Here is a 144,179-nt window from a genome sequence, read left to right as displayed (position 1 = left end):
GGGGAATGACCTTCAATCACTACCTAAGGGTCCTTAAAGAATAATATGGACCATGGGAAGATAGATAGAGGTCTCGATAGCCGAAGGATTGGATGTACCAAAATTTCTTAACGATGTACCAAATTTCCTCAAGGATATACTTAGGGTTCCAAAGTTCATTTATGAGTTGGGAACGACCTTTAATTACTTCCTAAAGATCCCTAAAGAAATAAACAAACCATGGGTTATAATATAGAGGTCCCGGTAGCTCATGAATTGGATGTACAAAATTGTTTTAAGGATGTGCCAAATTTTATGAAATATGTACCAAATTGTCTTTAGGATGTACCTTGGGTTCCAATATCCATTTTAAGGTGGGGAATAACCTCTAATTCCTTCTCAAGGGTCCCCAAATGAATATATGAACCATGAAAATGAAAATAGGGGTCTTGGTTCCTCTAAGAATGGATATACCTAGGATCCCAAAGTTCTTTTTGGGATGGGCAAAGACCTCCAATTACTTATCAAGGGTCTTAAAGGAATATATACACCATGATAAGTATGATAGTGTCTTCGGTTCTCTTAAGCATTAATTTACCTATTTTTTTAAAGAATGTACCTATTTTTTTTATTAAATTAATATAAAAGGTTAAATACAATTTTTTATGAAAAATATATTTTCTTTTATATTTTATTTGAATTAAAAATTAAAGATTTTAACCAAAAAAAAAAAGTTAGATCCACAATCAATTTAAAATCATAAGAAAAATGATAAAAGCATCGTCGCTTATTGTGATTTTGATATGATAAATTTAAAATAAAAATTAAAAGAAAAATAATGTAAATAATAAAATAGTATTACGATGATATTTTTACTTTTACATGTGATAGAATTTACAAAATAAATAAATCTTTTGTTTAGTTTTAATATAAAAAATCTTATATCATAAACTTCTAAATAATAAAATGGAGTTTTTAAATTTAAACCTTAATTTATAAAATGTATTATTATAATTAATATTTAAAATCATTATTATTTGTGGGATAATATTTTCATTTTTTTACATTATATATATTTTTTATTTAATTTTTTATATTAATTATTTATTATATATTATCATTTTAAGTTTAATATGTCAAAAAATAATTAAAATCAATAAATATAGACAAATTAGAGAGTAAAAAAATTAAAATTAAAGAATTTTTATTAAAAAATGCACGAGCATATTAAAAAGAATATAAAGACAAAAAAGAAAAATAATAATAAAAATTATAATAGGTGACAATGGATTATGGTGACAGGAGAGGAAAAAAAAAGAAAAAAGAAAAAAGTGGAAACGTGACAAGTGGTAAGGGAGAGAGATATATTGATGTGAGAAAAATAATAAAATTAAATGATTCATGTACTTGTTAACAGATAGCATTAAATTGGTGTGTACTTTGTCATTTACTTTTGAGGGTAATTGTGGAACGAATTTGAAAGCATTATTGGAGTGCATGAATAAATAATATTTTTTTTCCATTTTACACCAAAATTAAAAAGAAAAAAGTAAAGTTCCAAAATCTCATATTTTTTGTAGTTAGTGTATGGTTAGATGATTTTTCCCTTTTTTCTAGGAAGAATCATGTAAAGGTACTCTACCCTAAAAAATATAGATTTTTTAAAGAATTTTTACAAAATAATTCAACAAACATGCACTCTAATAGTAATATTATTAAAATTCCAAAATTACCCTCCAACTCTTCTTTTCCACAAGCCAACTAATCCAATTTTTTTTTCTTTTATTTGTTTTTTTTTAACCCACATGACAAGTCAAAAGAATTTCATCATTCTTGTCAATTCCTTTTAACCTTGACACATGGCGAAGCAACATATCACTTTTTTTTGCCCTCTTTCTTCATTTTACCTCTAATAACACTATGTTTGACCTTTTTTCCTTTTTTTTTTTTTTTTACATAAGCTAGTTACACATTTTCATGAAAATATTTTTAATTTCATCTTTTTCATTTTTTTACTTTTTCTTATTTATTGATTTTAATTATTTTTGGACACTTTAAACATGTGAAAGGCCTTATGCACGGAGAGACTATTTAAGGGCACAAAACCCTAGATAGACAGTAGGAGGACAACTCTTTTTTCTTCTAGGGATTTCTCTTTTTCTCTTTCTCTCTAATTATTTATTTTTGTATTTTTTGTGAGGGAGAGCTTTTATATATATATATATATATATATATATATATATATATATATATATATATATATATATATATATATATATGTATATATTGTATCTTGATTTGGGAGTTGGGAAGGCATTGGAGTTGTTTTTGCTCATATCTAGCTGCATACCCTTTTCCTCCATCTTTGTTTAATCTCATTTTCATTAGTTTTTGTATATATGTATATGTGGTTGAATGTTTTGCTTATTTTCATTATTTTACTTGTGAATATTCTATTCATGAATATACATATTTTTTTAATTGATTTCTATTCATTTTAAACATTATGTTGGTATATAACTGTTTTAAGTTTTTTTTTTATTTGTGTTTGTTTGTGCTTATTATAGTGTATTTCCTTTTTATTATTGTTGTTTTGTTTGTTCATTTATGTATAAATTATTTTTTAAATTAAAAAAAATAAAGCATAGAATTTTATTTTATTTATAAAAAAAGTCCAAAACGTTTTTATAAAATAAAAATAAAGTCCTGCATTTATTTTTAAAGCTATCCAGTTTTTTTTTAATAAAATAAAGTCCAGAAAATTATTTTTTGTTTTTCATAAAAATTCATAAATTTGTTTTTAATAAATTGTCCAAAATGATTTTTAAATAAAAAGGGTTAAATATAGCCTTTCAATAAAAATAACAAACATGTCTTTAAGGTGAAATCACAAAGTTCTTTTAAATAAAATGGTAATTTATTTTTTAAAAAATAAAATAAAATTATATAACCCTTTTGTTGAATTGAAAAACAAGAAACCTTTTTTTCTTTTTTTAAATAAAGTTGTCAAATCGTCTTTTTCTCTCAAAGCAAGAAAATATTTTCTCAAAAATAATAAAATTCAAAAAATTTATTTTCACAAAAATAAAGTTAAAGTCTCTTTTTACATTTCTTAAAATAATATTGAAATTCTTTTCAAAACCTTGTAAATAAAAATTGAATTGAAAGATTCTTATTTTAATAAATTGGTAAACAACTCATTTTCTAGATGAGATTAAAAAAAAATCTTTCTTAACAAATTTGGAATCCCTTTTAAAAATAATAAATTTGTAAATTTTTGTTTCTAAATAAATTTGTAAAAATCACTTTTCTTTTAATAAATTTGTCAAAACCTCTTTTTAGTATTGGGTAGGAAATTGAATTGAAGGTTTTCTTAATAAATAGGTAAAAATAAATAAATAAATAAATAAATAAAAACTTTCATTTTGTAAATAAACTAGTGAATACCCCAATCGGTAAAACCGTTTTTCCTAAATAGAAATTTAGTTGATAATTTTTTTTTTTTGAATAAAATTGTAGAATCTTGTCTTCAATAAAAATAATAAAAATCAATTCCTTTGCAAATAAAATCAAATTAGAATATTTTTTTTATAAACAAATTTGTAAAAAAAATTAAATAATTTGTAAACATCCCTTTTTAAATAAAATTTGATTTGAAATATTTCTTGAAAACAAATTTGTAAAATTTCATTCTTTTAGCAAAAATAAATAAAATTTTCTAAAAGTTATTTTGGAAGTAAATTTGAACTTGAATAAAAGATCAAATCTTTTATAAATAAATAAATTGAAATCAACAATTGCAAATTGTTTTTAATATAAATAAATTCTTTTGAAATTTCTTGAAAATATTGTAATATTTAGAAATAATTAAACTCATTTTTTTAATTAATCTAATAAATCACTTTATGTAATTCTCTCATTGTTTATATTGTATATTTTTGTAATTTGTCTTTATTTGGCCTTGTTGTATATATTTGCATCCTACTTTTTTTATATCTATGATTAATTGGTCAATTGTCATAATTCCTCGTTTGTTTAGCAGAAACTGTGGGTATATAGGTTTAAAGGGTTGTTACGGCTCATTACATTACCTTCCCCCACAGATAACTTGACCCCAGATTCCTTTTTGGTTTTCAAACTTGTCATTTTTCCAAATTTTGTTTTCTCTTTAAAACATAAATTAAAGTAAGTAGTGATTCAACTTTTTAAAAAAAATAAAAATAAAAACTAAATCTTGCCATTGAGTGGGAACACATAAAAAATGCAAGTTCATACTTGCTATTTTTATAAAAGTATCAAATCATTTTTTTTTAATAAATATGCATATATTAAAAAAAAAAAATTGGTTCCTAATAAAATGATCAGACTTACAAAAGTGTTAATCATAATTGAACTTATAAGACTGGCTAGCCATAAATGTTCCTTACGTGTTGATGAGTAAAATCATTACCCGCACCCAACATGATAAAGATCAACATCTTTTTTCTTATTGACTAAAAAACCAGATAATCAAAATATACCCAAAAATATAATCAAGTCAAAAATAATTTTCCAATTTCAATACTTCAAACTTATTTAAACATTTTTCTCAATTTATAAAAAAATATACTTGATCATTTATAGCAAAAATCATATTTTTACAAATTTTTCTTATAGTTGAATCTCAAAGAACAAAATGGTAGAAATTTTCTATGTATCACTTCAAAGATTTAATAAAATCTTTTAACCTAAAATTTTGATAAAGTTTATACTCTAAGTATATATTTATTTATTATTTAACCATGTACCAAAATTAGGTAAATTAATTCATCTCATATAACATATCCAATATTTTGATTACCTAGGCTAACTTAACTTTATTTTCTAATCTTTTCTAAGACATCTAACCATCCATATTAATTCTTTTATACCTTAAACTTGCAATCTATATAAACGAAAACCTATTATGCTCAAAACCACACCAAAAATTTTCTTCTACCTCCGTGACTTAAAAAAAGAATACCTACTATTCCCAAACAACATCATATTATTATTCATCCCTAAAATAATAAATTTTCGTAACCCCTTATACTATTTTTAATGTTTCCCTACACTAGTCCTATAGTCATGTAACGTGCCCTATGGATTCACCTACAACAATTCTATTACATGCCCTATGGATTCACCTACAACAATTCTACAACGTGGAATTTGATCATACACTACTAACACATTTTTTGCCCGTACCCCCTAAAAATAAAAATTATAAAAATACGATATATTTCCACCAAATTCAAACTTTCATCATAGGGTTTACTTCTTCTTCTCAAGCCTTCATCAAAATAACCTTATGTTTAAGAATTTTGAATTCTAAATTCACCTAAACATCTTTTATTTATTTATATATTTTTTATTATTTTTTTTCTTTTTCATTGTGAAACCAAAATAACAATTGTATTGGAATATATTTTGAAATAAAACTTTTACTTTTCACGTTATCTTTAAAGAAAAAAAAAATTACTTCTCTTCATCTTGGATCTGAAATACCCTAAGGCCTATAAACCAAAATTTAAGCCCATAGGGCTCTAAACTTATGGACAAAAAATTCTATTTTTGGGCTAACTTAACCCTTTTTAGAAACGGTCTATTTTCCATTTTTCCCACCCACCAAACATGTCATTCATTAAACTGAATAGAGTTGAGTAACTTATGGTAATTTATGGTTACGTGATCTACCCAACTGCCAATAACTAATAATTTGATCAGTTGCTTACAATAAACTACGAAAATCATCGCTCTGTCAAAAAATATAACAAAGATACCATACTCTGAAAGAAATGGCCAACCGAATCATATGCGTCCATCACATTCATATGTGGATAAGACTGTCCATGTTTGCTCAGCTTAATCTGGTGGCCTTCATAAATTCGAACTAAATATTTGTTCAATAGAAGTAGATTATCATTAATTGTGTCTATTAAATATCAGGCCTTTCTTTGATCTAGGAGATCATTTTGGTGTAATAAAATTAATAACGAATTAAATATATTTTGAAGAAGCAGATTTTCTGCAGTCTGATTCAATGACGTCCGGAGATATTTGGTACGCAGACGTGGAGTCAGAATACATCACGATGGTATTTTGGCTTGGCCTCTACAGGTGGTTTTGATAATTGTTGAGACTTGTCATGAGTTTTGACCCAAAATAGTACGTCCAAAAAAAATCCAAATAACAAACTTATTTCCAAAATAATGCTCAATTAATGCATCTGCCATGTAAGCTATCATGTGTTATAAAACTGTAGTCGGTGACTATAGTTTTATCTTTTTAATATGGTTAAAAATCATAGTCACCGATCACTATCTTAACTTTAAATTTAAAGCCACAATTGATGATTATGATTTTGAATTTTTTTTTAAAATGGTTAAAATTATAGTTACCAACTGCAGTTTTAACTTTATATATATATAACTTTAGTTTTTTTAAATAAAAATATTATATTATTTTGATTTTAAATAAACTTATTTCATTATTTAAAAAATAATAATATATGAAATTAAATCATTGATATTTTTAATTTGATATAAAAATATTATTTTTTTAATTTTATTAAAACAATAGGCACTATATTTAATATAAATATATTTAGTTAATCATATTTAAATATAAATAAAATATAATAAATTATGAAAACCTATTAAAAAAACAAATAATATAAATTATTATATTAATTAATAATTTTTTATATACTATGTGTAAGTGGTATATAATATCACATGTATATAAGTTCAATTTAAGTTTAAAAGTTATCATATTTTAATTTAATTTTATAATATCATATCGATATAATAATAATTTATTCATATATTTAAATAAAAATATGATAAATTTTAAATTTACATTAAACTTTTATATATATGTGATATTATATACCACTTACATATAATATATAAAAAAATTATTAATTAATATAATAATATATATATATATATATATATATATATATATATATAAGCTTGATATCTTCAGTAATAGACATGGTTGGAAGAGGGTTTAACTTCTTGCCACAGAAAATTTGATGACAAGAATCTGCAGCAATGAGATGTCCCATATTTCTTGGAAAAGCCTCAAAATCCCTGCAAATAATCCTGGCCCTCCAGTGTTTGATTTGCTTAATAATGGGTTCAACACAAATATCAGAAAATAGCAGAGGGTAAGACAGCCGAGTAGGTCTCCTATTCTGATAGTGAAGAGAAACAATGTGTTGAGCTGGAATAAGCTTGCCACTAGAAACCCACTCAGGAGCTTTGCTGATGATGATGGCGTTCGTAAATTTCTTCTAGGAATACCCTTCCTAAGCTCTATTTATCCCTTGTGGGTAGATAACCAAGGTATAAGAACAAAGCTATATACTTAATCGTTTTCTCAAATGTGAAAACAGCTTTTAAATTAACAGATGTTCATATCCGTAACCATGACATCTGTATTAAGCAAAGCTTTTGTATATATATATATATATATATATATATTTATAAATAGGCTTTTATAATTTATTTATTTTAAATATATATAAATTATTATATTTTATTTTAATTAACTAATTATATTTATGTTAAATATAGTGCCAATTGTTTTAATAAAAAAAAATATATTTTTATATCAAATTAAAAATATCAATTATTTAATTTCACATATTATTATTTTTTAAATAATGAGATAAGTTTATTTAAAATCAAAATAATATGATATTTTTATTTTAAAAAATTAAAGTTAAATATTTTAAATGAAACAACATAATTTTTATATATATATATATATAAATTAAAGTTTAAACTGTAGTTGGTAACTACGGTTTTGACCATTTTTAAAAGAATTCAAAACCGTAGTCACCAATTACAATTTTATGACATGACAACTTATGTGGCATAGACGCACTAGGTTGGACATTATTTTAAAAACAAGTTTATTTTTTAGATTTTTTTTCAATATATTATTTTGGATCAAAACTCTAGTCTCGAATCAATATTTATTGAATATGTAACATTTTTATATAATTTATTTTTATTATTTTATATTCAATTTACATGTCATTTTAAATTTATAAATAAATTTTTGTATTTTCATTCGATGACTTAAATTTTATCATAAGATCATAAATATGGTAGATAGAGCTATTTTTAGATTAAACAAATTGACTTTTATTACCTTTATTGCTTTACATAATTAGACATTGGGTTAGGATTTTCTCTCCCTAATTCTATGTATATAGCAATCTAAATGAGATAAAAATAAAAAATAAAGGGTTAATTTTATTCATCTTTTTTGGGTTACAACTTCATACATCTAATTTTCATAGATTTAAAATTTCATTAAATATCCTTTTCATTTCTTATTTTCCCTTAACTCTCCTCTCTTTAAAATAAGGAATGTATATGATGAAATTTTAAATTTATAGGGTTAAATGTATTTAATCAAAACCTCGGGAGAGGTAAGTGAAATTAACCCTAAAATAAAAAATATTAAAATCCAAGCGTCCAACTAGCTTGACAAGTAATACATTGATGAAAATTTTCTTTCCATTCTTTTAATGTTAGCACTAATAATACTTTCACCTAAATTAGTTCAAATGATTAAAATTCAATAATAAAATCTTGGAACTTTAAGTATGATTTTCACAAAAATGTAGGGAAAAAAAATCCTCAATATTAATCAAATCACACAATAAATTATGTCCATTGTTATAGTTGTGGAATTATTCCCTTATTACAAAGAAAAACATATTCCAAAATGAAAAAATAAAAATAAAAAATTAAATCTTACAAATATTTAAGTTGGATGGTTGAAGTGTTAATAGGTCAAAGTGTAGTAAAAAAGTAGTAGCAGAAACAAGGTTGAAGTGTTAATAGGTCAAACGGTGGTCAAACCGTAGTAGCAGAGACTTACGGAACGTTACTGAAATTTAATTAGATACATAACGGACTTGGAGTCACAGGAGGTTTATGATGATTTGGGTGAATTGCCAATAAAATGATTCAGAATTACAATAAATGAAATTTATTGGTTTGAGATGGAAGTGAACTCCACTCCCCTCCACTGCAAATGACTTGATCACATAGCAATTGATATTGATGATTTTTGTCAGCAATTGTCAGTTCATCGCATATATACCACATAAAGGAATTGAAATACTTTAAACCAAAATAGATCTCCTTCCATTAATTTTTAGTACACTAGGAATATTTTTTCAGCGATTTCTTACTTCTCGTGTCAGAAGTAAAACAAGCAGCACTAAAAATATGCCAATCCAGCCTGAATAGGTCTTGTTTTTTTTTTTTTTATAGTTCAGAATGAGTAAATTTTTAAATGGGCAAAGGAGCTGAATTGAGTTGAAGCGATGAAGATGAAGATGAAAATGATATTTGATGCAACATTTATTGACATCACAAAACTTGAGTCCAAGAGGTGAAGTTGATGTGGGCGATCTCATCTCATCTCATGGCAACATAGCCATGGCCAGGAAAGATGTTTCTTCTTTAAGATTTAATGAGGTGGTTGAACCGAGTTGCCTGAAAATACTCGCTCATAATAATTCATTAATAACATCCTCAACTAGTCATATGCCACCTGCATAACCACCAATCCTTTATGGGGAGACTGTAGCTACCCCATATTTATCTTTTTATTTATTACTGCTTCCCACTATTAGGTTCTCCATTACAACTCATTTAATCACCCCCTCTACTGTTTAATTTCTACATATTTTTTCAGTTGGATAAAGCAAATTTTAATTGATGCATTAGAAATCTAGCCCCAAGGATACGCAATGCAATGCATCTATGCCAAACCATATCATAAATTAATTTTCAGACACGCAGTTTTCAATGAAAACGTGTCCAAATATCTCTAGATGGTCAAATTACTCCTGGGTTTTGCAGCTCAACAACCACACTTTTATTTATATAGACACCCACGTCCACAATATAACTACTTTGACTGGGATTTGTAAGCAATTTAGGAGATAATTTCCACGAGTCAATAGTCCAATTTTGCTAAGCCTAAAGTCAATATTCTTCTCCATGAGATAAACGGAAAGACCAGGCAGCCTGAGTTGCTATTTTTGTTTAGTTCGGTTGAGGAAAGAAGGACATGCCAAATTGGATCTGCACCCAAGCTGACTGGTAATTAATTATGGATACTTTTAATTCTGTGATAGTGTTAGGTGTCTCTGGGGTTCCATTTTGGGGTTGTGATGTACGTATGAACAATTATATGCGAGCAAACCAACAATCTCAGCAATGAATGAGGACTACCAAATAGCCTTTGTGGTTGTAGAATTTACTGCAATTTTCTTTGAACAATCCTACCTGCAACTGCAGAACATCTTGTGATTTTATCACTTAATTAGTACACGTTCCTGCCATCAATTTACACTTGTCTTCTACCAGTTGTTTCTTCTATTCAATCCTCATCTCTCTATAACTTCTCCACACCCTCCTCCTCCCCATACATTTAATTAAGAATTAATTAGAGCTAACCTCATCCCTCTCCGATTCAGTATATATAGTAGGCTTAGAGGTCCAATCACAGCAGACACAAGGACCCCAGGTCGATTGTGGGGTAGCTAGCTACCATTGGGCCTGTTTCTCTTTTTTATTTCTATTTCTGATTCTTCTTCCATTGAATTACTCCAACAGTCATCTCTTCCATTTGGTTGGCCAGAGTTTCTTGATCTTAACTCTTAAGGTAATCTAGATAATTTGTTTCTATTGTCACAAAACCATCTCTTATTGAAGGTTAATGGTTCACTGTTCCATCGGTAACCTTAGGTTACTCCTGGAGTCAAATATATGCATTTTTGTTCTCACTCTTTCTTGTTAATTTATTGGGTTTTGTTTCAAGACAGGTAAAGCAGAGCATAGAGAAATATGAAGAGAAAGGCCAATCCTCCGCTGGATTTGAAGCTGAACCTGTCGCCACCAAGGCCGAATCCCCAAGTGGAATCGCCAAAGTTATCGGCTTCTTCAGAGGTGTCGCCCAGGAGCTCATGCGTTTCGATGGAGCTGAGCTCGGAAGAGACCCAGACCCACCCCCACCAATTGAACAGTCCTGAGGCAACTTCCATGGTTCTTGTGGGGTGTCCCAGATGCCTCATGTATGTGATGCTATCAGAGGTGGATCGGAAATGCCCCAAATGCAAGAGCACCGTTTTGCTTGATTTCCTCAATGAAGAAGACACCAAACAAACCAGAAACTGAGGATCTCACATGGACCCTGCTTCTCCTCCTGCTTCATGGTGCGCCTTAACGACTTCTCCACCTCCTCCTAGTTTTTAGGATTTTTTTTTTTTTTTTTTTGTTAATTTTTAATTTTCATTCCGAGAGCTTTCCTTCTGCTTTTCTCTATCATGGGTTTAGTTGCCCATTAGACTCAGGAAAGAAAAAGAAAAGTCGGAATTGAGTTGGGTAATGTAAGCTTTAGAATTTTCTTCTCTTTTCCCATGTCATCTTTGCAACCAAAAATAGTTTTATGCTTTCCTCCTTAAGAATTAACCAAACATCCCAAGTAGCATCTTTTCCTCCATCTTCCCATCAACTAAGCGCAGAGGCAGAAAAAATCACCAAAATAAACTCATTGATCGTCATGCATACATATTACTGATGAGAAATATTTGAAAAGAAATTTCAAATAATGCTAAGTTAGAAGCCATTTAAGTTGGCAGTTGTGGGATTTGAGGGGCATTGACCTAGTTTGTTTTGAAATGAATGCAGTCGTCGGTTACCATACTACCCTTATTTCAAGGGTGGTTGAATATCATATTAGACTCGAAGCTCACGTGAACAAGCCTCACTTTTGAAACTGGGTTGGCTTTATATAATTAACAACACAGCAATCCACATTTACTCTGCCCACCTTCTACTTTCCATGTTCATATTGAGGATGTTTTGGAAAATAAAATAATTTTTGGTATGCCAACATTGAATAGCGATAGGGAAGTCTGGCGGAGGTCTCATTTCCTTAATTAATAAGAGTAAGATACTTTTAGACGACACCAACATACGTATAGAAAAATGTTTCATCAAAATGGCATTTAATAAGGGATGGTTATGGACCTTTAATTGCATTGACGAGTCAAACACGCCCATGTTATAATCTCATTTTTTAGACCACAAATTTAGCTTGAAGACTCAAACAAATAAGCCATTAATGTTGTTTGAAAATTCACATAAGAAAAGATGTTGAATGAAGGTAGATGGGAGTAAAATAAAGATTAATAACATTTTGAGTGAGATTAAAGCTTAAATATTCGTTTAAACATTTTTTTTTTATTTTTTATTTTTTAAAAAAGAAGACGATATTATATAAAAATTATTTTTTATAAAAATTTTAATTATATTTCTTTTTATCATTTTTTTTCCACTTCAGTGAAGACTCAAAACCAAACAAGATTTTACAAGTTTCATTTCTAAAATTATATTTTATTTTTTTTAATTAAACACATTTTGAAGAAAAAGAAAATAAAGAATAAAAATTGTTTTTAAAAAATGAAACTAGAAAATGTTTTCCAAACCAAGTACAATTTAAGTGATTGGTAAATTTTGAAATCGACTTTCAAAATTTTGAAGAATTATTTCAACCAATTCTTAGGTAATCACTTGGTAGATTATTCTTTCTAAAACCATTTTTTCATATTATATAATATGTTTTTAAAATATTATCAAATCACCTTTATAGTTGATATCCAAACATTAAACAATAGTTTTTAAAAAAGTTTCTAATAAAAGCGCTACCAACAAAAGTGCTATAAATAAAAACGTTTTAATCGAAATCATTATAAATCAGCAAATTTGGTTTTTGCTTTTTTATTATTATTATTTTTGAGAAAAATGAAAAAGGTTTTCACCATTATACATACAAGTATAATTTTTTTATTTTAAAAAAGAAAACTTTGTTTTAAATTTTACAATGATAATCATTTGATATAATTAATGAAACCAACCTTCTATTTTATTTTATTTTATGTTTTTTTGACAAAAATATCAAAGGTAGAGTATATAAATTGAGCATATGCATTACCTATATCATCATCTCTAATCTCAATTATTTAATCTCTATTCTTAATGAATCAATGCAAACATGATCCATATCTCTGAATTTTTCTACTTGGCAATCAAAATTTGTCCACAAGTGTGAATTTGAAGGATGGCCTATACGTCGCTATTGAAATACCCCCAAGTTTTGCCATATAGATGGGTCTCCAATCGCTGGGCTCAATTTTATTTTATAATACTTTCCATATTTGGATGGACCGGTAAAAGCAGTCTTTATTACCAACAGTGCAGTGTCGTCAATAATCGAGTCATAATATAAAATAAGGTTTCATTAAATATGAGTAAATGAGGTAAAAATAAAATAAAATTAAGAATAAATTAACTATTTTGACTAATACTTAAATTTATTTTTTACTTTAGTTATTATATTAAGTTATTTTATCAAACATATTTAATTTTAACGATAACTTCAATTAAATCATTAAATCATATTAAGTCAGTAAATTGATTTACCAACTTCTAGCTAAGGCTTCAAGTTAGGAAAGTTGAACTTGTGCAAGTACATTGGAAAGTCTGTAAATTGATGATGTTGATTAAAATTGAAAAAAATTGGATTTAATTTATGGTATCCTATCTAGATAAAATAATTAGTAAAAATATTTATTAAACTAACCACGTGAAAATGTTTTTATAAACATTTTTCATGTGTCTTGGGTTATTTTTCTCCAGAATTATTTCCATGAAAAAAAAGGTTTTTATTGTGAATTTCTCGTGTCTCTCGTTGGAGTTCTGCTTTGTGATTTTGTTGACTTTAATGTGAATAAAGGATAAAAATAGGCATTTTAATTTACACTAAATGGAACTCCTAAGAAAAATATGTTAAGAGATGTACCAAACGGGGACTAAATTAGTGGAATTCAAAATCTAAACTTGTGGTCCCTTGGGTATGCCGGAGCTAGGGTTTCTTCTGGGGCATTGGCATGTGGCAAGGTCCTAAAAGGTTGATGGTGATGGGAAGGCATCCAAAATGATACCAACTGTGTAATTTGTTGGATGTGGATGACGCTGAAGTCATGGACTGAAATCTCATAAAACCTTGCAGACGATATTAAATCCAGATGAAAGCTCATCAACAACCGGAAGCTGCAAGAAAACAAGACCTGGCCTCAATGGCCTTACCAATAGACTGACACGAGACATTTGAATATATATATATATACATGTGACTGCAAAAATAACTCAAACTCTGGATGCAAATTAAAAACGGAAGGAAATGGGAGAAGGGGTAACTTTGGAATAAATTTAAAAACACGGCTGGTATGCATGAAGGGGTATTTTTTTTTCCTCCAATTTACACTAAAGTAAAAAGGTGAAGTTCCAAAAAGCTTATTTGTTTTGGGTTGGGGGTATGGGTGCATAATTCCCCCTTAAACAAAATAGAAAATACAACCTACATGACTTTTTTGTTTTAAGTGTTTTGTTTTTGCTTAGATGTCTTGTTTTACAAAGTTAATCATGGCCCACCATTAGAAGATCAATATTGTTGCAAAGATATCATCACTAAACATAGTGGGGATGAATAGATGTTTCTAAACAAATATAAGAGGTCTCCTAACGCGTTATCTTTTCTTAGAATTTTTCATAATTTAAGTTCTTATCTTAAAGAATAAAAGTCAAGTGCAAATATGGATGCAACACCATTTTCCTAATAATTTATAAATATAATTTGCATGCAAATGATTCAACACTTCCTAACCCAAATTCATAAGAGCAATTTTAACTCCCTAATACATTTTCAATTATTACTCGACATCATTATCAATTTTAACAAAAAAATTATTCAAGATTCTCAAAGGATAATCAAACTCACTTCAACTCATTTTTCATCCATCCAACATATATGCTCAAATAACAAAAGATATCAATAATTGGAAATAAATTAAAGAGTAGAATAAGAGAAAGAAAGACAATGACACCAGATTTTATATGAAAAATCTCTGAAGAAATAAAAAAACCACTAATCTACAAGTGATAAAAAATATCTATTACAAAGAACAAAAATTGAGTACAAGGTTTTACCTAATTAAAGTCTACCTATACTTCCCGAACCACTTAATTAGCACGCACCTTTTTCACTTTTAGCTTAGCATCTTTTTTTTTTTTTTTAGTAAACTTGAAGTCTATGCCAAGTTCAATCTTGACATTTTCTTAAATCCGAACAAGAAGAAAATGAATTTTCACCTAAAATTGAATAAATGAGAAAATGATACTAAATGAAAGAGAAGAATCAACCTATTTTTTTAGAAAATTCAATATAGAAGACATTTTGAAAATCAAGGAGAATGATGGATTTTCTTGGCAACCAAATGCCCTTCATTTGGCATAAAGAGTGAGAGCTCAAGAGGGAAGAAAAACAGTTGTATGTTTCTTTCCACAAAATAGGAAGCATTTTCTAGTTTAAAAGGAAAAAAACCCTTAATCCAATAGATAATAAAAAATCAAGCAAAAAAAATGGAACTATCTTTCTCAAATCTAGATCAATCTTTCTCAAATCTAAATCAATACTAAAATAGGACACTTGAACACTTAGTCAAACAAAATAAAAAATAAAAATAGAAATGTTTCCCAAGCCTCCCTAACTCTTTAAAAATTATTCGATTTAATTTCATCCATATGCAACCTCAACTATATACATTGACCTCTAAGTAATTTCAACGTCTTGATCTTATTATTTTTTTAAATATTTCAAGAAAAACTCGTTAATTTAATTTTATCCATCTACAACCTCAACTATATATCTTGACCTCTAAGTAATTTCAATTTCTAGATCTTATTTTTAAATTACTCACAACTAGTCTTACACTAAGGTACCCAACGAATAGGCAGTGTACGTTGTTATAGAAATTTAGTGTACGTAGTTGAAGAAATTTACTAATATGAACCGAACATTAACAGCTAGTAAATTTTATTAGTATGAGGGCATGTTCATCCTTTAGTAAACTAAATTCAGATGAGGCTTTTCTTGTGTGGTCCTTAGGCGAAAAAGACCCACTAGCTAGGTTTCATATGCCAGCCTTCAAACCCTAGTAGATTTTTGTTTACTGACGGAATATATTCTTGGGTAATCCGTCATTGAGACATGTACTGGGATGATTGTGCTAAGCTTGTTGATGGAAGTTAATTGGAAGCCACAAAGGAACCGGAAACAAGCATTAATGGAAGGTGAGTCAAAATATGCAAGTTGGGGCTCGAGTAGGGAAATGAGGAGAAAGAAACAGGCAGGGTCCTTTAAAAGAAACCTATTGAGAAGTCATTCTCGTGGGTCATCAAAGTCATAGACTAACAGAAGATAATATGACCCTCTCATTTAAATTTTTTTCTGACGCTATTTATGTGGCAAGACTATTCCAACAGATCTTGTCGTCTTTTAAACCCAGCTGCCTGCATTTTCTTAACAGATGCTTCTGTTTTACATGAAATGATGCAACATGATCTCTCTTCTGTTTATAACAGTTAAGTGAGTTCATATGAGCTGAAAGTTAAGAATTGCATTACTTGAAAATAACTACTACAAATCTTCATGGAACGGGTGTTACTTGTTGCTGCCATTAATTTTGGTGTGTCATGAAAATTATATAAAATTTATTTTGATTCCATACGGAGGAAAAAAAAAGTTTTCTGAAAAGAAAATTAAATATAATTAAAATTAATTAGTAACTTATACATTTTCAAATTATTTAATCTTTATATATAATATAAAAAATGAAATGAATTTATAATAGTATGTAAAAATAGTTTATTAATTTTAAATTTATTTTTTAGTTTTTCTTTTCTCTATTCTTTTCCCCCACATTTTTTTTTTCAAAATTTTAAAATGCAAATATAATAAGTAAATGTATTCGATTAATTTAGAAGTCCAACCCCGACTTTCAAAACTACCCTAAATTAGTTCATTTCAACATAACATGTAAACAAAAAGGTTAAGACATCTACTGTTTGTTTAGGACATCCACTTCTTTTAGTTTGTTTAGGACATCTCCTTCTGTCCGTTTGTTTAGGGCATTCTTATTTCCTTCAATATGTTTAGGGCGTCCCCATTCTTTCAATTGTCTTACCACCATGGATTAGACATCCATGGGCACTTCAGTTATCTCGTTACCATAGATTGGATATCCATAGGCACTTTGGTTATCTTACCACCATGGATTGGACATCCACATGCACTTCAGTTATCTCATCTCCATGGATTGGGCATCCATGGGCACTTTAGTTATCTTACCACCATGGATTGGATATCCATAGGCACTTTAGTTATCGCAACACCATGGATTAGAAATCCATGGGCACTTTAATTATCTTATCACCATGGATTGGATATCCATAAGCACTTCAATTATCTTAACACCATAGATTGTGTATCTATGGGCAATTGTTATAGCTATCTCACTACCATAGATTATGTATCTATGGCCAGTTCTTACAGTTATCTCACCACCATGGATTGGACATACATGGACATTTCAGTTATCTCACCACCATAGATTGTGTACCTATGGGCGTTTAAGTTATTTCACCATCATAGATTATCATCTATGGACATTTCAATTGATTCACCACCATAGATTGTATATTGAAATTATCACCACCATAGATTTGGCATCTATGGGCATTTGACTAGTTTCACCACCATAGATTGGATATTTATGGGCCTTTGAGATTCACCACCATAGATTGGACATCTATAAGCCTTTGAGATTATCACCACCATAGATTGGATATTTATAGGTCTTTGAGTTTATTACCACCATAGATCAAATATCTTTGGGCATTTGATATAGATTCTCACCACCATGGCTTAGACATCCATGGGTATTTTAGTTATCTCACCACCATGGATCAAGCATCCATGGGCATTTTAGTTATCCCACCACCATGGATCAGACATCCATGGGCGCTTCAGTTATCTCACTACAATGAATCAAACATCCATGGGCAACAGTTATATTACCACCATGGATTGGACATCCATAGGCATTTCAATTATCTCACCACCATGGATTGGACATCAATAGGCCCTCCAGTCATCTCACCACCATGGATTGAACATCCATGTGCATTTAAGTGATTCTTACCACCATAGATCGGAAATCTATGAGCATTTTTCAGTCGATTCACCACCATAAATTTTTATCTATGGGCATTTGAGAGTTTCATCACCATATATTGACATCTATAGGCATTTTAGTTGTATCACCACCATAGATTTTCATCTATGGGCCTTCTAGTTTAGTGTTTAGGCTCATCTTTTCAGTTTGGCTTCCAGAACCATTTTTTTCTTTGTTTAGCGTTTAGAGTCGATCTTATCATTCAAAGCCACAATTCCCGACATTCATGATCACCACCATTACATGCCTTGTCCTCACAACTTCACATTTCACCTTACTTCTCACTTCGTTGCATATGTGTTTCTCACTTCTTCATCATACTATTTTGGAGTTTTTCTTCCTTTATTGCCCATGATATAGTCTTTTGAGCTCACAACACATGTTTCGGTCATATTGTTGAGTACCCCTCGCCTTGCGCCCTCATATAGTACACATACAAACTTCATTCTTTGCATGGTTGATTCTTGTACTCCATAGTGGTCTAACATCTACTTGACTTTGACACTAATATTCAAGCCATTTTTAGAGGCTTTTTGGAGAGAGTTTTGGATATGTAATTTAACTTTAGAGGCACCTTAGGAGTTTTATTTTCTTGCTTGATTTGTTCTTACCCTTTTCATAGGGTTTTAGAGCCATTTTTTTTCTTGTTTTAGTTTGAGAGAGCTTGTGTTGCTAAAACAATTTTGGTGGTTTTTTTCTTTATTCTTCAGTAAAGGCACTTAATTCCACTCATTGTTCACACTTTCATTTCACTCCATCACTCACATTCCTTATACTCGTGAACTCTACTGAAAAGGGACATATTTGTAGACCACAAAATTTGGGCTTGAATATTTGTTTTGGACTTTGTACATTTTTGGATATTTACTTTTGGACTCATTTTTGTTTTTGCATGAGCCCATTCCACTACTCGCATTGGAATTCTATTGGTTGAGTGTATATTTGTCACACATGAAGAACCAAATTTTATGGAAGAAAATGAAGTTCAAGAAGGTTGTAAATGGGGCATTGAGTATGTTAAAGGCTTGTTTAGGTACATATTTTATTTCATCACTTCTATTTAGTTTTATTTTTATTGGTTCTTGTAAATATTGTTTGTATATATTTATTGGGTGTATGCAAAATTAAATAGTTGATAGATTAGAATTTTTTTTTTTAATGAAATAAACTATTCAATAATCATCTTTTAATAAAAATAATACTTCAAAAAATATTCTTTAATTAATCGTCACAGTTTCTTCCATTATAACTTTTTCAAAAAATCTTTTTTTTTTCACAAATAAAAAATGAGTCGCTAATCGAGTGGGAACGCACATGAAAAATTTAGGTCCAGAGAATGACTATTAATCATTTATATATTAAATATAGATGGATATTATTTTATCTTAATAACTGTTTCTTTCTCTGGATTGAGTTGTACACACCATAAAGGGTACAAAATTTTAATTTCATTATAAATTTTTTTTGTTCCAATTGATAGGTTGTAATCTCCATTATAATAGCATAGGAATTTTTATTATTGTAACAATTTCATTTATTTATTGTTTATCCATCTATGGTGATCCAATAGAAAAAAAAAAAATCTTAAAAGTTTCTTTTTTGAGATCCTATGGTGACCCAAAAAGAAAAGAAGGATTCTTAGAACTTTTTTTTTTAGATCCTATAATAACATAATAGAAATGAAGGATTCTTAGAAATCTTTTTTTTTTTTTTTTTTTTTAGATCCATTCCAGCACATTAACCTTGAATTTGACTTAAAATCGAGATTGCTTACTATGAGTTTCTTGGGATAAGCCACATATGGTTTTGAAGCTTAAGAAGTTAGGAATCTAAGGTCTCAAACAGTTTGCAAATTGAAGTTGAAATAAGGGAGATATAACCGATTGAAACAAGGTTGCACAAAGGACATTTTGTGTTATGATTGAGTTCGGGCCAAATTATTTTTAGTTATTTAAAGGCCATGGGGAATATTTTGTTAAATATTCTCTTGATTATATTTTATGCTATAATGAAATAAATCAAACAAAAGAAAGAATGTTTAGGAGAGTTTCACAATTTGGTATCAAACCCTAAGAGAGAGAGAGCGAGAGAGAGAAAAAGAGAATATAAACTCTAAGGTTTAAGATTAAAGTCCATCCATGACCAAATTGAATCTTAAGACCAATGTAACATCCAAAATTTAGATTTTTTCATTTCTAAAATAGATTCCTAAAACCATTAAATAAATGAGATTAATTAACAATTAAAAGTTTGACTGTCTAACCCTTCCTACTCTTATAGCTTTGTTATAAGATAGATAACAATAGATAAGACCAGGATAACTAATGATCAAGAGTTACCAAGAATTACTAGTATCGGGTAATAATATGTCATATCATTCACTAATGCAATTCATAAAGATAGGTGATGGTTAATTTTTATTTTCAATTTTATTCAATTAAAAACCTATATCCATTGTTTTAGATTTGAACCTTAGATTCATTAACAGTAGAATCAAATAATAGTAACTAGTAATCAAGGTCTTCCCAAGAATCACTAGTATCTAGATAAGAATCTTTTGTAATTTATCTAGGGTGATCTCACATAGAGGATTTATTCTTATCGATTAAATCTTTAAAATATAAAGAAAACCATAACTTTACCATGTTCTTGCTACTTTTATTTGGATTCTTCACCTTCATGTTAGCATCTTTGAATCAATCAAGTTAGCAAATATAATAGAGAATTTCTCCTCACAACCCATGTTTGGTTGCTAAGAAAATAAAATAGAAATATTTAAAAATAATAATAAAAAATAAAAAAAAACTTAAAACTTTATTAAGAATTTCAAGATGAGAGATCAATCTTCCTCTCTCCATTCTTTTCCAAATCAAGAACAATATAGAAAACCTAAAAATTGAGTTTTTATAGTTTCCACAAAACCTAACATGTGGTAGGTTCCTATTGGCCACTTATTTTTCAAATAACCTAAAAATGACTAAAAAATAATAAAATTATGATTTTCAATCATGTGGGCCCACTTAGGGCATATAGGTGCCCAAGACGTGATTCTCGAGGTGGAGGAGGTGAAACATTAAAGTGGTTATGTGTGATTTCAAAATTGGGATCATTTTGAAGTGGATTTCAAAATGGTACTTCAACTTAGCCCAATTGTCTTCAAATGACCATAACTTCTTCGTGTCAACTCCGATTTATGCACCATTTTAAATATTGGACTCCTAACTTCTCAAGTTTCAAAAGGTTATATAGGTTGACCAAAATTGATCTTGGAAAATGTTTCATTTTTACCTCAAATTCAGAGTATGTATTGTTGCCAGATTTTGAGTTCTAAATTTCTATGTGAACTTGATTGCATTTGCTTCAAACCTGCTCCATTATGGTTGCTTTCCCTCTATCTCACTCCATAATATCTCTTGCTAGTGTTTCATGTCTATGACTTCCTCATCATACCCTTGTTTAGGATCTTCATGGTTCATAAGTCTTGAGTCTCTCAATTATGCATGTTTAATCATTTCTACTTCATTGGTTGATAATAACTTTTGCACTTACCATTTTTTTCATCCCTTAAACCTAAAATTAGGCTCAAAATAGAATTTAGATCCATAACTAGGGTTTTAGTATGAATTTGAGTTAAGTTGGATTATTTGAACTTTTTATATTACATAAATCATATCATATACATGTTATTGGAGCATATATTTTGACTCTGATCAATGACCTAAATGCTAACTCAATATTCTTTCACAGTAAGAGCTCATACGACATAATAACTTAATGAGTCGTGACTACTCAATGACTAATGTCATGATTGATCATAGGTCTTGTCCAATGTGATACTAGTGTGCTCATCGTGAAAACAATCCTAAGGATCAAGACAAGTCATCTCTCTATTTAGGAGGTAGTGCCCTATAGTTCTAATAGATTGTTTAAATCCATAAACCAATTGTGAACTACTTATCATCTTATAAGAAATCCTTGACTTGAATCTTCTATACAACTCCTAATACACCTAAATTATATACAATGCAAGTGATATGAGCATGAACACTCACCCAGATAATAATTAATGTAAACAATGATAGAAAATAAAACCAAAAATCATAATAAATAAATTTATTAATTAAATCTTATTTTGTTATCCTACCAAGGGCATCACCCCACATTTCAATCTCCAAACTAAAGTACATTAAAATTCAGTTTCCAAAATTTGTCCCATAAAAAAGCTATCTCAATTCTAAATATAATACTAAAATCAAGTTATATTAATTAATACATTAATATTTGTTGATTCCATTACTTCTTACCCATTAAAAAAGAGTCATTGGATTGGTCACCTAAAACAATCCCACTCCATAAACAACCTTACTTTATTAGCACTATTGTCATTAATATAAAGACTCATTTTCTTACAAGCAAAGACAAAACAGTTACAATGAGTAAAAAAATGTGAACAAAAGATTAATTTATTATCATCATTTGCCAGCTAGGTTTTTGGTTCTTGTAATAGAATGGCTATTACATGTTTAAACAAAATAAATGAACTTAATTCCATTAATTATAAAACATCTTTTACACTTTAATTCCATTAATCCCACAACCACAACTCCTCGTCTATAAAATTGTTTACACAAAATACAAAATTAAAACCAAGTACAAAGCCTTCATCCTATTTACAAGTTTCCTACTAACTTTAGGTATAGAGGCATTGTTCCACCATTTGTTCATAGTATGATTGTCATGAAATGAATATGAGAAAAAACATACTGTTAGGCCAAGGGTTCTCCTAATCAGGTTTTGATGATAACAAACCATGGTTAAGTGACTAATTGGTTTAATGGTTAAGAATCTCAGGCATAAACTCGAAAATTCATCAAATGACCAAATGGATACAAGATCGAGACGCTTGAAAGACTTGTGATCATAGGAAACCAATGTAAGATGAATGCATGAGTACACTTGGGATTTTTACACGTTTCATGCATCTTAGAAAACTCGGTTTATTCTTTAAAACTTCGATTTCATTAAAACCCGAGTTTTTAACTAATGTACCTTAGGCAAAATGTTTTATAATTGGCTTAATAATTCACCTAAAGACCTTGCCTAAGTGTTAGAAAAGAAAGGAATTAAAAAAATAGTATTTCGGGACCAAAAAAGCTCAATCGGTCGAGGCTATGGCCAACTGGCTCAACCGGTTGAGGAACCGGTCGATCGGTTGACCTTGTCTAGTCGAGGACGGGTTAAGAATGCACAAAAACTTTCTCTCTCCCAGTGGCCTTTTCTTCCCAATCGAGGTCCAGTTGAGGCAACAGCAACCTATCATGCATTAAATGCTCTAACGGTTAGTGAACCGGTCGACCCCTAGCTCGACCGGACGAGGTTACCTGTTGTTGTTTTTGACTCCCGAGCTTAGAAACCTATAAATTGAGAGCTCCACTTCATTTATTGACAAGAGAACACTTGCATTCAATAGCCTACCTACCTGTTCTTGATAAAAAAAAAAAAAAAAAAAACTCTCATTTCTTTCATAGTGCATTAAATCACCACTTACATATCCTTTAGTGCACTCTTGTGTGTCATCCTAGCTTTGTCTTGTATTTGAGGTATCCTTAAGCTAAGTTGAGCGATCATTTCTTGTAAAAATCTGAGTGTCAAAGCCTTTAAGAGGTTTGAATCTTGAAGAGATTGTGTAAGAGCTCATTGGAGCCGGAATCCAAGTGTAAGAAGATTGGAAACTTGGTTGAAGCTTCAAGTTAGTGGAACCCTCACTCGGTTAGGAGGTTGAGGAGAGTGGACGTAGGCAAGGAAGTGCCCAACCACAATAAACCCGAGTTTGAATTCTCTAAACTCTATCTCTTTACTTTACTTATATTGTGTTTGAATTTGTTGTGATTGAAAAGATTTTAAAAACCCAATTCACTCCTCCTCCCCTTTGGGTGTTTTTCTTAACTAAGCATAGCCTTTATTTTCTCAATTGGTATCAAAGCTAGACCTCTTGTTTTTTTTAAAGACTTAATCGTCTAATAGGAAATGGTTATTCCATCAAGCTCATCCCAAGCTAAAAATTTTTCAAAACATAGAGCTCTATTCTTTACGGGAACCGACTATCCCTATTGGAAAACTAGAATGACTTGGTATTTGCAATCTATTGATTTAGATGTATGGGATGTCATTGAAGATGGCCCAACTTTTCCCACTAAACTAGTTGATGGAGTTTTGGTTCCAAAACCCAAGCAAGAATGGAGTGAGCTTGATAGAAGAAACTTTCAATTAAATGCTAAAGTCGTTTTTACTTTGCAATGTGCTATGGATAGAAATGAATATAATAGAATATGTCAATGCAAATCGGCTAAAGAAATTTGGAGGTTGCTTGAAATAACTCATGAAGGAACTAATCAAGTGAAAGAGTCAAAAATCAATTTACTTGTTCATAACTATGAATTGTTTTCAATGAAAGAAACTGAGACTATTGTTGAGATGATTACTAGGTTCACCGACATTGTCAATGGTCTTGAAGCTTTGGGAAAAACCTACAAGGAATCCGAGAAGGTGATCAAGATATTGAGGTCTCTCCCATCAAAGTGGCATACCAAAGTCACCGCAATTCAAGAAGCAAAAGACTTGACTAAGCTACCTATAGAAGAGCTCATAGGGTCATTAATGACATATGAGATCAATTTGACAAAGAATCTACAAGAGGGTGAAGACAAAAAGAAGAAGAGCATAGCCCTCAAAGCTACAACCAAGGAAGAATAAGATGTTGAAGAAGAAAAGTCAAGTGATGAAGATGATGATTTAGCCCTCATCACAAGAAAGCTCAACAAATACATGAGAGGCGAAAGGTTTAGAGGAAGGAAACTCACCTCTAAAAGGGATCCTTCTAAAAATGAATCTTCATCCCAGGGTGACAAGGAGAAATGGGAAGAGAAAAGATATTTGATATGCTTCAAGTGCAAAAAACCGAGACACATTACATATGATTGTCCTCTCTACAAGAGTGAAGCCAAGAGAAGAATGAAGAAGGCAATGATGGCCACTTGGAGTGAAAGTGAAGAATCCTCCGAAGAAGAAAATGATAAGGAAGTGTCAAACATGTGCTTCATGGCAATAGATGATCTTGATGAGGTAAACTCTAACTTTAGTGATGAAGATATGCATGATGTTTTTGAAGAATTATATGAGGATTTTGAAAAACTTAGTTTGAAAAATAATTCTCTTAAAAAGAAAATTCAAGAACTTGAAGAAGTGAAAGAAAAATTTTCAATTGTTGAAATATCTAAAACTCATCTTGAAAAAGAAAATGAGATTTTGAGGAGTGAAAATGAGATTTTGAAAAAGAAAAATGAATGGTTAACCTCATCTCTTTCAATTTTCTCTTGTGGACAAAAATCTTTTGAAATGATCTTAGCTAGCCAAAAATGTGTCTTTGACGAACAAGGGCTAGGATTCAAATCTTCAAAAAATCAAAAGTATTTTAAAAACTACTTTGTAAAAGAATCCGCAAGTGCAAGTCCTTCCACCACTTGCAACTTTTGTGGAAGAGGAGGGCACATTAGTAGTACATGTCCCTTAAGAAATAGTTCTCAAAAGATTTCAAATGCTAAAGCTAAAAAGGTTTGGGTTGAGAAATCCAAGGTCACTAACCCTCAAGGACCTAAAAAGATATGGGTACCTAAATCAACTTAAATTTTATTTTGTAAGGATCAAAGAAGGATAAGTGGTTCCTAGATAGTGGATGCTCAAGACACATGATCGGGGATGAATCCAAGTTTGTTTTCCTTACAAAGAGAAAGGGAGGATACGTTATCTTTGGAGACAATTCAAAAGGAAGGATCATTGGTCAAGGCAACATTGGTAATGACACATCCTCTCTTATTGAAAATGTTTTATTAGTGGATGGTTTAAAACATAATCTTTTGAGCATAAGTCAACTTTGTGACAAAGGTTTTAAAGTGATTTTTGAAGCATCTCATTGCATCATCAAAGATATTCAAAATGATAAAACCATCTTCATGGGTCATAGATGTGATAATGTTTATACAATAAATATTTCAAAATATGATGACCATGATAAATGCTTTTCAAGCATGCATGATCAAAGTTGGTTGTGGCATATGAGGTTGGGACATGCTAACATGGACCTCATTTCCCAACTCAACAAAGATGAACTTGTTAGAGGCCTTCCCAAAATAAATTTTCAAAAAGACAAAGTTTGTGAAGCTTGTCAAATGGGAAAGCAAATCAAAAACTCTTTTAAAAAAAAAAATCATTTCAACAACTAGACCTCTTTAATTGTTGCATATGGATTTATTTGGTCCCTTTAGGACTCTAAGCCTTTGAGGAAAATCTTATGCTTTTGTTATTGTGGATGACTTCTCTAGATACACTTGGGTCTTATTTTTAAGTCAAAAAAATGAAGCCTTTTATGAGTTTTCAAAGTTTTGCAACAAGGTTCAAAATAAAAAAAAAGGTTTTACAATTACTTGTATAAGAAGTGATCATGGGAGAGAATTTGAAAATATTGATTTTGAAGACTATTGGAATGAGCATGGTATTAACCACAACTTTTCGGCTCCTAGAACTCCTCAACAAAATGGGGTAGCTGAAAGGAAAAATAGAACTCTTCAAGAAATGGTTAGAACCATGCTAAATGAAAATAATTTACCAAAATACTTTTGGGCCAAAGCGGTTAACACTTCTTATTATGTTTTAAATAGAATTTTATTAAGGCCCATTCTTAAGAAAACTCCTTATGAGCTTTAGAAAAACAAGAAACCCAACATTACCTATTTCAAAGTCTTTGGGTGCAAATGCTTTATATTAAACACCAAAGACAATCTTGGAAAATTTGATGCAAAATTGGATGTTGGAATTTTTCTTGATTACTCAACTTCAAGTAAAGCCTTTAGAGTTTTTAACAAAAGAACCATAGTTGTTGAGGAGTCCATCCATGTTATTTTTTTATGAATCTAACAATTCTCTCCAAGAAAGAGAGAGCTTTGATAATGATTTAGGATTGAAGACCTCCATGGGAAAATTACAAATTGAAGATAGAAGGCAACAAGAAGAAGTTGTAGAGGATCCCAAGAAAAAATAATCACCTTTGGCACTACCTTCTCCTCAACAAGTGCAAGGTGAATCAAGCCAAGACCTTCCTAAAGATTGGAAGTTTGTTATCAACTACCCACAAGATCAAATTATAGATAATCCATCTAGTGGGGTAAGAACTAGCTCATCTCTTAGAAATATTTGCAATAATCTTGCTTTTATCTCTCAAATTGAACCTAAAAATATAAAAGATGCTCTAGTTGATGAAAATTAGATGATTGTCATGCAAGAAAAGTTAAATCAATTTAAAAGGAGTGAAGTATGGGAATTAGTGCCAATACCTCAAAATCGAAGTATTATTGGAACTAGATGGGTCTTTAGAAATAAAATGGATAAAAATGGCATAATTATAAGGAATAAAGAAAGATTGGTAGCTCAAGGTTTTAATAAAGAAGAAGTAATAGATTATGAAGAAACCTTTGCTCCCGTAGCTAGATTGGAAGCCATTAGGATGCTACTTGTCTTTGCATGTTTTAAAGACTTTGTTTTATATCAAATGGATGTGAAAAGTGCTTTCTTAAATGGCTTTATAAATGAAGAGGTATATGTTGAACAACCACCCGGTTTTCAAAGTTTTAATTTTCCTAATCATGTTTTTAAACTTAAAAAGGCACCTTATGGTTTGAAACAAGCACTAGAGCATGGTATGAAAGATTGAGTAAATTTTTTTTGAAAAAGGGTTTTAAAATGGGAAAAATAGACAACTCTTTTCATAAAAACCAAAGAAAATGACATGCTCTTAGTGCAAATATACATTGATGATATCATTTTTAGAGCTACTAATGTCTCTCTTTGTAAAGAATTCTCTAAATGCATGCTTAGTGAGTTCGAAATGAGCATGATGGGAGAACTTAACTTCTTCCTTGGACTTCAAATCAAGCAACTAAAGGAAGGAACCTTCATCAATCAAGCAAAGCATATAAGAGATCTCCTCAAAAGGTTCAATATGGAAGAAGCCAATACAATGAAGAATCCAATGAGTTCATCCATCAAGCTTGACATGGATGAGAAAGGTAAGCCCGTCAACTCAACTATGTATAGAGGCATGATAGGTTCTTTGCTATATTTGACCGCTAGTAGACCCGACATCATGTATAGTGTATGCTTGTGTGTTAAATTTCAATATTGTCCTAAAGAATCTCATTTAAGTGCTGTAAAACGAATTCTTAGATATTTAAAAGGGACTATGGACATAGGCCTATGGTATCCTAAGGGTGATAACTTTGAATTAATTGGATACTCGGATGCGGATTTTACCGGTTGTAAAGTTGAGAGGAAAAGCACTAGTGGCACTTGTCATTTCCTAAGACACTCACTTGTTTCATGACATAGTAAGAAGCAAAATTTGGTAGCTTTGTCTACGGCGAATGCCGAATACATAGCAGCCGGTTTATGTTGTGCACAAATCCTTTGGATGAAACAAACACTTAGTGATTTCAATTTGATTTTTGAGCATGCTCCTATTTAATGTGATAACACTAGTGCCATAAACATTTCAAAAAATCCGGTACAACACTCTAGGACTAAGCATATAGAGATAAGACACCATTTTCTTAGAGACCATGCATAAAAGGATGACATTACACTTGAATTTGTAATAACAAAAGATCAACTTGCCAATATTTTTACAAAACCCCTAAGTGAAGAGCAATTTGTTGATATTAGAATACAACTAGGGGTGATTTCTTTATGATTAAATGATTGCTTGATGAATTCTTAATTGAATATACCTTATGATTGCATAAAATTCATATCATATGCATCATATAGAAATAATCCTAGGAAAGAGGTCAAATTTTGACCAAAAATCAAAATTCACGTGGCATTGGACATAAAAAAAATTGGGGATTTCAACTGAAAATGGCAGTAGAAGGATCACGAGACAAGAAAATGCAAAATTTGGACCGTTGACCGTTGACCAAGCAATCGACCAGTTCATTGGGGCTGGGAATTTAAAAAGCCTCATCGTGCTTCATTTCTCACCTGTTCTCCTCCATACCTTGAACACCCTTCACATCCATGTTTCTAGAAGTCAATTTTGGCAAGATTTCGGACCAATTATAGGTTGTGGATTTGATTTTGGGACGCCTTAAGGTTAGGGTTTTGATTTGAAACCCAGGGTTTCAGTTTTTAGGAGCGTCTTCTCTCTGCACCGCGCGCCTCAAGGTTGGTTCAACTTCATCTCCATGCGTTTAAGGCTTCGAGTTGGTGTTTGCTCCTTCTTGTTTGAGTTCATTCTCCTTTTGGACTTTTTCTTCTCCCTTCAGTTCGTTGGATGGCTCCTAGGCTATAGATGAGCACATCTAGGGTTCAGGGCAAGCGCCCTACTAAGCCATCTCAGCTTGAGCAGACGGAGGCTCGCCGAAAGGCAATGTATGACACTACCTTCTTCAGTTCCGTCGAAGACTATCAGCGCTACAAGCAAACGTTCGCCCAGAGGAAAGTCGTCCTAGGGAGAAGTGTCAATTTCTCCCAACTTCAACACTTTGGGTTTGAGGGACTCTTCGGTTGGATGGGATGACTACTAGTCATGACGATTTCCAAGCCGATCTTCCCAACTTTGGTGCGGGCTTTTTATTCACGAGCAACCTATGGGCTTGGAGGACCAGCATTATCCACAATTAGAGGAGTTGAGATCCGATTAAGCCTAGAGAGTATCTGCCGCATTCTCGACATCCCTTTAGTTGGACTCCGAGTGTATGAGGCCAAGGCGTAGCCCACTGTGCCGGGATTCGATCCTAGAGAGGCTATTCAGAGGTTGTGTGGACTCGCAGATACCCAGGGGATGGGCAAACCATCGGCACACAACCTGACCATGCCTAGTCGAGTCCTTCATCACATAATTTTCTCCATCTTATTGCCACGAGGAGGACATCGAGACGAGGTCTTCTACCTTGAGGCATTTATTATGGACTCGATCCTCACCAGGAGACGGATTCACCTGGGATATCTGATAATGATGCATATGATCTCCTGCATTGAGAGCACGACACGAGTACTTCCCTACAACCTCTTCCTTACCCAAGTATTCAAGGATGCCGGGGTCGACTTGAGTAGAGAGACAAATTTCGAGGCCCCCACTAGCTATGACACGTATGATGAGCAGTCATTAGGGCGCATGAAGTTCAAGAAGGCACCCGATGGCTCCTAGATTAGGAGAGCTGAGCGACAGGCTCGAGGTCAGGGAGATATGCATCCTGGAGCAAAGGAGAAGGCTGGGATCAAAGAGATGGATGATGAGTTAGACCCTCAGAGGGATTTTGAGCAGAGAAGGCACGAGCTTGACATTCCGCCTCCACCTCAGTCAGAGGGCATTCATGTTGAGGCCACTTTCTCAGAGCCTATGATAAATGAGTTGTCTTACACAGCAGGACCATCATCTCAACCATCATTTATCAAGCTACCATCTCAAGCACCTCACGCTCCTGATCATGCGCCTTGGATGAATGTCTCAACTCAGATCAGTTCCCTTGGGACTTGTATGGAGGAGCTTGCTTTAGTTCATGACTCTCGTTTCTACTCTATGGAGGAGCACATGGATCAGTATCAGACTAGAGTCACTTCTCGATTTGATCACTTCCAGCAGAGATTTGAGCGCATAGAGGAGTGTATGGATCAGTAGTAAGCTACATTCAAGCATCTCCAGCAAAGCATTGATCGCATTGAGAGTCGTCAGGCGAGTCAGCATGAGGAGATGATGGCTTACCTCTACGCTGTGTTTCCTCCTCCACTCCCTCAGTCTTGAGATTATCTAGAGTTCCCCCTCCATTTTTTTTTTATGTTGCCAAAATGGGAGAAATATATAGGATCTAGGAAACTCTCATGCATGCCATTGTCATCATTGTCATATCTATTTTGTTTGTACATGTAAGGTTTCCATATATATATATATGATATGATATTTTCATGATTCATTGTTTCCTATTCAAATTTTCGTGTTTAACATTGTTTCCTATTAAAAATTGTTTGATTGATCCATGATTGGTTTGAGGGGGAGATTTTTTTCTCTTCTAGATAACCAAGGTTTGTCATCATAAAAAAGGGGGAGATTGTTAGCCCAAGGGTTCTCCTAATTGGGTTTTGATGATAACAAACTATGATTAAGTGACTAATTGGTTTAATGGTTAAGAATTTCAGGCAAAAACTCGAAAATTCATCAAATAACCAAATAGATACAAGATCGAGACGCTTGGAAGACTTATGATCATTGGAAACCAATGTAAGATGAATGCATGAGTACACTTAGGATTTTCACACGTTTCATGCATCTTAGAACACTCGGTTTATTCTTTAAAACTTCGATTTCATTAAAACCCGAGTTTTTAACTAATGTACCTTAGGCAAAATGTTTTATAATTGGCTTAATAATTCACCTAAAGACCTTGCCTAAGTGTTAGAAAAGAAAGGAATTAAAAAAATAGGTTTTCGGGACCAAAAATGCTCAACCGGTCGATGCTATGGCCAACCGACTCAACCGGTTGAGGAACCGGTCGACTGGTTGACCTTGTCCAGTCGAGGACCGGTCTAGGATGCACCAAAACTTTCTCTCTCTCCTAGTGGTCTTCTCTTCCCGATCGAGGTCCGGTTGAAGCAACGGTAACCTATCATACATTAAATGCTCTAACGGCTAGTGAACCGGTCGACCCTTAGCTCAATCGAACAAGGTTACCTATTGCTGTTTTTGACTCCCGAGCTTAGAAACCTATAAATTGAGAGCTCCACTTTATTTATTGACAAGAGAACACTTGCATTCAATAGCCTACCTACCTGTTTTTGATCAAAAAGCTCTCATTTCTTTCATAGTGCACTAATCACCACTTGCATATCCTTTAGTACACTCTTGTGTGTCATCCTAGCTTTGTCTTGTATTTGAGCTATCCTTAAGCTAGGTTGAGGGATTATTTCTTGTAAAAATCTGAGTGTCAAAGCCTTCAAAAGGTTTGAATCTTGAAGAGATTGTGTAAGAGCTCATTGGAGCCGAAATCCAAGTGTAAGAAGATTGAAAGCTTGGTTGAAGCTTCAAGGTAGTGGAATCCTCACTCGGTTAGGAGGTTGAGGAGAGTGGACGTAGGCAAGGAAGTGTCGAACCACTATAAACCCGAGTTTGAATTTTCTAAACTCTATCTCTTTAATTTGCTTATACTGTGTTTGAATTTGTTGTGATTGAAAAGATTTTAAAAACCCAATTCACCCTCCCTCCCTCCCCCCTCCCTTTTGGGTGTTTTTCTTAACTAAGCATAACCTTTGTTTTCTCACATACATTTAACTATTTTTGACACATAAATACTCTATTCTCCTTCTTTCTTAGTCCATTCAACAATCTAAGATAATTTGCTTTGACCTATCACACATGGGAGCATCACACCACATGAAGAATCCACATCCTACCTATTTCTATACCAAAAATTGAACACATATAATAAGATATTTACAAAAAGCAAAAACCAAAAACAATCAATTTGGAAAGTCTAAAAATCAAACACATTACCTTGTGTTCATCACATTCAATAAACTCTCTTTGGATTTAGATTAGGCTAAGATGTCATAATATGAGTCTCATTACCACAATAGCAATAAACAAAAGAATCCATTAAAAGGAGTTGCATATTTTCTTTTTCACAAAACTAAGTGTGAAACCAAAGTTTGGTTAATTTTGATTTTGATGATAACAAAACAAGGTTTAGAACTAATGATCATATTTCAAGTGTGATTAGGTAAGATGATTTCCAAAGTGGCAATCACAAAGACAAATCATGCCAAGGAGAAATCATGAAGAAGAAGACCACTTCAAAGAGAAGAGTTTTTCAAGACACAAGCTTCATAAGATCTTTTTGTAAGGTTGTTTGTGCACTAGGACTTTCATGCATTTCATTCTCTATTTATGCACCAAAATCATTTAAGAGTAATATTGTTTTAAATATCTTAAGAATTTGATGATCTCATGTTTTCAACTAAAACCTTGTGTTAAATGATTTTCAAATTTGTGTTAAAAGGTTTTAAGTTGAAAAAGGTTGGGTGTTGAGCCAAAAAATGGTTCAACCGGTTCAACTGGTCGACCGGTTGTGCTCGTCCAGTCGAGGACCGATTAAGGGAGGCCAAAAAGTTTCTCTCTCCTAGTGGCCTTCTCTTCCCGATCAAGGTTGAACCTCAACTGGTGGAGGTCCGGTTGAGGCCCAACGGTCGCCTACCAAACATTAAATGCTAACGGCTAATCAACCGATCAACCCCTAGCTCGACCGATCAAACCCCCAACGATTAGTTTGGCTTTTTTCTTCTATAAAAAGACTCCAATCTTCATTGTTTCATATGTTTAACCTTCTCAAATCTTTCTTGATTATATTTGAGCCTTGAAAGAATATTTTTTTAGTGCACCATTATTTCAAAACCTGCATATTTTTAGTGTACCATTCAATCCTAATTTTTCTTGTATTATTTGAACTTAAAGTTCTTGTGCTAGGATTTTTGAGAGATCATTCATTTGTAAATCTTTGAGAGGAAGTTTCTCAAGTGTGGGGTATCACTTGAGGGGTTGTTCAAGAGTGTGATATCTCTTAAGAAGTGTAAAGGGTGCTTGGAATCAAAAGTCCAAGAGGGTGAATTGGACCATAATCTAATTGTATTGCTTGAAGGCTTGGTTTGGAAGCCTTGGTTTAGTGGAACCTCAAACTCGAGATTGAAGCTAGAAGAGAGTGGATGTAGGTCAGGTTGTGCCGAACCACTATAAACTCTTGTGTTTGCATTCTCTCTTCCCTACTCTTTAATTTATATGCAATTGTCTATATATTGATTATTATATACTTGCATATAATTGTCTCTTGCATTCACTTGTTTAAATTTACGAAAAGAGACCATCACCCTATTCACCCCCCTCTAGGGTGATTACCATAGGTTGGATTAGCCTAAAATTCCTAACACTAAGTTTTAGGGATTTTAGGGTTTTTAGAGAAATAAGAATAACAAAGGAACATATTTTAGAGATTTAGATACATTTCAAACATGCGTTTTACCCTCCCATATTAAGTTATTTGTGAAACACATGACCTCTCTATTTAATGGAACTAAGCGTCGAGCAAAAAAAAAAAAAAAAAAATTAGAATGCTACACTTTAACAAGTGTGGAGGACAAGATATTGGATTTTGAATGTGAGGGGTCAAAATGTAAAAAAAGCCAAAGGTTGAGGCCGTAAAGAATATTTAACCCTAATAATTTAACAAATACAATTAAACAATTATATGCTCAAGAATAGTACTTGGAAGTGAAAATAATAATATTATTATTGACAACATAATAATAACATATTTTTAATAAAAAGATTTATTTAAATAGATTAAAGAAATCGATTCGTAGAATATGGTTTGAAAAAAACATGAGTTTTATGAAAATTTGGAAACTCATTAATTAAATTTTTGTTAGTTTGGAAGTTGAAAATAATATTAGTGATAATAATATCACATAGAAAATTATTAGATTGTCAAATTATAATTTTAGATAAATAGTTAATAGTAATAGTTGTTAATAAAAATTCTTCAACAAATTTGAGTGCTTCTTCAAAGTAAAGGAAATTAATACAAATTTTGAAAGAGAATATTTTCTATATGTTATTTTGAATTATATAAAATGCTATTTTTTTTTTCTACAAGGATCAAATACATTGTTACACAAGAAATATATTAGATTATATTTGATTGTTTATAACAAAAAAAAAAATGGCGATGTTATGTTGTTTATAAGGTTGAATAAAATAATTTGAGTACTATAGTTTATTTATGCCTAGTCAAGAGGGGAATTATTGTTGTTGAGGAATGTAATTGCAATCTTTAGGGGTTTGATTAGAGATTACTAATAATAATAAAGTTTACTTCCATCAACCTTAAAAAGAAATAGTATTTGAGACTAGTAACTCATTAGTAAAGTCTCACTTAATTGAATATCATTTAATATTTAATAGCCATAGTTAAAATATATCGAAATAGTTTGATTTGATTTGATATGATATGAATTGTTATTAACATAAAAAATGTTGGTTGATAAATTTTGGAATGTCTTAGCATGTTCAAACTTCAAGGTTTTTATGAAAAGGATTGTTAAATTGTATCTCCTTATTTATATTCATATTTGAACATTTTTTATTCATAAAATTATATCAATATTCCTTTTTAGACTTTGAGTTCATGACCTTTTGTTGCCTATTTTTCAAGCATTCTCTTGAGTGATGGCTATGATAGGAAATTGATCTCTCTTAGGATTTTTGGTTTAGAATTTTATTTTGGTATGTTATTTAAATGTAGAAAATATTGACTATTTGAATTGTTTGAATTTGAAATTTCTTGAATAATAGAAAGTGTTTGATATATTAGAAATTTAAAGTTGAATTTTTTTAGGAATATGGTATATTTTTACTCACACTAAACAATAATTTGATTAGTAGCAACTTTTTAGTTATGAAATACTTAAGTTATTCGCACTTTAAATTTTTGGGTTTGAGGTGTGAAATAATCGTCAGAGAACCTTGGGATGTGACATTACCACTTATCAAATTTAAACAAAAACAAAAATATAAAAAAATCAAGCTACATGATTATGAATTAGAAAAAGAATATACATAAGACAATCTCAATTAAAACAAAATCTATTCTTTCCGATGATCAAAATTGGTAGTTAACTATGGCTAACTTCCTCCTTTTCTAAATGGCCCTCTTTCATGACCATTACCTTCAAATATTCTTTTTACTTATCTATGATTTGCACAATAAAGAAATATGATGCCATATACTAGAGATAAATAAAAAAAATTACAAAAAAAAGAAACTTAGTTTTGTTCGATGTTCATGATACCACCTAAAAATTGATTTTTTTTTATTAATGGAGGAACAATATCACTATTTTTGTTCAATAAAATATCAAAGTGGATGATTGACTCATTCCATAGTAGAAATAATTGCAAGAAATCTTTTGGTAACATAGATTCATATTTCTCAATGATATCTCACGATCAAGACAATTGGTTGAATCTCGTGAAACCATTTTATAGAAGTTCATTGATATCTTCTTTTTCTAGAACAAATCGACTCTGATTCTTGAATAATTCGCATCACTTCTATTTTTATTGCAATGAAATATTCCTTTTTATGTGAAATGATTTTCCACAAAGTGTGATCTCAACCATGACAAAATCCACCTTTGATAATGATCAAAATTAATGATTATACTATCTGTAAGTTTTAACCCAATTTATCGATACTTTTTCACCATGTATATATATATCAGCTCTCCTTGTTTTGTTCACAAAGAAATCTAGGGAAAAAAAAATATGGGTCCAAATTTGCAGCCATGGCATGCACATTTCACAGCATAGGAGGAAAATTGAGCTTTCTATTATTCCTCATTTAAAAGGGAATGAACATGACACGTGGCTAAAAATACCTGCATCAACCCACCTTTGTTACTGGGACAAAGCCAAGCACGTCGCAGCCGTATATAATAGGGCATGCCCTATTGCCTCTTCATTCTAATCCCTCTTTCTTTCTTTGCCCCTCCCCAATTTCTCAGATATTCGGGATTTTAATACTCTCAAGCTCTTATCCATCAAATGACGATTGGTTCAGGAGGATCCAGCGTCGTCGGTGAGATTCCACCCATTTTGGCTTCCTTCGTTTTTTCCTTCCAGTTTATATGTTTTGTGGCACTGTATGTGTACATTTACTTTTTGGAATTGTTATTCTGAAAAAAAGAAAAAAGAAAAAAAGAAAGGAATTTTGTTTTAGTTTCATTTCAATATAGAACTGGCAATGGGTATGTGCAATTGTGTTGCGTATGTCTGATGATTGACTATTAATGAGGTGGGATGCATTAGAAATTTATATAAAAAAGGCTGATGTCTATGTGTAATTCAGTGGTGTATAATTTTTTGATTGATAATTATTCAGGTAGGTTGCACTACAAATTCGTGGTTTTTGGGTAATTTGTATTAAACCCGATGATGAAGTTTGATGGGTTTTTATTTGTAATTATTTTTTATTGATTAATACGGGTATTTTTTTTGTGGATGCTGAATGATGTGTCCGTTGCATGTTTTATAAGAATGTCTCCTGCTGTTGATGAGAGGACTCAGCTTTTTATTACAGTTGATATTACTGAAATCAGAGCTTTTTTAATTCTACTATCGGCGCATTATGTTTCTTAGGTAATAAAATGGTATGGGAATAAGCCAGAGGACCAATCTTGTTAGTGTAGGCAATTAAGTTAACCTACAATTGTATGGATTTCTAAGAATTGATTCCATTTTAGGTGCCAATTTAAGTTTTATAGTATTCAAGGTTTAATCCATGTAAGCTTGAATTGATGTTTTTGGTTTTTGTGGTTTGGTTTGTCATGGATGATTTATTGTAGAGGGCAAAGTATCCAGATTTCAGGCCAGTGATTTTAGTGAATAGTTGTTGTAAGATGCTGTTCAAACTGTTGGCCAATGGTTAAATATTGTTGAAAATCGTTGAGCTCACCAGCTCACCCTGATGAATTAATGTCCAGAGTGGTGATGTTTTGGATAATGATTTCATTGTAAACAAGCATTGGTTTTAAAAAGGAAATGATATTTGTTGGGAGTTTTCACTAATGTGGAGCATGCTTATGGTTATATGAATTTGGGCTTTGTCTTTGTCTACTTTGCAAGATGAACTTTGGGGTGATCTGGAAATGTTCAATGGCGTTGTATATATAGTTGCTCATATTCACATCATTGATGAATTTGTAGAGGGTAAGTTTTCTCATAATTCACAAGACCTAGATTTGTAGACACTATCTTTTCCTTTTCTGATTGTGTAGATGAGGTTCTAAGTTACTCGTTTCAAGGTTGCGACTGTGGTTTCTGTGAAAGCCTTCTATCGATCATTCAGGTTGTTTCATCTCCTTCCTCTAATCAGCAGCTGATGTTCTGTTAGCTAAAGTGGAGATTCTTGACTAGTTAAAATAATGTCCTGTGTGCCAAATTTAATATGAAGATTAGAAGTGTCATCTTCAGAGTTGGAAGGGTTCCCAGTTACTAAAGTTGGCTTAATTTAAGGTTTAAGGTTCAGTCATGGCAACTTACTTGCATTCTGTGAAATAACGTCCTCCATGCCAAATTTAGTGTGAAGATCACCTTTATGAGATGTGTCTCCTTCAGAGTTGCGGGGGTGCCTAGCTTGCTGAAGTTGGCCCTTAAGGTTTTGGGTTCAGTTGTTGCAACTTACTTGCATTCTATTGAGGAAGTTTCTCTCGAATCTCATGAGCATGGAATTCTGCAATTGGGCATTGTCTGAAGAGGATATCTGCTCAGAGAAGAGGTTTTTTGTATAATGGAAGCTGACTGTGGAAGATATGAAAGATTATTCTCACAACAAATTTCATTATCCAACTATTATAATCTAGCTTCCTTCTCTTTCTCTTTACAATTCCCTTTTCTTTTCTATTTTTGGGTAAAGAATCAGAAGACTGTTGAGTGATCTTTCCAGGAAAGAAAATGTGGTTCTCATTAGTATTTCTTGCTTGATTGAATGATGGTTGTCTCCTGAAGAAAAAGAAATTCCTTAATGGTAGGCTCTGAGTTGCATGAGAATGGTTCAGTGGGAGATGGCCTCGGAGGTTTGAGGAGGAAAAAATGGTTTTTGCTGAGTTTCTATAGTGACAATGTATTGACTTCTTGGGATAATTGTTGAAATGAATGGCCTTCATTGTTGTACAATACTACAATGTAGAAGGGTGCATCCAAATTAGGGGTTCCAGTACATCCATTCTTGGGATAATTCTTAAAATGAATGACCTTCATTGTTGTAGTATGTAGAAGGGTACCTCCAAATTAGGGGTTCATTTGTTCATATTTTAGGAACAATTAAGCTTTATTGAGACTGTTTGGATACCATTCTGAAATCCATGGGTCTTTATGCTGTTCCAGAAATATTTCGATCAAAAATCAATCTCTTTGCTTGTATGCATCTTGGCACATGAGTCTCTGTTTGAAGGGTTATCTTGGAGCTCATGGGGCCACTTTTTTCAGAAATCTCTAACATTGGGAGTTTGGTCTGATGCATCATCTATTATTTGTTCTGTTTAGTACATAAGTTAAACATAAGTCTCCAAAAGGGGGCTCTGGTAATCAATAAATCCCCCCACGCCCTGAACCCTTTATGAAGTCACTCCTTTGGTTCCTTTTTGATCGGGGGTAGGAATATTTGCAATGGGGTTGATCAGATTTTTCAGTGGTTTGGCTTGTGTTGGATTTGAATCAAAAGCAAAATTGCCTGACCCAAACCACTCCACTTACACACAAGGTTTCAAATGCTAACTGAAACCCAGCCAATTATATTTTATAACATTTTAAAATAGGAAAGAATAATGAATTTGCTAACCTTGGTTTGGAGTTGTTTGGTTACATTCTGAAGTGCCACTTTTTTCTAAGTTTTTTTTTTTTTTTCCTTACATAGAGTGTGGACCAATTCACATTTCTATATTTCATGCAAGCATAGCCAAGAATTAATTGGAGAAGTGTTAGTCTAAGGGCTTGAAGTATTGAGGTGTACTGTATTGGAGGAAAAACCTTTTGCACCTTTTTGGGTGACTTTGAAGGAAAGTAATGGAAAGCTTTAAATTTAGTGCAATTTAGAGAGGTTGGTGATTAGAGTTCTTTCTGATGTTTTTTATTGGTCTTATATAGTCTTTTAGGAGCTTCTGTCAATGAGATTCCTCATTATTTGCCTTATCTTGACTATGTTGATGTGATGATTGTTTTTTGCTACTATTCTGTAACCATATGACTTCATGGATGGCATGGTTAGGTAGACAACCAAGCATATGTGGATAACACCACAACATGTATGTTTGTATTGTGCTCACAATAGATACAGGGGTTACACAACACATTTTACTGTCATGTTGGATAGTATGTTATCCAACATATATGTTGCTTTTGTGCTGACAATATATACAGGGGTTACACAACACATTTTACTGTCGTGTTGGATAGTATCATGCTCTCTTTCTTCAAATCACATTATTGAGATGCCATTAGTGAATCAGGTTGTCTTAAGAGTCTTAAGTCTTCACAAGTCACGTGGACTCAATGTATAGGCTGTTTGAGCTTGGTTTAATTGTTGTAGTTGGTTCTAAAGTCTTGCAGGCATTCATCTTGCTTACTAAAAGGAGGTTTGCTATTTATATATCCTATTAGAGGTGCCTGGATCAGCTTATGACCTGGCTATGATATCAAAATTGAGTAGGATGGCAATGGTCGAAGTGATGGTCTAGTATCTATAGTTTTTATTTATTGTCTTGTCTTTGTTTTTGTTTACATTTTTTTCTTCTGTTTGATTTTGTTTTTGGTGGTGGGGGGAGGGGGTGATGTGTTTCTTTGGTTGTTAGGGAGGAGTCTATGATTACTAGGCCTTCAGTTTTCTGAATTTTGGATTTTGTGGTAATAGGGGCCCAACATATGAGTTCCTCTAACCTGGAAATAACAATGAATAAATAGTGCTTACAACTTTCAAGCACTCTCCACGGGCTGTTAGAAGTCTTTGAAAGTAGATAATCCTAAAGTTATGGAGGAGCAAGAGTGATAAAATTCATTGAATGGTGTTAGTTGATTGCAGAAAAGCCACCATGAAAGTAGATAACTACTGCTTTGGAATAAAATTCCAAAAGGCTGCTACAAGTTCTTTATTCAACTTCTCAATAATGAAAGTTCTGGAAGAAAGAAGAAGATGACATTCAGCCTATATACAGAAGTTAATATGGGTCCCTAGCACCAATTACATATACTGCAAATGGAATCACGAAACGGTTAATAACTGTGAAACACTGATAATAAAGCCAAAGCACCTAAATAGCCTATTTGGGGCCCACTTTTTGATGTTCTAAGATCCTCCTGAGTGCTATGTGCTGCAGGATTATGAGTCTCATCCAAATTGAGCCCATGGAGTTGATATGAGTCATGTGGATCTCAGGTTGTGAACCTCCAAACCAACAATTTGCCTCTGCATTTTCATCTCTTTGATTGAAATAAATTTGAAGACCTAGAGCTTCAAATTTATTTCAATCAAAGAGATGAAAATGCATTGGATATGCTTTATTTACCTATCGAAAAAAAATATATTTGAAGCTCTAGGTCAATGTTTCATTGGATATGCTTAAGAATCAAACCTATCAGTACAACATAAAACAAAAAAACAAGAAAAGAAGTGGAATCAACATATAGCAAGGAGGTGATTATAAACATGGAGCACTGTAAAAATAGCTCATTCTATCTTGGTTTCAATATGTTACATTTTCATATTTTCTGCAAAGATGTTTGAAAAATACTTGTTAAGATTTAGAAGCTTCCCCTACTGATTATGATCGAAGTGCTCAAGCTATTTCTTTTTTTTTCTTTTTTTTTTAATTTATGTAACACTTTGCATCCTCATACAGTCTTGTCACATGGACAATATTTAAGTTGAACTTGCCCATGTGTTCTTGGCAATTGAAATTTTTTTAGTGAAACAACTGGAGTTGGAAATGCTTGGTATCTTGTCTCAAGTGAAACTATCTTAGATGGAAGTTACAAGGTATGTGTGTTTTTGTCTTTATGTTATCTTGCAGTCCCTCGCAACTTCAGATTGCTGGAGGAACTTGAACGTGGGGAGAAGGGTATTGGAGATGGTACTGTGAGTTATGGAATGGATGATGGAGATGACATATACATGCGGTCTTGGACAGGAACCATAATTGGTCCACACAATGTAAGCAGCCTTAAAACATTTTTCTTGCTGTAACATTTCTTATTCATTCATTATGTTCCAAAAGGATCAATCCTCTTCCAGTGGGGTGGCTTAAACTTTTAGATATTGATTGCATGCTTTTCAGTGTATCGAACTTCTAGGCATTTGACATAAAAGTATATTTTTAAACATTGGAGTATATGTAATGCTATCGCATTGTCTTTATTGTCTTGGAGGAAGCTTATGATGAAGACATAGGGAGATCTGTGGTAGATTGTACAGGAGGAGTATGGAATAGATATGTTGGCAATCTTTGAATGTTGTCTGAGGTTGTGATATGAGTGTTAGAACAATTGTCAATCAGAATCAAGGCAAGTAAATTCCATCATTGTTGTCTTTCATGATTTGACATTGGGTCTATCACTTGAGTTTAGGTAGACTTGGTGCATTGAGTTAATTAATTCATTTCATGGTGCATCCAAGGGGACCTAAAGTTTGATTTTATTTATTTTCATATATTTGAGAAGTATTATAATTTAAAGAAAATGAAAATTAGCTTCATGCCATGAGGATTAACCCATGCAAGTGCTTTCTGGCCATTCACCATTCAATTACACAACCTAAATTATTGCTCCACAACATTATCTTTATTGTCTTAGAGAAAGCTAATGATTTGATTCATAGGGAAATAGTATGGTGGGTCCTATAAAAGGACTAAAGGATTATTAACCAGATCTGTTTCATGATCAAGGATATGGCTGATGTGTTTGTGATTTTGGCATGAAAATGGAGTAACTACATGTGACTTCCTACAGTGGACTGTTTACATGAGTCAGTATTACTGCATTAGGCTTCTATCGTTTTTTGAGTTATGGATGAACTGATTGGGCATGTGTCAGGGGAGATTTCATCAGTTATTTTGGCATGAAAATCTTAAGCTGGAGTATGGAGGATGCTTTAATAGTCAAGGAGCTGATAAGTTATAACCATAGAGCATGGTGATGGCCAAGAGATACTCAAGTCATCATTTTTCTTATATTCTTTCTTAACCAATGGCCAAAAGAGGAACTTCCCAATGAGTTAAAGCAGGAAGGATGGATGAGAAAAATGTTCTTATGTGTGTTGTTTAATCGATTTTTATCTACCATTGATGTGGGAATATGATGTGCATGATCTGCCATGCCTAATGTACAGAGTGTTGACTGTTATACCTTTCTGGCCATTAGGCTAAGATCATTGTAGAGTGTGGAAACATAGAGGATGTTGAATCTCAAGATGGGTTAGTAAAAGTAACTATAAATTGTTGTCTTTTGTTGTGACTTTAAGAAGTGGAACTGAGAAAAGGATGACAGCATCAGCAAGATTTTGCAATGTAGTCCAAGAAGTTGTAGGCATTGCATGAACGATAGGAAAGCTTAAAGGATGTGGGCACTGTGTGGGTGAGAAGAAGAAGAATGACCTATCAGGAAATAGAGCTCTAGAGACCAAAATGCTGACAAGGACCATTTTTTTTCTTTTCAACCCCAAATTGATGAGGTAAGGTTGAGTTGAGTACTTGTTGCACTGGAAATTTTATTTTTTTTTCTCCTCACTTAAGTCATTCAATCTGCTTGTGGAGGAAAATCATTTCTTAAGAATGCCCACACACACCCACCCACAAAAAAAAGGGCGGGAGAGAGAGAGAGAGAGAGAAAAGAAAAGAGAGAACATTAAACCCAACCATACTTAATTCTGATGTAGATGCTCTATTGACTCTCTGAAGCCAGTTGCTACCCTAGTGGACTTGATGTAGTCCAGGTTGAGCTACATAGAATGCCCATTAAGCCAGCTTTAATTTGCATTCTATTGCGACTTGCCCACCAGAATGTTATTCTTATAACTGGATAATTTCATTTACTGAAATAGATTTATTTATTTTTATATTTTAATTTAAGGTTTTAAGCTCAGCAGAGTTGGGCACTTGTTGCCTCCTGATTTGAAGTTTGATATTTTGGTTTTAAATTTAGGTCCAGTGGGAATGGAGAATCTTGCTCCCTCCTGATCCTGGGCTACCTTCTGTTAAGAAAAGTTGAAAAATATCACATTGAAGATTTTGTATTTGATAGCTTATTCCATCGTGTATCATGTATTCTCACATCTATACATACAGATTTTATGTTCATTAACTATTTTAATTACTTTTTCAGTCTGTACATGAAGGTCGCATTTATCAACTGAAGCTTTTTTGTGATAAAGATTATCCGGAGAAGCCTCCTAGTGTACGGTTCCATTCACGCATCAACATGACTTGTGTGAATCATGAGACTGGAGTGGTAAAGTTGTGATTTGATCTGCTGTCTAATTGATTTGTGAAGTAATTAAAATTTCAAATTTGTTTTTCTTGTTACAACATTTGATCCTGCTTCCATTAGTTCATGTGCGTCTTGTTTACTTGGTTAAAAAAAATGGTGATTCGTCAAGTAACTCAAATACTGGGGACAGAGAAAGATGGGGTTTGTGGAAGCAACTTCATGGAAATATAACATCTAAGCCCTTGAGGCTTGGCTCAAGTGGTAAAAGGGTTGGGGTGGGTTTATGGAGGTTCCAGGTTCAAATCCCAATGGAGACCAAAAAAGAAAAAAAAAACTACCTATCGAAAAAAAGAAAAAAAAGAAAAGGAAATATAACATCTAATGATTATAATTTGTAGAATTAGTAAGCCTTTTACTGTTCTTGAACATGTTATTTGCTAAGATTGCATCTCATTCATACCCAAGAAGGTTCATATTTTGACTGACAAAATACCGATGCATTAAGTGAGAACAGGATCTTAAAATGGATGAAAACTTTTCTGTTGGGTTCTGTTAGTAATTGTTATCCCTTGAAGTTGCTCTCCCTTTCACTAAAATGGCAGTATCATTAATTATGTCAAATCTTTGTCATATTCCTGAATTCCAAATTTATGGATCATTAAAAGGTCTCAATACGAGTTGCCTTGCAAAGCTAATGATGGAGTCCAATTGATGCCAGGTTGAAGCAAAGAAGTTTGGGATGCTGGCAAATTGGCAGCGGGAGTTCACAATGGAAGACATATTGACGCAGCTGAAGAAAGAAATGGCAGCCCCCCACAACCGAAAGCTTGTCCAACCTCCAGAAGGTACCTATTTCTAGTTGGGATGACACCCTGAAGATAACTATTCCGACTTGTGGAAGATGAAAATGGCATAGGCTGAATCTCTCATATGCCAGTACATAGTTTCAAACAATGTGTTTGATCCAGTGAAAATTTTAAAGGAAAAAGACTGATGATTGCCCCTCTCTCTATGCTGCATTGCTGTCTCTTGGATCTTTGTTCTGTTACAAGACTCTTTTGAGTGGGATTTTGTGTTGTGTGCTTATTGCAAATGGATCTAAATCAGAGATAAAATGGTAAGCTTTGTTAGATATTTGTTTCCAAGCTTTTCTGTTTTCTTCCTTATTGGTGGTTAGATCCATGGTGCAAATTATTAAATTGACTGAATAATTTTTGGCACCAGAGTTTAAACACTAACACTATCTTCCAACATTGACAAGCATTCCTTGCAAGCTGTTTGGTAATTGTATGATCAGATAGTTAAAAATTAGTTATCTCTTCACTTCTGATGATAGAGTTTTCTGCTTTTGCTGCTTTCTTATTCATGTTAGGGAATTGCTTTGAGAACAAAAACAACTGCCGTGATTATATGCCACATTGACCACAAAATATACATATATTTTTTTTATCAAATCTATATGTTGAATACTTTGTCGGGTCTTATGCCTTGGGTTAATTCAGCTTAAGACTGAGAGGGTGTTTGATGAATGAATTTAATGACTTAATATAACTTAACATTAAGTAGACTAAGCAAGTTTGATAAAATGATTTAATGATACAATTTAAAGTTATTTTTAATTTTAAATATTAAGTTAAAATAATTAATTTATTCATAATTTCAATTTTTTATTTAAATTTTTCTGATTTGCTTGTATTAGAGAGAGTATATTTTAAAATTATAATTTCACATTTATGATTTATTTTTTATAATAAATATTTTATTATTATTTTATGTATGTACAATATTTTAAATATAAATTTTTATAAATAAATTTAAAATAAATATGAGTTAAAATCAACTAGGGTGAATATTAGTTAAAATTAATAAGGTAAATATCTCAATTTTATGATTTAAAATAAATTTTAAATTAATTTTATCAAATAATATTAATATTAATATTTAAAATAAATAATAAATAATAAGTTTTAAGATATTAACTTAATATAATATAATTTAAATTATTATGTAATAAGTAATAAATTTTACCAAACTCACTTAAAGGATATTTAATAAATCAATTTAATCATTTAATATGATTTAATTTAAATCGTCAAGAAAATTTCGTGCATTTGATAAAATAATTTAAATTTAAAAATTAAAAATAATTTTAAGTAATAAGTTAAAATGAGTTACTTATTTGAATCTTTTTTTTTTTTTTTTTGCCCAATCTTCTTCATCAGTTATGTAAATGTCAAAAGAAAACTACTATCAGATAATGCTGTCATGGATAATATATCTTCCATCTAGATGACTCTTAACATATAAGGAAATGTGAAGATTTCAAATCATGAATTGTATCAAAATGCCTACATAGAAATACTTGGCCAAGTTGAAAGAAGCATAAAATATTAGGACCTAAAGTTTGATACTTAAAAATGCAAGTGTGATCGAATACGAATGGACATGAAGTTCAATATCTGAAGATGTAAAATCTATTAGATATAAATAACTTAAATTTAATGCCTCAAAACGCTAAAATAGTTATATAAAAATAGGTTAAAAGTTATAACCTTTGTTTCCTACAAATACCTTGTATCAACTCCTATGATGACTAAGTCATATGGTTGATAATCCCTAAAGAACTTGATATACACTTTATGATATAGCTACAATATATTTTCATGGATATGCTAAAAAATTTTAAGGATTCAAAATGTATGAAGCAATCAATTCCCTAAATGATTAAAATGTCTAAAGCAAATAATTCCTTGAAGTACTAAAATAAATGAAAATCTGAAATCATATTATAGATCAAGTCATGATGATAATATATTTGATCAAATTATGTTATTGTATGTATTAAAATGGAGGTTTGTAATTGTAAAAATCTTATTGGCTCTTGAAGACTTCATAACAATACTTAATTATTTAATGAAAGAATTTGAAATGAAAGATATTAGGAAAACAAAATTTTGCAAATCGGGCACCTTTCAAATGGTATGTGAGTATATCAATCAAACATAGAGAAAGTCCTAAAGTGCTTTCATATGGATATATCACATCCACTAAATTCTCTAATTATACCTCATTTACTAGAAGTGAAAAATGACTATTTTCATCCTAAAGAAAATAAATAAAAACAATTTATCCAAAATATCTTATCTCAACGCTATTAGTGCACTCATATACCTTAAAAATTGTACATGACCAAATGTATTATTTTGTATTAACTTGCTTGCAATATATAGATCTACACCAACTTAAAAATAATATTGGAATAGGATCAAAACATGTGCTATAACATCTTTATGGAACTTATAACTTTTTATTTATTTGAAATGAGCATAATCTTAGTTACTGGGATATGTGAAAGCTGACTATCTTTCAAACCCCCCACAAAGCTTGATTTCAAATAAGGTATGTATTTACTTATAGTAGTACAACAATACTATAGAGATCAATTAAGTAAACGATAGTAGTCATATTTTCAAATCATTTAGAGATACCCACAATTCATGAAACAAATTGTGAATATGACTAAGGTTAGTGAATCAACATATTCAGGAAATCATGTGAGATACCCTCCATCATAATTAACTTGAGCAAATTAAAGTGGGTGGTAAAACTAAACATATCTTCCTCAAATTCTTTTATACTCGTGAACTCTAAGAAAAATGAAATTGATGTTTAGCTTATTCAATCACATGATAATCTGACAGATTTACTCACAAAAGCATTACTTTCAGTTTCATTGAAAAAGTTAAAATACAACATTAGAATGTGAAAATTATGAGAAGTGTTGAAAAAAACATAATCGTGTCTATATGAGGGGAACAATATTAATATGAATATGCTGCATTTTTTTTCCTTTCATCTAGATTTTGTTCCACTAGTTAATAAGGCAATTACAATGGTCAAATTATTTGAAGAATATTGAAATTTTTTTATTTCACAAGGGTTTCTTCTATTAGGTTTTTTTAGTAAGGTTTTAGCAAGACAATATTCTCATGATCATCCAAAGGGGAGTGATAAAATGAGAATTAATTATTGTGTGAACTTATGGATAAAAATCCATATTGATATAAATTTCTTATGACTATGTAAAAAGAGAAAACTTGCTAATGAAATATTTTTGTCATTTTCTTTGTTGGCATTCTATTTTTTTATTTCACAATTTCTTCTCTTTCTAATAATTATTAATCTATACAATATATAATTAAAATTTTAAATAATACCAATAATAACAAATTTTAAAAAATAAAAAATAAAGCAAAAAAACTAAACAAAATGGGATGAACTTGTATAGAAAATAGAATAGGGTGAGCATGTATAAAAAAATTCTCATACCTATCTCATTTAAAGTTTTTCATTAGAATAGAAATAAGAATAAACTTATATAAACAGAACGAAATCAATATGAAACCATTGATATTGGACCCACCTGGTATCATCCTAAATTTAGTATTTCCAAAAGATAAAAACTCTACACTTGTCAACCATAGAGGCCTTAAAAATTATCAAATTTTGTTTTTATAAAATTTTAAAAATATTTTTAAAAGCAACAAAATTGATTATCATTTTCGAAAGTAACTTATCAGCCTATTGAAATAAGTAGTTGTTTTTTTATTTATTATTATTATTCTTTTAACTTAAAAGCAAATCTTTCGAAAAGAAACTTAAAGAAGGACAGATAGAGCATGGCTTTAATTGTAATTGATTTTGGTTGCTTAAAGACCTCGTAGTTTGGGCGTGTGCCAAAATCTGCATTTAGAGAGAGAGCTTTATCCCAAGCTTAAAAGCTTCCTTGTTGCTTCCTTGCCCTCAAATCTCAAAATAGCTGTCTGTCAGTTACCTAATGCCTATGACATATCACAATCTAAGCAAATATTAAGATATTCATTCATTCCACCACGATTTTCATGCTCATTCCACTCATCGGTCATCATGATTCATGAGTCATGACCCACCGCCCTCTCTCCCTCTCTTTTCCTAATTCTACTTCTAGGCTTCCGCTTTTCACTTTTACGTCTTGAAAAAAATTATAATGAAATCCTAAGAAAATCATTTTTTTTTATTTTTTTTTCTTTATTTGATACTTTTCAAAACCAAACATAACCTAAGTTTTTGAATTTGGTTTCATTACAAAAGCATAAATAATTAAAATTGGAAAATTCAATTCCCACTGAGGCTAATTGAAAACTATTTCATTTTATAAAAAATAAATATTCCTAAACTAAGAACCCTGAGGTAAAGAATTGAGTGGGAGGCCCCAAAATGACAAATACATTGATGCTGCTGCCCACGGTCGACCTTTGTTCCAACTTCCCATATCCAAAACAAAACAACCATGTCCACGTGGTCTACAGTCTACAAAGACCAAAGGCTGCCGTCGGCCACGACCCTAATTAATCTACATTAGGAATATGTGGAATTGGGCGGAGACCTTGATGACCTGGCTAAATGTACGAGTAAATGAATGGACTTATGGACCGAGTCTCATCCTCTGCGTTACTTCTCCAGTCAAAATCCAAACGCGTTGAACTTGGATGTAGGAGGTAGGAACCCACCGCCCACTCCCCGCTATCTCTCTCTCTCTCTCTTACACTGAACCAAGTCACCCACATTGGACTTTCTCTCTCCTCTTTTATTCATTTTCCCATCTTCCACGCAACATCCCCGCCACCACTTTCCTTGTGTATATAACCCATCCTCCCTCACCCCCACTCCCTCATCAGTCATCACTACCCATCCTCAAAACTTTCAACAACTCTTTTCTTCGATTTCTAATTTCTCATTTCTAATTTCTAATATAAAAAAGCCTCTGCATCATGTTTTCTGAAGATTCCGATTGTAATTCAAAACCCGTGATGATCCGGGAGGTGTGGGCTGAGAATTTAGAGTCCGAATTCGAGTTGATCAGCGACCTCATCGATCAGTACCCTTTTATCTCCATGGACACCGAGTTCCCCGGGGTGGTATTCCGTCCCTCCGGCGGTGAACAACAGTTCCGCCTGCGTCGCCCTTCGGATCACTACCGGTTCTTGAAGTCCAACGTCGACGCGCTCTGCCTCATCCAGGTAGGCCTCACGCTCTCCGACGCCAACGGCAATCTCCCCGATCTGGGCACCGGGAACAGGTTCATCTGGGAGTTCAACTTCCGGGACTTCGACGTGGCGCGTGACGCCCACGCTCCGGACTCCATCGAGCTCTTGAGCCGTCAAGGGATTAACTTCGACAGAAACCGGGAAGAAGGGGTGGACTCGGCGCGGTTCGCAGAGTTGATGATGTCGTCGGGACTTGTGTGTAACGAGTCAGTGAGCTGGGTGACGTTTCACAGCGCGTACGATTTTGGGTACTTGGTGAAGATACTCACGCGCCGGTCTCTGCCGAGTGGGTTAGAGGAGTTTTTAAGTATTCTGAGGGTGTTTTTCGGAACAAAAGTATACGACGTGAAGCACCTGATGAAATTCTGTGCAAGCTTGTACGGAGGGTTGGACCGGGTGGCGAGGACGCTGGAGGTGGACCGGGCGGTTGGGAAGTGCCATCAGGCCGGTTCGGATAGCTTGCTGACGTGGCATGCATTCCAAAAGATTAGAGACGTTTACTTTGAGAAAGATGGAACGGAGAAGTACGCCGGTGTCTTGTATGGATTGGAAGTATTTTAGAATTCATTATTCAATTATTTCTGGGTAAATTTTGTATATTAATTTGGGAAATTAGTGAATAATTGAAGAAATTCTTTTTTCTTGGGTAAAAACAATTGCGTATGGTTTGGAATGGACTCATAAGATTATTCAAAGCGAGTGATAAACATAAAAATTTGGTCATAATTGAATTTGGATATCTTGTCAAATTTGAATTTCTAACGCGTAAATTCCATGTGGCAATTGACTTAAAGAATGATATTCATATGTCAAAATAAAACGTGTGTGGGGTAGTATGACTCGTTCGGCGTTTTGAATTTGTAGGTTTCGTTTGAAAACATTTTTTATTGCAGGAGTACACGTCAATGACAGAAGCCGGCACGCTGATCGAGTTTGAACCCAATGAAGCATGAAGCAAGCTAGAAAGGGTTGAAAAGTCAGAGCTGACTCCAGAATTGAGGTGGACTAGTTTTACACATACCCAGGTACTATCCTACCCCAATTTTGTTGACGAAAATAAAAATCCTTTGGATAATGCTTAAAAAACATACCCGTATCTTAAAAATGTTTTTATTAAAATTAAGGATGATATTACATTTTTAAAAATTTAAATTAGGGAAAATTATGTTTTAGGCTCAATTGGGCCCAAAAATTAAGGTTTGGTCCATAAAACGTGCATAATTAAGAGGAATGATATAAAATATGAAAAGACAAATATACCCTTCAAATTTCCATACGCGATAAATTGAGGTTGTCATGTCAGATGTCCTTAAAATATGTTCAGAGATAAGATTTGGGTATTGTTTATGGAGAGAGAGAGTAAGCTTTGGGGAAGAAGAGTCTGTGAAAATCATCCAATTTGTCCAGTATAGCTTTGCTTCGGGTCAAATGGATCTCAAAAGCAAGAGCTCCCATGAAGATCTAAAGTCGTTGCACCACTGGCAATAGATGTGGTCATCGTGGTGGCGGTGGCCCAACGAAGGTCAAATGGATGTCAAAAGCAAGAACTTCCATGAAGATCTGTAACTGCTGCACCACTGGTAGTAGATGTGGTCATCGTGGTGGCGGTAGCCCAACAAAGGTCAAATGGATGTCAAAAGCAAGAACTCCCATGAAGATCTACAACTGTGGCAGTACTGGTAATAGTTGTGGTTGTCGTGGTGATGGTAACCCAACGACCTCTATTGAACATGAAAATATGCTAAATAGGGTATATGCCCTATTGGAGTGGTTTTGGGGTTAGTATAGTTTTTGAAATTGCAACTCATGTTTGTAGATGATTGAGTGTGTTTTTATTAGCTTTTTGGAATTGTCACAAATTTCTTAATTCTTTATATTTAGGACCCCATATGATTGAAACTCCTTTATGGTTGAGTAGGAGATTAATAATATGATGACTATTAGTTGAGGAACAAATTTATACTTTAGTTTTTGCCCATTTTATGAACCGAAACATTACAAACATGGTTAACTCATGTATAAGCAGATGTTCAGTTATAGTTATATCGAAATTCTGCAATTGTACAAAGTATTTATACTAAATGTACAAAGAAAATATGGTAACTATACAAGGGCACCTATCTTGAAGGATTTCAAATCCTTTTGAAAAACTGGCTTACTCATTTCCCTAAGACTAAAGGATGGGGGACATTCCTCATAGACATTCCTTGATCACACACGATGATGAATAGGATGACCTCATATATGCTCATTGGTTGACTTACTGCACTAATGATGAATAGGAACCTAAATTGAGTTTAATTTTCCCTTTTTTCCTTAAGGCATGACATTGAAACATGGTTAACCCACCCATATGCACACGTTAAGTTATAGTTATGTCGAATTTTTGCCATTGTACAAGACATTTACACTAGGTGTACAAGGAAAATATGGTAATTGTACAAGGGTGTACAAGGGTACCTGTTTTGAAGGATTTCAAATGATTTTTAGGAACTCACTTACTCATTTCCCTTTTCCAAGGATGAGAAACAGTTCTCACACGTATGGGTTGATCACTTGCATCCCATGTATTTATTTAGCCTCATACATGTTCATTCGATTACCTTGTATTTGTAAATGATAATTAGAGATATATATTTGGGTTCGATTTCAATTTTTTTTCCTTGTTCCTGAGTCATGACAATGGAAACATAGTTAATCCACCCATATGCACACATTGCATTATAGGTGTATGTAATTTGTGTAAGAGTACAAGACATTTATACTAAGTATACAAGATAAATGTGTTAACTATACAAGGGTGTACAAGGTAAATATCTTTAAGAATTTGAAAGGAATTTAAAGAAGTTGTATGCTCATTTCCATTTTCCAACGATGAGGGACATTCGTGACACGTTACTTGATCACACACTCATTCCATTCATTTTTATGACCTCGTACATGTTCATCATATTACTTACCACAATAATGATGAATAGAAACGTAATTTGGTATCAATTTCTGCACATTTTCCTCATTCATGACATTGGGACATGTTTAAACCACCCATATGGATTCATGTGTTGAAGGTGTATGGAGTCTATGTGAGTGTACAAGGCATTTACTAAAAGTGTACAAGGCAAATATAGTAATTGTACAATGGTGTACAAGGGTACTTGTCTTGAAGGATTTGAAATGATTTTGAATAACTTACTTGCTCATTTCCCTTTTCTAAGGATGAGAGTCATTCCTCACACATATTTGCCAAATCACGTGCCTCCCATGCATTTATTTGACCTCATACATGTTGATGCATAGTTGGGTTCGATTTCATTTTTTTACCATTTTTCTTGAGCCATGAAAATGGAAACATAGTTAACTCATCCATATATGCACACATTGCATTATAAGTCAGTACCAACAAACTGATAAACTTCTGATATTGGTTCCAACTTGTCTACTTTTGGTTTCAACACATATGTTATAGACCCTCATATGCAAATATGGTGTAAACTAGGTTTACGACCCATCCACATCTCTATAGGAGTCAAAGGTACTGACTTAGACGGAACTAAGTTCAAAAGATATCTATCAATATCTAAAACATATCCTCAAAAGGATGTAGGTAATGTTGAAAAACTCATCATGGATCTCACCATGTCCAATAGAGTTCAATTCTTCTTTTCGCCACTCCACTTTGATGTGGAGTACCAATAACAGTCAACTAGAATATAATCTCATGCTCCTTACGAAAAAATTCAAACTCATTAGACATGTACTATCCACCTTGATCAAATTGAAGCACTTTGAGGCATTTATCTAACCGGTTCTCCGATTCTACCTTAAATTCCTTGAATATATTTAAAGAATAATATTTCTTATTCATAAGTTAAACATAATCATACCCAAAGTAATTATCGATGAAAATGATGAAATACTCATACCCAGTGTTTGAAAAATCACTTATTGGTGGTGGTCGATACGAAATCAACCACCGATAACTGGTCCAACAATTTTTCACTAGAAAATCAGTGAAATCGTCGATATATCGACATTTATCGATTAACCCAGGCCAAAAAGCTTAGGTTCAAGTTTGGTTGCCACTACGCCAAGTTCCCACTTATTATTATATGATGATATAAATATGTTAAAGTTCATTATTAAAAAATAAATAAATAAATTTAATTATTTTATTTTAAAATTTATTTAATTAATTAATAAATGTATAAAAACCATCATTATAATTTTCTTAACAAATATTTTTTAATATCATTTATATGATAATTAAATATTAAAAAGTCATGTATGCATCATCATTTATTTTACATTATTGAGTGCATTTGAATTAAATAAATTATAGCTTTAATATTAATTGTATCATCATTTATCTCATTAATCGTATTTTAAAAAATTACTATCACTTCACTTTTAAATTTTATATATTTATCCTTTTAATTTTATTTCATTTTGAATTTTTTATTTTAAAATATTAAAAATATAAATTTATTCAAAAAATACTAAAATAAAAAAAATTAAGTTCTAATATTTTATAAATTAAAATTAATTTGATTAGATAAATAATAAATTATAAATACCGACATATCTTTGCTTATCGATATTTGTCTCTTTAACCATACCTATGTCAATTACACTTACTTCAACTTTAACATGTGTATTTTTATTTATTTTATCATTTTTTTGGAGTTTCTCCAAACATTTCCATGAATTTTGAATAATTTTCGTCTTATCAATATTTTTGTCAAAATATCCACCAATAGTTCTCCGATATATCCAGAAAATCCAAGTAATGATATATCTGTGTTTACCGATATTTCAAACCTTGCTCATACTCACCACGTGCTTGGACATTAAAAGCTTCACACACATTAGTATGCACTAACTTCATACATTCTTTAACTCTAACCCTTTTAGTAGTAAAAGGTCTCGGTCATTTTAGCTTCTATAGAAGATTCAAAAATTAGAAGGTCTTCTAGAACTAATGAGTGCAATGTTCTAGACTTGACCAGTCTTAGGATCCTATTTAGATTAATATGACCTAGGCATAGATACCATGATAAGTTTGATCAGTGCTAGGTACTTTCCTCTTAAGTAAGACATGATTATTTTCAACAATGGATAATAAAAAAAGTAGGAGTGATACAAAAAAAGTGTCAACCAACATACATGAGTAAATAAATGAATCATTTTTTTTAATAAATTTTTTATTATTAAAATAAACTGAATAATCTAATCTATTTAAACTAGAAATTGAAATCGAATTCTTTCTAAACTTAGGTACATAAAGACAATCCTTGAGTTCTAGATATTTATTATTTTCTAATACTAAGTTTAACATCTCTCACTACCTGCACAGCTATCCTCGCAGCAGATGCCAAAGTCAAGTACATTTCTCCCTTATTCAGCTTCCTCCTTAGTTAAAACCCTTGTAAAGAATTATAGATATGGTCAATGGCCCTAGAATCTATCCACCATGAATTGGTGGAATCCACCACTAAACACAATTTTAACTAAAAGTGAATCAGACACACCTTTTTTCTTCAAGCAGTCAAGGTATTTCTTTTTCCAATGGCTTTTTTTGCCACAGAATGGAACATTTACCCTTACACTTGCTCTTTTCTTTCCCTATTTGGATTTCTTAAAAGAATTCTTTTTCTTCTTATTTTGGGAAAAACTTGTAGAATCTTTCACTTCCATGTAAATACCTTTAGGATCCTTGACAATCCTGTCAAACATCTAAAGTTCCTTCATTGGTTCTAGCAAGCTTATCATTAACTTATTCATAGTATAATTTCCAATAAGGTCTCTAGGATCATATCAACCTGGGTTTCCCCATAAATTTCAGCTTCAATGATCTTCATCTCGTTAAAGAATGCAATCATACGAATCATATGATCTCTAACATGAGTTTTTTTTTATCATTTTATTATTCATGATGATCCTTTGGGAAACTTGCCTAACTAGTCTACCCGTATCACAAAACATATTTTTAAGGCTTAGAAGAATCTCATAGATAGTGGCAATGCTCATGTGTTGTTATTGCAACACATTACTAAGAGACTTAAGTATGATATAACAAGTCTTTTCATCTACCCTTTACCACTAGGAATGAGCATCTTTCTCTTCCTTTGTGGAAAGCTCATAAGGAATAGGGGGAGCAACTTCCTGAGTTAACCCTTTCAACTATTCTACTGTGACCACTATGTCCAGGTTTATTTTATAGTTAACTTATTATTAGTGAGAATCAAAGTACTAGGGTTATAAGACATGATTCCTATAATAAACAAAACATTTCATGCATTAATAAAGAAACTAAGCACTCAAGACAAATATAATAATCAATTTAGCAAAAATACAGTGCTCTCAAACTACATATATCCATGCAAGGTATTCTAATATCATAAGAATTAAGTCTACTTTAGACAGGTCATGATTCTTATTACTAGGTAGAGACCCTCTCTAATTAATCAATCTAACTTAAACCTTAAAAGGTTATCCTAAGGTATTGATTAACATAACTTTGTATTTAACTCTTAGCACATGGAAGTGGGACCACTATAGGTGATTCTACCACTTTATGTCTAAGTTAAATGTGTAATCAAGATCTTTGACATCAATGTTACGAAGTGAAGAGTTTCATATTTAGGATTGGTCACTCCCACTACAAACATATACAGTCTTATGCTTTTAAGATAGTCTGTATCCCTTAATTCCTTGGGCACCCCATCTTTAAGATAGTAATGGGCCCAAAATCAAGATAGACTAGATCTTAAAGGTTTTAGGCTCCCCTATGACCTGCTCTCATTAGAAAATAGACTTTGAGATAATTTTGATAGTCATCTTAAAACAAATTTTCCATCATGAAAATTTCCAATATCCTTATTTATTATTTGAATTATAACTCTTGTGCCAAAAAAAAATGGATTGTTTTCATATTCCTCATCCTTGAACTTTCCTTTTCAAACAAAATGGTTTTCTCATTTTCTAAGGGAGAAGAGCCTGAAGAACCAATTTAGGTGTTGTTCTCCTTATCTCTAAGAGGGAAAGCTTGTAAAAGCACTTAACCTAAATAAAAGAAAGTTCCGAAAGGAATTTGAAATCTCAAATGGCAACAACCAACTCCTTAAATAAATAATAATGGAAAGTAACCTTATGAAATTTATTCTTTTAAGAAAATCCAAATTTTGAATTTTGAAAAGTATTATAAAATATTTTCAATTATTTCCTAACATATGCAATATATAAAATATAAGCATAAAAGGAAATAAAAAAAAAATCAAATCTCATGTCCTTAGAGATCTTGTTGCTAATTTGGTAACCCAAATATTTGGATTTCCAAAATCCAAAAATACTACATTGTACTTGCAACAAAATATGGTTAGTGGCATTTACAAATGACCAATACACCCTGATTGCCAAACAACTATTTTGAGTGCTCGAGCACCCAAAATTTTCCAAGAATACTTGATGCATTCTGACACACTAGATATGATGTCACCCCTGGATACAACTTACCATTGCTAGATATATCGCGCGATCGATCAAGGTGCATAAGAGCTAATCCCACTGCTTATGCACTTCTGCAAAACTTTAGAACCCGAGAGTTATTCTTTGAGTTTTCCAACAAACGTTTTCTACCAAAAAAAAAAAACTCTTTCTTTTGTTGCAAAGGAATGTGCATGATCGCCATGTGAACATCTAGATTGCTTGCAGACTCTCAGAAGATTACATACAAAGATAAAAATCGGATTTTTACACCAAAATCCTATACTCTAATGATTTGGAGTTTACATATCAATCTATGAAAAAAAAATGATTCTTTACATGATAACAAAAATCCTATGCCCCTTATGAGGCTTAAAACCAATTTAAAGAGTAATAAAAACAATCCAAATAATACAACCCCAACAACAATCACAATTATGATAATCATATTGTAAGAAGATCATAACATAGAATGCACATACGTTACCCCTAGGGCTATAGGATAAACAAAACATCCTACAAAACCACTATTAGCACAACTTAGACAAGTTCTAACATGCTTACTAAATTATGGCTCCGACGCCAATTGTAGGGAAACCGTGGATCACTCTGTTTCACAAACCCAAATTAGGTTAGGAAAATGTAAAATTATCCTAGGTTTTTCTAAATCATATGCATAGCACAAAATTTGTATTTTTAAAACTTTAACAGGATTCAAAAAGTGCTAACAAAAATCATACTTAAGTTTGGATGTCCCCAAATCAATTTCACACGATGAAGATGAAAATCACTATCATAAGAAGTCTTGTAGACTAGAAGTCTTCTACCCGATGACTTGAACCTTGATCTTGGCACATTTCCAGTTGAGAGAAAGAAAGAGTGGAGGCTATGACTCTCTTTCTCTCTAAAGTTGAAAGATGGTTCCATGGGAAAAGTTATGGAAACCTTAACCCCTAACTAAGCTTTAGTGACTTGAGCCCACTAAGGGCTTGGGTCACTTAATCTATCTTAAAATCGGGTTTAATTGATTAATTAACCTAATAGGACCTACTAATTAATCAATTAACCCAATAGGGCCTACTAATTAATCAATTAACCCAATTTAGAGACCTTGTTCACTTATCCTTGTGTAGCCTTACATAATTACCAAAACACCTTTATCCACAAAAGTAAATTTAAAGTCAATCCAACCCTCATAACCTGTTTTAACAAGATATATGAGCTTAAAGCGAGGACTGCTAGGACCCATAGGAGTACCAGTTCCCTTAGAATCCAATTCTGAAGTTAATTTAACTGAACCTTAATATCCTATGTAAATAACAGTAAGACACCATGTGCTCGGGTCTATGACCTACTATCCGTTGTATTTAATCTCCCCATGAACTGGAGTTCATAGTCTAACAAGGTGAAAACTATTAGCCTTTCAAGACTACCTCTACTAACCTTAAATTACAAATCCTCTTATTATGTATTCAATTGACATGTCTTATCTCTTAAAGAACTACTATGGTCATTGCTAACTTTAACACAAACTCAATATTCTCTCAAGATTGAGAGACTACACAATGAAGTAGCTTGGTAAAGTCAGGACTACTTGATAGTCTTAAGTCATAACTCACCATAGGTCGTGTTTAATCTGTAATCATACACACTAGTGCACTCACAATGGGAAACTCATCTCAATGGCTAAGACCAAATACCTCTCCAATTAGGAGGTAGTGTACCACAGCTTTTGATGGGTTGCCTAATCCCATAAATTGATTGTAAACATGTCATTTATTTGCAAGGAACTCATCACTTGGATCTTTCGTGCAACTTATAATATACCAAAGTCACATACAATGCAAAAAATGCAAGCTAGAATGCTTACAAGGTATAATGCATAAAATTATGATAGATAAAAGTAAACTAAAACTTTATTAATAAATAATAAAATCTGAAATTTATTACAACATGTCATGTTTTTAAGGGTTTTATCCTAACACTCCTATTATGTGATCATTCATATTCCGCACATTTCCAACTTATTCTACAAATTTAAATTTTCAAATTGTAGTTATATCATCATGAAATAAATATTTTATAAAAATATTTGTATTTTTTAAGGTAATGTTTTATTTTATTAATTATTTTTATCGCTTGAGTATAAAAATAAAAATAAAAACTCATTTTCTTTATCCATTCGTTATTGTAAATAAATTTTACAAGAATCCATTTTTTAAATTTATTTTCTTTAAGAAAATATTTTCTTTTGTCATTTTATTTTTGAACATTAAATAAACAATTGAGTGTAATAAAAATTCTTTATGGTAGATAAATTTTATAGGAAATAAATCTTGTACGATTATGTTTTTACCCATATTAGTGATCATGCAATGAAATACTTTATTTCACTAATTAATGTATCATTTAAATAAAAATTAAATTTTTAATTAATTCTATCTTTATAAATAAATTTTATTTCCTTGAAAAGGAATTATTCTAACTTTGTTATACATTGTTAATTATAATTCATCAAGATAAATAAATTTTTATACAAATAAATTTTATAAGAATGTATTTTTGCAATTGTTAGTGATCATGTATATATAAATAAATGTTTTGTTTTCTTGAAAAAAATAAATATTTGTAAATTTTGGAATAAAAATAAAAATAACATAATATTATCAAATAAATATTTATATTATTTTTTTGAAATAATAATTTATTTTACTGATTTTATTAAATAAATAAAATGATATTTGAACGGGCCCTCCCCCACATGTTTTTTTTTTTCCTTTCCTTACGCTACTTGTACATGAACACCTTTTATTGGAGACTACTCTTTACTCTTTAGTAGGTATGGAAAAGTAGCTTTTGGTTGAAAAGTCTCACTTGATACATTATTTATCATCATGACCAGAAGCTATCACAACCCATAAAACTTAGATGACACATTACCTGTTGCATAACCGTTCTCTACATCTCATACCACCCAACATGTGAAAAGCAAATTGGAGCACAATCCACGTAGCCAAAAACAACCAAACATGTTGGCCTCCACCTACCATCTGCCATCAAGGTTTCTACTTAAATATGTGTAATGGTGGTTGGCAAACTGGAGGTAACTTCATTTTAACCCAACTTAATAACCGGCTAGTAAAAATCTTTTCATAGGAACTAAGAAGCTCTTGTTGAATGAATTCACTAAAACAACCCTCCTAATTCCTTGGCATATGGCTTGTCCCAAAGGGCAACAAAGGTGTTGCACAACTAACGGGGAATAGCATCAAACTTGTGGCCCAGTGTCACCCATATATTTCTCTTAATTTGCTTATTGGACACCCAGAGTATTATTTACACTTTATTTGATAGTGATTTTAAGAAATATTTTTAATTTAAAAAGTATTTTTTAAAAAATAAAAATAAAAACAAAATTTTTTTTTGATAAATTTTAGAAAATACTTTTAAAATCTGAAAATCATGTTTTAATGTTAAAAATTCACTTTTAGTGTTTTTTAAGAAACATATTAAACGTACAATTTTAAGAAGTGTTTTTAACTAAAAAAAGTGTTATATATATATATATATATATATATGTGTGTGTGTGTGTGCCGCGCACGCATGCGAAACAAATTTTAGAAAACACTTTTAAAAATCTAAAAAATCATTTATAGTATTTTATAAAAAATCACCAATAGTGTTTTTTGAAAAACCACTTATAATATTTTCTGAAAAAAATACTTGATTGATGATTTTTCTAAACTTTTTTTTTAACTTATAATATTTTCTGAAAAAAATACTTGATAGGTAATTTTTTTTTTTAAAAATACTTCTAATAAAAGCACAGTTGTTAAATGGACTCTTAAATTTTTTGTTTGATAATAATTTTAAGGAACACTTTTAACTGAAAAAGTAATTTTTAAAAAATAATAATAAAATATTAGATAAATTTTAAAAAACATTTTTCAAAATTTTCACTTATAATCATTTTTACTTGAACTTAGGTAATTCTTTTGAAAAACACTTTCAAAAAAACCATTCCTTTTTTGTTTGATAATAATTACAACCACTACCAATCGCACTCTAGACTACTTCAGCCAGCTATATATCACTGCTGTAAGAAAGTTTAAGATTGTGCAGATGCAAATTAATAAATATTCGTGTCTTCATCATATTGGAAACATTAATCGGTAAGCGGAAGCAGTTATACTTATAACACAACAAGAAATTAATTGTCGAAGTTGTAAAAGGTTAACAGTGTATATCATCATTACTCCAACCTACTGGGTCGTACGTTTTAAATTCAGGTGGTTGACCCACTCCATCAACACTCCTAGCTTAAGGGAACAGGAGAATCTCATTCATCTCAACTCCATCAGAACCCATTATCTATCTAAAGGATAAAAGGTGATATTTATTGATCCCATAAAGAAGGAGAAGGCCAGAACTTAAAAAGTATTTCAAGGAGAAAGATTGATAAACTAAACAACAAAATTTCCATGCAAAATGTTTACCTTAAGCCCCTAATATCTTCAGTCACTTTGTTCAAAAGCTTTCAGCATTATAAAGGAATGAACCATTGATATTCAATATTTATGCTTAGAGTTTATTTTACGATGATTTTAAAAAGTGTTTCCAATTATTTTAAAACTTAAAAACAGTTACTAGCTAGAATCACCATCGAACATACTCTTATATGACTTGTTCATTTACATAAAGCTAAAACTTTGGTACTATTTCCTCCAAAAAGTTACAATTTATTCAATGAAATATTTTATTTATAAATATTTTTTTTTTTTTAAATGCTAGTGATTACACACTTTTAATTACCGTTTTTCTAGTTGAGAAATGGTGGAAGATGGGATAACGAGAAACTTTTGAATTTAATAAATAGAGACCACTTTGTATTATATCAAATATTCACTACTTATTATGTAAAACAGGTGATAAAAATATTAATAAGAGTAATGAGTAGGTAATACTATCCTGTCTAAAAAACACTTGAGTAATAGACATATTAGTTGGGATTATTTTGAAGTACTTATCAAGAACTTGCGACTTTAATTGTTTGTTATTAGTCAATTATTTGTTCCAACACAACTATCATAACCTAAAGCATATATGCACAAAAGGTTCATGCATGTGGAAAAAGTAACATGACACCCACAAAGACAACATCGCAGCAAACCACCATTTAATGAAAAATTGTGTGGCTGCATGGAAAGAGAGGGGAAAAACCATCAAACTTGTGACTAATTGTGAGGTTTTCTTTATTCTTATATCTTGTCTTTATTATCTAATGTCAAGTTAATTGGGAATGGCAGGAGGTTATAACATTTTCAGGGATTTCAGAGCACTCGTACTTCTTCTATACGTTTGGAAAGATTAATGTTCTTATAATTGATCTCCGCTTTTGAGAAAGCTTATGATATATTCTCTCAGCTAGCAGTCGTAGATCCTTGTGTGTACCATGGAAAGTTTGATGGAGACTACATTAAGGGGCACTTACTATACTCACAACAAGAAATGGCGTAAGCTATAAAAGAGGGTAGCCCTACACGAGCACTCATATCCATCTATCCATGGCATTATGTTAAAACCAAGTAGTTGATCCACCCCAACAACCATCCTGTAGAAGAAGAAAAAGACTGAATTTATTAGGATAAGACACATTTAGTTGGACTAAAATCTGAACATATTTTTGATATAAAAAGATGGCTTTCCTCCTGCCCACTTGCTCAAATTGATGTTTATCAACTTCCCCAAAAACCAAACACCACGTCCAACACGTACACAGTAGTAGTGCGTTTTGCTATATTTTTACTCAAAAGGCCTTTTGATAAAAAATGTAAGTCTAAAAAATACTACTAATAATTTTTTAATCATATTAGTGATTTTTCAAAATTTAAAAATGTTTCGTAAAATTTATCAAATATCTAATTTTTTTTTTTCAAAAACACATTTTAAGGTAAAGGTGTTTTCTAGAATTACTGACAATATCAAATTACAGCTTACACTTCTCAGTTAAGTTTTAGTTTAACATATAACATAAGTTTTCATATGCTCATAATTTCTGGAGCTCTTGAAGCGATGTGTGGAATTAAGTTCTCATCATGAAAGACCCACCCCAACAAACTTCCCTCGTCATATATATTCTACTATGTGAGTTTTACTACATGACAAATGGGAAAATTATATAAATTAAGCCCACTTCTTAGCAAGGTATTGTGGGATATAACGGCCAAGAAGATGAAGATCCCTTCACTCTTCAAGAAAAAAGAAGTACAATGTCTAAGCAAATGCATCCCTCCAATATTTGCATTCCATAAGACTGTTTCTTCCCAAACCACCGCCGGCAATGTTAACAACTTCAGTTCAAGATTATCTGATGCCACCGAGTTGATAGCCGGGGAGAGTGCATGGCCATGTTCCGAGGAGCGTCAAAGGCAGGCTTTGGACAAGGCTTTTCAGGCAATGAGATCAGAGAGGCTGTTTCTGGAGCTGAATGACACAAGTTCAATCTCAGTAGGAGATGCCAGGTTCCCATTCCAAGAGTTCGTTGTGGTGGCTCTTCAGTCCTATGATCCATACGTGAATTTTCGGATTTCAATGGAGGAAATGATTGAGGATTATGGGTTGCAGGCTAACGGGCTAAAGGATTGGAATTATCTGGAGGCTTTGCTTGCCTGGTACTTGAGGATGAATAGCAAGACCAATCATGGTTTTATAGTTGCTGCATTTGTTGATATGATTGTTGCTGTTGGTATATTGTAGGCACAACCACGGGTTCACTGATTCAACATTGTGCTGCATGATTGTTGAAAATCCTAATCTACCTAAAGGTCAAATGGAAGATTTTTAGAATTTGAAAAATATTGATAATTTGTATTTAGTTAGGTTTGTTATGTTATGTAAAGTTCAGAGTTATGATCCAAGTATGATTAGTTTATTATAAATATATGTTTATTATTATGTTGATTAATGAGTTGAATAAAATTAAATATTATTTTAGTAAAAATTATTGTGAATACTCATAATTATTGGTTCTAACATATAATAGACACAAAGGAATATATAGAATAAATAAAAAAAAGGTACTGATTATGTTGAACAGGTGCCCCACTAAAATAGTTTTTAGAAGAATGCTAGAGGAATTTTGAAGTACACATAAATTAGATGTTTCTTTGATAATTTTTTGTTTTTTTTTTTTTTTGGGGAGAATTGTGTTTTGGGGCTCAAAAATTAAGATTTGATTCATATATCTTATATAATTAAGTCCAACACCCAAAAAAAGTCTGAAAATTGAGAAGAAGGATATTGTCTTTCGTTAATTCCTAAAATACCCTTAACCCTTATATAAACATATAGTGAGTGTGAATTTCAATTTTTTGTGTTTTTTTTTTTCCTTTTCTATTCCCTATTAAGTATTACTCATTTCTAACTTTTTTTTCTTTTTTCTTTTTCTTTCAATCTATATTTCTATTTTATGTCAAATAAAAAGCAATAATGTTTTTCTTTTTCTTTTTTTTTTTTCATTTTTAAAGATATTGAATTTTTTTACTCTTATTAGAAGCAAGGATAAAAATTTTGGGATTTTTCATCCAATTTTTTTTTATCTTTTTGTACTTATCTTTTAGTTTATTTTTTATTTTTTATTTTAAATTTATATTACCCTTTCATTTATACTTTTCTCTTATTTTTAATTATTTTTATATTTTCTACATTAACCATATTTTAAAATTTTTAAAAATTGACTATCACTTCACTCTTATTATATATATATATATATATATATATATATATATATATATATATATATATATCCTTTTAGCTTTTTAATTTTTAATGTTTTTATTTTAAAAAATTTTAAAAGATAAATTTATTGAAAAAAATAACTAAGATATGAAGTTTTAATATTATATTAATAATTTTTCTTATCTAGATAGACTAATGCAAAGTATTTTGACTCACAACAAGAAAATTGTCAATACAATTTTTTAGTGAAACTTTAGAAATTAAATTTCAAATAAAATATATTATATAAAATATTATCTAAAAATTATTGAAAGTGGTATTTAATTTTTTTTTTATTGACTTTCAAACTTATCTAATTTTTTACTTGGCAATAGAACATGTTTACAAAAAAAAAATATAGTTTTTCATTTTTTAAATAAATGAGTATAAATATATTAAAAGAATTAAAGATAATTTTAGTAAAAAATTTGATAAATATGATTATAATTTTAAATATAGATTCATTTGGATAAAATTTTACAAAAAAAAAAAAAAAAAAAAAAAATTGTGGAAAGAAATAAGATTGCTAAAACTACAAAAACAAAATATGCAATTACAAAATTTTGATGATGAAATTTAAAAATAAAATTCGAAACAATTCTTGAGTGAGAGAATTTGAGTGAGGAAAAATCCTTGAGTGGAAAAAAATGGGAAAATTTTTCAAAATCACTTGAAATCCTTAACAAAAAGTAGTCTTGTGCACCATTGTACAATTAGTAAATTTGTCTTGTACGGTTAATGTAATACCCTTGTACAATAACTCAAATTTCATACATCATCTCATGAATATCTGACAATAATTTGGTTAATCGTGTTTGCATTGGTTTTGTTTTCAAAAAGAAGAAAAATTGTTATATAATTTTGTTTTACAATCATCATAAGTGAGGTACCTATTCAAATGATCATATACAAGTTAGATAAAGTGCATAAGATGAATGTGTGCTTAACCAATGAGTGTAAGAAATGTTATCTATCCTCGGTCAGGGGAAATAAACAAACAAGTTTTTCAGAATCACTTAAAATCCTTCACAAATAATAATCTTGTACACCCTTGTACAGTTAGTATATTTATCATGTACACTTAGTGTAAATACCTTGTACAGTGACTCAAATTCCATATACTCCTACTCAATGTGTAACCATAGGTAGATTAACCATATTTTCATTGGTTTGGTTCAAACAATAGTGGAAGATGGAAAAACAAAATTTTCTCTCAAACATCATTAGTGGGATAAGTATTCGAATTGTCATATACGAGTTAAATAAAGTGCATAAGATGAGTGTGTGATAGAGGAATGTGTACCTTGAGAGTGTGCAATCCTTAGATAACAAGACAAAACAAAAAAAAAAAAAAGTTGTCAAAATTGATTGAAATCCTTCACAAATGATAACATTATATACCCCTTGTATAGTTAGAACATTTGTCTTGTCCAATTGAACATTTACTTTGTACAGTTCGTATAACACCCTTATACAATGGTGCAAATTTCATCCATATGCATACATTATATACCACATATGATGTGTAAACCATGTTTCCAATGATTTGATTTAAAAAAATAATATAAAATGTAAAAACAAAATTTTTCCCTAAACATAATTATTAAGGTAAGTATTTGAATTGTTATATGCGAGTTAAATAAAGTACATGAAATAAAAGAATTTGTGATAGGAGAGCGTATAATCCTTAGATGACAAGAAAAAAAAATTGTTCAAAATGTACAGTATTGTACACCCCTTGTACAATTAGTGTAATAACCTTGTATAATGGTATAAATTTCATATATATGCATAAATTATATACACATGAGTGTGTAAACTATGTTCCCAATAGTTTGACATTTAAAATAATTAAAACAAATAAAACATTAATTTATTTTATTTTCAATGCAAAATGTAATTAAAAATAAGACAAAGAAATTACTTAAAACTTATTATTTAAGCCAAGTTTATTTATTTATTTCCTTTTATTTTTGGAAATAAAGAAAAAAGAATAAAAAATTTATTTAACCATAAGAAATATGAATATAAGATCAGTTATAAAATACCAAATTTATTTATTTATTTTATTTTATTTTTGAAATTAAAGAATAAAATAATAAAAAGTTTATTTAACCATAAAAATATTAATATAATATATGTTAAAAAATAGAAATAATCCCAAATTTATTTATTTATTTCATTTTATTTATTTAAATTAGAAAGTAATTTATTTTAATTGATCAAAATGTGCACAATTAATCTATTACTTTGTTAATTATGGATATATTAAAATTTTCTATTAGACAAAAAATAAATAAATTAAATTAAATTATAACGAGTAATAAATATATAAAATTTAGTTATTTAATTATTTTTCATGTAAAAGATAGACACACAAAAAACACATAGTTGACCTATTCTTTTGTTTAATTATAAACATACTATATTTTTTTTTATTATTATTATTAAAATAACTAATGGAAAAAAATAAATTAAAATGGATAATCAATGAATAAAATTTAATTCTTTTTATTATTTTCATATAAAAACAGTACTAAACAAGGTTTTTAATTTTTATTTTTAAAAATATTTTTCATTTTTTAATTAAATGTTTTTCAAAAAAAAAAATATAAATCATATTACCATTTTTTAGAAAGTATTTTTTAAAATAGTTTCTGAACATAATTTTTCTTTATTTATAATTTAAAATATAAAATAATGTTGATTTTCAATTATTTATAAAAAAAAAAATTAAAACAATGAAAAATCAAATTGTTAAAATAGAATTATTATGGTTGCATGAATAGTGGTGTGAAAATTGTTAAAATCCAAATTTTAAAAAAGTTTATGTGAAAGGGCATTGGGTATTTTAGTCTATCACTATTTTATATCCTTAAAAGGTAATATATGGAAATTTGAAAGGTATATTGATCTCTTAACATCTTATATCATTTCTATTAATTATATAAGTTATATGGACCAAATATTAATTTTTGGGCCCAAAACACAATTGTCTCTTTTTTTTTTTGGGTGTACTGCATATTCCCATTACAAGAAGCATCCAAAAAGAATTTGAAAATAAAAGCAAGAAGTGTATTCTTTTTTGCTATAATGACATAACTAAGGCTTACAAAATGTATAATCTCAAAATAGGGAAGTTAATTATGAATATAGATTATCAATTTCTAGATAACGAAAGTTAGATATGGACTTCAAAGAAAAGAAAGAGGAGTTTTGACTGAAGAAAACTTTGTGGAAGATAATGAGTTGTATCAAAAGGATTCAGTAGCAGATATTTTTATTTCAAACATGTTTTCTCATAGTAAAAGTTATCCGTTGTTTGAAATAGCTCAAAAGTCTAAATCATGAAGACACCCAAAACATGCACATATTATGTTGGCACATCTAAAGGATTATGAATTAATAAAATGACAATGAAATTGTTGATAAAGATTTAGTTAACTTTTTTTATTTTCATATTTTGACCCTGAAGAAGCTAATCAGAGGTGGATTCAAGTAATAAATAAAGAAATCAATAGTGAAGAACTATACATGGGAGCTAACTATTGTACAAGTTAAGAAAAAGTTTATTGGTGTTTAATGGGTTTTAAGACAAAATATAAACTATAAAGTTAATTGATTTGAGGCAAGATTGGTGACAAAAAAGATTACAAACATAAGACATTTATTGATTATTTTGAAGCTTTCATACCAATTACCAAACTAGATATCATTCATATGTTAATTGTACCTACAACTCATCAAATCAAGAAAATCTAGAAAATTCATTAGATGGATGTTAAGTCAACTTTTCTTAATGATGTACTTGAAGAAGTTTTTGTCGAACAACCACTAGGATGTATTAAGCATGGTTAAGAACAATGAATTTTAAAACTTAGAAAGTCATTGTATAAGCAAAAACAAGCACTATATGCTTGGTTCACATGAATCAATCAATGCTTATTTATTGTGGAATATGGTTTTTAAAAGCATCTTTTTAAGCAAAGACTTGACGTAAAATCAAATTCTAATGGTAAAATAATTGTTGTTTGCTTCAATATGGATTATTTAATTTTATAAATAATTAGCAATAGATGTTTGAAGATTTTAGGGAGGTAATGACGTAAGGGAAGGTCTAACAAACAAATAATGATACCTTCATCTCGCATATGTCATAGACATTCTAAAAAAATTCAAGATTAAATCATCAACACCAATTCACACACCTATTGCAAAGCTATTAGAGATGAAAAAAGAAGTCGTTGAAAATTAGTAAATCTCATATATTCAAGGGCATGGTTGGAGGTTTTTGGTATTCGATCTCTACTAAACTAAATATTGTTTATAGAGTGGTAATCATCGATCAATTTATGAAAAACCATATCAATTAATACATTTGCAAGCAATAAAGTAAATTTTAAGGTATATAAAAGGTACTTGTGATAATGGAATTTTCTATTCCTACTTAAACAATTCAGTTTAGTGGGTTACACAAAAGCGATTGGAGAGTTATAGTAGAAACCAGAAAATAAAAAAATAAAAAAATAAAAAAATAAATGAAGAATATTGTTCGGCATGTTTTTTTTTATCTAGAAACATAAGTATTCTATTCTCATGGTCTTCAAAAAAACAAGTTGTAGAAATTGAATACATGGCACTAACTTTCATGATATATGATTAATTTATTATTAATATATATTTATTATTATATTCATCGATGAGTTGAATGAAATATATTATTATCTTAGTAAATATTATTGTCCGACTTGTGTTTTATCTTAAGATTTTATTGGTTACCTTTTTAATTAGAATTTCTAGTTAAGTTTTTCTTGGTTAAAAAATAAAATATAAAAAGTGGCAAATTTTTTAATTTAACTAAGATTTCATCTCTATCTCTCTCTTCTTCTTTTTTAATTAATTCTAAGTCTGGGAATGTGGATTGTAAGTTATTTTTTGTTGATATTATTCTTACTTTAGTTAAAATAAGAATATTCATTAAAAAAGGAAGAAGCGCATACACTTGTAGACAACATCATGCCACTTGTATCATAGCCCATGTCTCCGCCGACCCTACCAAGCTAGCAACACGATTGTGGCCCCAGGATCTAAAACTAGACAAAGAATGACTTGTTAGCCAATTCATCAGCTTCTCAAGTCAATCCCTTAACATGCTTACATTGTTGCAGTACTCCACAAACTAAGCAAATTACTCACTATATTCTTTACCTTCCTAGTACATGTTGTGGATTGATATATCTTCCCTTCTTCATCTTCTTCTTCTTCTTCTTGATCTTCTTGAATATGGACTCTCAACATGCTACTCAGAGTTGAAGTGTATCCTGCAGTCTAGGCATTCTTATATTCCATTTCTCTTTACATTGATTCTACTTGTCAATGAATCCCACTCACATTGTTTTCTTTCTTCTTCATGTTCTTTTGTTATATAATTTTGATATTTTTTATGGTGCTAGTATTTCATCGTCAAAAAATGACCAGTTTGTGAACTCGCTAGGAAAGCATTTATTGGTGTGAGGTTAAATAAAAGTACTCCAATCAAACCTTGGTTGCTGTAATTGTTTGATAAGAGAATCATAAAATTTTGTTGCCGTTGCTTAAAAGCTCTACAATGCCCTAAATAGAAAATTAAGCACTAGACCAACATAGGGTGCAAAACAAAGAGAACAAACCATAAAATGGTTGGCAGTTGTGACCAAGCCACTGTTAAAAGGCCATATTGTTGCAAAGTTTGCAAACTTGGTATGAAAAACTTTAGATACAATTAGTTAAATGTTGGGATTGCTTTATAGATAAAATCATGTATTCCTTTGACATGCATATTTGAGTCTCTAATCATGCATAGGGTTGAGGAAGAAGGACAAGAAGACCTGTACTATATTTCAAATTAGGAGTTCTGTCAAATATTTGATGAATTTCATTGAGTATAATTCATGGGTTGGTTGGAGCTAGCTTAGTGTTCATGTGTAAGGTTGCTAACTAAATTAAATCTAGTTCTTTCCAATTCTCTTGCATTTTCTTTTGTCTTTCTTACTTTTTCCCCTCCATCTCTCCAAAATCAAGTCGTGGATGGGATATAGTTTTTCAAGCATCTTCCATGAATTTAGGGTCGGTTCGTATAGGCTCCTTGCAAGTTGATTTGACTTTAACTTTGCCTAAAGAAGAAAAAAATTTAGACCTTTCCAACCTCTTTTACTTTGAAAAGTACCATAATACACAATCATGAGAATTCATGGGAAGAGGTTTAAACGGTCATAAACTGCACCCGAAGATGGCTTTAGTGTGTGTGAAGAAAGCATACATACAGCCTCTTTGACCTCCATCACTAATGAATATGTTACCTTCAATTTTCAGTGCTCAAAGTTCAACCAGCATTTATGCTTATGAATGATTTGCTTCTATTCAATAATGCCCAGACTGCTTAGCCAGAGAGACACATCCAGAAAGAATTAAAGCCACTGCAGAAGCAATGGATTAGCTCATTCAAAACCAACTTGCCCCTTGGATTTAATCAAGACTGACAGCTTCTTCAGAATGCACACACAAATCAAAAAACAAAAAACAAAAAAAAAAAATTAAATTTAGTCAGATCAGTGTGTGGGGCAATTGGGATTACCACCCTAGGCTCCATCTAAAGATCTTGTATGAACATGTACCACTGGTTCAGAGCCCATTCTTGGTTTGAACCACATCCCTTCCATCCTTGGGCATCTTGACCTATAATTGTTAATGAATGGTACTTTTGGTTTGGCTTCCATTCTTCCAAGAAGACTAGGTTTGTGAAGATATCAAAAGCAGAAAAATGAATCCCCACTTGCATAGAAAGCGAACAAGGGTATTGATTGGGTTCTTGCTTCTGTAGAATGCAAACTGTAAAAGTTCCCACATGTGGTGTTTGCCCTTTGTTGAATGGAAACAGAAGGTCCATAGGACCATAGGACCATAGAACATCTCTGCAAAGGCAATAAGTTTGGCGCGCATGGTTGGTAAAATGGATGACAGGAACATTTGCAATTGAAAGTGACAGGTAACATGAAAGCAAACAAAAATTATTTTCCTTTTTCAAGCAAAAGGATCACAGTATGGAGATTATTCTGATGAATTGTACAGGTTGCAGTGGACATAGATCATTGTCACATGGGATTACTTTGGCTGGCTTGGGGGTGTGCTTATAGATTATCCAAAGGCCAACTTGGAGTCATACCATTATGCTTGTAATTTTGCTTTATATCTTTCTAAATTTTACTAATCTAAGGACTATATACATATACTGAATCATTTTAGTGTACGTGGACGACATTATTATGAAAATTTGATCAGGGTTTGTGCTATACTAATAAAGAATCAGAGCTTCGACCTTGAACTTACCTACCAATCTTGACTGAGGAGTAACTGCCTTAGGTTTATGCATGATTGGGCTACCTAAAACCAAGTTTGCTGTAAGTCCAAAATTTAGATCTAGACAGCCATTTTCTTGATCAATTTTGTTTGTGTTTCGCAGGCTGTCAGATGTTTTAATGTTAACAAATGAAGACAGTCTTTACGGCTGTAGCATGTTAGCTTTGATCATCGAAAATTTCTCCATTCACTGAAAATTTGAAAGACCACAAGGGTCAAAAAAAATAAAAATAAATAAAAAACCGATGGGGAGATAATGTCAACAACATCAGCTTCTATATATTTTAGCAAAGGGAACGCTAATTGTCATATTGTCTACATTATGGCCAATATTTTTTGACTTGACTATCGAATCAAAGGCTTTCCTGAATTAAAATATGAAGAAATGCTTTGTTTTTCAGAGACTTTCCTGTTTGCTTCTTTGATATATATGCTGTGAAATTTTATCGTCTGAGGGGATTGAATGTATCCCATGTGTGCATTCACAGAAGCAAATTGGAGAGTCTCTAGTTTGTGGTGAATAGAAATTTTAGTGCCCAATATCCAAATAGTACCTCAGTCAAGAACTACCCTTAATGATCACACAATTAACTTTGATATAATCATCCATTGCTCTTTTTCATAGTAAAAAGGAACTTCATAAATCTTTATCAATGAAATTACAAAAAAAAAAAAAAAAGCATATCAGAATTACCTTAACAAGAAATTGGTGATAATCATGAAAGTAGCAGAGCTACAAACCACCGCCCGCTGCCCCCCAAAGCCCAGAAACAATGAACCAAATCAACATAGTTGAATAAAAGCAGCATAAAAGATAGCCAACTACTACTCATAAAGGCTACACAGAGAGTAGTAAATGCCAATGTTTGGGAACTCTATAGAGTCACAAGAAAATTTGAAACATCACATCATTCATCATCAAAGCTCTTTAAAACTTTTTCCTCTCGACCATTACTATATTCAAATCCCAACGCCTATCTTTCCTCACCCAACACCCCATTTCCTAGAAGGTAGGTCTGTTGACAAAAACCATGTAATGGAGAATAAATCTGATGGTCCATGGATCACCTTGTCCATTAAAGACTAATAAAACCATAACTTGCAGTGAGTTCCTCTCGCACGTACCATATCTAAACTTGGTGTGACAGCCTTTCTGAGATGACCCCATTCCAGATCTCCATGAAAGCTTGGATAATAACATCGTGGTGACAAGGAGAATTCAGCTGAAGGAAGCAGTTGAGGAGCTCCTGAAGATCCCCCTTTGAGAAAATCTGTTTCTCCAGGATCATTTGAAGCATAGATTGTCGAAAATCATGGTATGGGTCATTGGAATCCTTAACAACAGCGATGCTTTCGCTGAGCTTCTGGCTTGGGCTGATCATCTTCTTGCACTTGGGATCATTTTCAGGCTCCGAAGGATTTGAACAAGTTTCGATATTGAGAGAGAATGTGGTGGTGGAAGTGTGGTCTCCATCACCTCTCTCCCAAGAACTTGATGAAGAAGGACAAGGTTTCGGCTTCTGGAAATGGGAGGTTCTGGACCTTGGTGTTGGGTTGACTATGTCTGAGAGCTTTGGCCTTCCACACCCACACCCTCTATTGGCTGTGAATATGCTTCTGAGCAGCTCTTTCTTGTTGAAAGACATTGTAGAAAAGAGAGAGAGATTTATGAATTGAGAGGGTTTTGTAGGTGAAAGTCCTTTTCAGTTTTCAAGATGGGAGAGAATAGGGGGGAGAGAGAGAGGGGGCGAGGGTTATAACTTGTAAATAAGATGGTGAGATTGGGTCAGAGTCCTTTTCAGGATTCACCACACTAACCCTCATTCAGATAGATTTAAGGAACATGAGGTGGTTTGTATGGATAAAGATTGCTTTCAAATTCATCTTTATCCTGATTGATAAAATAGAATTTCATAAATAAAGAGAAAATACCTATAATATTCAATTTTGAATTTAAACAACACTTTTGCGTGTAACATATAAAATAGCTTTCTTTCGAAATGATTTTTTATTCCTTTAAAAATTAAGGAAAATAGAATAAAATTGAAGTTCGGAGTGCAAGATTGAAGGTTGTTCCAGCCTGCATCGGAATCTCCTTGGGAAGTGAACACCATCTTCAAACTTCACCTAACTCACATAACTAAACAACAATGAATAAAACATGGTCAATGTAAAGTAATAATTATTGGTCAAACAAGATTTATTAAAATAAAAACTTGGCTGGTTTGAGTTCAATCATCCAAATAAAAATTATATTTAGATTAATTACTAAAAATAAAATTTAGAATGAAAATTTTGTTTATATAAAAACTAAAATGTTTGCATTTATTTTCATGTCCTATAAATTTACAAGTTTATTGGGTGAAAATTAGTTGTGAAATATGAACTAATTCAACCCCACTTTGGACGGTCAGAACAACTCCTTGAGCAATTTGGGTTATTGGAAAAAAAAAGGGAATTGAATTCGATGGGTCTTAGGTTGTGAGATCAAACAATCCCAATCTAAATTGAGTATATAATATTTTGTATAATAAATAATATTTAAGTTTTATACTATATGTTTTAAATTTAATTAATTTTAAGAATTTAATTAATAATCATGTATATGTTTTTTTATATCTTCTTGTCAAAGAATATGCAATAGGCGTTAGAGGGGTGGATATCTCCTTCTCTAGTATTTGTGCCTGCAATATCAAGGAAAACTGACTATTAGGATATCATTTAAATTTTCCTATAAATGCTATTACATCCTTGTATCCAAGCAAAAAACTTTAATCACACAAATCATAATGATAAGTCCCCTAAAAGCAATTAATCTAATTTTTCTCCTTTGAATAATTAAGAAGCATATTTTGGACTTGGATTTCCCTGATAGTGGGCTATTCCTAAAGAATAGCAATAACATACAAACATACATATACAAGTGTTAATGGAATATGATTAGAAGGATTGTATACAACAAAATGGGACAAGTCCTAATGCGGGAGCATATGGACGATAACGAGAGAGACCAACCATAAAATCTTTCATTTGAAATTTAATCGGGGTCAATTTTACAGCTATAGTTAGGTCTGAATCATGCGAAATAGCTTAGAAAAATGGTTCGAAAAATCAACTAGAAGAAGATAGCAAAACATAGCCTGATTTCGGCCCCTAATACTGAGGTATCAAAATTTCAATACTAGAAAGCAAAAAAAATTGATATATTATAAAGCCACTAAATCACTATATCAATTCCCATTATATTTCGATATTTCGACAAAATTAAGAGGATAAAGCATGGTTCAATGTTGAAATAGAAAAAATCAACACCAAAATCAATAGATATGGAATTTTGATACTAGCATTATGTCAATTCTATTTTGATATTGAATTGGAAGCATATTTGTCTTTCGATGATGAATATGAGGGCAATGCCTATTAAAGTAGCAGGATATTTTTGGTAATAAAAGGTTTGGTTTGTTAGAGTTTAGTTAGCCTTCTTTTGTTTGTTTGTTTGTTTTACAAGTTAATTGGTTGAGCTGGTAGTTTGTTGCGTGTGGTTGTCTCCAGCCACCATATAAGACTCCTTTATTTTCCAATCAAGAGAAAGAAATAGAATCCTCTTCCTCTCAAGCTTATCTCCAAGTGTTCTATTGATTTTCCCACATAGATTTAACGTGGTTTGGCCGATTGCCTACGTCCGGGAATAGGGAAGAAGACTCACTATATCTCAAATTATAGTTATATAAAAGGGTATTTATACTAACCCTTAGGTAATGAAATTCTAAAAATACCCTTGAATCATACGACAATACCCCAACTTATCGTTCATCCTCAACAATAAAAATATAAGTTTGAATGACAAATATCATCACTCTGCTCCAATATTTGCCTATTTTTCTTCGTGTCTTTCACTCAATATGAGTAACATAGTACAACACTTTCTAATATGGTATCAAAGCAACAATACTCTATTGTTCTCACCCTTTTCTTGTTTTGTCATTTTCTTCAAATGGCTCAAGGAGGCCATAATAATAGTCGTATGGTGGTTGGGTCTTCTACGCCATCACCTTTGGAGGACTCTAGCAGTCCATTTTTCCTTCATAATGGAGATCATCCTGGTCTCATCTTAGTTTCTCACCATTTGAATGGAGCAAATTATAACACTTGGAGCCGAGCAATGTTTATGGCTTTAACAGCCAAAAACAAGGTCGGGTTCGTCAATGGTTGCATCTCTTGACCCGATGATGAAGATCTGTTCCATGGAGCCTAGACCAGGTGCAATAGCATGGTAATTTCTTGGATCCTAAACTCTGTATCTCGAAAAATTGCTGACATTCTCCTTTATATTGCTAGTTGCTACTGCATTCGAAATCTAGAATGACCTCCATGAACGCTTTCATCAAAGTAATGCTCTTCGGGTGTTTCAAATCAAGAAACATCTCATTGCTCTTCATCAAGGATCTCTTGATGTCAATACATACTATACTCGCCTTAAAATCCTTTAGGATGAGTTGAAAGACTTCTAATCGGTTATTGTATGTCACTGCGGTGGTATGAAGCCATGGATGGAGTTTCAACAGCAAGAATGTATCATGCAATTTCTAATGGGATTAAATGATTCTTATGGCCATATTAGAACTCAAATCCTGATGATGGACCCCTTGCCTTCAATTACAAAGGTCTTTTCACTTGTGGTATAAGAAGAACGTCAACGGGTCATTAATCAAGTGATCTTGCCATCTTCCGATTCTTCCGTATTAGGTGATCTAAATTCAAATTTCATCAATATTAGTGGGTCAACTACTAAAGGAAAACGTGATCGCCTTGTGTGTACTCACTGCAACATGCCCGAACACACTGTCGATAAGTGTTATAAACTTAATGGTAACCCACCTGGCTACAAATTCAAACCAAAGGGGAACCCGCCAAGATTCACGTAAATCAAGTTAGCTCATTAGTTGGAGATGGAATAGTCATCCCCTCATCGAAGACGTCTCTCAACACTCTGACCTCCGATCAGTGCAATCAGCTTCTTGCCTTTCTAAGCTTCCAACTTCAGCTTAGTTCTTCTAGCACTTCGGATGTACAACCTTCTGGGCCATCTGTGTCTAGTTTCAATGGTAAATTCTCTTTATCTTCCACTATTTCTTCATTTTCCAGTATTTTTTTTTCTAATTCTTGTGTTATCCAAGACCATACACAGGGCAAGATGATTGGGATGGGTAGAAGAGTTGGAAACCTGTGTCTTGAATACAAGGAATGTTGTTCCCAAATCCTGTTTTGCTCCAATTGTTTGTGATAACGTCTTTTTGGATCATAGTACAATTTGGCACTTTAGACTAGGTCATCCTTCTTATGCTAAGATTTCTACAATGAAAAATGATCTTCTTATTATTCAAAGTTCTGAGAATACTTCACATTACTCTATTTGTCATTTGGCCAAACAACGTCATTTGCTTTTTACTTCTAATTCTCTTTCAGATTCCCATTTTCAACTTGTTTATTGTGATATTTGGGGCCCCTTTATACCACTTATACATTAATTCACACTCAATTTGGCGTGTCAATTAAATCAATCCATTCTGATAATGCTCCAGAATTTGCATTTTCTGAATTTTTCAGGCTAAAGGCATCATCTCTTATCACTCTTGTGTAGACACACCACAACAAAATTCTGTTGTGGAACGAAAGCATCAACATATACTTAATGTTGCACATGCATTTTGTCACGCCCCAAAACCCACTCTATTTTCATAAAAACTTTTGAGTTCAAAATACTAATACATTCACACTTTTCAATCAAACTTTTTTATATCTATTTCAAAACAATTTCTTATCAAAACCAAATCAAATACATTCAAAATATTTTTACTTTGGTTATCGAATAACAAATGGTGCCCAATTAGGTGGGACTTCACAAATGAATGGCTAATTTCAAATTTGTTCTAATTAAAGTGAATAAAACTAAATGTTAACAATTATAACTCGTTGACTAAGGTCATAAGATCAACTATTATAATCCATTTATTAGGGCTGAAAATGTCAACAATTATAACCCGTTGACTAGGGTCATATAATCCAGAGTCAAACACTTTATTTCATTAATTCAAACTTACAAAACAAAATATCATATCTCCTCAATTTTTCACTTTTCATAAACAAAGAAAATTCTCAAATGTATTTTGCATACAAAACACATATTTAATCCATGCGAAAAGATAAAAATAATATTTTTACACATTTCAAAATACAATATAAAAGAAAATTATTTTATTTTATAAAAATCTACATTATTTTCTCTTACCGTAAATAAGCGCTCAAAAACTTGAAGTATTTAGTCTAACGAATTTACTTATCACCTAACATAATATCATACACAATTATCTAAAGGTAAAATTTTGACAATCCTAAAAATATTTTATTTAGTATTAGGGATCCTAATTAATTTCTCATGCTAATATTATTACTACCCAATATTATTTTCAACTTACTAAACAATAATAAATTAATTTAGTAAGTTTCCAAATTATTGAAAAATTCATTTTCTTTCCTAATCTTACTCTCACTATTTATTTCTTTATATACTTAAATTAAATTAAAACTTATACAAGAAACTATTATTATTGTTCCCATAATCTAACTGTCACTTAACCACAATTTCACCCCCACACCCCATATATATATATATATATATATATATATATATATATATATATATATATATATATATATATATATATATATATATATATTATTATTATTATTACTTTCAAAGACCCTGCAACACCATTACTCCAAGCCACCAACTACACCCATTATTATTATTATAATAATAACACCTTTTTTTTCTTCTTCTTCTTTTGTTTCTTCTTTCCTTGACGTCCACACGTATCCTTATTTTTTTTTTTCTTTTAAACCTCGCTACACCACACACATCTACATTATTTTTTTTTCTTCACCGTTCTAGAAAATCACACGACTCTTATTTTATTTGTTTATTATTTTTTTCTTTATAGATCTATTCATTTGAGTAATCTAAATATGTCGATCTCCATTAATAAATCAAATTATATTCATAAATTTTTAATCTTTTTTACCTATAAATTAATTAAACGAACTCAAATAAAAATTGAAATATTCCAAAGAATATCTAAAGTGTTCAAAACTAATTAATGAATATAAAATATAAATTTAAGGATTAAAAAATCTTACCTGAAAAATTGATCTTCAAACCCTAAACCTCCAAATCTTCAGCCCTATGCTCTTTGATCTTTCTGATCTCTGTGTAAAAAAGTTTTCTAAATAGAAAAGATAGGAAAAATCTAATTTATATCTAGGGGTTTTAATATGAAAAGACTTGTTTACCCTTATCAAATTACTTTAATTAATTAATAATTTCTAAATTATGATTTTACCCCTAAATTGGGTTTGGAGTAGTACACATTGCACTTCCAATCTAATATACCTTTAGTCTACTAAGGGGATTGTCTTCTTACTTCTACTTACCTCTTTAACCATACTCACTCTCCACTTTTGTCAAATAAGACACCATTTAAGTTGTTTTGGCATAAGAAACCTTCATATTCTCATCTTCGCATATTTGGTTGCTTGTGCTATGGGTCTACTCTCACTAGGCATCGTTCTAAGTTCTCTCCACGAGCCACTATAGTTGTCTTTCTTGGTTATCCTCTTGGTTACAAGGGTTACTAGCTCTTTGATCTCATGACTCATGATGTCTTCATTTCTCAAGATGTAATGTTTCATGAATACATTTTTCCTTTTCGATCCAATTCTCCATCAACCACTTATTCTGATTTTTTTTTTTCTAATCATGTCTTACCCTTTCATTCCTCGATTATGCCTCCACCACTTGATAATTCTACCTCCTCATTTATACCACATAAAACTCACAAAACACCTTCCTACCTTCAAGATGATCATTGCTACTCTAATTCTTTTTTTTTCTCCTCTACATTTCACCCTCTCTCAAAGGTCCTCATCTATGAAAAGTTATCTCCTTCATATTATGCCTTTGTCCATGTTGTCTCCTCACATGTTGAACCAACCACTTACTCTCAGGCTATTCTCATTTCGAAATGGTGAGAAGCAATGAAGTCTGAGTTGCAAGCTCTTGAAAATAATGGAACTTGGTCTATTACTTTTTTCCTATTAGGCATACACCCAATTAGATGTAAATGGGCTTACAAAATTAAATATCATGTAGATGGTACTTTGGAAATATACAAAGCCTACCTTGTTGTTAAGGGCTACAATCAACAACAGGGCATTGATTACCTTGACGTTTTTTCCCCAATTGCCAAGCTTGTTATAGTCAAAGTTTTTCTTGCATTGGCTACCATTTTTTGTTGGACTCTTGTCCAACTTGATGCCAATAATGCCTTTCTACACGATGATCTCTTAGAAGAGGTGTACATGTCATTGCATATTGGTTATCACCATGAGGGGGAATCTTTGCCTACTAATGTTGTTTGTAGACTTCATAAATCTCTTTATGGTTTGAAGCAAGTCTCACGACAATGGTTCTCCAAATTTTCTGGTGTTCTACTTGCAAATGGCTTTCAACAATTAGTTGTTAATAGTTCTCTTTTCATTAAATCTACGAAAGTCTATGTTCTTGCTCTTTTGGTCTACATCGATAGCATAGTTATTGCCAACAATAATCCCCAACAAGTAAATAACCTCAAAAAGTTTCTTGATGATCATTTTAAACTTAAAGATCTTAGCCAGCTAAAATATTTTTTGGGGCTTGAAGTGGCTAGATCTGTAAAAGACATTTCTCTTAGTCAACGCCACTATGTTTTACAACTTATGTCTAACACAGGCTATTTTGGTTGTAAGACACGAAAAACTCCAATGGATCCAAATGTAAAACTCTCACAAGATGAGGGAGAGCTACTTACTGATCCGTTTCAATATAAAAGGTTAATTAGGAAACTTTTATAGCTCACTATTACCAAACCAAACTTATTTTTTTCTGTCAATCATCTTAGTCAATTCCTAGCCAAGCCAAGAGTACTACATCTACAAGTTACATATCGGGTTCTTCACCTCATCATCCACTCTTGATCTGAAATGATTTGTTGATTCTGATTGGGCTTCTTATCCAGACAACAGGAGACCCATTAGTGGTTTTTGCATTTTCATTGAGAAATCTCTAGTTTCGTGGAAATCTAAGAAACAACACATTGTTTTTAGGTCCTATGCTGAGGCAAAGTATAGATCTATGGCTAATGCTACCTGTGAATCGATGTGGTTGCTTACTCTTTTCAAGGATTTGCATGTTGAGCACCAAAAACCAGCAATCTTGTTTTGTGATAACCAAGTTGCCCTTCATATTGCAGTTAATCTCGTCTTCCATGAACACACAAAACATATAGAGATAAATTGCCACCTAGTCCGAGAAAAGTTTCAAAGTGGGATGATTAAAACTCTACATGTTTCTTCCCAATACCAAGTGGCGAATATCTTTACTAAACCATTGTTTCCTGCTCAGTTTAAATTTTTACCCAATAAGATGGGAGTGCACAATATTCACTACCCATCTTGAGATGGGGTATTAAAGTAGCAGGGTATTTTTGGTAATAAAAGGTTTGGTTTGTTAGAGTTTAGTTAGCCCTCTTTTGTTTGTTTGTTTTACTGTTAATTGGTTGAGCTGGTAGTTTGTTGCGTGTAATTGTCTCCATCCACCATATAAGCCTTCTTTTGTACTGGTTTTCTAATCAAGAGAAAGAAATAGAATCATTTTTCTCTTAGACTTATCGCTAAGCTTTCTAATAATGCCATAAAGAAAATCAACACTAAATTTGATACAATCCCCGAGACCGAAAATGGATTGCAACAAAAATACTGTATCGATTTTGGTTCAATATATATACTCAAGTCCAGATTTCAAGAAAATTGATATAGAAAAACATTGGGTATGACATCAAAAAAAGATCAATATTTGCCCTACAATATCAAAAAGGTGACACCTCGTACCAAATTCACTTTCAAGCACTTTATGATCATGAAAACAAATATTATAGGCTAAAAGTGTATCAAAAGAAGCATTTTTGCTGAATTTTACAACTAAACTTTATTCATTACTACTTCAAAAATGTCATACTTTTCGAGACTATTCCAACACTAAATACTCAATCTTGGTCATTGGAGGTTTGGAATTAGGGCAAAACAATAGCATCTTTGGATTTTCAAGGTCTTATTTCACACAAATTAGATTTTCAAATCCTTAATTCTTTTAGTTGTATCAAACTAGAAAAATATATTTTAAAAAATAAAATTTTTTATTTTTATTAAAAAAAAAATTAACAGAAGTACACAGCCCACTTGACCTATAATTAAATTGTCATTTTTTTTAATGACATTATTTTGTTAAAGTTTCCAAATTTCATGACTTCAATACAAATATGTTTGGCATAAGACTCATGGTAATTAATTAGTTTCAAACCAATAATCTTTTAAGCAAAATTTCCAACCTAGTCTAATGCATTAACAATAGGCGCTATATATATGATTATAAAAAGGCTAAATAAGGGTCAAATTAATTATACCCTTGAAGAATTATTAATTTTCCTAAAAGTTTAACTTATTAGGTTCCATAATGTATATCACACTCTCAAACACTCTCTCTCACTTGTGGCCCATTAGAAATTAATGTTTTTTTAATTTTATCCACCTATAAATTGACTCATTTTATCAATCTGTAGGGTATTCAGTTGCTATTTCTCTCCCCTTTCTTGTTACTAGATTCCATATTGAGTTTCTAATTTTCTCGTCTCTCTTTCTCATTGTTAGATTTTATTTACCAATAAAATGATATAATTTAGCATCTTAAAGGCCTTAGTGTTTAGTGCGTGGTTTTTTTTTTTTTTTTTAGCAAATCCTATCGTCCAATATAAGATATCATTTTGGCACCTACTTCATTACATGACTTTAGATTTATGTTTTTCATGCCTCTCTTTAATTCTCTTGAGTATTGTCTCTCTTCAACATTATGGTTATGATTACCTCATGTGGTATTTTCATCTCACATTATTTTATAAATAACTAAATTTCAAATTTATTCTAAAATATTTAGTCATAATAATATTTATTCTTATTTAATTTTACTATCACTATGATGTTTACTAGGTTCATGAAGATTGTGAATAGATTTCAAGCTTTAGGCATAATGGAAAAAGTCATGAAGATTTTGAAATCCCAAAGAAATAGAAAGTTAAGGTGATCGTCATTCAAGAAGCCAAAGATCTTTCAAAGATCCCACTTAAAGAACTCATTAGGTCACTCATGACTCATGCGATGAACATGAACAAGCATTAAGAGGTTGAAGTAAAAAAAAGAAATGATATATCATTCAAAACTTCAATAATTGATTATAAATAGGAAGAGAGTGAAGACGAAGACCTTGATCTCTTCTCAAAGAAGTTCATGAAGTATATTAAGTTTGAGAAGATCAAAGGAAAAAAAAATCTCAGTCAAATAAGTCCTCAAGTTCTAAAAAGAAGAAGAAAGCAATGGTGGCAACATGGAGTGAAAGTGATATAGACTCCATGAAAGAAGAGTGCACAAATGAGAATGTCAACATGTGTTTCATAGCTTTAGAGGGTCATGAAGATGAAGTAAATTCTGCAACTATAAAAGATGAATTACAAAACGTTTGTGAAGAATTATACCTTGATTTTGAAAAGTTTTCTTTGAAAAATGTCGCTTTCAAAAAGAAAAATTTTTTCTCTTGAAAATGAGCTCAATGAGCTTAAAGAAAATTTTAAAAATATTAATAAGGCAAAAATATCTTTTGAAAAATAAAATGAGGAGTTGAAGAAGAAGAATAAGTGGTTAATATATTCTCCAGAAAAATTCTCAAATGGTCAGAAAGTCTTTAACATGATCTTAGCAAGTCAAAAATATATTTTTTTTATAAAGAAAAAAAAATTGGGTTACAAGACTCATAAAAATGAAATATACTACAAAAACTATTTTGTGCAAGAAGCTTCAAGTATTAATCCATACACTATTTGCAATTTTTTGTGGGAGATGAGGACACATTAGTTGTACTTGTCCTTTAAAAAAATCTCCTCATGTTGCTCAAGATTCTAAATTATTTTGGATTCCAAAAAAAAAAAAAAATGTTAATCCTCTAGGACCCAAGAAGAATGATTACCAAAGGTTACCTAATTTGTTTTGTAAGGACCCATGCAAGAAAAAAGAGGATATGCTTACCTTGAAGACAATTGACATTAATTTTTTTCTTTTCTTGGAAATGGTATCCCTCCCATAGTTCAAAATATGTTAATAATGCGAAATATCATTTTATTATACATAAATCATCTTTGAAGAAAATATTTTAAATATCACCTTTTGATTTATCATTTGGATGCGAATAACCAAAATTTTCAAATCAAAAGAAAGTTTTTGGGAAAAACTTGATATATATATGAATGATATAACATTTCTTAGTTTTTTTTATCCTTGTAACTGTTTTGTTGAAAATATATCAAAGATGATAATGAGCTAAAAATTGGAAGAAGAATATTGATGAAGCTTAGGTCAACATCAAGGGAAAGTGAAGGAGATTCAAAGGTCAAATGAAAATGAAGAAAACTCCACAACAAAGAGAGCAAGCAAATAAAGAATCTTCCAATGGAATGGAGATAATGTAAGTCTTCATCAAATGGATTGTATTAATGAAAACTCAACAAGTAAGGTAATTTTTATTTTTAACTTAAATGTGTTTATTTGTCTTATTATCTTGTTGGATTGAAATTTTCATAAGGCAAAATTAATAATATTTTTAAGTTATGATCATGCATAAAAAGTGTTAAATAATTTTGATAAAATTGGTATAATTGCTAACTTATGGTTTGGATTAAAATGCATATATTCTCTTATTCCCTTACATTTTTTTTTTCCAAATCATGATTTAAATTGGAAATGTTCTAAGTTTGAACAAAGTTTTATTTGGAAAATGTTTGAAATGAAAAAGATGGAGAAATAGTAAAATGATTTTATCCTGCATATTTCTATGAAAAATGATGATTTTTTTAATGTTAAAATTTATAAAATCATTTTTAGTTGAAATCATAATTCTCTCTCCATGCTTAAATGAAACTTTTTATAAATAACAAAAAAATGGAGAAGTAATAATAGATTGCTAACTTGGGGTGAAGTAATTTGAAATATTAACATTGTTTTATCAATCCTATCAATATTGATTTTATGTGCTTAATTGGTCAAATATACATATATCATATTTAATGTTTATATTTTGCCATATTGCTAACCACTCTTTATGCTATTTATATTTGGTTGTATTTTTTTTTTTAGCACCCTTAATATACTTCTTAAAGTTCTTAAACTTGAATATCTTCATAAATAAAATGAACATTTATTGAGGGGGAGCATTTTAGCAACCTTGATTTTGCCATCATCCAAAGGAGGAGATTGTAAAACCAAGTTTTGGTTAATCTTGGTTTTGATGATATCAAAACAAGGTTTACAACTGATGTTAAAGTGTATTTAGGCAAGAAGATTTTTAAAGTGGTAATCACAAAGATAAATCAAAGTAAAAGAAAATCAAGAATGAGAAGAAGAAAACTTCAAAGAGAATATCAATCAAGGCCAATTCTCTATAATCTCTTTGTAAGGTTATTCATTCACTAGAATCATACATTTCATTTTTATTTAAGCACCTAAAATCATCCAAGTGCCTAAATCAATTTTATTTTTTTACAAATTGGATTATTTAATGTTTTTTATTTAGACCCTAAACCTAATCCTTCCTAAACTTGTTTTAAAGGGTTTTAAAAAGTTGAACACAAGTTATAAAGTTTCAAGCCTCAAATCGAGGTCTTTTATGTACTTTATAATGCAACCAGTTAGGCTAAGGAGGAGTCGATTGGGCTTAGTTGATCAAGGTGTACTTGTACTTTTTCACTTTAAATAGCATGTATTTAACTAGTCGATGTTAAACCTCAACTGATTGAGAGCCAATTGGGCAACGATAACCTCAACTAGTAGCCAGTTCGACCGGTTGGTCAATCAATCAACCCTAGACTATGTCTACCTGCTAGTTTAATTCCAACTCTTATTTACTGGCTTCAAACTTCTTGTTTTGTGTGGGGGAAGAATTCTAATTCAAGAGAAGAAAATGGTGCAAGTTGAATAACTCTAGATTTTGAAAGATCAAGAAGGCGTTAAATGAGAGAATGAGCAAGTCAAGACTCATGGAATATGAGGAAATACAAGAGGAGGATTTCATGAGTTTGGGATATGAGGAATGACCATTATGAAGTAAGAAAGAAGACACACAAACATGGACAATGAGGCTTGAAGCAAATTTGCATGGAAATTTGGAACTCAAAATCTGGTGGTAACATATATTCTAAATTTGAGGTGAAATTTGGAGCACTTCCCAAAGTTTATTTTGGGCAAACTATATATCGTTTCAAAGCTCTAGAAGTCAAAAATCCAACACTTCAAATGGTGCATAAATTAAAGCTAAAATGGGGAAGTTATGAATGTTTGAAACAAACTGGTCAGAGAAGAATGCTAAGTTCAAAATTCACTATGCATTTCGAACTCAACCCCTTGATTTTGAATTAGACCTCCCTCTTCCATTTTTGAGTTCGAAATTGACTTAGAAGTCACTCAAATTTCGAACTTAGCCACTGGTGATTGAGTTTGAGTTCCAGGACATGTCGAAATGAGTTCCAAATGCCTCCATCCAATTGGAAATGCCTTGTATTCATTTAGAACTTGTAAATTTTGAAGCATTTGAGGTTGTTTATGATTTTTCCTTGTAATAAGTGGCCAATGAGATTGTGTCACATGTTAAGTCATTGATGATACCATATAAACTCTCTTAGTTTTAGGGTTTAAGGATGTTCTAGGAGTTTGACATTTTTGTAGAGAAGAAGACAAGAACTTCAGTTTGTTTCTTTTCTTCTTTATTGAATATATATTCTTTTTAGTTTCTTTTTATTCAAATCATGGATTTTTAACTTATTATAAATTGTGAATGTGACATCATCCCTATGAGAGGCTAAAAAGCCAATTTGAGGATTGAAGCATGAAAACCTAAGGGGTAGAAACTTATAGGAACAATAGGCAAATTATTATAACAATGAGATTAATTATTGGTTGGATTATAATTTATCAATTTTTTATCCTATCCTTGTGAGTCATTTTAGGGAATGACATAGTAGGTTATTACCCGATACTAGTGATTCTTGGTAACTCTTGAGTATTAGTTATCCTGATCTTCCTTATCTTTATTTGCCCCAAAACAAAGCTATAAGGAGCAAGAAAAGTTAAAAAGTCAAACTTTAAGCCAGTAATCAATCTCATTCATTTTATGGTTTTAGGAATTTATTTTAAAAATGAAAAATTAGGTTTCTGATGCAATTACGAGTTATAGAACTCAAGTTGATCGCAAGTGGCCAAGGATCCTAAAATCTAAGATCACTCTACTTAAGAAACTCTTGTTTTCTTTGTTTCTATACCTTAAGTTGGATTGTGGAAAGCCTCAGACTTGAATCAATTAAATTAAAAATCAATATTCGTCTAGTTATTAATTTAGTTTCTTTTACTTAGTTTCACTTAATTCACATATTGGTTTCTTACTTGAGGATTCAAATAAAAGTTATTCATTTATCTTAGTATTGACAAATTCCATAAGTGAATCCTTAAAGACGATACCTAGAGTACTATAAAAGTCATAGTAACTCTTTCTCTGGTTTTTCTTGACCATAGTTGCTACATAAAAAGGTTTACTATTTTAAACAATAGAAAGAATCGATCACTAAGTGTAAAACTTGAAAGCTTGGTTTAGAGGCCTTGATATAGTGAAACCTCAAGCTTTGCATCGACACTAAATAAGAGCGAATGTTGGATGAGATTGGGTTGAACAGCTATAAATCTTGAGTTTGCATTTCTCTCTACCTTACTCTCTTTATTTGTATGTAATTCTCTATTATTTTTATTATATTGTTACTTATTTGTCTCTTACATTCATCATAATTAATATTTGTTATAATATGCAAAAAGAAATCATCATCATAAATATTATTTATGGATACTTAATTGAATTATTTACATGTTATGTCATTTTATAAATTATTTAAAGGAAATAATTTATTTGAAATTACTTTTTCTTTAATGATATATATTTTAAAGTGTTATGTATTCTAGCCCAAACCTCATATGGTGTACTAACTTAATTTCCTAATACAAAAATAATTATTAATAATATATAAAATAAAATTTGAAATTTGTATTAAAAAAAAGTATTCCATTTACACGATTTAAAGATTATTTAATATTAATTATTAAAAAATTAAAATTAAAATTAATTTTCAAGCATTAAATAATTTAATATATAAAGTTATTAAAACACGCTTTTATATAAATAATTTAATTAAAATAATAATTAAATCAAAGTCTAGAGGATTATATGGAGTAAATATATAATGTCAATTTCAACCTTTTTTACAATAAATATATTATTTAGAAGTGAAAAAAATAAAAATGGTTATGCACAAAATGACTACAGATTATGAAAATAGCATCATCTCTACTAGTATTTTGAGACGGATATACGTAGCTTTCCGAATTTTATGTTGCACCACCTAAAATAAGAGATAAGCCTTTTAATCTTCCTGCCTCGTCAGCCATAGCATTCTACTACTGACTAACAAATGTAATGGAGTGCTACTTGTCCCTTCTCATGGCCATAGGTTTAAGAAAGGCCATCCTAGTGGTAATTACCAAAATAACCCTCCATCGCTGCTTGCCTTGTTGGCCTCTCCAAGTTCCCTCCTTGAAATTCAGCCCGACCCCAAGTTCAAACATCGAATTATTTAATTCGACTAAGGCAAAATTTAGTTAGCTTTTAACTTTTGGGGGAGGAAAGAAAATGAAAACAACTCATGTAATTTAATTTGTTAAGCTATTGGTGAATTCAATTAAGACTAGAGACTATATTTCATTCAGTAGTGATTTTGGAAACGTTTTTTACCTTTCTAATATTCAAAAAATTTTATTTTTAAGTATTAGAAATTATACAAATACTTCTTCAAATCATTATGAAACACAATTTAAAATATATTTGATAATATTTTTACTTGAAGTGTTTTTAATAAAAGTGTTTTATCTAAAAGTATTTTTAAAAGAATCAATATTTTTACTCGAGAACGTTTTTAATAGAAGTATTTTTAGAATAATCACATATCAAGTATTTCTCTAAAAAGTATTATAAGTAATTTTTCAAATTTTTAAAAATATTTCCTAAATTTAACAAACGTCTAATTTTTTATTTTATTTTTCAAAAACAACTTTTAGTGTAAAAACATTTTTTAAAATCACTGTCAAACAGATAATAAAAAATCCTTTTCCAGAACGCTACAAATGACTTTCAAATATTATAAATGATTTTTTAGATTTTTAAAAGTGTTTCTTAAAGTTTGTTAAACACATAAGTTTTTTTCAAAAACATTTTTTAAGCTAAAAATATTTTCAAGAATCATTATGTAGTAAATCTCATCTATTTATATCTTAAATCCTATATATTGGTAACATTTTTCATTTATTTATATTTTTTCTATAATTGTTGAGGAGAGCGAAATTCCGGGCCCATGCAATGGGAATGATGTTAAAGGTTAGAGGGCAATAAAGTAATACAACAATTATATATGATATTTCCTGCTGTGTCCTAGACTCAGTAGCTTAGTATAATGAGTTTATCTCCTGGAAAGTATGAGCAGGTTGGATGTAAATTTTGGTTAGAAATTTAGAATAGCTAGCGATGGCAGGAGCTCTGCTGGGCACTTGTTTCTCATCTGCTTCTCTCTCGATAAATACTAGGGAATTCAGAATCGGCAGCTCTGCTTCTACTCCTCCCTCCAAACCCAATTTCACTTGCTTTAGAGTCAGAGCTATCAAAGAAAAAACTGAGGAAATCAGAACCCCCTCTCCTTCTCCATCTTCTTCACCTTCAGCACAGGAAATTACGGAGAAATTTGGACTTGAAGCTGGTCTCTGGAAGGTGCCCATCTAACTCCTCTTTCTTCTCCTCGTTTTCTTTTGATTTTGGTTGGTTGTAATGCTGCAATTTTATTGATTTATTGAATTATCTCGTACTGCTACCGCCTTCTACAGTGAAGCTCTGTTTTCTCTTTTTTTCACTTGCATGAGTTTCAAGGTTTTATATATTCAATTACCCTCCTTTTGGTTGCCGAGAAAACTGAGGAAAACATAGAAGAAAGCACAATTCTGAATCCTGAGTTCCACGTTCTTTAGGTTTCCGACGAATGGAATACTTGAATAGAGAGTTGAATGGGGGATATTGCTGTCTTGGGTGCCGAATAAATATTAAAAAAAAAAAAAAAATGGTTTTTATTCTGTATTTCTATGCAATCAATCTGGGGTATTGAACAACTCCCATTAGTGTGGTGATTCAGTGGTTGCAGAACAAGAAATTGGTGCTATGTTAATAACAAAGTGCAGTCCCAGAAAATGATAGGCAGTGACTTCATTCTATTATTTTTAGATTGCCACTTCCTTTTTTTTCTCTTTTTGAGGCATAATCTTTGAATTTTTATATTTGTCTTTCCTACCTTTTTCTCAGCAGCCAGTCGACTAGCCATGGATTTGAAAAAATATTCAGCATTTCCCTCACCAAGGAAAAATTTATGCTTTGCATCTGTTTTTATTTATTTATTTTTTCCTCTATTGAATACCATTCAATAGCATCAGTAGAATATTAATGGTAACTCTTCAAAATTTTTGAAATTAAAACACAGTGTAGTAAAATTAAGAAAAAATTTGCATCTTTCGATGAAAAGGAATTTCTGTGTAATAATCTTGTGGACCATAAATCTAATTCCTGTATTCCTACTTGGTGTTGAATTTATTGAATGAGTGTAGATATTCAGCTCAAAAGATGAAGAAAAGGAAGGAGGCAAAAGAGAGAAATCAAAAGGAGAAGAAGCCAAGGAGCTGCTAGCAAAATATGGGGGAGCATACCTGGCCACCTCCATTACTCTCTCCTTGATCTCCTTCTCCCTCTGTTATGCACTAATCAATGCAGGAGTGGATGTCCAAGCTCTGTTGCAAAAGGTATTTGAATTGCAAACTTTAAGCTTCCTCCATATAAAAATAATAGGTTTGGGAGCAATGGTCTTGATTGCTGAGTTGCAAAAGGTGGGAATATCTGTGGATGCGACTGGGGAGAAAGTGGGGACGTTTGCATTGGCATATGCTGCACATAAGGCTGCATCTCCTATAAGGTTCCCACCCACCGTAGCTCTCACTCCCATCGTGGCCAGCTGGATTGGGAAGAAAGTTGACAAGGAGAATTAACTTGTATGCGTATGACTACCTCCTCCTACCTCCTACCTCCTACCTCCTACCTCCTACCTCCTAATGTAATATGCTCTCTGTTTTTCTTTTTTAATATGAAATCATTCTTTTCATAGTAATGTCGATGCTTCTGCCCGCCTGAACGAGAGTACAACTTTGCTTTCACAATAATCTGAATCCTTCAAAATTTTATGTCAAGGCCATCAATTTTTTTATTGTTTTAGGCATGCAACCAAGCTGCTACATGTTGGAAGTTCTGCATGGCAGGATTATTGGTACCTTTTTTTTTTTTTTGTCAACCCATTTCTTGTTAAGCTCACTGTGGTCTCTAAGTAGCTCTGCTAGCATTGAAGCTAAGGAATAAGAGAAAATTACTTCTGGTTCAAACCTAATTCATAGAAAATGAAACAGGTAAATTTGAATTCAAGTTTTTCCTGGACATGGACAATGTAATATAAGAAGAGCACTCATGTCTCAGTTTATGAGGAAGCATGAACCACTTAAAAAGGTGTTTAAAGGCACTAGACATTCTGATAATCCATGGTGAAATGCCCCAGGATCACACTTAACTTAAACAGCAAAACTATAAGCAATTGACAAGCACAGCATTTACTTAGGATACTTCATTTTTAAAAAGTAGCAGGTTAACCTGATTTGAGCAAAACAGCATCCACATCAAGTACCATCAAAGAGTACCAAGAACTCAAGCAGCATTGTGCTGCCCAAAGGGAAACGGAAAATCGCATTTCACAGTTCTGCCATCACATAAGATGCTCATGTAATTTGATTCATTACTTACCTAAAACCAACATAACCAAATTTCAAGTCAATCGTACAAAAGGGGGGGGAGAGGAGGAGAAAGCAAGCCATAGAACAATATACAGAGGCAAAATTGTAATAGAGCAAATAATATTTCTATTCATTACTAAATCAGACTGATCATGTATAGTATTAGCCTACTGTACAGTGAACCAGCTTCCCCCATCTACACATTCTCTAAACTTCCTGAGATGCCTTCTTGTGGAGCAATGAGGAGGCAACCTCCAAATTTTTCACCACCTCTACAATTGAATCAGGAAAATGGAAGATGGATGGAATTAATTGGTTCCCCAAGTATCCATGATTTGTTTTGCATGCCAATCTAATTCACCTCCCTGGAGTATTGGCAGCAGGAGGCACTTCCGCAGCACTAGATGGTGGAGTTTGAGGCTGTGGTGTGCTGACATTAGCCATTGCATAGTCATCATTAAGAGCATCTAACTCATTCCATTCAACTCCAGCTGTGGTTGAGAGTCAAGGAACTTGGTACTTGCACGTAAATAAAGATGAGGAAAGTAGATAAAAAGAAAATACGCAATATATTATTGAGAGGATACGCTCTGTCCTCCACATGTCTGTGATGCTCACATCGGCATCTGACAAAAGCCAGTAATCTGCATCACTCTGTCAAGGAAACAGGAAATGTTTAGAACACCTGGGTGCTTACATGATTTAACTGCACATGCAACACATTCATGGTTAAAAACATCACTCTTCCCTTTTCACTGAAGTGAAAAGAAAGCAAAGTTACAGATTTTTTCCATTTGAAAGAACCCTCATTCCAACAAGAACTCTGATTTATAATTGCTGAATGATGCATAAAAAGGGTTATACTTGTATAAAAAACAATGGACAAAGAAAAAATTATCAATCTCCACCGATCCAACTGCAACGGTTTCCTTTCCTTCCAATTCTGTAAAATAGAGCATGTTACCTGCACTTCTAATCCCTTTTCAGCAGACTCTATCATCACAAAGCTTTTAAAACCATGCTAACCATAACAATTCAAGTTTTAAGACTTACATCAACATCTGATGGAACGATCTTCATTATCCCACTCACAAAATCTTGTGACGCATTAAGATCAGAGGACATTCTATGAGCATCTTGTCCCTGTATTTCAATCTCCTTCCCTCTGCTCTCTTCTGTTACCATTGCTGCTGTTGGGTCCTCATTATATCCTGAACTTGATGGAAAACTTGGAGGTGCCTCAAGACCATTAATCTCCTCAAACTTCTCTTCAAATTGACTAAACCAATATCAAGAAAAATTAAGAGAATGAAAAGACAAGGCATCAGAACAGAATAGCCTGTCTCAAATAGTTTATCATCCTTACTTCCAAATAAGAATAATGGTTATCCCGTGCCTGCAAATAGAAAACAGGTGTTGTAACCAAAAGGCAACAGTACCTGACAAGGTAAACATCTATAGGGCCCATTGAGCTTCTAAGAACTATTCTGTATCTCCTCTGAGGATAATCAACAGCCTACACGCAAAGGACAAAATTTCTTAGGGAATATGGAATGTTAAGACACAAAAGATGAACTTTTCCTTGATCTTCTCTGCACTTGATTTACCTCATCAGGATCTGGGACTTCTAGTGTGGTGCCATGTGGGGCTTTAATTGCTATCAAGGTTTCTTTCTGGTGGGAACAATACAAACAGACTCCCGTTAACAATCAGCCAAACAGAAATGAGCACATTCTTGGGATTTGAAACATTCTAATCTCAATTACTGTAAACCACCAAATCAAAGCGAAGAAAAAACAAACCTGGAAGCAGGGTAACCCCTTGATGTCTTCTTCAGTGACAAAAAGCCACCTAAGATAAGTAAGAGTGTAGAAATAGTTATCGTCTTGATCAAACTAACACACCACTAGTTAAATAACCGAATTTTGATGGGAGCAAGGGGAGAAATTTTACTTTTGATTGTTTTCATCTTCACTCAGGTCCCTCAATCTTTCTTGCATATCTCTGCAACAGACTAAAAGCATCAGCATAACCCAGAGCTTGCAAGACATCATAGAACTGTACTAGCATAGGAATGTTCACATTACCTTATTTGTGCATCTAATCTGCGCTCCTGAATAGAAAGGTTTTCAACTTCTTCCTGCAGAGGAAAAACTATTCATAAGACCACATCCTGCAAGTTTAGGAAAGATGCAAACAATTTTTCTTTCCAAATTCTCCAGTTCTCTCCAGTGGTGACAAATATCACAGATGGTCCACCATTCCCTGAATGTTGCATATACCCATGCAATTCAATGAACTCAATTCCACAGCTTTTTTCTAGATATTGCCGTCAGCTAGCCAAAACCTACTTTGGCTTTCTGCTCACTTCAGATAGATTTAATATTTGTTTGACTAAACCTTGGTTGCTGTCTAATTACCAGTTACCACAATTGTTCTTCATTTAGGGCCCAGACCATCAAAACCATAGGATTGGCAGAGGCAATGTAAACAAAAAATAAAACAAAAAGAATAAAACTCTCTCAAAGAGTTGAAGAGGGGGTGTTTAATAAAACTGAAAATTGAATACTGAACTGCAAGTATTATTGAATGTACAAAAATAAAAAGCCAATGGTAGCATCTGAAATTTAAGTAATGAATTCAGATTCAGTTATACTGTTTGATAAACAAAAAATTAAAAGAATTAAAAGAAAAGAAAAGTTTGTTTTACAGATTAATCCACAAACAATTACTAGATTTTTCTATGAAGAACCATATGTTAAGCTATGTCACATGTACTACTATGTTTTTTTGGTGATGATTGAAGAATACAGTAAAAAAATTCAACTGTTTTTATATAATTCATAATTTAAAAAATGAAATATGTAGATGATTTAATGTAAAGAATCTAATAAACTTATATGCATGATCATTTTTTTCCTATTTAATCAAAATGACAAAGTGGAAGAGAGTTTACAACTTTGATAAATTCCTCACCCTTAGAATTCGTTATAAAAGAATTGAAAATTAAAAGGAATTAGGTTATAAACAATGATTAAAAGTGATAATCAAAAGTTACAAAACTTTAAAAACCTGAGAGCAAATGTTTCTCTTAAGTATTTAATGACCATGGTTGTAGAAATTTAAGTGATTTTCAAGTAGAGTCTGTTTTTTAACTGGCATCTCATTTATACTATTTGCACTGTAAAACACACTTAAACAGTAGGACTACTTGATATGTTTAGTTGAAGTACCAATTATGGTGATCAAACACACCCATGAAGATCAAGACAGTGCATGCCAAGAAACAATTTACCTACTTCTGCATACCTGTAAACTAGTAACATTTTCATCAACCTCTCCTGGCCTCGAGACATCAAGTCCCCTACAAAAATCAATTAACTTTTGAGTAATTCTTCACATGTTGAGGTAATTATTAACATTTCAAAACAACTTTAAATAAAAAGTAAATGACAGAATATTTTCATACTTCCACTGAATTCTATTCTTCAACTTCTTCTCAATGAGACCAATTCCTTCAAGGACATTGGTTATGTCATATATACGCCTCTTCTGTACCTGTGATAATGGAAACGTTTTCAATTGACAGGATGTTATGCCACAGGATATATTGCGTTAGATATAAAATAGCACCTCTAAAGTGTCGGCAGCTTTATTTAGATCAAGAATACCATCTTCTGCATGTTTAATCAAATTAATGAACTTCTTTGTCAAGAGACCTGAATGAGAATCATAGGACATTGTTGTCACTTTTATGGCATCCACTTTGGCTGTCCCACAAACTATTAAATGAAAACATCTATAGAAAAAATAAAACAAACTCCACCTTGTTTTCAAACTCAAAATAATAATAATAATAACAACAACAACAATAAAAGACTAAAAGGAGAAAGAGAGAGAGAGAGAGAGAGAGGAAAAAAAATCTCACACACATATACAAAGAGATAAGCAATCATTTACTTACCTAGTGAGCTATCATAACGACAGGGACCTACTGGAGTAAGATTATTTCCAGGAGAACCTGCAAATTGAGAGAAAGCATCTCAGTAAATTTGGCTTCTCTTCTCAGTCTACCATGGCTCACTATTGGATCATAAGCAAAAGAGAACTGTTCATGCTGATAAGAGAATCTCTATTCATGTTCATGTTGATAATAAAATCCTAGTAGAACCAAGGGATTTGTTGATTCTGATGGTTAATTTTTCATTGGATATGCTGCAGAATTAAAAATTTGGGAGCCAAATATACACATCTTCGACAGAAACTGCTCACCAGCATTAGATACTGGAGTTTGAGGTCCAGACCTGCTGCACTTGGTAATCCTTGATGTTTTCTGTGCCTTTCCTCCTTTTCCTGATACAGGTGTCTGGACAGGACTGTTGACTACGTCAGTAAAACCAGGAACAGCAGTCCACTCGCTAGACTCAGCTTCATAATCGGGTTCACTTTTCCGCTTTAATTGCTAAAGAATACCATATAGTTTTTGTAAATTGCAATGAGCAACATGTGCAATAAAATTTAATCATATAATTAACTGAAAAATATATTGAACTATTCCAAGAAAAAAAAAATGCATTAACAATGGGAAAACCAGCCTAATATTAAATGAGGCAAAATATTGAAGATTTTACACCAAGCAAAAGCAAAGAAGAGTAAAAGTTTTCCCAGCCTGCCAAAAAGAATTCCTCGAAGATAAAACTTCACTAATAGTTACAATGACCCAGTTTGTCAACAAAAATATCATTTAGGTTGTAAACCTCTTAATGAAAGCAAAAAGATTATAATATTTTTTTAATGGAGAAATTGTGGACATGCTTGTAACTCTTTCATAGCAGATAATAATAAATTAATTTAGTAAAAACACCCCATATGAATGACCCCATTGAACCACCAAAAACTACAGATGCAAGCAGATGCCAGCCTGTATGAATAATACTGCCACTGGAATGGACATAATAACTGCAGACAGATTCAAGCGGCTCTTTGCTTGCTTACATTCCACCAATATATGCAAAACTAGTAACAGGAGAAGCTAGTTGTGGACATTTACCAACATCTAAAACTCTTCAAGAAAAGCCCATTTGATTGATGACCATCCTATAAACAGGGACTGAGATTTCCTTATTATTTTACACCCCTTGTAATTACAAAGAACTCACAGCTCTCTCGCTAAGCTTTTCCCATGTACAACTTCCTCAAGGATATCATTGGTCAATTCAGCATGTCTATTTGAAACTCCTTTCCTTTCCATAACTCATTTAGATACCTTACAAGGGAAAATGATTTCTCTAAGTTGATAAAAACCTAGTCGAGTCTGGCCTCTAGACTACAAACTTCTCCATCTATTAACTATTGGAAAAGTTAGCTCTAATTATTGATTCACAGGAGCTATGTGCTCCCTCTAGGAATGTGCATTTTGAGCTTATGTTACTACTTTTTTGTGCAGCACTCTAATATCAACGAAATGTCAATATAAGCAATAAACACGGATGCATTCTTTAAGATTTAAAATGAAATGTGTTGAATAACCAGATGGCAGGAGAGAAAGGGCAACAAATCACAAATGATTCACTGGCTTGATGTCCACCTTGCGAAGCACAAATTGGAAAGGCATCAAGAACCTTAAAACCAGATAATTTATGGCCAAAAATATGGAAAAGAAATTTTAAAACAATCTTTGTTCGGAAGAAAACCCCCATCTTTGCCCAATGGAAAGGTGACAAGTAATTTGACAGATTAGATGGTCAAACTCAAGTAAAACACCCCAGGCTTTCTAAAGAATCAAACACAAAGACAAGGGAACAAAACTTTTTGATTGGATAAACAATGAGAACCTTGCATCTCTCTTTGCATTGTTCCAGAAAGTTCATCAAGCTACCAAAAAGAGCATCCGACACCAAACATCATCCTAAAACATAGCCCTCCACAGGAGACCCACCACAATTTTTTGGTAAGCTTGATGAACAACGGTCTAAAATTCTAAAACAAAACCTACACCTGAGAACATCATCACCATCCAGGAGTCTAATTCACTCATAATATAATCCCACTTCATTGCAATGGCCCAACAACCATTTATCAAAACGCCCCAAATCTTTAAACTAATAGATCACCTAATCATCCAACTACAATTATCTTTCAATGCACCAAATGGTACTTAAACCCCTTATGCCTCAGCTATTGACGAAAAAAACTAAATCTTCACATTTACACCCATAGAACCTTCTCAACCTGTCATACCATAAAGCAAAGAACTAGAAAGAAAGCAAGAACCAGAAAGAAGGATGGGAGAAGACACATAAACTTGAAGAAGAGCTTACAATAGATCTCACCCCGTGTAGAGTTCTATGCAAAACGACAACCCCAATACTGCTACTAACAACTTTCTGAACTACAATTAACTTGTTCCTTTCCCAGCTTGCAATCCAATTTATAAAAACGCCAAAATCCTTCAACCACAGGTCCAATTCTACTCAATTGATCACAATTCAGCGCCCTAAGTTCCAGAACAAAGCACAAACAACCAAACTCACATACAAACCGCAAGGAACACACAATTCCCACAGTCAACAGCCAACCAATTTCCAATTCCAAACACCGAGGCAAACAGATCCCCAGAGCAAACTCACCGGAGATTTTACCACCACGGCCTCGTCGGCCTCGTGATCGGGGACGCGGCCGGAGGAGGAGAAGCGGTGGTAGTCCCCGGGCGAGGGGACGAAGGGCGGGCGGGCGGGCGGAAAGGGGAGGTGGCGTTTGGGAGGGTGCATGATCTGGTGAGGCGGCTGAGAAGAAGGGTTCATGGGGGAAGAAGATGGAGAAGAGGAGGGGATCGGGGTTAGGGTTAGGCGAATTGTAGGAAAAGCAGAGGAGGAAGCGGAGAGGAATTGGAGGGAGATCTGAAAGAGATTAAAAAAGGTAGGAAGAAAGGGAAGAAGAAGAAGAAGAAGAAAACGAGGGAAGGGAGGGAGGAGGGAATTTTGGTTCGGATATAGATGTGGAGGGAAGTTCTATTATTATAAAAACCCACCCCTCTCAATTATTATTTTTTTTTTCTTATTAATTCCTACTTAATTTAGAAAATGCATAAATAAGTACCACTGCTCTGATTTATTTTGAAAAATAAATCATAAAATTTTTAATTTGTATATACTTAATAATGCTGTCATATAAATCAAATAACATTCCGTGGCATCATATGATCTTAATTAACGGTAACATTATTGGATAGAGTTTGTTGGGAGGCTGTGTAATAGTGCGAGATTAGAAGTTGATTGTTGTTGTTGTCATGTTAACAAAGATAAATAAATAAATAAAATATTGTATTTTAGAAAAGATGAAAAGGTCGGTTCGAATCGGCGATGCGCGCCTTTTGTTGGGGGAACTGGGAATCAAGTCAGCGATTATTTGGCGCGTATTTCTCCACTCACTTTGCCCACTCCTCACCAACCAAACCCTACCCAATACTCCCGTGGACCGGCCTCTCCCTACTTCAATCTCAGGTTCAAATATCATTAAACTGCTCCATTTCTCTTGGGCCAGGCCTGTATGAAAAAACTAAAATAAAAAAACCCTTTAAGTTATGTTTATGTTTGGTTGAAATAATAAACTGAAATTTAAAATAACATATAAAAATAGTTTATTGAATTTTTATTTTTATTTTTTTTACTTTTTCTTTTGGGAAAAGTAGGTCTTGACTCATTAATACGAAAATATATGGAAAAAATGAACCTCAAATTTTTTAAATCAATATTATCTTTATTTATTTAAAAATAATTTGAAATATATACACTTTTAATAAGTCATTTAATTATTTCTTAAAATGTCCCTTTTACTTATCATATTATTAACATCAACGTAAATGTTTATCTTCTTTTTAGATTTATTATTATTATTATTATTTTATTTAGGTTTTTTTCCCTTTAGAAATAAACACGTCTTAGGAAAAGTTGGGACTTATTTTTTTCTCCATGACCAAACATCTTAGAGTAAAAGTGAGGAAGTTTGAAGGGTGTGGTCATTAGAAGTAGTGAAAAAAATCTCAAATAATAATAATAATAAATTTAAAAGAAATGAAAACATTTATATGGAAGAGCATGTCAATGGGTGTCAATGACATAACAAGTAAAAGGGGTATTTATGAAATAATTAGATGAATTATTAAAAAGTGTATGTATTTCAAATTATTTTTAAATGGATTAAGATAATACTAATTTAAAAAATTTGAAGTTCCTTTTTCTATATATTTTCATACTAATGAAACAAATCTCGCTTTTCTGTTTTCTTTTTCTACCTTTCATCTTTATTTCTTTACCTTAGATTTTGCGAAAACCAAATATAGCTTTGAATAGGTAGGCAAAGTTTGTCAATATGACTTGAATACAATATAATTTTCGCAAGTTTAGAATGAGTATAATCATGTTTGAGTCAAATTCATGGTTGAGTATCAAACTCATTCAATAAATAGGTTATTTTTTTTGCCAACCTATATAATGCGAATTTAACAAAAATTGACCTATTTGATAATTATATTAATTAACCTAATGATAATTTTAACCTATTTAACACATATTTGACTCATTTTAAATTTACTTTTGAATAAATGAGTTAATTGAATTATAAATATGTCAAATTAGAAGATTAATTATATAAACTTATATATGACTTAACTAAACTTTATAATTAAACATAATGACTTGATTATTAAACGAATTACATGATTTATTACCCATTTAATAATGAGATTGTATTTTGGTTTACATTTTTAATCTAATTATTATTCATATCATGTTTAGGTAAAACTATTTGGTTGAATATCTAAAATTAGATACGATACAAACACGACCCACATAAGAATTGCCACCTCTAATTATGAGCACAAAGAGATGCATCTCAAGGCCCGAGGGAGAGTAAAATAAGAATGAACAATTTGTGGCAATAGTTCGGACAAAATCAAGTTTGTATTATTGTTAAGAACTATTGAATATTCACCTACCTTCAATATAATCTAGTTATATGTCATACTCGATATAGATACAATATATTTATTATTTAATATTATAACAATCAAATCTCTTTTATATAATTTGCTATGCACTCATAAGGTTTTTACAACTTTAAAATATGATTATATGGTTAAAAGAAATTCATACCTGTTATAAGCTTTTTTCACTTATTTGAGTGAGATATCACAATTATTCAAATGCAAATATAATGTTCTTGTCATGTCTAACATGATTATAGGGCCAAATGAACAAATACTTCTTGTTGAGCTAAGCATACAAAAACTTATATTGAAGTTAAGGATCAACCTTGATACCATTTGTAAGGACTCGTTTCTTTTATATTGAGTTAAACAAACAAAAACCTAAATTAAAGTTAAGGATCAACTTTGATACTATTTATAATGATTTATTTCATCTCTTAATGTTGAAAAATCATTAACTAGTATTTGAGAATTCATTCATTTTCATCTAAAAATCACCATTATTTTTTATTTTAAAAATTGAAAAGAAAAAGAAGAAGAAGAAGAAAAGGAAAAAAATATGCCCAAACAACACTTTAGGCTTGTTTTCGTAAACTTTCTATTTTTTGTTTTTAAAAATGTAGAAATTCTTATATATAAAAGTGTAGATTTAGTCCTTAAAAATTACTTTAAAAATATTAAAATTAAAATTAATAAAATAATTTTAATATCTCCATTTTTAAATTAATTTTTGAAAAATCATTATATTTCATTGCAAGTCTTTAAGGGGGTGTTTGGTACTTCAAAATAGGGAATGAAAATAAATATTTTGTTTTTATTCTTATTTCTTAGTGGATAGAAATGAATTTAATGATTCCATTTTTAGTATTTGGATGAATTTGGAATGCAAGATTGGAATGATTATTTGTTTTCATTCCAATGTTTGATAATAATAGGAATGGAAATGAAAAAGAAATAAATTTACAATAATATCCTTCCATATTTTTTTTTATTTTTAAAAAATAAAATTTGAGAGTTTTTTTGTTAATAAATAATAAGACTAAAAATATATATATACTCAATAAATAAAAAATTAACCATAAAAAATCATATAACCCAAATGTACAAATATTCAATTATTATTTTTATTAATAATTTGTTATGCTTAAGAGTTATAAAATTATGTTTTACCAAAAAAAAAAATATATTTATTAGAATATTTAAATTCTCAAAGCTAGCAAATGTTTTTCCTATTTCCAAAAGAGGAAATAAAAAAATTCAAATTTCATTCTAATTTTCAACAAGTATCATATCCAATAAAATCCATAACCTTAAAAAATTTTAAATATTCGTTTTTTTTAATAAAAATAATAATAGTCTTGAAATTTTTTTTCTAAATGTCGTGGAATATTCGATTGATTCAGTTTGGGAGAATAACTTGTTGCATAAAAGTGGATGATGAATGGGGTCTCTAACTTTGCAAAAAATATAAGCATCAGACTTAAAGAATGAGATAAGAGTGTAAAATAATAAATTTAGATTATTTTATATTATCAATAAGTTTAATGAATTAGAATACCACCTATTTTTAATGAATTCAAATCTGACTTATAAGTTGGATTTAGTTTCTGCCTAAATAATTTTTTATTTCATTTCCGTCTTCTTAACATTTATCCAAACATAGGAATAAGAGAGAAAAGGAATGAGATGTCTATTCCTACTTCTCATTCCCATGTACCAAACACCCCCTAAAAGTTTATGTATTTAATATAGAAATTATTGTTATTTTCTCTTTTTTAAAAACACAAAAATAGGAAAAGTATCCAAACCCACCTAGATTTGAATATATTTATTATTTATTATTTTTAAAAGTAAAAATAGTAATAATTTTAGCATAAAATGTCACAATCTTAAAAGTGATTTTAAGAGAATAAGGCAAGTTGATATATTTTTTTTTAATATAAGCAAGTGTATCCAAATAAGCAGCTAAATATTTAATTTTTAATTATAATTTATTGATATTTATTTGTATTTATGATATATTTTTAACCTTCATTGTTTTTTAAAATTTATAAAATTTTATTTTAATTATTTTAATTGTCTATGATTTTTATAAGTTAAAAGAAAGTATTGTCCATTTTTGTAATTTAATATGCAAAGCTCTCACATTAAACAGGCTAAACAAATACAACATGCTTATTAAAATCTGTTAATCAATGTAACTTTTTCAAGTTGCTTGGACGAATCTTGTGACGTTTCTCAACCCTAAAGCAACGAAGAAGCACCAAAGACAAAAACCCTATAAGATGGGTTGAAGAGCTTTTGGGGGGGGGGGGGGGGGGGGGGGGGGGGGGGGGGGGGGGTGGAAATATCATTCGAATTGGAGAAGTGAATCAATGTTTTCATCCTTGACTTTGTTGTTGATGGAAGTACTGGTCTGAGTCAGGTCCTATAGTTTTCTGCTTCCTATCTCCTTCATCGCCTCTTCATCATCTTTCTTTTTCGAGTGCTTGGAGTTTCGAGCCTTCTTTCCTACTCCCTTCTTCGCATTTTTTTTATTATTATTTTTAAGATGAGTAGAGTCTGAGCAAGGAGGAAAATATCGATATATATTGGCGATATATCACCAATATATCATGTATCGGGAGGAGTCGACACGATATTTCTTGGAGAAAAATAGGAGAGGAGATATTTCCGTAAATATCGCCAAAATATCGGCGATATATCGGTTCAGGGAAATATATCGGAGATTTTTTGAAAAAATCGCCTCTGTGGCAAAATATCGGTGATATATCGGCGATATATTGGAAATATATAGCTGATTTTTTGGCGATATTTCCCCTCCTTCATGCAATGTGATCTGACGGCCCAGATCACGCTTGTGTTGATCCGATGGCCTAGATGTGATTCCAATGGTAATATGACGATCCAACGGTCAGATTGCTCCCAGTTTTTTATCCAACAGCCAAAATTGATTTTCAACGGTAAATTAATGTTCCAACGACTGTTTTGGCCCAAATTTCTTTTATAAATAGCCCAAATTTCATTTATTTCATCCATTTTTGCTTTCATTCTTCATTTGCTCTCTCATTACTCCAATTTTTATTAAGGTTGCTCAATTATTTAATCATTTAAAGGTATATTTGTTTTAAATTGTAATTAATTTTGTTTGCAATTTTAATTAATTCATTTATTTTCAATTAATTAGTATGTTTGCAATATGGATGATTTAATGCTATTTTTACATTCAATTGTAATTAATTTTTATATTTTTATTGAATTAACTTAGGTTAATTTGATTATTTAATTATAAATTAATATACTTATTTTAGATGATTATTTGTGATTTATTTTCACATTTAGAATTAAATTAAACTAGTTAACTTAGCTAAATTATTTAATTAACATGCTAAATTATTTAATTAATTTAATTAACATGAACTAGTATATTTTGAATATGAAATATGTTTATTTAATGAATTTAATGTGTACAAATTATTGGTATTTAATGAAATGAAATATTTTATGTGACTTTATAATGAGAACAATTACAAAATTAACATTTCTTATAGATCGACATGATATAATTTCATCTAATATCGCAAATTATATCATATATATATCAAATTTTTCAATAAAATAACTTTAAAATGTCAATTATACTTCTAATTATATTATTATGAGATTTTCCTTACATTTCCATGAGTTTTTAACAATTTTAAGTCTACCGATATTTTTTTCCAGAATATCCGCCGATATATATCCAATATATCCGTAGAATCGAAGTACCGATATATCCGTGATTACCGATATTTTCATCATTGAGTCTGAGAAGAGGTGGGTATTATGCCTTTCCCCATTCTTGTGGGGTGACTTTTCTTAATTAGGCTAGTGTCCCCTTAAGGTGCATTTTCTTTCCGACTGGTCCTATAAGTGGAAGGGGGTGCGTGCCTAAAACTATTTTTAATGTATAGTAATTTTAAAACTATTTTCAAATCTATATATATTTTATTTTACAAGATTTTAATTAGAAGTTATCTTTTTTAAAAATAATTTCAATCTATTATCTTTAAAAAAACAATTTTAATTTAAATATTAAAATTATTTAAAAAATACTAATGTTAAAATTCAACTAAAGTTATGTAAATCATTTTTCCTTAAAAGTAGCATACATGAATATGTGAGGACCAATATAAGTTAAGTGGGTGTTTGGAGAAAATTAATATTTATTATTTAATCACTTAAGTTGACTTTAAAGTAAATTATATTTATGTTGTTAACTTAAAATTTATTACTTAATTTTAGTTTAAGTATTAAAGTTGTTTAATAAAATCAACTTAAAATTTATTCTAAATTATCAAATTGATATATTTATACTCATAAATTATAATTACGATAAATAAAATCGAGTAACAATGAAGGTCATGAAGTAACAAAAGAGATCGTTGAAGTAATTAGAACAAATGAGGATAAAAAAGTAAAATAAAATTATAAACTTAGTAATAAATTAATTATTTTTACTTATTACTTAAAATTATTTTTGACTTTAAGTCGTATCATTAAATTATTGCACCAAACATACTTAACAACTTAAATTAGGTTATTAAGTCAAAGATGGTTCCCCAAACCTCCATTAGGTCTGCTCAATTTTGAATCCCATTACACAGTTAGGTCCAACTCATAGCAAGTCTCCATAAATTTGTCTTGTTTATTGATGAATATTTGTGCAGAAATCTCTATCTCTAGATTTTATTTTATTTTTTTCCTCTCAAGATTACATATGTATTTTTAAAAAATTCCAAAAATCTGGTAATTCTAAATTTATTTTAAAAAATAACATTTTATATTTACATTAAAAAGACTATATATATATATATATATAATTGTTTTTTGAAATCAACTCGCCGCGACCGGTGGCCTGTAAATGGCACATCATCTCAAGATCAGATGACAGAAAATACTGACAAAAACTACCTGAATTGATTTACATAATTTTGAATTTCCTCATCATAACAGCCTTATGAGATCCAATATTCAATCATTTTTATCTGGAAATATTCCTATGATGCATTAACACCAACATGGTGCATTCAAGAACAGGCTAAAAAGCAAAAGGCCACAACATCTTACGATCATCTATTTGAATAAATGAGCAAGATCAGGATCATCCAAATTCACATCCAGCCATCCATTCAAACGCATGTACTCGATATAATGATCTGGAGGCTTGACCGCACGGGGATTTTTTGGTGTAAAGCCATGAATCCTCTCAAGATCCCTAGCTAGCCATCGAACATATGCACGGTCCAAAGGAGGAACAATCTTCAAGAAAATCTCTTCCTTTTCTTCTTTCACAGGCTTGTTTCCCATAGTAAGAGAACCTGACCAACTTCAAAATATCAGTCAGCTAGAGGTGTTTGAGAAATTTGAAGTAAGCAGTTGATGGATAAGAGAGAAAATAATTGATCTTAGCTGGGAAATTGACAATAATGCCACTAATAAATAGCTCAGACCACAACATAATCCCTCAACATTTTCATAGGCAATTTGCCAACCTTTGTCCATCTGAAAAATAATAGTAAACTTTTTGGCATGAAAGAATTTCATGCCCATGTGAATGCATTGAAGTAGTACTCAAAAGCAAAAACCATGCGCTGTTTAGCTTGTTTGGTTCCAACAATAGAATTTGCCATGCTCACATCCAAATGGTGACTCCAATTTTTGAATTCATGAGAACCTGTCTTAAAAAACTGGATTTTTACATGGGCAGATGATTCATCAGATTAGTTGGTCGTACTAATGCAATACCTGTACTATTTTTTCTTTGACTGGCTTTAAATAATTACATGCTCTTAAATGATGACAGCATTCTTTTAAAATTTTTAGAACAAAACAGGAAAATATTGAACATAATAGTCAATTTCAAGATTAGGTTCAAAGTCATGCTTCCCATTATATGATTGTGTAGTTGAGTTAGATGATAATTCTCTCCAAGCCAGAAAAGGAAACTACTAGTATATTGTACCACCTTTAACTGAAAACACTACTTAAGTTATTGATCCCAATGGACCAATATTAAGCAATTTATCAAAAATCTCTGAGACAGGGCAAAACCTTCTAAACTTGGTCAGAAAAATGATAATCCTATCTTCATCCATGTCCATTTTTCCCTATAAAAACCCAAAATTATCAATTAAGATAGACCGTTTCCATCATATAAAGTTCATACCCATCTTGCAAAAGTTAGTTCCTCAGTTATACAAAGGCCTTGCAAATTGCAAGGGTGGCCAGGAAACAAACTGGGCAGAGCCAACTATTACTAAAACCTTGCAACTTGCAAGGGTGGGCATGAACTTACCTAGGGCTCAAGCCAACCATCAACTCTCTGACTTCAAAAAGTAATGGTTGAATCTGAGCTTAATCCTGTTTGGAGTAATATAATTAGCATAGCATACTAATCCATACCATCAGTATAGAAGGGTCACCTCTTAGGCAGTGGCCCCACCAATTTTGCCATTTTCCAGGGAAAAGGAAAAATAAAAGGATAACAGGATCCCTAATCTCTCCCCTTGATGTAAAAGAAATTCCCCACCTTCAGGAACTAGATAAAAATATTAAACAAAAGATATGAAAGGGAGAATTTTAAACAATTCTATGGGAAGGGCAAGGCTGCAATTGGATTTTTAGCGTCTAGGTTACAGTGGAAAAATCTGGCCCCAACTTTACAAATGAAAGATCCTGGAAGTTACTTCAAGTGCAGTCATATCCTAGCTTTCTTGGAGGAAATATTAAGAAACTCCTCCTGCATGCTAATCCAAGAAATCAAAATTTTTTAAAAGAACTTTAAGAGCTTAAAGGGTGGTCTTCATTCAGTAAGTCTCGGATGTCTCAGTCACACTTCCTTTGGATGCTTTCTTCAGCTTAACAGCTGATGAGAACCTTCTACTCCAAAAGAACAAGGAATGCTTTGGATATCATATTTAGATAATTTTCACACCATCACAAAACTAAGGGATCAATGATGTTGAATGATTTGATGCATTAACTTTTAAATCAAATCATTCCTCATTTACTTGTGCATTCATCAAATCAAAAGACTCAATAACCATGTCAAGTAGGTTCCTCTTCATTTCACCATTGGGAACAATAAGATGTCCATCTTCAGAATTTTAATCATGGATTGATAATTACTCCCAAACCATAATTGAATCCTCCAAATAAAGAAAACTTGAGTTTAATCGTTGTGAAAGTTTCACTTCAACCATTTGAGGATGACAGCTTGCTACAAACTTATATCTTCTTTGCAAGAATGGGTTGCTTTAAGAAGATAATCAATACAGCTGCAAGGTTTCATATCCACTATCAAATTGGAAGGTGATGAAGAGCTACTCCACCATCAAAGCTTAAGCACCAACTCCACTTCCAAGAGGAAGGAGAGTTGACTGGATAGTATCAAAGTCTAACTTTCTTAGATGACATTTAGTAAAATCCTCCTGCAAGGTGCTAAAGCAACCAAAAATAGATCTTAAAGTAACTAAAAAGCCTATGGGCTGTTTCCTTGTTCAATGATTTAAGCATTATCTTAAAACATGCAATGTATTTGTAGTATTTCAAAACTTTATCACCAAGTAAGACTGACTTAGAAAGTCTAAACAACCACTAACTTTGGAAATATTACATATATCTTAGGATACAAGACAATGGATCCAATCATTCAAAATGCCAAAAAACCTAGCTAGTTGGAAATCGATCCCCCATTAATTATGCAAGAAGTCCACCAGAATCTCCACACTAGTCACCTTATTCGAGACTCTTACTACATCACTAGAACCAACTCAGACCTATTGATCTATATATAGCATGAACCAGATGCTCAAGCATCAAACTCAAGATGCTGAGGCCAATTTTGTTCATCCATTTCAAAACCACCCCTACTTTCCAATTCCCTCTCTATAAACAAAATAATCCTTTTCTCTCAATACTTCAGGAGAGTTCATCACAATTACAAACTAAGCCTTCAACTCAACACCATGACCAACCCTGGCTTAAAACTTCCACTATTCTAGATAGTCTTATCTTGTTCAATCCTTCAAGAAAATTCATCACAATTACAGCCTAAATAATCAATCTGACACCAGTTTAAAGAGAAGGGATTTGAAGCATGCCAATACCATGGACTGCCTAGTCAAAGCAAATTCAAAAGCCTCATTGTAAAAGGACTTCCATTTTATCCTGATAATGCTGTTACACTGACCATCCAACCTCCTTTTTTCCTCTAGAAAATGAAGAATTATTGGAAAGAAAGAAAAACTGTCCTTCACCTAACTCCACATCACCTACAATCCTTTTTTAATTCATAACCCATAATCATATTAATTCACCAGAAGCCTGTAAAAAAACCAACTCAACATTTATAATGCCCTCTAAAATAACATTCTTTATAGATTCATTCTTAAAAACTAGGTTTAAACAGAACAGCACTCAGAAAAAAAAAAAAATGGCGGAGGAAGCAGATGGAAATTACTGTTCCAACTTCCAACCAAATAGTTAATTACCGAAATCAATTACAGAAACAACTTTCTACTGCAACTTCTCAGCAGCCAAACAGAGCAGAAAATTTACAGTACACCAGTCACACAAATACCCTTGGGCTACAATTTCCCAACAACCAAACAGAGCGCAATCTCATGCCCAAACTCATTCAAAATCGCACAAACAATAACAAGATTATAATCGCAAATATGAAAATGATCCCAAGTAAAAAGCAAAATATGGATGTTAAGATAAATAATTGAGGAATTTAGGTGAGGCAAACAGTAAATACATGGTTCCGTGAGTGAACATGATGAGATATTGAGAATGAGATCGAAGAAGAAACCAATCTCACCTGTCAGCCAACCAAAGCCCTTATCCTTCGGTTTCAGCTCCGGTGACACCCCCAACTCTCACCAGCCCTTCCAATTTCTAGATTTCCACATTACTTACAGTCAATATATAATTCACTTCTCTGACTTTTTCTTTCTAACGCATATAAGTTTATTTTTATTTAAAACTTCTATTATTATTATTATTATTATTGCTAATTTTAGAAAGACTTTACAAATTTTTTAATAATTTAACATTTTATATTGTTTTTCTTTCTTTGATATTCATATTTTAAATTTGAGCAATTTTAAATTTATAAATTTTATTTTGAGTTAAATTGTTTACAATTTTTTTTTAAATATCAATTAATTTTATAAGCCTTTCCTAAATAAATAAATAAATAAGTTATTAAAATTATTATAAATGTATATGAGTAATTTTTAATGACATCATAATTATTATATTTAATTTTAATTTTCCCAACTCCCATAAATGAAATACTCCCCTTAATGAATTTCTAATGACAAAGGTTTTTCATAATTCTCCACAATTGAGAGAACTCTTATTAGTTTTTTTAAAAGATTGAATCCGAAAAAGATAAATTAAAAAGTACTTTCTTTCTGACGTAAAATGTATGTAATTAAATTTTACTTTATGCTATTTTCTATTTGATTTTTCAAAATATTTAAAAAAAAAATAAAAAAAATGTGAAAATTGCTTGCTGAAGAAAATGGCTACAAAATTTTATTGGAAAATGGATTTTTGCAACCTAAAAAAAAATCTAAGGATGAAGATTCGAAAAGTTAAAATTATTTGGAAATCTAGAAATTGGAAAACTATTTGAAAACTAGAAATTGGGAAATTATTTTAAAATCAAAGATGATGAAATAAAAAGGGAGGGCGCCCGCCAATAAGAATGCATGCCAAAGGCGACCATGCAAACCATGCAAGAGTAGGTCCCCAAGGGTGCAACTGCGTTGAGATTACTCTATTGGTGCCGGTGGTGCTGTCATTTGATGAGGATAATTCTCAATGTGAATTCAACTCATTTTTAGTGGAAACACACCATGTAGGCCTCTGATGGCTTGGGGTTCTTTTAACTGAGCGCTCTTTGAAGTTCCAATCATCATTGAAGGAGGTCTCATCAAAGCATCATTTGAAAATCCTGTATCACCAGTTGCATGGTTGTACATGTTACACATGTCCCGACCCGCTAAAACATTCAATCTGCCAGCATGACTAAGGGGAACATTCGGAACTAAGTCACCACCTATCCTCATCTCCTGAGGATTTCTTACCGAGGACATTGCTGCAAGCTTGGGTTGCTGAGAAACTGAAAGTGGCCCTTCCTCGTTAACACTGAAATAATGACCATTACCCTACTATTCCATGTGGATTTTCACCCATACCTAGTCCACGAGTCAAAAGTTCTCTAATTTGGAGAGTGTTTGAAGCGGCATAATGCAATAGAGCTTGAAAATGTGTATTTATTGCATAGAAATCAACACCTTGTAATCCACTCCCAATCATCTGATTAACGACATTGTTGCAAAGGATTGGAGGAACAGAGTAGGACATCGATGATAGAACAAGGTGGTAGCTTCTCTACTATTTCCTACAACCTTTGCAGTCTTGTGGATTGTGGAAAAGGTAAGAGTATTGGGTTCAACACCTTAGTTTGGCTTTTGGACATAGAAATTGGGTGCTTGTTCACGGTATTAAGGGTTGACTGCACTGCATTAGAATGGGTATGAATTATTAATCTGTGGACTTGGAGATAGGTTGGTGTTAGACTTGCTGTTAATGGTTGGTATGGTGGGTGTGAAAGATAGGTATGAATATGGGTAGGAGGAAGTGGATGACAAATTCAGCTGGGTATGAGGTGTGAGAAGATGGGTGTGGTGATGGGTGTGTTGGGATATGAAAGATAGGAAGGTGATGGACATGGTGGGGGTGTGAAGGTTAGTAGGATGGGATCAGTTTGGTTGCCAGTTTCTTTGGGATGCCTACTGTTTTGAACTCTTCCAGCAAGAATCCCTTGCCAGCTTTGATCATGTTATTCTGTAAAGTTTGTCCATGCACGAGTGGGTGAAGTGGTCCAACAGTGGGGTGAGGAAAAATCTTCACAACTCTCTTCTATCTAGCAATTCCTCTTAGGGTTTTGCAGGCAGGTTGGTTGTATAAGAAACTGGATTTTGCAGGAAGGTTTCTTATCATTCCATATCATTTTCTACACTATTACAACCTATTTATTCACATCTTGAAGATGAGATAACTAACTAACAAATTATAAGTACATTAGTTAAGCCATAACAAAATAACAAACGCGACTGTTATTTGGTGCAAATGAGGAGTTTTCTGGTGGAGTTTGGTAGTTAGTTATGAGACTGTTTTGAGGTTCAACATCTCCCCGCAAGCTCACAGGGCGAGGAACCACATAGAGTTTTGTACGGAGAGTGATGAACTGTGAGCTTAGTAAATGCTTGGTGAAGATGTCATCTACTTGATCTGTGGAGGGGATATATTGAATTTGAATTTCTTGACGTAGAACCTTATCACGAATGAAGTGAAGATCTAATTCCACATGTTTGGAACATGCATGAGAAACAGGGTTGGCTGCTAAGGCTGTAACACTTTGATTATCACACCAGAGCAAATGGACAGTTGTTTGAGAGATACACAGTTCTTTTAATAATGCTTGCACCCATGTAATTTCAGTTGTGAGGGAAATAAGAACTCGATATTCCAATTCAGCGTTGCTACGAGAGACTACCTTTTGTTTAGTGGAAGACCAAGATATGAGATTTGGTCCAAAAAATATGCAGTATCCTCCGGTACTACGACGATCATCTGGGGATGATGCCCAGTCGGCATCAGTGTAGCCTTGGAGTTCAAAGGATAAGGAGGCGTGTAATGAAAGACCATGAGAGGAGGTGCTTTTAAGATAGTGTAGAATTCATTTAACTGCATTCCAATGGGTTGTGGTTGGGCGAGCCATGAATTGGCATGCTTTATTTACAGCAAATGCAAGGTTTGGATGGGTGATGGTAATGTATTAAAGTGCTCCAACAGTGCTTCTATATAAGGAAGCATTTGGAAGAGTATCTCTATCAACAAGAGAAAGTTGCTGCTCGAGAGCTCCAAGTGTGCGTACTGGTTTGGCATTAACCATGTTAGTTCTATGTAACAAGTCTTGTATATATTTTTGCTGACTAAGATGAAGAGAATCTGACTGAGAAGTGACTTCAACTCCCAAAAAATAGTTAAGATTCCCGAGATCACAAAGAGCAAATGTGTTGCTGAGGTGTTTGATGAAGGAGAAGACCTGAGTTGTACTGCTCCCGGTGATGAGAATGTCATCAACATAAATGAGTATAATGAGTAAATTTGTAGTTGTGTGATGGAAAAAGAGCGAGGTATCAGCCCGGGAATTTTGAAAACCAAATGTGAGTAGATAGGAGCTGAGCTTAGTGAACCACGCTCAAGGAGCTTGTTTGAGTCCATAAAGCGCCTTGTGAAGACAACATACATGAGACGGGTTTTGGGTGTTCACAAAGCTAGGAGGTTGATGCATGTATACTTCCTCTTGGAGATCTCCATTGAGGAAGGCGTTTTGAATGTCTAGTTGGCGTATTGGCCACTGAAAAGATAGTGCAAGAGAGAGAACAATATGAATGGTCGAAAGCTTAACCACCGGGCTAAAGGTTTCAAAATAATCAACTCCCGGAGTCTGAGTGAAGCCTTTGGCAACAAGTCGAGCCTTATAGCAATTAATGTTTCCATCTGGTTTGTATTTAAGTTTAAAAACCCATTGCAGCCGATTACATTTCCATGTGGAGGAGGTGGAACCAAAGTCCAGGTATTTGTTTTTAGTAGAGCTGTGTACTCAACCTCCATTGCTTGGTGCCAATGAGGGTCTTGTAAGGCTTGCTTGACTGTACGTGGTTCGGCTGGAGCAGAGACGGTAAATGCCTTTTTCTTAAGTGTTCCAGTTTTGGATCGAGTTAGCATGGGATGACAGTTGGTCTTGTGGAAAGTGGAAATAGAATTGGAGGTGGATGAATTAGAGAATGGGATTTGAACTATAGCAGGAATGGGGATATGAGATGTAGAATTATGGGACGTTGGTGGAAAGGAAACTGAGGATGGTGAGGGAATTAGTTGTGAAGAATGAAGAGGAACTGGAACTGCTGGGGTAATAACTGGTTGGAAATATGTTGAAGATGATGGAAGAGAAGTAGATGAATGAAAAGGGAAATTGGAATCATCAAATATTACATGCCTGGTGATGTAAATTATATTGGTGGAATGATGGAGGCACAAATAACCTTTATGGGACAAATTGTCATGGAGCTGAGCGGTGAAAGAGTTTATTGGATGAATATGGTCGTAAATATGGGTAACAAAGACAGCCAAAAGTTTTGAAAAATCTGTAGTTTGGAAGTTTATGGAAGAGAATTTGAAATGGAGACATATGTTAAAGGGTTGGAGGGGACATACAATTGATGAGATGGACTGCTATTTGAAATGCATAAGTCCAGAATTTTAAAGGTAGGGAAGCAGTGTTAAGAAGAGCTAGACCAGTCTTAATAATGTGTCTTATTTTCTTTCAGCTCATTCATTTTGTTCCGGAGTGTATGGGCATGAGAATTGATGATGAATCCCATGTTTAGCAATATGAGGAGCAAGAGCTTTGAATTCTCCTCCATTGTCAGATTGGAGGTTTTTAATGGATAGGTTGAATTGAGTTTCAACTAAAGCTTTAAATTTAAGAAATGTAGAAAACACTTGATCTTTAGAATGCAAAACATATATCCAAGTAAATCTTGAAAAATCATCTACAAATAGAAGAAAATAACGAGCACTTGTTGTGGAAAGGATGGGAGCAGGACCCCATAAATCTGAGTGAACTAGTGCAAGAGGATGAGAAACCCTAGAGGTAGATGAAGAGAAAGATAGCTTGTGGCTTTTGGCCAACTGACATGCACAAAAAATTTGTTTTGTATTTGTATTACAAGGAATATTACAAGAAGCAAGAATTTGTTTCAAGATTAGTGGAGTTGGATGTCCAAGTTTGTTATGCCACTTGGAGAATTCATTTTTTGGTTGAGCAGTAAACGCCAAGTGACTATATGAAGATGTTACTGAATCGTGACAAGGAGTGTTAGGAAACTCGTATAGACCTCGTTCAATAGTGCCTTGGTGGAGAATTTGCTTTGTAGTTTTATTCTTAATGAGATAGATATTGGGATGAAATTAAAAAAAAAGAGTTGTTGTCAGTACAAAACTTAGACACACTGATAAGGTTTGTGGTGAGTTGAGGGACATGAAAGACATCTTGAAATTGAAAAGATTTCTAAGAGGAATGAAAGTATTTGGAACCAATACTGGAGATGAGCAATTGCTTACCGTTTCCAACCGTGACTTGGTCCTTGCCTTGATAGGGTTGTATGTTGGAGAGTTGACCCTCATTGTGGGATAGATGATGAGTGGCGCCGGTGTCAAGAAACTAGGAATCATTGAAGGCTGAAGAAAGTGAAGCTACCATTGCTTGCATTTTGTTGGTGTTGACTGGTACATTTGATGAAGCTTTGGTAGGGTTTGTAGGTAAGATATCTGGTCCTTGTAAATTAATGTCAAATCTATGATAACAAGAAATTACTGTATGCCCATATTTGCCACAAAGTTGGCATTGGGGTCTACCATCAGATTGATGTGTGAGCTGATTTTGTCCATGAGCATTCGGACGTCTTCTGTATTGCTGGTGATGAAATGGATTCTGCCTATTAAAAGAAGAGCTAGGTTTCCTAGTATGGTATTTTCTGGATGGTTGAGGATGATCTTGAGTAGTTATATGTGCTAAAATGACTTCATCTTCTGCTGTAGAATTTTGGAAATGAAGTCTTTGTTCATGTGAGAGCAAAATGCTATGTACTGAATATAGTGTAAGATCATCTTCACGAGCTATTAAAGAAGCTACAATAGGATTATAATCAGCTTCGAGACCAGCAAGAAGTTGCAAGATTTGATCACATTCAGCCACAAGTTCTCCAATGGCAACAAGACTATATGTGATTGTCTTCATTTTTAGGATATATTCCATGATGGGTAGAGATCCTTTCTGGGTTGTTTGAAATGCAAGTCTGAGTTGCATTATTTTGGCTTTGAATGAAGTTGAGAAGATTTTCTCAAGAGCTACCCAATCTGTATTGGATGTTTGGTATCCAATTATCTGTCCCATAATCTCGAGAGTAAGAAAAGAAAAGATCTAACTCAGGATCATGCGATCGAAACGCCGCCAGGTGAGAAAATCCGGGTTAACTTCACCTATTGCAATCATCTGGGGAGGACAAGGTTTAAGTCCTTCAATGTGTTCATCGAATCCATTTGCATATATGACATTCTCTATTTGAGTTTTCCAAAGAACGTAGTTGTTTCTATCCAGCTTAACAGGAAGAGGATGATTTAGCATGTGCAGTGACTGAATCGTGTTAGGCTGCTGTGATGAGATGACTTCTGGACCATGGAATTGTTGCGGATTGGAACTTTGGATGGAATTGGCCATGGATTTAGCTAAAAGAAAATCTGGGTGATGAGTATGGACGATGGCTCTGATACCATATAAGAAACTGGATTTTGCAGGAAGGTTTCTTATCATTCCATATCATTTTCTACACTATTACAACCTATTTATACACATCTTGAAGATGAGATAACTAACTAACAAATTATATGTACATTAGTTAAGCCATAACAGAATAACAAACGGGACCGTTATCTGGTGCAGATGAGGAGTTTTCTGGTGGAGTTTGGTAGTTAGTTTTTAGACTGTTTTGAGGTTCAACAAGTTGAACCAGGTCTTGACATAGTTCTGCCAGTGCTTCTTGAAGTTTAGCGCACCATACACGTTCCAAGGCTGATCATACTACCTCAAAAAGACAATCTCATGCTCCGCCCTGTTCTTCTTCTTGACCCTGTACTAGCAAAAGCTTTGAAGTTGGTACACAAACTCATTAACCATGCCCTAGAACCACGGGTTTGCCAACTGCATGTTGACTATTCATGTAACACCACCTGGAACAAAGATGTGACGGTAGAGATAGGATCGAATACATCAGACCAACTCAGCTCAGTTTTGAACTCAATAGAACCTTATCATTTCTATCTTCAACTCTGTCATTCCCTGGACTTCAGAGTATACAACCAGATCCTCCTCCAACAGGGGATATGTGCGTCTCCATTCTAAATAAAAATTGCCAGAACAGTGAGGGTGAACCACTAGATTGTTGTTATTTCATATCACTGGTTTCATATAGTTGTTCGTTATGCAACTTCTAGATGTTCCAATCTGTATAGAAAGGCACTGGATTCTCCAAGCCAAAGATTTAGCAAATGGGTCCTTGATTCTGCTCATTGAGGATATCAAGTGGGCTATTAAAAACTACAAAGAGAGAGTACAATGCCCAAAGTAATTTCATCAGGCTCATATATTTCACTCAGCATTCTTTGGAAAATTCTCAACCCTTCATGATAATCCCCATTCTTGAGCGTAGCAAGAGACCATAGCATTCCTTGTCCAAAAGGCCAACTAGTTGTCCTTTGTGGTAGGTTCAACACCATTTTCAACTTCTCCATTGTATCAAGGGATAACTAGCACATGGGAGTAATGATACGATAGATGGTGAATGGGTGGCACGAAATAGATAAAGCAGACATGATGCATCTTTCGAAACCCTCTGTGGACCACACTTTAAAGTCTCTGTGATATTTTGAAGCATAACTACTCGGTTATGATCTCCAACCTTGATGAAAGATGCTAAACTAGGCTCAAGCTACTCAAAATGCTCATCGAGTACTCCTTAGAGACCAAGCCTTTATAATCATAGCTTTCACTCCCTAGGTTTGCACTCTCAGATGAAGATGCACCAACCAAAGCACACCACAAACAAACACCAAAATAATAGAGAAGTATAGAGAGGAAAACTGATAAAATAGAGCAGGAATTGGTGAAATGAGAGTTTATTAAGCAAAGCCTGGTTTCATGTGTTATCAACAAGCTTACAAGCTAGTGGGAGAGAGAATGGATTTAGGGTGAAATGATAGGAGAGTGACCTTCAGACATCACACAACAAAGCTGGACCAAATTCATATTATTTCTCTAAACACAAACAAAGAAGCAATAGATGGATATACAGTCATAGCGAATCCAGTGGAAGCACAGAAATCAACAAGAGTAGCCATATGATATCCACACACAAATAGCTAAATAATACCCAACAATAAACAAAGGAGAGCGAAGAGCAAGAGAATAATGGAGATAGATAATAAACATACCTGGAAATGCTCCTCTCCAGCTTCTTTTTCAATTTCTCTAGTTCTCTTCTTTATTTCAACTCCTGTTATCTTTGCTGCTCCAGACACCTATCTCTCCTCTCAACATTCTTCTTCCTCCAGCTATCCTCCTCAAGCTCTCTCTAAACCCTGCACCTCTCACTCTGGTTCTCTCATCTCTCAAACCTCCCTTCTGTTCTTCTTCTCTTGCCCAAAAGACCTACACTCCTATACAACCTTCCTGTGACCACCTTTAGAGAAAAAAACCCAGAAAATACTTCTACGTTCCTCTCCTATCTTCCTAACTTTCTCTCCAAGCTACCCTTATTACCCTCTGTCACCCTCTAACCTGCCTCTCAAAATACTACGACAACAAAATATCTCCTCGATTCTAACGACCTCCCACACTCTCTCTAATAGCCTACGCTCCCTCTCAGAATCTTCCATAACAGGTGTCATTTCCCCATTGCTTCTCCAAACCACTAACATGATTCTCCAACAGCTAACCACAAGGCGACGCGTGGTCGTCTCCAATCCTAGCACCTAGCAAAAATGAGCTGTAGAAAGTGCAAGAAAAAAAAATGAGCCCCAAAATGGGGGTCTACAATCATATAATTGAAAGTTATACAAAACAAAATTGTCAATTAGATACTTGTAAAATTTTATAAAATTTATATAGTTAAAATCTATACAAATATTATTTCATAACTTGAAGTTATTTACATTTTTGTTATAATAAAATATATAAAAACAATCCATAGTCAAAAGTTATGAAAATCATCGATTCTCGATTTTTATTGTGTGAATACCACCTAATGTTACACACTTTTTTTTAGTATGCTTATAATAATACTATGGCAATAAACTATAAGGGAATCTTAAATTGTTATATTTTTATTATTAAATAGTTTTATTCATTTATTTATAGTTTTTTCAAAAAATTGAAATATAATTCTAATTGAATTATTCTATATATAAATTTCAGAAAATGTCAAATATTATGAAGTTTGTGTACATTGCCTTTAATATTTTGAGCAAAACCTACTTTATCTTGAATTTGGGATAATAAAATTTATTTAGATGCAATGAATCTTAAGATAACCATCAAATAACACGTCTTTGGAAGATTGTGCCAAAACTTTATTATTAGTTTGTACTCACGTTAATAAGGATTAAAAGTGAGTACCTTCCTTTCATCTTTTTGAATAATTTGAAGGAATGATATCATCACAAAAAATAGTAAACCTTCCAAAAACATATGGGTTATAACTTAAGGTTTTTTAAAGAAGAAGGTATTTCTTAAAGGAAATTGTTGAGGGTCCCTTGAAACTGAGAATTCAAGTATTAAGTTTGAAAACTCAGTTTAGAAGTCTTAGTATAGTAGAATTTCAAGTTTGGTATCAAAGTAAGAGGAAATGGGATGTATCCCGGGATTGGGTCAAACCATTATAAATAGAGATTTGTAATCCCCTTTCCTTTCTCTTTTTATATTTATTGTTTATATCATCGTTTGACTTATTTCTAGTACTCATTTTTAAAAAATTTGTAAAAAAGACTGGTGGGTGATTACCTTGTGTTAATTAACATATAAACTTAACATTTGCGTTCAATAAGCTATGCTATAAATTAGAGTTATGGACCCAATTCTATTAAAGTAAAACCATTAAAACAAATAGTAACTATCACCCTATTTGGTAGCTATTTTTAAAAATAATTTTTTTCTTCAAAATAATTTGAAAAATAAAAAATTATGTTCCACAATTAGAAAACAAAATGTTTTCAAAAAATATATTTTAATTGTTTTTACTTAATTTTTTAAAGTTGCTTTCAAAAATAATTATTTATTACAAAGAATATGTATATATTCATTACACATTTCTTTATCAATAAGAAAACTTATTCTTATAAAGAAAAAAATCAACATATGGACCACATGAAATTTATTTTTTTTTACATTTTTTTTCAAATTTTATTAAACTATCCAAATTTATATAAAATCATAAAAAAAATTAAAGACGATGCCTTTCTATAAATAACTTAGTTTATTTATTTTCAAAATTATTTATTTATTTAATTTTTTATGTTTATTTATATTTAATTGCTTTATTTATTTATTTTTTGATTCAATAATATATGATAATCTCCCAAAATAATCCTTTATAAACAAACCGATTACAACATTGGCAGTGCTTTTTACATTTCATATAAATAAAATAATTTTTAAAAAGCTAAAAATTTTAAAACCTAGAAAAGATAGAACAAAGTAAAAATAGAAAAACATGAAAATAAATAAAAAATAATTAATTTAAATAAAATAATATTTTTGAAAAAAGTGGATAAAAGAAAAAAATTGAATTGAAGTCAAGTCGTGGATACAATATCTCATGGTAATAACGGAAAGACATGTTTTGGATACAATACCTTACGGTAAAGACATGTTTTGGATACAACACCTCATGCTAATATTTGGTTTCCTGTGGGAATAGTGTATTTTTAAAAAAATATTTTTTTACAAAAACTTAACATAAAAAATAATTATAAAATTATGATATTTTTTAATTTCAAAGTAGAATTATTTTTTGAAAAGATGAATTCAATATAAAAATGAAACTTGTCTTTTCAAAAGACAAGTTCAACGTAAAAAAAAAAAAAAAAAGTGAACTAGTCTATTAAAAGAACTCATATTTTGAAAAGATAAATTTAATACAAAAAATGAACTTATCTTTTGAAAAGACAAATTCAGTATAAAAAATGAACTCATCTTTCTAAAAGGCGAGTTCAATATAAAAAGTGAAATCATCTTTTAAAAAGATGAGTTTAATGTAAAAATAAAAGAAATGATAAGAAATACAATATTTTATATTTATTTTTTAAATAATTGTCTTTTAATAATTTCTTTTAATTTTTTTTTTTAAAAGTGCCACTTAGGGATTGTAATCATATTTTGAAGACACAACTTCGACATAATGAATTGAACTTGTGTCTCGAAAACCAGAATAAAGCACTGAAGTCATGTCATTTTTGTGAAGCTTATGGGATACAATCATACAAAGTGCCATTAATCTTTCTATCAATAATTTTGAAATTACTCATATTTACAAATAATTATCTTTTATAATTTATCCTAAGGCTATGTTTGGTTTCAGAAAATTTGAGGGAAAATGTAAGAAAAAAAAATATAAAAGAAAAATAGAAGGAAAATAAAAAATAAATTAAAAATCGATAAATTATTTTTTTTTGTTATTTCAATATCATTTTATTTATTTTAACTCATCAATATAAAGATTAAATAATTTAAAAATATATTATTTTTTAATTAATTTTATTTTATTTTTATATTTTTCATAATACAATCAAACATAAAAAAAAATCATTTTCTTTTTATTTAGTATTTTTGGAACCAAACATAACCTAAATTTATCAAAATTCCGGCGGGGCTTCAGCCCAGTAGTTCAAAAATTGGACCGGCCTATGCACAGCCCAGTATTCCCCGACTGACTCACGGAGCCTCAAATCCAATATCTGTTGATGAAAAAGAATCCGATCATCCCTTCTCCAAAGTCCAAACGCTCCGTTTCGGTCGATCTGTGAATTAAAGGTAGTCCGTTCACTTTTCGACAGAGGCATTCAACCTCTGGTTACACAAGCAACAGTCAATTAATCCCTCATCCAAAGGCTGCTTCTCGGTGGATATCTGAGTGCAAGGTGCTGCTCCAATCTCTATTCCCAATTCATCCTATGGATTTCTATGTTAGATACGATCATAATGAGAAAATGAAAGAAAATTTTGGATCGTAAAATTTTCACCATCTAGGGTTCCAGAATACAGAAAATTGCACTTTACCTTAAACTCGTAAGACTGTTGGCTTAGTTCATCTGAGTTTTTAAATTTTTCAAATTATTATTATTATTATTTCTTTTAGATTTTTGGCAGGAAAGAAAGTGAGAGAGATAACAAAGTAATTTAAACGGGTTTTCTTTTATTTTTCTGCATTTTTCTTGTTAAGCAAACGGTGAGCCGGATTTCACTCTTGAGTGCTTTATAAGTTGGATATGCTATTGCTGTAAGTTTTCAATTCTAGGGTTTCTCTTTGAACAGCCGTGGAACTATTGCCCATTTGGATTGCAGCTCAAACTGAGATTTTCGTTAGATTAACGATCTTTTCTATTTGGGAATGTTTTCTTGTACAAAATTAGGTTTAGTTTAGATACAGATAAAATATGAAAAAAGTAATTGGAATTTTATGTGGTAAAATTTTCACCAACAATGATTTGAATCATAAAATTTTCAGCAACGATGATTTGGGAATACAAAAACAGGCGAATCTACTTACTCGGTGCTGTGGGGCTTTTTCTTTTTTTGGAAGCGGAAGATGAGAAATAAGTTGTTTTCTTTTATTGCTCTATTTTCTTGGAAACCAAATAGAAGGCTATGGTTTCTCTTTGAATGCTTTTAACCTGTCAATGTCATTGACACCTTGTTGAAAATTTTGAATTCTAGGATTTCGTTCTGGACTAGCTTAAGTTAGAAATTTTATAAAATTAATTATCTAGGAACACTGTCTTCTACGATTATATATTAAAAGGATTTGGCTTGAACATACGTTCACTAATTTTACCATGGAAACATAAATGATAACCACTATGCTATAAATGAATCCCAGTGCAAATGAAAACCTTTGGAAGAAAAAGAAGAGCAACAATAAGTAAATAAATAAATAAAAATTCTTATCGCAGAAAAAGCAAAAAAGAACTTTAAAGTGCAAAAATAAATAAAATGAATTTAATTTTATTGGTTATAATGCTAAATAATAAAAAGGTGAATTTATATGATATTGAAAGTGAATTTATTAATGATTGTTATAGTTAAGCAATAAAGATGTGAAATATAAAAGGAAATAAGTAATTTAGTAGGATTACTTTAAGAAGAAAAAAGTCTACAAACTTTTCATACTTTTATATATAGTATACATTTACATTATTTGTTTGAGATGATTTTTATATTGACAATTTTAATCCACCATCATTTGTGTAATTTTGAATTTGGGCATAGGATTCTCCTCTGTTTGGTTGCTGCCTGCAGGGAAATAGTAGGACAAAGTTATTTGTGTAATTGGTGTGATGTGATTATGCTGCTCCGTTTAGTTGTTAATGAGTTGTGGTAGAAAGTTATTCTGTTTAAACCCAGTTTTTCAGAATGAAGCTTCTCAGTCAAGAATTTTATGTAGAGGGCATTACAAAAATGGAATTGTTTTTTATACAGGTCCGTAGTGAATTAATATGATTATGGTTTATGAAGTAAAAGTATTATGGTGTTAGACATTAAGTGAAGAAGACTTTGTCGTTCCTTCTACTTGCTTCCTGTAGCTTTCAATAACTCTTCGATTTCTGGAGGGAAAAAAAGGGTCACAAGCATTAGTAAAAACAATGGAGGTTGGCATGGTTAGGAAGTAACTGCAACAGATTGGACTATGGAGCTGCATTCTCTATGGAGGAATTTGGATGGAAGTGGCTAGAACAGGGAGATGTTTTTATCAGGATAAAGTGGCATTTCTAACTTTTAACATGAGGTTTTTGAATAGTTTTGACAAGGTAATCTATGGTATTGTCATGATTCATTTCGTTACCTTTAAACTAGTATTGAGTTGATTATTTAGGTTGTAATTGTCATGATTTTTCTTGAAGGATTAAAGAAGATAAGGAAAATTTAGATTATATAGAGAGTTTCAAAGTGGGGTTAGTCATGGTGTTTGGGTTGAAGGCTTAGTTTGTCATTGTTATGAATTCCTTTGAAATATTGAGGGGTAAAGATAATTAAGTTTATAAGGCTTATTCTGCAAAACCTCCATAAAATAATACGCTTGAGACTAAGAGAAATTATTATTTTAGTGGTGTTATTAATTTATTGAAATTAATATTTATTAAATTATGACACGGAATATGGGATGAAAAATAATAAGTTCTATATATTAGATTGACCATACACATAGTTTATATAGGAGATTATAAGAGAAAAAAGAGGAAACAAAAGACATAATAGGAAACTAACTTATTCCTAAATTAGAAAACTATCTAATTGAATCCCTCAATTTAAGGGATTTTAAAATAATTCTCCTATTCTATTTACAGCTCAATTACAACCTATTTACAACTCAACACTCCCCCTACAGCTGAGGAATAGATGTCTTCCATTGCCAACTTGAATACAAGATCGTGAAACATTGAACTGTTCAACCATTTTGTTAGGATATCAACTAATTGATGTTCTGATGGAACATAAGACATACACACTACTGCTTTCTCCAATTTTTCTTTGATGAAATGCCTATCAATGTCAATATGTTTTGTCCTATCATGTTGTATAGGGTTATGAGCAATATTGATAGCTGACTTGTTGTCACAATAGAGCTTCATAGGACCATCCCACTTGATTCTCAAATCATCTAGAATAATCTTCATCCAAAGTAGTTCGCACAACCCTTGAGCAATGACCCTAAACTCTAATTCTGCAAACAACCTTGCTACCACATTCGACTTTTTTACTTCTCCATGTTACCAGATTACCTCCAAGAAAAGTACAATACCCTGTAGTTGATCTTCGATCCATTAGGGAACCTGCATAGTCAGCGTCAATGTTTTAAAAACCGGACCGGACCGGCCGGTCCGACCGGTCGAACCGTCGACCGGTGACCTTTCCGGTTCGGTCCAGTCCAATGAACCGTTTTATGGTCAGACCGGTATTGAACCGGTCAAACCGCCGGTTGAACCGCCAAACCGGTCAAACCGTCCGGTTTTTTACGAACCGGCCAAGCTTTTTTTTTCCTATTCTACAAATATTTGTTACTCTTAAGAGGCCCATTAACGAGCCCAATTCCTTGCTTAATACTTTCAAAACTTAACTAATTATAACCTATATTTGATTCAAGCCACCAGCCCAATCCAATAAAATTATAACTTAAAATCTCTCTTGGGCCATGCCCCCAAGCCCAATTCGCTGGCTTGCTTGGCTTGAATTGCTTGCTGCAAGGTCTCTATTTATAGAGCACTTGAAGCACATGGAATTGATGTGCTTCCGATATGGGACAAGGAATAGTACTAACATGGCCTTTTTGAGGGCTGGAAGCATGAGGGCTAGACTTTTGCAATGTTGTTAAAATACATATATTCCTATTTCAAATTTTTATAATATAAAATCTTTAAAGAAATGTAAATATTTAAATTCCTATTTATTTTTATAATAATAATTATAAAAAAATAATATAAACTAATTAATAGAATAATTTTAAAACAATAAAATACAAAAAAGAAATATAAAATTAAATATTATAAAATTTTTCATCTTAAATATATCTTCATTCTTAAATATTACATATTTCTATTTAATAAAATTTAAAATATTAAACTTTATCATTTAATTTAATATACCAAACATTATTAAAACTTATAATTTTATATATTTTTGATTTTTATAATTATTTTTAATTTTATATAATATATAAATTATATATTTATTACATCACCGGTTCAACCGGTTCGACCGCCGGTCTGACCAGTGAACCGTGAACCGGTAATTTTTCCGATTCGATGACCGGTCCGGTTCTGAAAACATTGGTCAGCGTCGATGTATGCTTCTAGAGCAAAAGTATTGTTCTTCTTGGACAAAATTCCTTTTTCGGGGTTGCCTTTTAAGTAATGCAACACCCTATAAGCAGCTTGAAGATGAGGTTCTCTTGGATCATGGATGAATTGACTGATCACGCTCACCAAGTAAGCGATGTCTGGCCGAGTGTGACCAAGGTATATGAGCCTACCAACCAACCTTTGGTACATTCTTTTATCCATCACTAGTTCTTCTTTAACTTCTCCCAACTTGTGGTTTGGAACCATTGGAGTAGAGACTGGTTTACACCCAATCTTTCCTGTTTCTGCCAATAAATCAATCACATACTTTTGTTAAGAGATGAAGATCCTTTGTGTGGAATATGCCACCTTAATACCGAGGAAGTACTTCAGTTTCCTTAGTTCCTTTATCTCAAACTCTGTTGTTAATCTCTGCTTCACTTCATGCTTTTCTCTTTCATCATTTCCAGCCACTATGATATCGTCAACATAGACTATAAGAGCAGTTACTCCCCCTGCAACCGAGTGCTTAATGAAGAGAGTGTGGTCACCTTGGCTTTGTTTGTACCCAGACTCTTTCATGACTTTTGCAAATCTCTCAAACCAAGCCTTAGGGGATTGTTTTAGCTCATAAATGGCCTTTTTCAGCTTGCACACCTTGTTATCCACGTTTCCCTTAAATCCTGGTGGGATGTTCATGTAAATCTCTTCATCTAAATCATCATGAAGAAATACATTCTTAACATCATACTGTAAGAGTTGCCAATTGTAGTGGGCAGCTAGTGACAATAGGATTCTTACAGTATTCATTTTTGCAACTGGAGCAAAAGTCTCCTGATAATCAACTCCATAAGTTTGAGTATATCCTTTGGCTACTAATCTTGCTTTATGTCTCTCAAGAGATCCATCAGCCTCATATTTCAGTGTAAAAATCCACTTGCAATCAACAATGTTTTTCCTTTTTGGTCTTTCAACAATCTCCCATGTTTTATTCTTTTCTAATGCATTCATCTCCTCTCTCATAGCATCCATCCATTCCCTTTTTGTCAATGCCTCAGAAACAGTGTTAGGGATGATAGTGGTGTTTAGACTCATAATGAAATTCTTGTGGGCTGGTGATAGGTGCTTAAGAGACACATAGTGTGATAGTGGATAGAGTGGTCGGTTAGTGCATTCTTTGGTGCCTTTTCTGACAGCAATGGGAAGGTCTAGGTCTAGGTTGTCTGTTGAGTCAGTGGAAGTTTCACCAGGTTGTGTATGTAAAGGTGGGTCTGATATATTCGTGATTTGATTCCCAGGGTTGAGTTGGATTCTTGGACCTGCTTTTGTTCTGGAATGACCTTTTCCCTTGAATACACCTTAGGAAACAGTGAAAAATTGCGAGTGACACTGGCTGGAATAGGGGATGATGCTAGTTCAGTGAAAAAATTGGGTGACTTAGGTGTGATTGGCTCAGATGACTCAGGTTCTTCATCACCATGGGTTGAGATATGATGAAGGTCAAGAGGTTCAAAGGACTCACAATGAATATCTTCCATCATTGAAATCTCCCCCTGAAGAGAGGACTTGGGGAAAAAAAGTTTATTTTCTATGAAGGTGTAAAATTTTCTGATTAAGGGATTGTAACACTTGTATCCTTTTTGAGTGGATGAGTAACCAAGGAAGACACATTTTATGGCTTGGGGGTCTAGCTTGTCTCTATGTTGGTTGTGGACATGAACAAATGCAGTGCACCTAAATACCCTAGGAGTGAGCCCATTTGAGGTTCTGAAGTGTGGATGGAAACTCTTAAGTATCTCTACGGGGCTTTTGTTGTCTAACACTCGTGAGGGATTTCTATTTATCATGTATGTGGCAGTAAGAACAACTTCCCGCTAATAGGACTTAGGAACATTCCCTTGAAAGAGTAAGGCTCGGGTTGTGTTGAGTAAATGCCCATTTTTCCTCTCGGCTACCCCATTTTGTTGGGGTGTGTTAACACATGATGAGTCATGGAGAATGCCCTGTGATTGAAAATAGGGTGACAAAATCTGGTTGAAGTAATCTCTAGCATTGTCTGTCCTAAAGCTTTTTATTTTAACCCCAAATTGGTTTTGAACCATTGAGTGAAAATTAGGTATAACAATGGTAACATAAGATTTTTGTTTAAGAAGAAAGATCCATGTAACCCGAGTTCAGTCATCAATTAAGGATACAAACCAACGAGTCCCAGAAACATTAGGTATAGTCGAAGGACCCCATATGTCACTATGAATCAAATGAAAAGGATGAGAACTTCTTTTATTGCTAATAGGAAAAGATACACGAGTATGTTTAAAACCATAAAAGATGGATGACCTAGACGTAGGTGATACGACCAAATGGTCTCTTTATTTGAGGAACTGAGAAAAGACAATGACAAATTATTACTAGTTTTCTAAGATGATTCAAGGTGGTAAAGACCACTCCTTTTCTTAGCAAGTCCAATCCTCCTTCCCGAGCCTTGTTCCTGAAAAACACAATAAGAAGGGAGAAAATAGCATAACATTTAAGATCATAGGTAAGCTTTTGAATGGAAACAAGGTTGGCCGACGATTTTGGTACATGGAGGACATTTTTAAGAATAAGGGTAAGTGTGATGTATATGTCTCTGAAACCTGCAACGGTAGTTAAAGAGCCATTGGCCACTACAATTTTCTTGTTACTTGGGCTTGAGGTATAGGTATGGAAAAGTTGAGATTTGGAGGTCATATGGTATGTGGCACCGGAGTCTATTATCCAAGAGTCATCATAAACTCTGTGTGAGGCATTTATGTAAAAAGAGAATGAAGGTGTACCTGAAAGAGCCAAAGAACAAGTTCCAGTAGGTTTGTCAAGGGATCCCAACAAGCTTCTCAGCTTCTCCATTTCTTCACTATTAAACCCGCCTGTTGCTGAATTTTCCTCAGTTTTGGGCAGCTTTGCCATGTATGCTTGATGCCTTTGCTGCCCTCCTCGGTTTCCCCATTCACGACTTGGTGGCTTACCATTCAGCTTCCGACACTTCTCTTTTGTGTGCCTTGGTTTCTTGCAATAGGTGCACCAGAGATTGTCCTTGTTCTTCTTCCATTGATTGTCTCTACCTAAGTGTTTAGGTAGATCATTATTTCCTTGCTTTGAATATTTTGTTTTTGCAACTAGGGTTGATCCATCCAAGGTTTGTGGTTCAAGCATAACACTCCTTCAGCTTTCCTCGCCTTGAATTAGTGCCACCACCTCATTAAAGCATGGAATCTCCTGCTTGCCAAGAATCTGGATTCTCACTTGATCAAATTTTGGGTTAAGCCCAACAAGAAAATCATAGATTTATCTTGTTCAATGAAATCCTTTAGAATAGCGGCATCCTCAGGACATTTGGTTTTTATCACCCTATAATGATTAAGTTCTTGCCACAAAGCTTTCAATTGATTGACATATTCAGTAACTGTTTTACTTCCCTATTTTGCAGCAATCGTCTTCACCTTAACTTCATATACTTGAGCCGCATCTCTAGCTTTTGAATACGTCTGTTGGATTGCGTCCCAAATATGCTTAGCCGTAGCCAAGAACATACATGTGTCGCTAATCTTAGGAGTCATAGAATTCCATAGCCACGCCATAATCATAGAATCTTCTTCATCCCATGCTTCAAAACGGGGATCTCCTGGTTTCGGCCTTGTACACATAAGATGGCTGATCTTCCCTTTCCCTTTTAGCACAGTGCGAACAAAAGAGACCATTTAAGGTAATTTTTTCCATCTAGCCTATATGCAGCTTGAATGTTTTGCAATTCCCTGGGTTGTTGAGATCGAACAATCTCCTCCGATTGTGCTGTAGTAGTCGTCTCTGCAACTTCCAACATCTTCCACGAAAAACCTGATCTCTTGGGACTTAAGGTAGATTGCGAAACAAAAAACCAGCAGCAATGAAGGCTGGTAAAAGAACACGTGAAATGCTCTGTTTTGCCTTTAGAAAACAAAGCAAAACAAAGCAGAGAAAGAAAACGTGAATAAAAAAAAAATCCAGCTATGAAGGCCAAAATGATGCCCAAGTTTTAAAAACCTACTGCTCTGATACCATGATACGAAATACGAGATGAAAAATAATAAGTTCTATATATTAAATTGACTATATACACAGTTTATATAAGAGATTACAAGAGAAGAAATGGGAAACAAGAGACATATTAGGAAACTAACTTATTTCTAAATAAAAAAACTATCTAATTGAATCCCTCAATTTAAGGGATTTTAAAATAATTCTCCGATTCTATTTACAACTCAATTATAGCCTATTTACAACTCGACAAATTTTTTAAAAAAAATTATGTTTATACTACACAACACTTGTATATGACTTATAAATCCAAAAACAATAGATGTGGTCAAAAGTTAATACATAGAAGCCTAAGATATTCTAAAAAAGCAGAGATGATTATTAATTGTGGAAGATAAAAAAACTTATAAAAGAAAGAGACGTGGTGTCAAAACTTAATGCCTTAAAAGATAAAGAGGTTTCAAGTATGCGATGGTTCTGAGAAGAGTTGAATTAAGAGAAATAAAAGTTGTAAAAAGTTACTTGATACTGTATTATGAATTTTTATTTGTTATCTTTTGATGCACTTCATCAATTCCTATTTTATATTTCCTTATGGCTTTTAAAATTTCTAAAAAATTTATTATTTTATGCATTTAGCAATGTTATTAATGTAGTACACTAACCTGAGTTGGGACCAAAGATTTTATTATTGTAAGGGTGGTGATGATATGGGTGAACAACCTAGGCTTGATATATATAGATCAATAGTTCTGATTTGGTTCTAGTGATGCAGTTGATTTTGATATTATTAATGTGATTAGTAGAATATTGGAGTCCTGGATAAGTCATTAGTGTGGAGTTTATGGTGGTTTTATCATGTAGTTAATGTGGAATCAATTTCCAACAATCTAGGCGTCTGGCATTACAAATGATTAGTTCTGATGTATTGATATCCTAAGATTTATGTCCTAGTTCCAAAGGTATTGGTTATTTCGACTTCCCCAGTTAGTCTTACATGGTGATCCAGTTTTGGAATTGTACAAATCTGCTGCATGTGTGCTTGATCTTTAAATTATTGAATAAGGAAACAGCCTGTAGGCTTTTAAGTTATTTGAAGAACTTTTTGCTTGCTTTTGCATTTTGCAGTAGAATTTGTCTGTGTGGCCTTTAAGAAATGTAGGTTTTGATGCTATCTAGTGACTCTGCTTCATCTTAAAGTGGAGAGTTGGTGCTTAACCTTTGATGCTGATTGAGTTAACTAGTCCTCATCTTCTAATTTGAGAGTGGATAGCAAAATTTTCTAGCTGTATTAATTATTTATTAAAGCAACATCCTTGTAGGAAGCTATTGCCTGCTAATGGTTGAGGGTATCACTTATCAGCCACCTCAACAGAGGGTTATATAGCTCCAACAATTGGAACTTTACAATTGGAACAATTGTAACTTTACACAACTATTTAAGTCAAGTTGTCTTCATTTGGAGACTGCTGCTATGGATTGGGAGTTATTATTAATCCATAATTAATATCCTGAAAATGTGATTATTCCCAATAGTGAAATGAGGAGCAAGCCACTTGTAATGGTTATTGAAATCTTTTGATATGTTGAATCCGGAAGCAAATGAGGAGTGATCTGAAGTTAACAAAAGCTTTGGGTTTAAATGTTCATGCATCAAATCATTGAAAATTCTCTAAATATGATACTCAAGGTATTCATTGTTCTTTTGGAATAGATAGTTCTCATTAACTGTTAAGCTGAAGAAAACATCTGAAGGAAGTATGGTTCAGACATCAGAGGCATTGAATGTAAGACCACCTTTTAAGCTCCTGAAGATCTTCTACGAACTTCAGATTTCTTGGATTAGCATGTAGGAGAATTTTTCTAAGATTCTGTCCAAGAAGCTCGGATTTAACTGCACTGGAAGTAACTTTTCAGCATCTTCCTTTTGCATTGATGGGGCTAGATTTTTTCACTGTAACCTTGATGCTAAAAATCCTAATGCAGCCTTGCCTGGCCAATTGATTTGTATAAAAGTGTGACTTTTTGTAGATTTTTTGTTTAATATTATTTATCTATTGCCAGAAGGTGTGAAATATCTTTTACACCAAGAGGAGGCATTAAGGATCCCCTTTTCCTTTTTTCTTTTTTTGCTGGGAAAATAGCAAACTTCTAGGGTCACCTCCTTAAAAAAGGTGACTTTTTTATATAGGTAGTATAGAGAAATCTCATATAGATAGCTATGTGACTTTTCTTTTTCATTGTATTTGTTTTTCATATCTGCTACAATATATATTTATATATTTGATAATATTTACTGTAGTTCTGCATTATTTAATTATAGAAGGGAAATGTTTTACATATATGATCCACATATCATGTCTTTTATCCTACTCTATTGTTCGCAGAAGTGGAAGAAAAATTTGAAATGAAGAAGTATGGCTTGCAACTTAGGGTTCCCCCCTCACAGCAGAAGAAGCAGCCAACAAGACCTCCACTTCCACCTCCTCTTGGGTTCTGTGATGAGAATGAGGATGATATTGAGAGAGAGATTTCTCGCCAAGCCAGCAAAAACAAGACTCTCAAGGATGTAGTGATCTGTTTAGCAATTTTTTAATTCCTGCTTTCACCTCTTTAATGTTTCTACTATTTATTTTTAGATTTCCACACTTCGTTTTGTAGATAGAGGAACAGCATAAGAAAGCCTTGGAAGAGGATCCCACAGCATTTGATTATGATGATGTTTATGAAGAAATGAAGGAGAAAACAATTCGTCCTCTAGCACAGGATCGCCAAGAGAGAAAGGTACCTTGATGTTTGTGGTTCTTACATATGCCTCTGAAAAGCATAACTAAATGATTACTATGAATGCATGGAAAAGTATTTGGATTATTGCTTAAATGTTCTATCTCCAAATCCAAATTGATATAACAAATGGGAGGAGGTGGGGGGAAATACTTTTTGTGTGTGTGTGTGAGAGAGAGGGCTACTTTGTGTGGGTGCGTGTCTATATATGTGCCTGCATTGTGTGTGTGTGTGAGAGAGAGGGCTACTTTGTGGTCTAGCTCCTATTTATTATCAACGATATATTCTTAAGGCATATGAAAACTTAAGTTGGTAGTTCATGTTTCCTATTTTATCCCACTACTTCTAGTATAATGTCTCTATTGTCATCTTCCAAACCCAGACCCCTTTTGTTTGTCATAGTTATGGATCTGAGAACCCTGTTTTGTTGTGAGAATGAGTGCATAGAGCACTCTCACTTTCATTTAATGTGCAGAAATCAGAGCATCATGAAGGTGAAATAAGTTGAGTTTATTCTGACTCTCCTCCCTCACCTTCTTTTGACATTGTCTGAATTTTCAGAAATCCCAAAGATGAGAGGCATCTATTATTAATTTATTCTTTGTTTGAGATGAATTAATAAATAGATAACAATTCTGTTTGAAGTTTGAAAATTGATGCATTGAGTTCTGAAACTGTCTGAGAAGTTGCAAATATGAAATTCTAGTAATAGGAGGTATGAATAGGTAATAGGAACCTATGGCAAGCATCGCTTTATCATCAAGAGACAAGCTTCTCCTGCAGCACATCAGACATGTCAACTTTTGTTTCTGTTCACCACCACCAGCATTCACCTTTTCCTGTTGCATCTGCTTCTGTGATAGCTAGGTCATTATCTTGTTTCTCTTGTTTCAATAGCTTAAGTTGTTTTCAGAATTGATCAGATTTCTTGTTTTTCTTGACAGCATTCTTTCTACTTGCCTATGAGAATTCCTTTTTTATATGAACTAGCCAGAATCCCTCCTATCTGCTTTTGGACGTAAACTGGTGAACCTCTCCTATCTGTTTGTTTACCATAATGTTCTTTGTAAGAACATGGAACTGATGGAAATTCAAAATGGCTATACTAGGGAGTATATGTTTGTTGAGCTGACACTGAAGTAGAGTATGCATATATGGGCTTGTTAAAGTGTAGAAAGCACAAAACACCTAGTTTTTCCCATCAGAATATTTTCTTTATAAGCCTTCTCAAGAATCAGTTTTCAATGTACTTCCTACAAAGGACCTATGATATAATTTTAGTCTTAACATGTTGCAAGTTTCTTCTTTAAACTTATTATGAATATGTGTTAAATTTGTAATTCAAATGCAAGAACCTTGATGTCCCTTGAGGTGTAGCCCAGCAGTAGTGCCTTCTAGTTCATGTTCAAGCTTCCTTGGCATTTAAGTGGTGTAGGCTAGAGGGTAGTACCATATCACCTAGTGTTTGCTTTGCTGCAGCTGGAATAAAGGCTTTGCTGTCAGGGTAAAATTCCCATTATCATGGGAAAGAAAAAAAGGAAAAAAAATGCTATAACTTTGACAATGTGGTCTATAAGTTGTTCTTATGAAACTTAAGCTTTATCATTAGGTGAGTCCCTGATTGGGACAGATCTGGTGGAGATTTTGCTCCAACATCCTAAGCGGGTCTATACTTGTGGGACATAATGAGAACATAAGTCAACAATACATAACCAGCCTGTTGAAGCCCAGAGGTGCGGAGGAAGCCCGGGAAGCCCATTCTCTGAATTCTCTTTATTTGGAGAGAAGGATGGGCTGCACAGGCAGAGAGAGGCAGAACTCCTCCTCATAGGGCGATCGAAGACTGATAACGCTCTTATTGAGGAAGCGACGAGGTATGTACAGTCCGATTCCTTGATCACGGTGCCTCCTTCTCCTCCTTCTCTTTGTTTTGGTCGGACTCCCGTGGGGAGTATTGCGACCTTTCTGGGTCTGAAAAGAAGAGGGGTGAGGACGACTATCCTCTTCAAATGATCACGGGATTGAAACCCCCTTCGTCAGAGATTGTTGAATGCTGGGATTTGGTGGAGATCAGCGAAAGCAGAAATGAGGATAAAGGAAAGGATTTAGGCTCTGACCAGATAGTGCCTCGAGTAAATAAGGCAGGGGGGGAGCTTAATTGGGAGAAGAGTGATTTCGCCAGGTTTAGTAAGTTCTTGGGTTTCTCGACAGAAGGGTTGGAGAAGGACATTATGGAGTTTCTGATCAAAATTCGGAAGAGAAGGGAAAGAGTTCACAGTAAGAACAGTCTGGAGAAATCCAAATTTGAGAGAGAATTAAAAGATTGGAGTGTTCCATTAACTATGAAGGGGGAAGAAGCAAACTGATGGTGGACAAATAAGGGGTGCCAAATTACGGAGTTTAAATGAAGCTACGAATCTTAAGTTGGAACGTTCGGGGGGCCAATGACAGCGCCAAAAGAAGGGTCATTAAGGCAATGATCAGAAGGCAGAGGGTGGATCTTTTTTGTCTCCAGGAGACCAAAATTCAGGCTTTGTCGGAGGGATTAGTGAGAAGTCTGGGTTCGGGTAGGTGGTCTAATTGGGTGGCTTTAGACGCATTGGGCACTGCGGGAGGGATTTTGGTGTGTTGGGACAGAAGGTCTCTGGAGGTGATGGAGACGGAGGTGGGAAAATTTTCTGTTTCCTGTAGAATTAGGAACGTGGAAAATGGGATGACCTGGATTTTTACTGGGGTGTATGGACCTTTCTCCAGAGAAGACAGAGTGTGTTTGTGGGAAGAACTAGGGGCGATTAGAGGCTTATGGGAAGATCCATGGTGCTTAGGGGAGACTTCAATGTCATCTTGTCGCAGCAAGAAAGGAGTAGTCAGGGAAGGTTATCTGGAGCTATGAGGAGTTTTGCCCAAACTATAGAGGATTTAGAACTCACTGATCTGCCAATGCAAGGGGGTAATGCCACGTGGAGTGGGGGAAGGAATAACCAAGCCTGGGCGAGGTTAGACAGGTTTTTGGTGACTCAGCAGTGGCTAGACATGTTCTGTGGGGTAACCCAATGCAGATTGCAAAGACCCACATCCGATCATTTTCCTATATTGCTGATGGGTGGGGGGATAAGGAGGGGCCCCACTCCGTTCAGATTCGAGAATATGTGGCTGAAAGTGGACGACTTTAAGGGTCTTCTCCGGGGTGGTGGCAAGGGATTGAGGCAAGAGGAAGGGCTAGTTTCAGATTGGCCCATAAGATGAAGATTTTGAAGCATAATATTAAAATTTGGAATAAGGAGGTGTTTGGAAGGCTGGAAGTTAATAAAAACTCTGCCCTTCAACAGCTGGAATACTGGGATGGAGTGGAAAGTGAGAGAAGCCTGACTATAGCTGAAATGGAGCAGAAAAAGAAGCTAAGGATGCCTTCTATAAATGGGTGCTAATGGAAGAAGTTCACTGGAGGCAGAAGTCTAGGGAGTTATGGCTCAAAGAAGGGATAGGAATACCGGGTTTTTTCACCGTATGGCCAATGCCCACCGTAGGAATAATTCGCTGGACAGGATTGTAATCAATGGGGAGCTGCTGGTTGAGGACCAAGAGTGAGGGATGGGATAGTGAATGCTTTCCACAAATTACTCTCAGAAGAGCCGGGGTGGAGAGCGGATATTGAGGGGCTGCAGTTTAATCAGCTGAATCCCCGGGAAGCTGATGAATTGGAGATGCCTTTCACTGAGGAGGAAATCAAACTTGCCCTGATGGAGATGAGGGGAGACAAAGCTCCAGGCCCGGATGGCTTTACAGTGGCCTTCTGGCAAGATTGTTGGGATTTTGTGAAGGAGGAGGTGGTGGAAATGTTTAAGGAATTCTTTGAGCATGGGTCATTCGCCAAATCTCTCAATACTACCTTTTTGGTCCTTATCCCTAAGAAAGGAGGTGCTGAAGACTTGGGGACTTCAGGCCAATCAGCTTGCTTGGGGGCCTGTATAAACTTCTAGCCAAAGTCCTAGCTAATAGGCTAAAAAAAGTGCTGGATAAGGTGGTTTCAGTCGACCAAAACGCTTTTGTGAGAGGGAGACAGATTTTGGATGCTTCTCTAGTAGCTAATGAGGTGATTGACTATTGGTATAAAAGAAAAGAGAAGGGATTTTTATGCAAGCTGGACATAGAAAAAGCCTATGATAGCATCAATTGGAAATTTCTTATGAAGGTTCTTCAGAAGATGGGGTTTGGGGCTCGGTGGATGGAATGGATGTGGTGGTGTATCTCTACGGCCAAATTCTCTATTTTAATCAACGGGGTTCCAGCTGGGTTCTTTTCAAATTCAAAGGGGTTGAGGCAAGGAGACCCCCTCTCTCCATACCTTTTCGTCTTGGGTATGGAAGTGCTCAGCAACATGATTAGACGGGCGGGTGAGGGGGGTTTTATTTCAGGCTGTAGGATGCGGGGGAGAGGGGGGGATGAGCTGACTGTTAGTCATCTTCTCTTTGCTGACGACACTCTCATTTTCTGCAAAGCTGAGAGTGAGCAATTGACCAATCTGAGTTGGATTTTGGCTTGGTTTGAGGCTGCCTCGGGCCTTAGAATTAACCTGGCCAAGAGTGCTCTATTTCCGGTGGGGGAAGTGGATGAGGCGGAGGAACTAGCGGCTGAGCTAGGTTGCAGTTTGGGGGCTTTACCCACTGTGTACCTAGGGCTGCCCCTTGGAGCCCGTCATAAAAATTCCCGTTCTTGGGATGGGGTGGAGGAGAGAATGAGAAGAAGACTAGCCCAGTGGAAAAGGCAATATATCTCGAAGGGGGGAAGAATTACTCTCATCAAGAGCACTTTGGCCAACATACCCATCTACCTCCTTTCCCTTATTCGCATTCCTAAGGCTGTGGCAAGAAGGATTGAAAAAATCCAAAGAGATTTTTTGTGGGGGGAGGAAGATTAGAGGGGAAAGCTCACTTGATTAATTGGAAGGTGGTTTGTAGCCCTAAGGAGGAAGGGGGCTTAGGCATCCGAAAGCTAGATGTATGGAACAAAGCACTTTTGGGCAAATGGGTTTGGAGATATGCCTATGAAAAGGATAATCTTTGGAAAACGGTGATAGGGGTGAAATATGGTCAAGAGGGATGTGGGTGGAGGACTAAGGAAGTTAGTGGGCCTTATGGGGTGGGGTTATGGAAGGAGATTATGAAGGAGGCGGATTGGTGTTGGGAGAGCATGGCTTTTAAGGTGGGGAAAGGGAATAGAGTTTTGTTTTGGACAGATAAGTGGTGTGGCAATGAGGCATTCTCTCAAACCTATCCTCAGTTATTTACCTTGGCGGGTCAGAAGAATGCCAAAGTTTGTGAAGTGTGGGATTCTAGTATGGGTCAAGGAGGTTGGAATCTCAGATTGGCTAGAGATCTCAATGATTGGGAGATGGAGCAGATAGGTGGCTTGTTGTATCTTCTGAAGGACTTCAGGATAGCGCCTGAAGAGGACTCTGTGAGTTGGAAGAGAGAAGGCAACGGTGTGTTTGGGGCCAAAGGGGCCTACAAAAGTTTGAGTGGCCCCTCAGCCGGTGCTTTTCCAAATAGACGCATTTGGTTGGATAAAGTTCCAACAAAGGTGTCTTTCTTTGCTTGGGAGGCATCATGGGGGAAGATCCTCACCTTGGACAAGCTTCAAAGAAGGGGATGGCAGTTCCCTAATCGGTGCTACTTATGCGAATGCGAAGAGGAAAATGCAAACCATATTCTCTTACATTGTATAGTGGTTAAAGCTATTTGGGAGATATCCCTTGCCATTTTTGGAGTTCAATGGGTATTCCCAGAGTCAGTTATAGAGGTGTTATGTAGTTGGAGGGGTTCCTTTGTGGGGAAAAAAAGAAAAAGATATGGAATTCCATTCCGTTGTGTATATTTTGGACGGTTTGGAAAGAGAGGAATAGGATAGTTTTCAGGGGAGGGTCCTTAGATATTCAGAAATTTAAGAATTCTTTTGTATGTAATTTGTGGAGTTGGGCTAGGGTGTACATTGGTGAGGAAACTCGCACTCTGTTAGGTTTTTTGGAGTGGCTTGGGACCACTTGAGGGTGGGTGAGGTTTTTCCACCTTTTTTCTTGTTTTTCCAGCTTTGTTTGGGGCTGGTAAGTATACTCCCTGTATACATGTGGCTTTTTAGCCTTTTCTATTATATATGATTGCTCATTTATCAAAAAAAAATACATATCAAGCTAATATGCTCTTATTTGTGGCTCCAATTCAACATGGGGAGGTAGACAAACATATGTATCAAAATTGATAAACAACAAAAAGGGGAGCAAATAAACAGAGGCTTAAACCCAACTCTATGAATCACAGCTCTGGCTTGTTTATATATGTTTCCTAACAGCTTAACCTTTTTCACTAAGTGGTAGGTTAACCTCTGTAGTTCATAAAGCAACTGACTTCAAGCATAAATCTTGGTCGAAGCAAGTTTGAAGCATGTGCTGTTTCCTCTGTTTAAGTTCAGAACTTCAGTTGAAACCTAAGTTCTTCAATCCGGAAATGAGACTCTCACCTATGAGATTGATATAATCCAACCAGAACTGAGAGTGCTACTAATGAATTAATGCTCATGGTTTTTTATTTTATTTGTTTTGTTGTTTTTCCTTTTTGAAAGAAAATTAAGTTGTAAAGGTTTGTTCCTGTTCAATTTGTTCACGATTCTCGTATGGTTCTGATCAGTTTCTTCATTTTCCATTGCAGCCCAAATATATCCAAAAGCTGATTGAAAAGGCAAAACAAAGAGAGCGAGAACATGAGATTATATATGAGAAAAAGCTTGTTAAAGAGAGAAGCAAAGATGATGCCCTATATGCAGACAAAGACAAATTTATCACAGGTGCTTACAAAAAGAAACTTGCAGAGCAGGCAAAGTGGTTGGAGGAAGAGCGGTTGCGTGAACTTCGAGAAGAGAAAGACGATGTATGTTTTACTTTCCTTCATCTGCACTGCACTTACTATATTTGTGATTAATATTCCTTATTAGTTATTATCAATTACCCTTGCTAATGATGTGAAATGAATGTTAGTATGTTACATTGGGCTTAAAATTTTGTCTAGAGTGTCTAGAGTGAGGCAAAATTATTGCACTGCTTCAGTCAAAACTAACCAATTTTAATTATGCAAAAGTAATGTTGCACTTGTAGTTGGCTTGAACTTACAAATTAAGACAAGGCTTATGAAGTATGATAAGTCCTATAAATTTAAACCTGGAGGTTAATTTGTCTGTAGTTCCAACTTCCAAGGAGTTGGGGAGCGAATGTGGAGGTTTCATGATTGATTTCATGTAACAGCAAAAAGAAAAAAGAAAAAAAAAAGGGAAAAGAAAACATTACTCATCAGAAAAGAAAACAATTAAGAGATTTTTGTTATGATGATGCAATTTATTATGGCTTTCTACTTTACACTACTATCCATATACTCTAAAACTTAGAGTGTGTTTGACAGTGATTATAACCAGTATTTTTAGCATTTTTAATACTTGAAGGATGAAAATTTCCAAGTGTTACAAATGTTAGAAATACTTCCTAGAATTACTACCAAACGCACTCTTATTTTGCTTGCTGCATCAATGCTATTTGATGGTTCACTTTTTTACCCTTTGTTGCATCATTCCTAGATTCTTTTTTCCATGATGATCTCATTTAACATGTTGATACACTGCCTCTGCTATAATGTTCAAAGTACAAGCTAAACTTTGGAATCTTGGTCCTGGAATTTGCCTTTGGGAGTTGTAGCACACGAATAGCAAGCAAATAGTCAAAAAACAAGGAACAGCATATTCTAATATAATTTCTGATATAACATGCTAAATGAAACTCATTCAAGAAGATCAATGTTTATACTGGCTTCTCTGCCATTAATTTCATCAGAACTTGTTATATTTTGTAGTTCTTTTTTGTATTAAGCCCTTTTTAATTATATTAATGCATGTTTACTTTCTTATTTAAAAGGTTACAAAGAAGAGTGATTTGAGTGATTTCTACTACAATCTTTCAAAAAATGTTGCTTTTGGAGGGATAGAGGCTAAGTTGAGGAAGCGGGAAGAAAAAGTGGATGCTGATACATCAGAAAAAGGCTCCTCATCCACAAATACACATACAGATTCTTCTGTGATAAATGAAGGGCATGCAGGCCATGAAGGCCATGAAGGCAAGACTTCTACTCCTTCAAAGGAAAGCTCCCAGTCCTTGGATATAAAGCCAGTTTCTGATGCTTCTGCACAAGAAAAAGCTGCAGCTGAAGAGACACTAGCTCAGCAACCAAAAAGTGATCATCATAAAAGAGGCGAAGATGCAGTGGCTGCAGCTAAGGAACGTTTTTTGGCACGGAAGAGGGCAAAGCAACAGTAGATAGAGGTGCCTGTTTTATTTATGTCCAAATATGTTGTAGTTAATTCATGAGGATGCTCTCTGTAGAGGGTGGGTATGGAAGATAAGAGTTAAAATGTTCAAATCTCCCGGCCTCTCCCCAGGAGAAAGGAACCAGGTTGAGAGATACAAGATTCACAGTTGAAGTGAGATGGATGAGCAATATAGTTGTTGATACAAACAAATTGAGTATGGACAACTTCCGTCGCGAAACATGGTTTTAGGAATGACTTGGACTCTAAATTTAACCATTTTTCTTTCACATTTGCCTTTACTGCATGTGTAAATTTTCTTTTTCATTGTCCCTAATGATGTTGATATTTTGGTATGCTATTTATCACCGTATTTTCTTACATTGAACATGAATTGAGTAGCAGCATTCTGGACCATGAAGGTAAAAAGCTCCCATGCCTACAACTCCAAAGAAACTTGTCCTCCAAATTCTGAAGGGTCTGTTATCTGCTTCAATCCAGGCACAGAGGAGGCTCCAAATAGAGGAAAATGATTGAACGTGTGTAGTGAGATTTAGGTCATCAATCGAAGATACAAGTAAATAAGATCAAAGATAAATAAGATATGATTCTAATAATGAAATTTAAAAATATATATAGAACACTGAATGATTGGTGAACCTTTCTCAATACTTCTTTCGTATACTGTAGGAAGGCCCAAATCCAAATGTATTAAAATGGTGGTAACAGTTAGCATTTAAATACTGACCAGAGCCTTCACAGCAGGTCGCTGAAGCGACCATTCATGTGCTGCTATGACTAAACCATCAAAGCCCTTTCCAGCTCTCCCGACAGGCCACCCCAATATTATATATTATCTCATATACATTAAATATTTGTAGAATTTTTTTTTCTCTCAACCAATTAATTGCAAATATTCATTAAACAAGTACCGAGCAAACCAATAAATTAATTTTTCATTTTTCTCTTCCCCTGACTCCAAATTTAAGAAAAAAAAAAAATTGCGAAGAATATCAATCATAATGTTTTTATTTATTGAACTTTTCATGGGTTTGTCTCATTTTATATGATTTAAATATTAATATTTTTTAAAATATTATTAAAAAAGAAATGAATCGAAAGGTAATGAAGTCAGCCTCCCGTTGCGGCTGGACCACAAAAGCGGAAGAGACACATGCAGATGTAGGAAGCAAAGAAGAAGCTTACAATGAAATTACTATTTTAGGCTCCTCCGCTCCTCATGAATGAAGTTGACACTTTGACACTCGATTCACATGAGGTGTTTGTAACATATTTCACTTTTCATGTCCAATCTATATTTCTTTTTCACATTTTCGATTTATTAATCTCTCTACCTTCTCTCTCTCTCTGCATTCACATGATAAAAAGCTAATTAAATTGCAAATTTCTATTCCACAATGCTTCCAACAAGTTTAATCTTTATATATATAAATCGAACCAAATCCTAAAGAGTTTGTTTGAGAGTGATTCTTATAAAGCTGTTTTTAGCATGTAGTGCTTATATTTTTTATGTACTTTTATTGGAGAACCAAGTTGTATTTGGATACAAATAAGAAATGTGTCTTCTAATAATAACATTGAGATAAATTATTTTTTGAAAAAAACACTTATTAAGTGTAAATTTTGAAATTTCTTAAAGGTTATATTTGGTTTTTAAAAAAAGTTTGAGAGAAAATGCGAAGAAAAAAAATAGAGACTAAAAGTAGGAGAAAGAAAAAATCGAAGAAAAATAAAAATTAGGTTTAAATTCAATAAATTATTTTTATATAATTTTTCAAACTCGTTTAACTTATTTCTCTTTATTATATAAAAGTTAAATAATTTTAAAATATATAAATTTTTATGAATTTTAATTATATTTGATTTTATTTTATATTTTTCATAATAAAACTAAACATGAAAAAACTATTTTTCTTAACATTTTTTTTCTTCATTCTTTTTAGGAACCAAAAATAGTTTAAACTGAATTTCTATATTTTTAAACTTTATTAAATATATAATTATTATAACATTAAA

The 144,179-nt window shown here is 32.6% G+C and overlaps 8 protein-coding genes across 12 annotated transcripts; 5 read left to right on the top strand and 3 right to left on the bottom strand.

The window, feature by feature from the left end:
* Positions 1-10,039: 10,039 nt before the first annotated feature.
* On the top strand, positions 10,040-11,511 carry LOC117916554. Of its 4 annotated transcripts, none has more exons than XM_034832645.1 (2): positions 10,040-10,136; positions 10,862-11,511. In XM_034832645.1, the coding sequence occupies exon 2, from the start codon at positions 10,884-10,886 to the stop codon at positions 11,211-11,213; it is 330 nt and encodes a 109-aa protein (XP_034688536.1). In that variant the 5' UTR covers positions 10,040-10,136; positions 10,862-10,883; the 3' UTR covers positions 11,214-11,511. The 4 variants fall into 4 exon arrangements, with proteins under 4 accessions (XP_034688536.1, XP_034688537.1, XP_034688535.1 ...); XM_034832646.1 differs by having other exon boundaries at positions 10,042-10,136; positions 10,858-11,511; XM_034832644.1 differs by lacking the exon at positions 10,040-10,136 and adding an exon at positions 10,401-10,701 and having other exon boundaries at positions 10,858-11,511.
* Positions 11,512-36,779: 25,268 nt separating this feature from the next.
* Positions 36,780-45,617, top strand: LOC117916634 (ubiquitin-conjugating enzyme E2 variant 1C-like). Its single transcript, XM_034832764.1, has 4 exons — positions 36,780-36,900; positions 41,885-42,024; positions 44,190-44,315; positions 45,013-45,617. Exons 1-4 carry the CDS (start codon positions 36,867-36,869, stop codon positions 45,151-45,153), a joined length of 441 nt encoding a protein of 146 aa, XP_034688655.1. The 5' UTR covers positions 36,780-36,866; the 3' UTR covers positions 45,154-45,617.
* Positions 45,618-49,995: 4,378 nt separating this feature from the next.
* Positions 49,996-51,036, top strand: LOC117915651 (probable CCR4-associated factor 1 homolog 9). Its single transcript, XM_034831273.1, has one exon. The coding sequence runs from the start codon at positions 50,105-50,107 to the stop codon at positions 50,939-50,941; it is 837 nt and encodes a 278-aa protein (XP_034687164.1). The 5' UTR covers positions 49,996-50,104; the 3' UTR covers positions 50,942-51,036.
* Positions 51,037-74,163: 23,127 nt separating this feature from the next.
* Positions 74,164-74,679, bottom strand: LOC117916250 (transcription repressor OFP6-like). The gene has a single exon (XM_034832197.1). The coding sequence runs from the start codon at positions 74,677-74,679 to the stop codon at positions 74,164-74,166; it is 516 nt and encodes a 171-aa protein (XP_034688088.1).
* Positions 74,680-90,783: 16,104 nt separating this feature from the next.
* On the top strand, positions 90,784-92,610 carry LOC117915807. Its single transcript, XM_034831499.1, has 3 exons — positions 90,784-91,079; positions 91,961-92,152; positions 92,237-92,610. Exons 1-3 carry the CDS (start codon positions 90,840-90,842, stop codon positions 92,393-92,395), a joined length of 591 nt encoding a protein of 196 aa, XP_034687390.1. The 5' UTR covers positions 90,784-90,839; the 3' UTR covers positions 92,396-92,610.
* Positions 92,611-93,156: 546 nt separating this feature from the next.
* LOC117915567 (transcription factor E2FB) lies at positions 93,157-100,146 on the bottom strand. Its single transcript, XM_034831152.1, has 14 exons — positions 99,814-100,146; positions 97,457-97,646; positions 97,149-97,205; positions 96,818-96,903; positions 96,654-96,742; positions 96,494-96,548; positions 95,272-95,324; positions 95,138-95,188; positions 94,987-95,035; positions 94,792-94,857; positions 94,624-94,700; positions 94,238-94,463; positions 93,772-93,838; positions 93,157-93,675 (listed from the first exon to the last, which is right to left on the bottom strand). The coding sequence occupies exons 1-14, from the start codon at positions 99,985-99,987 to the stop codon at positions 93,542-93,544; spliced, it is 1,374 nt and encodes a 457-aa protein (XP_034687043.1). The 5' UTR covers positions 99,988-100,146; the 3' UTR covers positions 93,157-93,541.
* A 6,961-nt stretch (positions 100,147-107,107) lies between these two features.
* On the bottom strand, positions 107,108-111,115 carry LOC117915823. 2 transcript variants are annotated; one of them, XM_034831525.1, is made up of 2 exons: positions 111,037-111,115; positions 107,108-107,530 (listed from the first exon to the last, which is right to left on the bottom strand). In XM_034831525.1, the coding sequence occupies exon 2, from the start codon at positions 107,517-107,519 to the stop codon at positions 107,286-107,288; it is 234 nt and encodes a 77-aa protein (XP_034687416.1). In that variant the 5' UTR covers positions 107,520-107,530; positions 111,037-111,115; the 3' UTR covers positions 107,108-107,285. The 2 variants fall into 2 exon arrangements, with proteins under 2 accessions (XP_034687416.1, XP_034687417.1); XM_034831526.1 differs by having other exon boundaries at positions 107,108-107,538; positions 111,037-111,103.
* Positions 111,116-122,817: 11,702 nt separating this feature from the next.
* On the top strand, positions 122,818-142,498 carry LOC117916176 (nuclear speckle splicing regulatory protein 1-like). The gene is made up of 5 exons (XM_034832073.1): positions 122,818-123,050; positions 133,406-133,587; positions 133,680-133,802; positions 140,504-140,722; positions 141,754-142,498. Exons 2-5 carry the CDS (start codon positions 133,426-133,428, stop codon positions 142,150-142,152), a joined length of 903 nt encoding a protein of 300 aa, XP_034687964.1. The 5' UTR covers positions 122,818-123,050; positions 133,406-133,425; the 3' UTR covers positions 142,153-142,498.
* Positions 142,499-144,179: the final 1,681 nt, after the last annotated feature.

The sequence above is a fragment of the Vitis riparia genome, chromosome 6, assembly GCF_004353265.1.
Source record: "Vitis riparia cultivar Riparia Gloire de Montpellier isolate 1030 chromosome 6, EGFV_Vit.rip_1.0, whole genome shotgun sequence".
NCBI classification, from domain to species: Eukaryota; Viridiplantae; Streptophyta; class Magnoliopsida; order Vitales; family Vitaceae; genus Vitis; species Vitis riparia.
The sequence above is the reverse complement of the archived record's forward strand: the minus strand, read 5'-3'. Positions and strand labels throughout refer to the sequence as shown.

What these genes read in the sequence shown, in the direction of transcription:
- LOC117916554 (XM_034832645.1), top strand. Translation starts at nt 10,884, where the DNA reads ATGAAGAGAAAGGCCAATCCTCCGCTGGATTTGAAGCTGAACCTGTCG.
- LOC117916634 (XM_034832764.1), top strand. Translation starts at nt 36,867, where the DNA reads ATGACGATTGGTTCAGGAGGATCCAGCGTCGTCG. An exon ending in AGGAGGATCCAGCGTCGTCG is followed by an intron (nt 36,901 to 41,884) that starts GTGAGATTCCAC and finishes GTTATCTTGCAG; the next exon opens with TCCCTCGCAACTTCAGATTG. An exon ending in TGAATCATGAGACTGGAGTG is followed by an intron (nt 44,316 to 45,012) that starts GTAAAGTTGTGA and finishes AATTGATGCCAG; the next exon opens with GTTGAAGCAAAGAAGTTTGG.
- LOC117915651 (XM_034831273.1), top strand. Translation starts at nt 50,105, where the DNA reads ATGTTTTCTGAAGATTCCGATTGTAATTCAAAACCCGTGATGATCCGG.
- LOC117916250 (XM_034832197.1), bottom strand. Translation starts at nt 74,679, where the DNA reads ATGTCTTTCAACAAGAAAGAGCTGCTCAGAAGCATATTCACAGCCAAT.
- LOC117915807 (XM_034831499.1), top strand. Translation starts at nt 90,840, where the DNA reads ATGGCAGGAGCTCTGCTGGGCACTTGTTTCTCATCTGCTTCTCTCTCG. An exon ending in TTGAAGCTGGTCTCTGGAAG is followed by an intron (nt 91,080 to 91,960) that starts GTGCCCATCTAA and finishes GAATGAGTGTAG; the next exon opens with ATATTCAGCTCAAAAGATGA. An exon ending in TCCAAGCTCTGTTGCAAAAG is followed by an intron (nt 92,153 to 92,236) that starts GTATTTGAATTG and finishes GAGTTGCAAAAG; the next exon opens with GTGGGAATATCTGTGGATGC.
- LOC117915567 (XM_034831152.1), bottom strand. Translation starts at nt 99,987, where the DNA reads ATGAACCCTTCTTCTCAGCCGCCTCACCAGATCATGCACCCTCCCAAA. An exon ending in ATAGATGTTTACCTTGTCAG is followed by an intron (nt 94,464 to 94,623) that starts GTACTGTTGCCT and finishes ATATTGGTTTAG; the next exon opens with TCAATTTGAAGAGAAGTTTG. An exon ending in TCGTTCCATCAGATGTTGAT is followed by an intron (nt 93,839 to 94,237) that starts GTAAGTCTTAAA and finishes TTTCCTTGACAG; the next exon opens with AGTGATGCAGATTACTGGCT.
- LOC117915823 (XM_034831525.1), bottom strand. Translation starts at nt 107,519, where the DNA reads ATGGGAAACAAGCCTGTGAAAGAAGAAAAGGAAGAGATTTTCTTGAAG.
- LOC117916176 (XM_034832073.1), top strand. Translation starts at nt 133,426, where the DNA reads ATGAAGAAGTATGGCTTGCAACTTAGGGTTCCCCCCTCACAGCAGAAG. An exon ending in AGGATCGCCAAGAGAGAAAG is followed by an intron (nt 133,803 to 140,503) that starts GTACCTTGATGT and finishes TTTCCATTGCAG; the next exon opens with CCCAAATATATCCAAAAGCT. An exon ending in TTCGAGAAGAGAAAGACGAT is followed by an intron (nt 140,723 to 141,753) that starts GTATGTTTTACT and finishes CTTATTTAAAAG; the next exon opens with GTTACAAAGAAGAGTGATTT.